At 40.4% G+C, this 142,573-nt stretch overlaps 14 protein-coding genes across 15 annotated transcripts in view; 4 read left to right on the plus strand and 10 right to left on the minus strand.

Annotated features, from left to right (window-relative positions):
* The first annotated feature begins 8,421 nt into the window (after positions 1-8,421).
* spred1 (sprouty related EVH1 domain containing 1) lies at positions 8,422-41,357 on the plus strand. Its single transcript, XM_022750795.1, has 6 exons — positions 8,422-9,117; positions 21,147-21,417; positions 26,232-26,400; positions 30,514-30,560; positions 36,084-36,239; positions 36,398-41,357. The coding sequence occupies exons 1-6, from the start codon at positions 9,086-9,088 to the stop codon at positions 37,094-37,096; spliced, it is 1,374 nt and encodes a 457-aa protein (XP_022606516.1). The 5' UTR covers positions 8,422-9,085; the 3' UTR covers positions 37,097-41,357.
* A 2,048-nt stretch (positions 41,358-43,405) lies between these two features.
* fam98b (family with sequence similarity 98 member B) lies at positions 43,406-48,035 on the plus strand. Its single transcript, XM_022750249.1, has 8 exons — positions 43,406-43,570; positions 43,752-43,900; positions 44,028-44,156; positions 44,257-44,432; positions 44,916-44,996; positions 45,127-45,243; positions 46,223-46,390; positions 46,482-48,035. The coding sequence occupies exons 1-8, from the start codon at positions 43,533-43,535 to the stop codon at positions 46,761-46,763; spliced, it is 1,140 nt and encodes a 379-aa protein (XP_022605970.1). The 5' UTR covers positions 43,406-43,532; the 3' UTR covers positions 46,764-48,035.
* Positions 48,036-49,332: 1,297 nt separating this feature from the next.
* On the minus strand, positions 49,333-62,871 carry ptpn21 (protein tyrosine phosphatase, non-receptor type 21). Of its 2 annotated transcripts, XM_022750248.1 has the most exons (20): positions 62,715-62,871; positions 61,605-61,904; positions 60,298-60,467; positions 59,748-59,845; positions 58,450-58,517; positions 58,265-58,335; positions 57,787-57,874; positions 57,509-57,597; positions 56,886-56,973; positions 56,487-56,566; positions 56,228-56,335; positions 55,513-55,573; positions 55,258-55,339; positions 53,617-55,142; positions 52,530-52,670; positions 51,488-51,703; positions 50,576-50,704; positions 50,259-50,493; positions 49,859-50,019; positions 49,333-49,681 (listed from the first exon to the last, which is right to left on the minus strand). In XM_022750248.1, the coding sequence occupies exons 2-20, from the start codon at positions 61,782-61,784 to the stop codon at positions 49,553-49,555; spliced, it is 3,720 nt and encodes a 1,239-aa protein (XP_022605969.1). In that variant the 5' UTR covers positions 61,785-61,904; positions 62,715-62,871; the 3' UTR covers positions 49,333-49,552. The 2 variants fall into 2 exon arrangements, with proteins under 2 accessions (XP_022605969.1, XP_022605968.1); XM_022750247.1 differs by lacking the exon at positions 56,228-56,335 and having other exon boundaries at positions 55,513-55,576.
* A 597-nt stretch (positions 62,872-63,468) lies between these two features.
* Positions 63,469-68,837, minus strand: spata7 (spermatogenesis associated 7). The gene is made up of 12 exons (XM_022750978.1): positions 68,633-68,837; positions 67,608-67,670; positions 67,407-67,496; positions 67,137-67,184; positions 66,349-66,452; positions 65,739-66,196; positions 65,572-65,617; positions 65,289-65,410; positions 65,128-65,178; positions 64,880-64,957; positions 64,697-64,754; positions 63,469-64,567 (listed from the first exon to the last, which is right to left on the minus strand). The coding sequence occupies exons 1-12, from the start codon at positions 68,718-68,720 to the stop codon at positions 63,920-63,922; spliced, it is 1,854 nt and encodes a 617-aa protein (XP_022606699.1). The 5' UTR covers positions 68,721-68,837; the 3' UTR covers positions 63,469-63,919.
* Positions 68,838-72,170: 3,333 nt separating this feature from the next.
* Positions 72,171-88,059, plus strand: kcnk10 (potassium two pore domain channel subfamily K member 10). The gene is made up of 7 exons (XM_022751049.1): positions 72,171-72,225; positions 75,651-76,066; positions 83,948-84,065; positions 85,961-86,121; positions 86,369-86,561; positions 86,671-86,813; positions 87,403-88,059. Exons 1-7 carry the CDS (start codon positions 72,171-72,173, stop codon positions 88,057-88,059), a joined length of 1,743 nt encoding a protein of 580 aa, XP_022606770.1.
* An 11,056-nt stretch (positions 88,060-99,115) lies between these two features.
* Positions 99,116-101,206, minus strand: LOC111225840 (psychosine receptor-like; the record flags this gene model as incomplete). Its single annotated transcript, XM_022750877.1, has 1 exon — positions 99,116-101,206. A coding segment is annotated over one exon (966 nt), but the record flags the coding sequence as incomplete, so codon positions are not given.
* A 2,096-nt stretch (positions 101,207-103,302) lies between these two features.
* On the minus strand, positions 103,303-104,056 carry LOC111226119 (G-protein coupled receptor 4-like). Its single transcript, XM_022751212.1, has one exon. The coding sequence runs from the start codon at positions 103,847-103,849 to the stop codon at positions 103,412-103,414; it is 438 nt and encodes a 145-aa protein (XP_022606933.1). The 5' UTR covers positions 103,850-104,056; the 3' UTR covers positions 103,303-103,411.
* Positions 104,057-105,482: 1,426 nt separating this feature from the next.
* Positions 105,483-109,732, minus strand: LOC111225428 (B2 bradykinin receptor-like). Its single transcript, XM_022750285.1, has 2 exons — positions 109,613-109,732; positions 105,483-107,992 (listed from the first exon to the last, which is right to left on the minus strand). Exons 1-2 carry the CDS (start codon positions 109,630-109,632, stop codon positions 106,927-106,929), a joined length of 1,086 nt encoding a protein of 361 aa, XP_022606006.1. The 5' UTR covers positions 109,633-109,732; the 3' UTR covers positions 105,483-106,926.
* Positions 109,733-111,840: 2,108 nt separating this feature from the next.
* LOC111225843 (G-protein coupled receptor 4-like) lies at positions 111,841-113,429 on the minus strand. Its single transcript, XM_022750879.1, has 2 exons — positions 112,746-113,429; positions 111,841-111,909 (listed from the first exon to the last, which is right to left on the minus strand). Exons 1-2 carry the CDS (start codon positions 113,427-113,429, stop codon positions 111,841-111,843), a joined length of 753 nt encoding a protein of 250 aa, XP_022606600.1.
* Positions 113,430-115,973: 2,544 nt separating this feature from the next.
* On the plus strand, positions 115,974-117,341 carry LOC111225846. The gene is made up of 3 exons (XM_022750884.1): positions 115,974-116,065; positions 116,681-116,994; positions 117,088-117,341. The coding sequence occupies exons 1-3, from the start codon at positions 115,974-115,976 to the stop codon at positions 117,339-117,341; spliced, it is 660 nt and encodes a 219-aa protein (XP_022606605.1).
* Positions 117,342-123,964: 6,623 nt separating this feature from the next.
* LOC111225427 (B2 bradykinin receptor-like) lies at positions 123,965-128,674 on the minus strand. The gene is made up of 2 exons (XM_022750284.1): positions 128,555-128,674; positions 123,965-126,931 (listed from the first exon to the last, which is right to left on the minus strand). Exons 1-2 carry the CDS (start codon positions 128,572-128,574, stop codon positions 125,866-125,868), a joined length of 1,086 nt encoding a protein of 361 aa, XP_022606005.1. The 5' UTR covers positions 128,575-128,674; the 3' UTR covers positions 123,965-125,865.
* A 4,270-nt stretch (positions 128,675-132,944) lies between these two features.
* Positions 132,945-134,033, minus strand: LOC111225848 (B2 bradykinin receptor-like). The gene has a single exon (XM_022750886.1). It carries the CDS (start codon positions 134,031-134,033, stop codon positions 132,945-132,947), a length of 1,089 nt encoding a protein of 362 aa, XP_022606607.1.
* Positions 134,034-137,763: 3,730 nt separating this feature from the next.
* Positions 137,764-138,789, minus strand: LOC111225851 (B2 bradykinin receptor-like). Its single transcript, XM_022750889.1, has one exon. It carries the CDS (start codon positions 138,787-138,789, stop codon positions 137,764-137,766), a length of 1,026 nt encoding a protein of 341 aa, XP_022606610.1.
* A 1,593-nt stretch (positions 138,790-140,382) lies between these two features.
* LOC111225747 (B2 bradykinin receptor-like) overlaps positions 140,383-142,573 on the minus strand; it is a 3,006-nt gene continuing 815 nt past the window's right edge. The window contains exon 2 of the mRNA XM_022750773.1: positions 140,383-141,968. Coding sequence (XP_022606494.1) covers positions 140,930-141,968 — 1,039 coding nt within the window. The 3' untranslated portion in view covers positions 140,383-140,929. The remainder of the gene's footprint in view (positions 141,969-142,573) is intronic.

The following is a 142,573-nucleotide window of genomic DNA, read 5'->3' on the forward strand; positions in this document are numbered from 1 at the left end:
AAGACTGCCATGCAGTAAATTGGCTCTGAATGACAGCACTATGTGGACCGTCTTTTTTTATATATATATATATAGTTCCTCCTTTTAAAAAAATGAAAACAAATTTTGGTGAATTTGGAGTGCACAACTGCTGTCTTCCTCTCTCTAAAAGCATGTCAAGGGACTTTTGACTGAAAGCATGTGATTGGTTTTGTGGTATTGTGATTCCCAAGTGGCCAAACTTACAGAAACCAAGTGTCTGTGGTTTTTGATAATGGTTACAGGAAAGAGTAATAGTTGTGTTAAACTGACTCCATTTTCTGGACAAATCCATGCAAACATATTTTCATGTATTTGGCTCCTGAGAGAGCTGAACTTCATCATGATAGTCAAATGTGTCAGGACTCTGAAAAGCCATACCCGCTGTAGGAAACAGACTAATTACTCCCAATCAATTAAGAGACCTAGTTTTCCAGTCTGCATGTGTGCTGGCGGGTGACAGACATATAAACCATAGAGGCCAACTTCCCCCATACTTCCTAGGCTCTTTAATTAACTCTTTGATCTGAGTGCTACGTAGTGAGCTCAGGCCAGAGGCAGCTTGAAGGGCCAAGGAGAGAATGGATAGCATTTCATATATAGCACACCGCAGCAGGAGGAGAGGAAAATGCTGACATACTTCAAAATGAAAGTTATATCCTTGTTTACTTTTGATACTACTTTGGTAAATCCCTTTTTTACATAGTTTGCTGTATATAACATTTAAGGTTAACTCTACGATGTGGACATGATAGATAATGCAAATCAAAATCTCCCTGGTGGTTGCATCTAAAATCTAAATTTGTGTGCCATGTAATAAAATTACATGACACTGACTGGGTTACTCAGATGCTGTGTGTTAAGGACTCAACCTTCAGTGGAGTGTATTGGGATTCGAGGGGGTTGAAGTGAAGGGGCAGCAGATCTGGCAAGTTTTAAAAGGAGCAGTAAGCTCGCTTTGTTGGTTGGAATTTGCAGCACCATGGAACGACTTAATAACAATGCGTGAAGCAATGAAAATTACACAGCTCCTGCTCGAAAGGAAAAATTAATTGCTCTCAGGTTGCACTCTAGAGAAGTTTGTTCATTCAAGCACATGCGTGCACACACACACTCATGGGTAGGAAAGCACTTTTACACCCCCAACCCACCAACACACACACATATTCACACACCGCACCACAGACGCACGTGGAACCTTGGCTGTGAGCAGAACCAGGCCTTTGGACTCGGTGGATGTGCAACCATGTGAGTTTGTGCGTGTGTGTATGTGTGTGTGTGTGTGTGTGTGTGTGTGTATGTGTGTGTGAACCTGAAGTTCTCCTGTGCTGTGCAGTGGAGAGAAGAATAGGGCCTGGGCCACATTCCAGCCCTGCCTCCCTGGGCGAGAGACAGTATTCAGCATTCCTCTGCCTGCCTATCAGGCCAGGTGCATTCCAGAACAAACACACACACACACACACACACACACACACACACACGGACACACACGGACACACACGGACACACACATACAGACACACATGGACACATTTAGACAAACATCACAGAGTTCAGCATTATTACACATTATGCTCAATCACAAATACAGCAAGTGTAGGCATGTACATGTGTGCATATGAGCACTTACAGGTGATCACACAGTATAACTATGTGTATATGTTGACATTTAAAAAAAGAAAAAAGCAGCATGACAACCAAATGTGAACAAACATCACCTCATTAACATCCTGCTAAACACACCCACCCACATAAATCCGTCCACAATGCACATATAGTACATACTTAACATATTCTCTGCACATACATGTGTTACCTCGCTCACATGAATACACGTAGGCTTGAATCAAGACAAACTAGCATTGTCTGTGCAGTGCTGCCGTCGTGCGCTGCATTATATCAAAAGATGTTCTCTGCCTCTTTAATTCTTGTATGATTCAGTCATTTTTAATGCATGGATTTTTCTGTTTGGAGGAGGCTGAGCTATTTAAAGAGCAGGGGTTGAATACACTGTGAATGTACAGCCAGCCTCTTTTTGAAGTTCATACGGTGCTGCGATGCACTGTGAGTCACACATGACAGTGCAGACGGGGGTGGAGTGTGTGTGTGTGTATGTGTGTGCGTGTGTGTGTGTGTGCGTGTGTGTGTGTATGTGTGTCCCCATTCGGGTTTGTCCTTTCATTTATCAGAAGATTTGCTTATAGGTTCTTTTCTCTCTAGACTTGACAAGAATAAAACAGAAAACACCAGGTAGTTTTCACGAGAACAAACGCACCACAGATAGGAAGAACGTGACAAAAGCCACCTCTTCTCAAGGGTGATGTGGGCAAGTTAAGGGGATAAAAGGGGTTGCTGGGAGACAAATGCGGGAAAATGGGATGGATAGATGGATGGATTGATGAGAGAGAGGATTGCACCTCATGTTGATGTTTGCCTCATGCAAAGTCAGTTCATCTACAAGCTGGATCAAATGTAAAGGCACAACAACCCCAGAACAAAAGCTCCATTCAGTGTTAACACGCTGCTTCCCTTCCACACTATTCCACCATCAGACAGAGAAGAAGGTTGTGTGTTACATGCTATTTCACAGGCACGGGACTCCATGCTTGACAAGCTCTGAATCAGACCATTACTCTTTGGTGTTCCTCCCTCACCGTTATGCTTACTTCCCCTATTCTTGCATTCCCCATTGCTATCGTTATCCTCTTTCTCCTTCCTTGTCTCCCATCCCTCACCTCCCTCCCTTTCTTCTCCTTTACATCCTCGTTCATGTCTGCTGGTAGCACAAGCCAATTCCCGCCCTTCGCCTACTCATCTCCCCTCCACCCCCCCTACCCCCCACCCCCCTGCCCTCCGAGCCCACTTCTCATCCATTTCCATGTGGCGACTTTTCATCAGTGAAGTGCCTTCCTGGCCCGACTACCCCCACCCCACCTACTCCCTCCGCCACTCACTGAATGGATGCAGCATTAAGGAGAGAAGGAGAGAGAGAGAGAGAGAGAGAGAGAGAGAGAGAGGGCTGAAACCATCCTTCCTTCCTCCTACAAGCGCCACCCCTTTGGCAGCCGCAGAAGTGGTATGTTCCACAGCGAGGACTGCAGAAGTTGAGAGAGCACATTGTTTGTAATCTGGCATTGCAGGGGTCACTTCCTGACTCGTGTGTCCGTTCCCTGAGCCCCGCGCCGATCCCTTCTTTTCCCCCTCCTCCCTGTGTGTCCATCCATTGGCCAAGTAGCCTAGGGCTTCTGGACAAACCCTGTTCTTCCCCTTTTGTGTAGGAAAGCTTCAACATCTGAAAACAATCAAATAATCTGGGCACAATGCGTCTCTTCATGGAGGGGTGCTGGTGGTTCCCAGATGAGCGGGAGGATTAAGTGGAGGAGGCCATAGGGGAGAGAAAGAGAGGGACGGGGATGGGGTCCACACAGCTGAGGCGGAGGACGGGACGGGACGGGGAGGAGGCGGGGGGGGGCTTATTGTTACTTGATTTTCATTGCTAAATGTGTATGTGTGCGTAGGCTGTTTAGAGTGATGGGATGTTTTGGGAACAGGGAAGATATCTGAATACTCTCCTACAGAGTAACATGAGGAGTCAGGTCTGAGTCACAGTTTTGCACTCATTGATTCCATCTCCTTTAATGTGGAAAAGAAACATTACAGTGAAAACAACCAATTAATTGTCGTCTTTTCATCTTTGTCTCGTAGAAGAAAAAAAACCCATTAATGTCTTTTAATAACCACTAAATGTCTTTGGTGTGTTACTTAAAGGAATAGTTAGACATATTGGAAAATACATTTATTTGCTTTCTTGTTGAGAGTTAAATGAGAAGTTTGGAACTACTCTCATCTTCGTATGGTAAATATGAATTCACCCAGGGCAGCCTGTTAACTGAGCTTAACACAGAGACTGGAAACTAAAAGCTAACTTGACCCTGTCAAAAGATAACAAAATCCACCAATCAGCACCTTTGTTTAATCTGCACAAAAACAAATCACAATGTGGTTTTATTGGGGGTTATGTCCTGCACAATTTTCTGTCCGGGCTAGCTGTTTCCCCCTGTTTCCACTCTTTGTGCTAAGCTAGCTAGCTACCTGGCTGCTGGTGGTTGCTTCGTGTATGCCATAAAGTCATGACAGTAGTACTAATCTTCTCATTTAAGTTTCAGCAAGAAAAAAAAATGTTTAAGTTCATTGCAATAAAAACAAACACGAGATTGCGATAATAGAAAGGATCTGTTTCTTTCCTCTCCTGTCTTCTATATGTAAATGTACACAAACGCTTGCACATGCATGCTGGTGCCCACACACACACATTCACTGAAACTTTTTCTTCACTGTGTCTCTCATGCTGTTCCTTCTCATCCCCATGAGAATGGTAAATAGTCATCTGTAACTTCCCCTCCAACATATTCATTAATCCCTTCTATCCTGTGGGGCTGGATGATGATTACAGGGAAGCCAACTGAAGCCGCCCAAATAAACACCCCTCAGGCACCAACAAAGGCCTGTCCACCTCACCCTAAACACAGCTTCCCCAGCTAGATCAGGTTTCAATCAAGCCCACGCACAACACACAAACAATACGAAGTAACAGAGTCTCGAGCACTGAAAAAGCTAACTGCGACTGAAACCAATTTAGTTTCCCATTTTTGCAGTTTAGACGTCAGAGATCTTAAACGCTAACTGCAATCAAGCCTACTTCTAAACATAACAGCGAATCAAAAGTAAAGTGAATGACTGTCTTAGCCTCAATACATGTTATATCTTATAAGTTAAAAGATATTCAACATACAGTATAAAACAAAATCTTTATTTAAAGTACAGTACTACACATTTGGTTTCTGTTAATTCTAAGCATAAGCATAGCATTTAACTTATTTCCTTGTACAACAACCTCCAGTGTGGTTTTTGGATGCTTGCATAGTTCACATTCTGGCCATTTACAGAACATAGACAATTCCAGAGATGTGCTTCTCTCAAGGGCTTTGCAGCCATATTGACCTTCCATCTGAATCAACATCCTTGTGCATGGTCACAAGACCGGCTCTTTAAGGTTGACACACTTTACTCATCTAGTTAACCACATCCATCTATCTTCTAAGACACTCTTGAAACAACATTTTGAAAAAGAAAATCCCCTCAGTCAGTATTCCGAGGACGGTTCAGCAACATAATAAATGTTTGCATCTTTAATTCCACGCTGGTCATATGCATATACACACACAGTCAGAGAGACACAGAGAGAGAGAGAGAGAGTTCACAGCACATAGTCAAACATGCCTGAAGGCCCTCACACTTCCTTCCCCTCCAGCCACTACACCTTTTCTACTCGCCACCCTGCAATTAGCGTGCCTAAAAGTTGCAGGCTTCCGAGGCCAGGCCCACACTAATCATAGGTATGCATTGTTGTGTTCAGCTGCCAGGCCTTTAAAAATCAGCACCTCTTGTTTAAGCCACACCTCTTGGTCCAGATTGCCAAAAGTCCACTGGTGTTGTCCAATGTGTCTCACAGCTAACCTGGAGAGGAACCTGTCTGGAAGCCCTACAGGTGTGTTTTTAGGAATGGAGAGAGGTAACATTTTACCCCAGTGAAAACCCCAAGTCCACACATCAACAAAAATCGCAGGAACTTTGGATAAAGTAACTAATCAAGACAAGGAAAGGAGGTACACCAAATATAAGGCAGAGGATCCTCAGATTAGATCAAGATCAGTTTAGATAACTCATCAGCCATCTCTGGTTTTTCTCAATGGATGAGGTCTCTGCAGACTGTATGGCAGCAACTACGCAGACACACAACTTCCTTTCCATAGTTGCTGTACAAAGAGAGGCCTTCACTTCTCCTCTCTTGTGACCAGAGGCTGCCTGTGCTGCTGGGAGCTGGTGATCACATCACCTGTGTTTTGAGGTCGTCATCTGATTCTAGTCATCATGGTCCATTATGAATCTTCCATACTACTGTATCTTGAATAAAAGCGGCCATGGAGAAATGTTTACTTTATCGTGAGCTACATAAGTTTATCCCTCATCATGGTGAGGGACCGTCAAGTCAATGAATTTTCTATGTTGAAATATATCATACCCCATTCTGTCATGTACATATGTTTGTTTGTGAATTAAAAAAAATTGCCAGTTCATCACATTCTGTTTATTATCTGCAAACAGCCACTCAAAATAAGTGTCACTGTCAGTTCCAAACCTATACAGGTCTACACTGACAAATTAGGATTCATGTCAAAGTCACAAGTAAGCTTTAATTTATGTATTTCCAAGTCCTAATTCAGAAATCAAGTTCATAAATATAATAACAAGTCAAATCCAATAATAAGCTGAATAAGTTTGTAAAATGAGTGTAAGTGCTAAAATAATCACAAAAAAATTAAGAAAAATGACCGGACACAAATCACATCAAACTATGACGTGCAAATCATCTCAACCATCTTCCTGAAAGTCGAGCAATGTTATATTTGTGTTGGACTCTGCTGAATGAGGTTTGTGTTGAGCTAAACGCGTCCTTTATTCTGAGGTTGCTTGTTGGCAATAAAAGAATGTTAGCTTGTTTACCATCCTAAAGAGAATTGTGATGACCCTGATTGGACTTAGCGAGGGATGCCTCTGTTAGCTAAACATCCTGTTGCCTTGTGTGCGTTGTGTGCAGCGTGTGAAAAACACAGGAAATGCACTAAGGCCATCCACATGAGAAAGAGAGAGAAAGAAGGCTGACTTCCTGAACTCTGAATACTCTAAAGGATACAAACATGCTAGTGGTCATGGTCACTGCTTTTTCTGCTCTGTTTGAAACAAGGGACACTTTATTTGGGCTTCCAAGCTTGATCATGACAATTGTAACCCATTTCAAAAAACAAGGAAGTGAAGACAAGTGGTCACTTTTTGTAAAACTCCCCACTGAGACAGTCTTGTGTTATTTAATTACTCACTATGAGGCATTTTACAAATTCAAATGGTACATATAAATTAACACACATAACATTCATATTAAACAGACATCTGTATTTTTGGTAAGAACACAATCCCAAGAGACAATTCATGTTTGCTCTCTGGCAGTCAGCAGGATAGCGACACGCACTTTAGACAAAAAATCTATTCTATTCAAATACCAAAGGAAGTCAACAATATGTGTCAGGGGTACACATGTGAGGGTCCTGCATGCATTGGCTATCTACACAGAGGGATATTTTATATGGCTGCAACATAAGGCTGTGGCACAAGCTGTATGAAAGCCAGAGAAATACAAAGAAACTTCTCACACAACATGCTGTCACTATGACAACCAGGCAGAATCATTTAGCCTGATCTCTTGCCATTCCACACAGCACAGAAATCCAATAGCATTTAAGTCTTACGCAACCAGGCCACCGAATCGCTCTGCAAGGCTTTTAACACATTTACAAATAAGATTCATAGGTACATGCATAGATTTTTCTGGCAACTTCTTTGGCTGTTTCATTTTGGAGGGGGCTCCAGCTGCCCAGAGAGTGTCAGGGGGTGCAAGGTGGGGCAGCTTTAACTACATAACTGGAGCCACTTGCATGTCCTTTAGTCCTCTCTTCAACCAAAATCGCTAGTGTTGGCTCAAAACCCCCGTTTGTGGCTTTGTGGTGAGAAAGGTTAATCTCATGTCTCCTTTTTTTTTTTTTTTTAATTTCCCATCATAGGCTATTGGATTACTAAAACGAGCCCTCAAAATAGATTACAGCTGTTTCAGAAAATATCCTTATTTTACGAATTGCCTTTTTTTTTTTTTAACCCTTTCACGTTACATTTTGGCTTAGGTGAATAATAATAATAATAATAATAATAATAATAATAATAACAATAATAATAATAATGCAAAGGTTCTGCGATAGAAATACTACATTGGCATTAGCCACATAAATCATGAAGGGGATCTGATGTAATTCCACGTGCTACAGCAGTCATGCCTGTGTACATTTAAAGCATTTTCTCACAGTTTCACATCTAGACTTTAAAACGCGTTTCGGGGGCGGTCGATCACGGTAAAACTGCTTAATGAAAGAAAATAACAGAATTTGTTAATGGCAGAGTCTGTGTGTCAGCCCAAGTCCTTCCTCCAGATTATTTTCTACTTTGCGTGCTATCACACAGACGCTTCCCTCTTGTATCAATGCGTGATTGAAGGGAAACTTCTTTTGGGAAGTGCGGGGACTACTTTAGTTCAACTTTGGAAAGAGAATCACTCAGAATTTACCGCATAGACTCACGAGGGAGCGCGTTTAGATACAACATATGTTACTCCTTAACAGGATACAATAAATTGTGTGCTGGTTGACGGTATTTTATCGCAAGAGTGTTATGTTTTTACTACGTCGCGGAAGGATCTAATTTTCTCAAGCGAGGGTCGACACATCCGCCCAGTTTTCCGATGTTTCATTCCCCCCGAGTTGAAAATGGAGTTCGATTAAAGCAGATGTCCACCAACTTCTCAAGGAAATTTCAAGTCTAGATGTTTTTACTTAACGCGTCACTATTAATATAGAAAACAGTTGAACCTTTTTTTTGGCTTTGGATGCCTTTACTGCAAATTACTCGGACACGTTGACGGAGCAACGCTGCACAGCGCTTTTTCAAGTGTTGTCCTGGACCTGAAGTTGGCGAATGGATGCTCGACAGCCAGCCATAAATAACCTGCCAAACGTTACAGTCTACAACAATTTCTGCTTTTTTTGAGGATCTATACGCATTTTTGCAAAGCGGGGATCTGTGTTTGTTGAAGAGGATGATGCCGATGGCCCATTTGTTGTGGTCGGATTTTACTTCCAGGGAGGATAAAATGAATCAACGGTTGTCATTCTTCCTCGCGATTTAACGTTAGTTCCAGCCAGCAAAGCTAACGTTAAGCTAGCTTCACTTGGGTTTTCACAGGGACGCTTAGTTAGGCATGCCCCATTGTACATCGTTTACTTACTATCCAAAATAGGGGTGATTTCTATATGTGAAGGAAAATGGTGATATTTGTGGTATTTTATCCCGCCGTCACTGCGTCGTCGATGCTATTGCTAGGATTTGGATCCCCGTGAGGAAAAAAATGAGTGAAGATTCAACAAATCCAAACAACGAGTGAGTATCGTTTATACATTTTCTCCATTTCCATATACAACATGCAGCTGCAATAATAACTACTTGCATATCTTTTGATATTAACACACGCTTTACTCGGTTAAGCAATGCACTACCACAGTTTCCAATGACATTTCTAACCGAGCAACGCTGGTATTTCATCCCCTTACTTTACCAATATCAACAATAAGAAACACAGGCTGCTAATCTTTTTGTTTGGACATCTTTGTGGGCTAATAGAAAGGTACTCTGTGGATTACATTGAGATTAAGAATAACACTGTCTGACAAGCAATGACATAGGCCCATAGTAAAAATTCCATCTCATTCTTAATAATGTTGGTCTTATAATACAGCTAACTAACATGTATGCTGTGAGAATTCATTGTAACCCACTGTCTTTTAGGTATATTAATGGTTGCCTATATTTGATTCAATTATATATGATTCAAAAAAATCATATGCCAAGGATATGTATTATTACTGTATAGATATTTCATTATTTATGAGGGGATCACTCGTTGTAGACACATACACACCAATAATGCAGTCAAAATGTAATTTTGCAGACATGTCAGTTCAGCACATCATGATCAGATAGCGTTATATTGACAAACTAGATCTGTGTGTAACTGTTGTCCGCCATGATTTCCGAACATATTCATCGATTAAAATCGTGCATCTCATGTTTGTATCTCAGTCCAGCCTTTCTTTAATGAAAACCCCTCGAGCTGATTGCGGCAATGTCAGCGTTGAAAAGCTGAAGATGCCATTTTTTTTCTCAATCACACTCATTTACATATCACAATCTCCATTCATAAAAACGCTTAAAAAAGGCGTCATATTCACGCCCAAATCCCCACAACCCTCGGATGTCGATGTTAATTTGTACACGATGTGTTTTTGTGCACGTCGCACCCATTTCCAGTCGCGTTTTGGTATTGTTTTAATGGGCTGATCCCTTGTGTGCGCTTGTTGACAGTCAGTGAGAAATATCTGCTTCGGGAGGTGCTGCGGTCACATGATCCCCTCCATTCATAAAGTACCTGCCTGCCCATTCACAGCACTGTACACTGTTTCGCATTGCACCGACGATCACACAATGGCTCACATTTCCTGCATTTTCTGCACAAAGCGTCATATATAAACACCAGCGCTTGTCTATCAGTCGTTTATTTGACATAAGAGCCGCACATGTTTTATTTAACCGACGTTTCTTCACTATCTCCGAGGATTTTCTTTGATAATGTATTTGTCACAGAGGAAGTCATATGCCCTTTCAGCCATTTACAGTGTCATGGTTTAATGTTCGAAACACACCCACATGTTTTTCCCCATTCCATTTATCTGGCCTTTATGAGATTGATTGATTTAATGCATGGAGGCTTTGTCCTTGAACTACACTTCTGTTTTTTTTTTTTTATGTAACATATGTCATGTAGCTCTTTTTCCTCATATTAAGCCACACCACACAGATAACAATAAAACCACTCACCATCTGTTGATGACATAATGTTTTAGGGAAATTCATCTGGGCTGATTTTTGTTATTAATCATGATTTATACTAAATTGTGTAATGGTTGATGTTAGTAGTAAGCGTGAAACCTCGGATTTGAGTCATTTTGTCCCTGTGTTAACCTTTAGAGAAATTACAGTGAAATTAAACCATTCCTAAATTTGATGCGACTCCCCCTGATAACCTTAGGGATTCCCTGAAGCCCCCAGGCCCCACTATGGGAACCACTGCTATAGGCTACAGAACATCTGTGGTGTGCAAGCTATAGTGTATGCTGGGTTTGTTCCACACTGCATGATGGTAGCAGCTAAGATGGCGAAGTGATCCAAACATTGTTGCTATGATTCCACCACCTTCCTGGCTGTTGTATGATTCATAGTAATGGAGTGAACAGAATACAGAGCGTCGCCTGAGCCATTTATTTAGTCTTGCATAGTCTTCTTAATATGCTATTTCTAATGAGACGGCTGTTCACAAAACAATCTGTTATTTTGTGTCTTTTGTAATTTTTTTTCCTAAAGTCTGGGATAATGATCAAGATGTTTTTCACAGTTGTGTGTTCCCTTTTACATTGTGACACTGAGCTCTCTTCCACTGAACTTAGATCTTTGATGAGTCACTTGTTAAATCCTAAGAAGATTTTTTATAGGTGGAACTTTTTTGTGTAAACCCAGGTTATCTTTTGACAGTATGCTTCCATATATAAGCGTAATCAAGCAAAAATGTGCCTGTCCGCCTGTAGCTTGCACTGTGAACATTTTAATTTGAAAATCACGAAATGTGTGAAGAGATGGTCCTGAAGTGGTTGTGTCTGAATGATGGGTGGTAAGCCGAGCTGGTGTACACACAGCACACCCTTTGCTGAGAACATGTTTCTTGGCCTTGGTGAAAGTATGTTCACAAGGCTGAAATGACAAGAAGGTACATAAAGCCTTGTCAGATTTTGGTCTGCATCTGCTCTGGGATGTGTGTTGGTGTGGAGAGTGTGGTGTGATGTAAGGCTAATGACAAGGATTATGGTCATGCTGGGAGAAGTGAGAGATTTATGAAAGTATGTGAAAGCAGCTTCTCTCTGAATGTCACATTTATCTAAAATATTTCTCTCAGCCAGTGCAGTAGCCTGTTGAGGTGCACTGTTTGTTCTAGATACTCTTTTTACATGGTCACTGTATAAATGAGAGCAGTGTGTTTTTTACACATTGCATCTTCTTCTTTGCTTTTTTGTGTGACAACGCACTGCTAAAATGGCATGTTTCTTTTTTTTTTTAAACATTAAATAGGTTCCTGTTATACAACCTCCCTCAATTTTTTCTTTAAGAAATCAAAAAGCCGATAATGTATATTTAAGTCTGTGTGTGCCTAAAGACTGATTTTGCTTAGATTATTTGGACCCTCATCTGTTTTTATCAGTGAAGGTCAGTTGCCTCTCTACTCCACTGAACATGCACAGGGTACGGCCTCATTGTTTTAGATTCCTGCAGTTCTGTGGTATTCTCTGTTGCCAGTCAGGTGATCCTCAGTGATTCCTCTCTCTCTCTGTGTCCTCTTCCTATCTGAGTGATTGATTTGACAGCTCAGCGTTTTATCTGCCAATGTGGGTGTCGTGATCTTATCACCTGAGGGCTGTTTCGCACTCCCATTCCTGTTGCTGAGCTTTCCAAACACATTCCTCCCAAACAGCCCCCATCATGTCCTGAAACGACAAAGGGAGACAGCTACTTCAGCTGTTAGGGCTAGTGCTTTATGGCCTGGTTAATTGCCTATATCCTGTGGCCCTTATGTTAAGCTAAATAATTTCCTGGACTTTTTTATAGATAGTGTTATTTGGGGTTATTGCCAGTTGTTGGCTATGACCTCCATGAGCACTAGCTGGCCAAGTATAAGCTATAGACACATCTTACCTTTGACAAAGTCTGCTGAGCTGAACACATCCTTGGTTTTGCTTCTGTATTCTTTTAGGGAAGTGTTGCTTGTGACTACAGTGGTTTACAGAGGCTAGTAAAATGTGTTATTTGACAATATACTTAAGAGCATGTGTAACAGCATTTTACTTTACTGGTTGCTAGGCATGTTAACACATTTTATTAGCTTTAGGTGTAGATTCAAGATAATCATACTGTATATGGTAGAAATCAAGGTGTCTTTACATTAAGTTTCTTTACCTAAGGTGAAAAGTTGCACAATCCTAAAAGTTATTTTTCATATAGAATATTTGTATGAAAATGGCCCAGTGTCTACAGATTGTATTAGAAGCTGTCATATTGTTTGTCTGATTAATGACAATGATCCTCTGTATAACCAGAGGGCTTGGACTGTCTGTAACTGAGACAAGCCAACAAACTGAACAGGCCTTGTATAGTGGTGGACTGTTCCATTCCCATGGCCAGATTTGGGTCTGGATTCTGTGTATTTTAAACCCAAGCCACTTCCCTCTTATAATTTTCATTTCCTCTTCAAGTATTTTAGGAGCATGCATAAACTGGCGTAAATGTCAGCAGTGTATTTAGAGCATATTTTAAACCAGTTTTCTTATTTTCAAGACAAAGACTCCATGTGGATCTATGCTGTGTACGTCAGCTCTTAAGCCTACACTAAAAAAAACTAGCAGATTTTTTTTTGCGTCCCCATCACGACATTCAGATAGAGGGCTTGTCTTTATTTCTTTGTCAAGGAGGGCTTCTGATGTTCACAGACCATATCTCATTGCCTCTAAGAAGTGCTTTTAGCACTAAGTGTCTGAATTATGGATATTGTTTTCAGTTGTGCTGCATGCGGGAGCATGAAGGCTGGGCCTTGTTGTGAGCTCTTTGCTGCAGCTGGGCTGAGATGGTTCTTTCCTGCAAGGCCACAGACATAAAAGGGCACAGATGTAAATCCTAAACCTTGTGTCTTTGATTGAGATTCCAAACGCTTTGAAAACAGGAAGGGGTTTCTGTGTGTGTGTCTGTGCACACACTTGTGTGTTTATTTTTCTGGGAACATTTGGCATGTGTATGTGTTTCTGGGAGAGATAGGCTGCATCCTGGTTGAGTGAATTTAAGCAAACATAGCTTGTATCGTCAAATAAATGAATTAATGAGTCAAGTTTTCAAATAGGATTAAAATTGGAGGCCTGTAAGAATGTGTATTTTTATCTGCTCAGTAAACTTTTGATCAGATTTTGTCCTGTCTGGCTATATTTAGAACTTGGAACAGACTTTTATTGGTTGGTAAAAGCGTTTCTTGATTCCACTAATTCCTAGAGGCCGAGGTTCAATGGAAAGCTACTTGAATGTGAATCTAATTGATTTTCAAGATGGTCTAAACGTTGGTTTCTAACGTTTATGGTAATGGTGATGATGATAATGTTATGGTATTCCCAACAACAGGGCATGCTGTGATGGTTTACAACCTCTCATTGCAGTTTCTCTTAACATCCCATGGGCCTTCATCATGGTTTGGTGGTTTATCTTTCCCAAGTTGCTCCTGAGATGTATTGATAGTTTCTCCCACAGCTAGACAGCTGCCTTGTCCCCTCAGCTTCCCGTCTCCCCCTCGTTTTCAGAGTAACTACGAGTAGAGTCTTGGGTCCCTGGGGACTACTCTAACATCAAAGCAGACCAGAGACACCGCAGCAGTCGAAATTTGTGGTTCCTCTTTTTTTTTTCTTTTTTTTTTTTTCTTTTTTTTTGTAATGGCAAGCGCAAGGTTTTAATTTTCTAAATGCTTGTGGTTCAAATTAAGATCATCTCAATATGTGGCTTTGATTGATGTTTGAGAATAGTTTTTTGGCATTTGATACACATATGGGATTCTTTTGATTTATAGTGCCACAGCGAAGCGGCACCTAGAATATTGTTGTTGGGGTTGTAGGCCCAATCCTGTAATAGAGGGGTTGGTTAGAAAATCAATGTTAGAAATCCTGTCTGAGTGAGCAGTTTTGACATTCAGTTACTGATTTAGGTCCATCTTTGATTTGCGCTACAGGCTAATTTGACCCACTAACTGCTATCTGTGACGGATGCTACCAGAAGTGACTATGATCAGTTAATTTGTCATGATATTAGATGGTATTTCTGTGAAAGGACAGTGGTAAATTTGAAGTGTAGTTTCGCTGTGTGGTGCAGCAGCAGAGTAGGCTTGTTCTGTTTTTTTTTTCCTGAGTCAGTTGGTAGCTAAGCTGAATGTTCTTGTGAGGACGATGACTCACCAGCAGCCTGAGGTGTTGAGAGGAGATAGGGCAAATTTCTCTTTCACTTCTGTTTCTATAGCCAGCGTATTAGTTTTCACTGCAGCTAATCTAGCAGGCTTGTGATGCTGGCTTGGTGTTTCTTTAGGCATTGTCCCATTATTGATTCTCTTTTTATTAATGGCTAACAGACAGCCCCTTCAAAAGTGTCTTGTTCTGAAGCTATGTCATGATTTGCACTGCATCCATGTTAGGTCATATTGGTGTTTGTTTTGGGTTTGTCTTTGCCCTTGAGTTTGCCACTGGTTATTTAGGGGATTTGAACCGTGGCTAATTGGCTAGCTAGTTTGCACCGTTCAGATTAGATGCACTGCTGGAATCGACGGTCGAGTCCCAGATTGCATGTTATTTATTTCTTCAATGAGGCGTGATCACAGGGAAGGAAACTGCACCACTTTATCCTCTTAGCTCCAGGTTACCCTTTGTTAGCCTAGATTTTGGTTTGAAAGTGGAATATTTTGGTGGATTACATTTTTATGAATACTGTAGTATGAATACTTTTCTGCTTCATCATATCTACAAGCCTTGGAGTCATGTTGATCTTTAGGCAGGTTGATCTACGTTCAATACACCAAAAGTTATTGTACTTTAGGTCAGGCTAAAGCAGTTAAGGAAATGTAAAAGTATCATATTTTATCTATGAGAACAGGTGTTGAATAGTGAGTGAGAAAGAAAAGCGAATGAGTCACATCCAGAGTAGCTTTTCACACCATCTTCCATTCCCCCTTCTGCTTTCCTAGTGATTGCTTTCCTTTCGGAGGATAATCTATAGAATCGGATTGGGATAAGTAGCTTGTGTTTATTTTCCCAATGATATTTTAATGATTCCTGCCCCCCCCCCCCCCAAAAAAAAAAAAAAAAAAAAAAAAGGTCCTGCAAGCCAAAGTGGTCTAGTGGAGCTTGACCGAGCTTGACAGCCTTCCTCCGGTTTTGATACAGGGGAGAGATGGGGAGGAAAAAGGGCGATTGGAAAAAAAGAGGTAGGGGGGACTTTTCTCCCCTTTTCTGATGCTAATGAAAGGAGGAATGGTTTTCCAGCTTTTAGCTTGCAGAGTGTGTCTCCCCTGCAGCATGCTCCGCTGCCTGGACATTGTGGGAGGACAAAACTCCAGGCCCGGGATCCAATAACGTGAAATTTCAGCAGAGAAGTGGCCATTGTGTAGAGAGAGGCAGCCGGGGAGGGGTTGGGTAAAGGGGGGAGACGGAGCGGAGGAAAGGGAGGGTGACTTGGCGAGCACCCAGGGCTCAGGCCACATCCTTTCTCTCTCTCCTCTTCTCCTGTACTCCTCCTCTACCTTCTCCTCCTTCCCTTCTTCTCCCCCTCCTGTCTTTCTTTCAGCCCCCCCCAATACCCCTGTCCTGCCCTCCCCTCCACTCCTCTTCGGGGTGGGAAGCCCAAGGCTGAGACAGGAGCAAAGCATGATGGCATGCTGGAGCCCAATGAGCCATGGGCCGGAGCAGCAGACAAACGGCCACTTTGTCCACTTAGGAAATGGTTGTCCCAGGATCCCCCTTCTCCACCACACACTGGAGCAGCCAGCTTCGAGCCCCAGGCCTGCCTGGTCTGCACGTGCTCCCCCATCACGCCTTCTCTTCTTAGAATTTATTTCAAGTGGAAGCTAGATTCAAATTCAAATAATCAAAAAAGTGTTTTGTTTGCTCCTCACTTAAAACGAACTTTGAAATAGTATGATACTGTTAATTCTGTTATTGCTTATATCATTTTATATAGGTGCCATAAAAGCCTATGTACATCCTTTTTTGTGAATAGAAAAGGCCATATTCAAATGCGGGTAGGAGCTGTTGACTGTCACCTTGGTCTCCACCCTGTTCCCATCCACAGCCACCTCCTCCTCCCCCCACAGTCCTCCGTTACACTCTCAACCCTCCCTCTGTTTTTCTCTCCTGCTTTTGGTCGGAAATGAAGTCAGTCATCCAGCAGAATAACTTGGAATAATTTGGAATGGGGGGTTCCTTTCTCTCAACACCCCCCCACCCCCCGCTCACAGGCCCAGGCCAGCTGATCTGCTTCCGCTCTCAATTGTGTGTCCAGTCGACTGTGTGCTCCCAGCAAGGGGCGTGGAGGCCAGCCTTTGTCTCCACCGTCCCACTCTGAACTGTGTGTGTGTGTTTGTGTGGTTTGCAGCAGGTTGCACTCAAATATCTTTTTGGACCGCTGACTGTTTTTACTATAAGAAAGGAAAGCTTTTTATATGAGGAAGAGGAAGAGGAGCAGATGGAACATTTTTATTCCCCTGTTGTAAAGATTTTGTTAAATGGATCTGGTACATTTGTTTTTTGTTGGTTGAGTTTAGTAGTTGGTCTGTAGGTTTTAGAAGTGTACCTTAGAGATGAGTTTTGAATTATTCACCATTTCACTACAGTAATTATCAGTTTTTCTTGTAGAAATGTCTCCTATTCTTAAAACTAGGTTGACATGGGTGTTTTAAGCTAGATGCAATAATGCACCTATACACAGTCCACTTAACTTCCTCTTCGTGCCCAGCCCCCCCTCTCTGTGAGTGTCATGGTTGCTGGCATGTGTGTGATGGTAGGTCTGAAGGGTCAGGCCCTGGTCATTGTGCCCTGGTCATGGCTGAGCGACACCACCGCCTGCCTTCTGTTCACCCCAGGGACCCTTGCCTGACTGACAGCCCCTCCTGCACTCATCACCCGCATCCTTTATTGGGGGCCATAGAGGGGTGTAACAGTGGCAGTATTGCCCTCTTTTACTGCCTGTTATACTGCTCAAAAATACTTTTTTTCTCGTATAAGGTTAAGCACTGTTTCTGTGACACAGTTATAAGGTGTAACCAGAAAGGGTGTTGTTGGAGGGTGTAAGAGGGAAGTGAGTTGTGGTTGTATTTTTTCTGTCAGTTTCCCACGACCATTTACTGTTTAAGCTTGGAGCAATGCGTGAGAGACAACATTGACGTTTGTGATATGAATACATTTAGGTTGACAAGAGATTCATTATATTGGTAATTCAATAAATTCTGTATCTGTTTTTGTCCAGCCTTACTGTTTAGTGTTTATTCATGTTCATTTTAATTGGCAGAATAGTTACTTATCTTTGGATCAGTGTGCTCATTTAGTGGCATTAACATCACAAAATAATATTTGAAAATATCTTTGGAATTATCATGATGATAATAACAAAGGAAAAGACTTCCAATGTTGTCCATTTCTGTTTGCACCCTGAAGGATGAAGCTAGCTGAAAATATAGACAGATTGCCGTGGCATTGACTTTCAACAGGCAGTAGTGAGCACAGCGCCACCAAATTTAATATCATAGAAGAATTTGATAGTCATTCAATCTGACCGCAAGACTGTTTGGGTGTATTGATTAGTGACGGGTTATTGGAAGGTCAAAAAGAGGAAATATATTCAAGGATATAAAGTAAATGAAATGAATTATAACATAGCAGCTTGCTGGTAGATAGATTAATCATTTTACAACGTGCCTTCTCTAATGACAGAAGCACACCGAATCACTTTGCCTGGATTTGAAACATCCTCAGCAGCCGTGGTAGAAGTAATTCAGCAGCATGATATAAACGTGTTCATGAAATTATGAAACAATCATTGATGCCAGACTACTCCTCACCTCTTCCTACCTTTTTAAAGGAAATCAATGTCTCGCATCTGTAATGTAACAATAAAAATGTACTAGCAGGCCAGCTAGGCTTTGGTAGCTAACCAGTCAAATTTCATACAAGGTGTATTTTCGAAATATTTCTTTTATTAAAAGAGTTTTTATGTTTTCTCCTTTTATGTTAGCCTAGCCAAGGTATATTGGACTAAGAGCATGGAATTTAATTGGTTGGTAATTAACAAGTCATGTTCTTACCACAATAACAGCAATTTAAAAACATAATGTTTGACTAAACTTTGCTTTTAACCTCTAATAACTTTTTGGCCACTTGGGGACTAGCATAAATTTGTAATTTGTAAACACAACATTGACATCATCACTTTTTTAAGTTGATATAGCAAACAATTGCTTATTCACACATCCAGCAGTTATGGAGCAACATTATCATTCATTCGGAGTTGTGTTTGTGGTCACTTAGCTACTATTGGTAAGATCAATATTCATTTTCTGTTCTGTTTCTGTTTTTGGTCTCCACTGCAGATTCGAGGGATTTTCCTTTTGTAGGTTCATCACTATGATACATTGATACATGGTTATTATTAAAATATTGATTATAGTAGCTTAGTAGTAGTAGGGGTTAACATGTTTAAGTTAGTTGCAGGGGAGAGAGGATGATGGCAATGATACTCAATATTTTGTAAGTAATTTGTTGAGAAAATCTGTCTTTTAGTATATACATTGATGCGGAAGTGCGGAAGTACACTTGTCTTTAGTCTTTAGTGTGTGTTTGAACAGACTAGAATTGGCCAGAAAGAAGTGTGTGGTTTTCACAAAGGCAATCTGTTTTGTTGGTTGGTTCATTTTTGGCTTACCTGTATTTTTTATGCTCATCAATCCTTGGAGGTAACTTTGGTCAACTATTACCAGGTGCCAGGATATCAAAGCTTTCACATGAAAGAAAAAAAAAAAAAAAGCTTGAGATTTTATGCTCACTGGCTCTTGGATTAATTACTAACCAATAACCTGGACACTTAGGTTTGCCAAAGGTGTGGAAAGCAGGAGACCAAAGGTTAGCCTCATTGAGTAGGCCAAGATTTAGAGAGGAGAGGCAGTAAGGGGGAGGACGCAGCTTTTCTTCAACTGGAGCATGAGCTACTAGTTAACTATGTAATATATTACATGTCGTCAGTGACATTTCTCTCCCTCAGTCACTGTTTCAAATTTGTCCTTTTACAAAACATTTCAGACTTCATTTCATTGGTCAACACGGATGTTGGCCAGAGAGCAATGTGTCACAGGACGACATCCGGCAGTCACATTCTCCTCTCACTTTGCCCGTTTCTTTCAGCTCTCAGATCTTCCTCAGTCTTTAATATGTTACCAGGAGTTTGTGCAAAATGCTGCCCTCAGCACACCCTGACCTTTGTTATTTCCGGTGGCCCAATGCAGTCTGTGTTATCTAATCAGGGAAACATCTGACTGAGTGAAGGGACAGGGAGAAGCAAAGGAGATGGGAAGGGAGAGAACTGTAATAAGGAACAGAGAGATGCAGAATTTTTGCTTGCATGTGTTTATATTGCATGTATGTCGGAAAAAACCTGAAAGTCTGTGCATTTTTGTACACACAGCCTCATGTCAGCTGTCTATAAACCTCTGAAATCTAAAGCATTTCTTAATACAGTGAATAATCACCCCCTCATTTCATTCCTGCTCTATATAAACACATATTTAGTTTTTTATATAGGTGTATACTTTCCTACAGTTACATAGTTAATGTTATGTATTACAAATGAACTGCATTACAATTTATTACCAGATAATTCAGAGCCCTAGTAGGTGACATGAGAGAGAGGAGGAAGACAACCAACAGCATTAGCATGGGAAATCAGAGTGGAAAGAGGGTGATGTAAGCTGGAGCTCCTGTCATGTGTTGTCTAATTTGAAACCACCTGCTTTAGGGGAAAGGTTGGAAATCAGCAGTGACCAAAGCCCGAACTTGGCCACATGGTCAGTCACCCTCTGGCTGGGGTTAAACATACATTGACGGCTTCAAACTTCAGAAATCGTAGCCAATAGTCTGTTATTTCATGCACTAAAACCAAATATACATTTAATCCAAAGTCTGAATCTCTGACTTCTTTACATTCATTTTTAGTTTTGTCGCAGATGTTAGCCTGCATTGTTCCTAGTTATAGCTTCTGTCACCACCTGAATTTCCCCACAGATTAATTTGGTTTATTCAGTCTCAGTATCAGAGTAGTTCTAGTGTGATGGGGTTTGTGTTTCACTTGGAGTAAAACATTCAAACTGTTGGACAAATGTGATCTAGACATTTTAGACCTGTCTCCTCGCCTAATCTTATCTGCATGTCTGTATAGTGTGTTCCTCACTACTCATTTACTAACCATTTGTGCAGGTTACACGTACTGTACTCCAGCTTGTTTCTTCTGCGGTTCAACTCTATTATGTGGGCTGATATTTGATGTCGGCTATGTAGTTCTGATGATGCTTTTGTGGTCCAGGTGACATATTGTGTCAATAGAAAATGTCCATAAGGAAAAGACCATGATAGAAAAATGTTAGATGCTGATTACCACTGATTATGTTCACTAACGGCATTGTCTCTCTTGTTTTCCCCATGTCTTCTTATCCTTCCACCTTCCTCATTTTCTCCCTTCCTCCTCCACAGTGACAGTTATGCGCGTGTGAGAGCAGTGGTCATGACTCGGGATGACTCCAGCGGTGGGTGGCTTCCCCTGGGGGGCGGAGGCCTTAGCTGTGTCACTGTCTATAAGGTCAGCCGGGCGGAGGACAGCAGCAGCACCCACAGTGGAGGCAGCGGAGGAAGCAGCAGCAACCTCAGCCCCTGTAGCCCCAGTCCTAGTCCCAGCCCCAGTCCCAGTCCCAGCCCCACTGCTGTGGAGTTCCACATCAAGGGCGAGAGGCTCAAAGACAAACTGGTAAGGGACCATCTAGCTCATATGTGTGAATAGTGTCTTTATAAGTGTGTGTTTCCTCTCTTATTTGGCCCTTCCGCCTCTTTCATGCGCATTCAGGTGTACAAACCAGAGATGGTGCATTCTCTTGGATGAGATCACCGTGAGCCCCCCTTTTCCCATACTCCCCTCTCTCTGTCTCGCTCACACACACATTCACACATACTCACACAGGAAGTGGTTGTTTGGCTTTCCTCCATGGCGCAGGTATCTGAAAATAGGAGCAAACTGCGTGATGCTGTGATGCATGATGACATCATCAGGGAGAAGGGCAGATTACTCAGGAGCGGAGAATGTGGGATGAGGGATGTGGGAAACACACAAAGAGCCTGGAAGGAACCTGAAGGATGGAATAGGGGCTGGAAATTCACACTCACTCCGCTTCTCCAAGTACACAAATATAATTGCCTACCTTTTTTTTATGAATATTTTCTCCTACTTGATGTGTAATGTAAAGAACGTATGCGACAGTAAATTAAGTCAGGAAAATATGTCCCTGGTTAATCCAACAGTAAAAAACCACAAATGACCCAAATGTGTGTAAAACGCTCTATAGTTAATAGGAAAATTTAGACACACTAGTATTTCGCAATGTGATGACCTGACACATAAACAGTTAGAGCTACAAAGCCATTTAAAAATGACTTGGCTCTAAAAGCAGGGTTTTTATAGTATGGCTGCTGCTATCAATTGTTCAATAATCTTATTTTCATTTTTCAAAAGATGCTGAAAATGGCCATCACCATTTTCCAGTGCCCAATGACATATTCATGTTGATTGTTTTGTCTGTCCAACAGTCCAAACGCAACAAAGCAACAAAAATCTTACATTTGAGAAGCTGGAATGAGTAAATAGCTGGCATTTGGCTTGAAAAACAAGCCAACTAATAATTCATTATCAAAACAGCTACTGATTCTTGATTTTCTGTCTATGAGCTGTCAATCAGCTTATCCATTAATTGACCACTCATTACAGCTCTAGTGTTAAGTCTTTTACAGTACAAACTGAGCATTACCATGCTCTAGCTGCACTGCAATCTTTGCTCTACAAGCACAATTTGTCAGTAGTTGCAGTGGCGCCAGCTGTGTAGGGCTTCATTCATAAGTAGCACAATGTCCTATAAAGCAATTATGAATATGGATTCGAAATGCTTGTAAATCAGCTACACTTTTGTAAATATAACATGCAGTGGAAGGGGTATAATTATTGACAATAAATATATATTTTTTTATTTTTTAAACCCATTTTTGGCACCCTGCATAACATGAACTCATGAAAACATCTCAGCTGCAAACTGCATGGTCATTCTGTTTCTTCACAATCAAAGTGAGGCTTCAAAAGATCAAGTTATATGTTGTGGTTCTAATCCTTATGGCTTATGCTGTAGTTTTCTGTAAAACTCGTGACCTACTTGTCACACACTCATTCTGTATTGTAGATGTAAAACAGATCCAGTAGATGCACTGGGATAATCCTGGTCTGCGGTAATGAGAGTGTAAATCTGTGTATGTGTGTGTGTGTAACTGTCTGTCAGATGCCAGGAGACAGAGGAGGCCACCATGATGCGCAGAGTCTGGTGGCTTGTTACAGCAGGGCGTCTAAATCACCTTTTTTTTTTTTTTTTTTTTTTATAAATCCACTTTGAATGAACACATTTTATGTGTGTTTTGTGTTTACGGCGTGTTTGTGTTTTACGCGTTGCTATCCAAGCGCGTGTGTGGCACAGGAAAGGGTGTGACGGGAATGCTGTTGTTCAGACAGGGTATAGACATGGCTCAGAGACCCTGGCAACTGTTCTGGGATGTGGTAAAACACCCCTATCATCGCCAGAGTCTACCCCCAGCCACCACAACAAACACCCAGCCATATGTAGATCTGCCGGGATGCCACCCAGTGCCAGGGTGTTGGCGTGAACCACAGCGTTACCGACAGTCTGAGGGCATCAGAAGAAGAGAGGCAGAATGATGAGTCCAAGAAAACAACAGCAACAGACAGAACCACATAAGAACATGTTAGCAATAGTCAGAAAAAACGCATGACAAAATCAGTACTTGTTGCGACAGTATTGTTTAAAACAGCAGCGTCAGTGTTTTGATTTCAGAAGTGAATGAAAGACCGTAATTATGTTGTATGAATGATGTTGAAAAGTAGGGGAAAAAAAGGCCTAGTGAGAAGCTCCGGAATGTTTGAATGGCTGTTTGGTTTGAGTTGTTCTTTTGTAATTCACAGAAAAAGAAAATAGTCTTATATGTTGTAGGTATATTTTTTGTCGTCTTAAGGGATACAATTTCAGTGTTGTAATTCAGCCAGAAATGAACATGATAGAGAAGCACAATGACACGTCCCATCCCTGATAGGAACCTGAGCTAGATGGAGGAAAACAGATTAGAGATGCAGTTATTTTGAAATCAAAAAGGCACGATTTCGGCTGGTAGAAACACGGTGATTGGGGTGCATAAGATATGAGAGGAATCAGGAAAAGAGATGTGGGTGTAGTCAAAGAGCAGGAAACAGAGGTGGTACCAGATAGGCGGGAGACGGAAGAAGAGAAGTGGAGGGGATCTGTCTATAAGCGCAGTGATGCGGCACAGAGTGTACTGGTGATGACTCAGCTGGCTCTCCATATAGCTACCAATCACTCTCCTCCTTGCCCCCTCCCTCCTCTCTCTCTCTCACTTGCTCTCTTTCCCTCTCACTCACTCAGATTCTCTGACTCTTAAAAACTACAGATCTAATTAGTCGATGATTACTTACCATACAGGCTATCGGATTATGACAAATCTCTGGCTAAGCTCTCTGCCACTTCACCTCACTTCCTGTTGTTCATAGTCTGTGACTGCTTTTGATTGATACAGCTGTGAATGTGGTGTGGACAAGGTTAACTCTAAATAGTTTTGCCTTGGGGCAAGGGCCCACTGGATATAGTCGTTTGTTTCTACTGTCAACCTTGTCATTTGATTGTTCTATCTTTGCGAGCGAAATATGGTTAAAGTCGTGAGTGATGTGTCACTTTCCTGCTAAGCCTTCAAAAGTGAGTGCTTAAACGCAATCATTGCGTACCATCTTTCATGCTTGTGTATCTATGTTTTTGATACACCAATACACAGCAAATGACTTTTATAAGCTCAAACCAAACATTTTCCAAGACAATTAGGTTTGATGATGTTTCCTTTTATTCCAAGCATTTCCGCTCTCACGCTATCTCATCGTTGCTCTCTGCACGTCTCACCTCCGTCTGTCTCTGTCTCTCCGTCCCTCTCCTCCTCTAACATCTCCTGCCTCCTTTCCGTTTCTGTCTCTCTTTCTGTCAGGGTGGCTCCTCCTCCTCCTCTTTTCTCTGAGCACAGTGTGGAATGTGGTGTTAAGTATCGTCCTTCCATGCAACTGTGATACTTCCTCCTCTGTCGGCCTTGCTGTGCGCTCACCTTACCTGCTCTGGCTCCATTCAGTCTCGCCTCCACAATCAGCCCCAGAGGCACAGAGGACCCCCCCCCACTCTCCACCCCACCCCGCCACCCAAACCCCACCCCCAAACGCCTTGCCACACCATCCTCCTCACATCCATCCCTCTCCTCCTCCACTGCCTCTGGGTAAACACACAGGCTTAACCCCTGCCCCTCCTTCTTGGGTATACTTGTATCCAATAGTGATGTGAAGGCAGATACTGTGAGACACATTTTCATCACATCCGCATGCAGAAAAATGATGTTGCACTACACTTGCAATCGTATCAAAGACTGTGAAAAGCAACTCTCACTCAGACATTCAGAAGGAAATGTAGACCGGCGAACTCCCGCTCTGACACACGCATATCACATATCATCAACCTCTCATACAGCTGCCACGTATCAGCGTCTTAAAGCGTGCATGTTGACTGTTGCCCAGATCCAGGGGGAACGGTGCCATCTGCTTTCAGCCGTCGAGTGTTGGTTTGCGACTGTTATCCTCTGACAAGGCATTTGCACTGTGAAGATGCACAGTGTAGCACTTGGGGTCATTGAGCTTGTCATCACACTAGCTCCTGTGCTCACGCGTTCTCTCACGCAGATCGCCATGCGCACGCTCGCTCACACATTCACACCCCATTAAGCCACTTCTCGTGCACGTCGGTTAAAAAAAAAAAAAAAACCTCAAAGACTGTAATGGCCGTCTCTCATTTCATTTAATCTGCCTAGAGGAAGGCCGGGAGGCGGCCCAGTAGCCCTGATTAATAATAGGCTTTGGAAACACAGTCTCTCTCTGCCACACACTTTGGCTGCCTGGTTCCAAAACATACTCAGCCCCCCTTCTTCTACCACCACCGCTGCTCACCAACTTTATCATCATCTGAAATGAAAACCCCACCATTTAGAATGTGTTTTACAAATTATCCAAAAAAGTATGTGAAATTATTGGGTTTAGGATGATTTTTTTTTTTCGTTTTCTGTTGTAGAAGCTCTAGAGTTATGTGTAGTTCCAGATGCAGGGCCTCTCCTCATTCTCTTTCTCTCTCTTTCTCTTACTCACGTTGTAGTGGAACGATAGAATGTGACACATTTAAACAGCTTAGGGAGAGGAATCAGATGAAGGATTTACATGTGTGTTCCCCACTGAGTTTCATCAACATCAGCCAGCCTTTAAATTATGCAGTTTCCAGTCTGCATACTAACAACTCATAGCTTGACCAAATGGAACTACAACTTTGATTTTCTAGCACTGTCTGGATCTGGAGAGAAAGTACAACTTGTGTGGTTCCTATTCCTGTTTCTCAAACACTGTGTGTGCGTTTGTGTCATCAGGTGGTCCTGGAGTGTGTCCTACAGAAAGGTCTTGTATACAACAAGGTCAACCCCATCTTCCACCACTGGAGAATCAACGACAAGAAGTTTGGACTGACCTTCCAGAGCCCTGCTGACGCCCGTGCCTTTGACCGGGGCATACGCCGGGCCATTGAGGACATCAACCAAGGTGGGCATGTGTGTGTGTGTTGTCCCATTGTTAATGGTGCCTGCATGTGTGAGTTTGAAGCAGGTCAAACCAGATAACAAAGTCAATAGCAACTCAGCGGAACGCACCTTAACTTAAAAATCAAGCAACCAGCATCTGCTGTTGTTTCCGTATCAAAACATCAGAGCAGCCCACAGATTTTTTTTTTTCACTACCCTCACCCCCCGTTCACCCTCTCACACGATCAACAAAACACCAGGTTTGTTTGGAATTCCCTCTAAGAGGTTGCACTATACTATGTGTGTTGGCAGCCATCCAATACGCGTAAAATAATATGGGTGTATGTGTATGGATGTGGCATGCATTCTGTTGCTGTGTGTCTGAAGCCTGTATTCCTGCCTGTCTGTCACTAGCTTGTAACGGCTGACCTAGCATCTGTTGTAGGGGAGATGCATAGCATTGATTAGCGTTGATGACCCCCACCCCCAATCTCTCTACCTGCTCACTCACCCGAGCATGACCCCCTCCTGCTTTATCTTATCAGTGCCAGCTGCCCAGATAAACTCTCCACTTCCTGTAGAGACTGGCAGGGTAGCGCTGTGCCCAGGTAGTGGGTGATATAGGACAGAAAGGGAGGGCTTGGTAAGAAAGAGCATTTAAGACATAGAATAGATGGCAACTTGAGATAGGGCAGAGCTTTCGTCAGACGAAACTTGACCAGGTTGGGCTTGTGTGCTGCTCACACTTGGAAGTGAGTTTGAGGACTGGCTAGGCTAGTCCGAAAAACAAGCAGGGTTTGGTCTGGCTGTGTATAATGTGGCATTTATACATATTTTTAAGCTAAACTAGATATTACACTTGGGTGGAGTTGAGTCTCTGATTTGAGTTGGGTCCTGATAAGCATTATTTTTCAGTGCAGTGCCAGAGGTTGCAAAGTCATCCAATTAGCAGGAGAATCGCCAGCTCAGCAATCTGCCACCCAGCCCCATGTTACACAAGAGGCTGGCTGGCTGGCTGGCTGGCTGGCTGGCTGGCTCACACGCTATAATCTCCTTTACTCTCTAGACCCAGGAACCCTGGGGAGCATAGAGGAGGTACAGCAGAACATATCGCAAAGGCTTATCGCTGCTGGGCATCAGTCGCTTCTCGCCCACAACCTATTATCTGAGATTTGAACTTCCTGGGCACAAGTCCACACATAGTCTAGGTAAAAGGTAATCATGGGCAACGACTGTGGGGCTGAGTTTGCAAAAATCTTTTCCTGTGAATTTCACATGAAGAAAGAGAGCAAAGAATAATAGGATCTTATAGACATAACACTATATCAGTGAGAGGACAACAGTGTCATATGGGAGGTAATTTGTCAGGTCCGATTGGTTGGTGTGAGGCCTAGTTGGCTTAGGCTGTTTTACTCAGTTAACATATTAGTTGAATAACAGAAATTGAATCACCAACTATTTCATTTTTTTAAAGTAACATTCACAGCTTTCAAATGTAAATATTTGTTGGTTTTCTTAATCTTTTTATCACAGCAAATAGACAAAGAGAAATTAATTATTATTACGCTTTGTGGGAAAAAGTTGAGCTTGTCGGATAGCTGGTCACTGTGATTAAAAACACCCCCCCACCCCCCATCCCCACCCCTCACCTCACTCAGAGGTTGTTCAGTGCCTGCCTGCTAGTAAATGCTTCAACTCTTTCCTGTGAATGTCAGCTACAGCAGGTGATGGTGAGCTTTGTCTCCCCAGTGCCTGCACTTCTTTATCCATCTCTCTCTCTCGCTCTCTCTCTCGTGCTCTCTCTTGCTCTCTTCCCCTCCTGTCCTCTCCTCCCTCTGTTCTCCCCTCTCTCCTGGCATCTTCTGTATTCTGCCAGTGTTGTGTAATGCCTCTCCTCAGCACAGGCAGGCAGGTTCTTCTGTATTCCTGTTGCATCGTTCTGCTGCTGGACTGCTGCGTGAATGTGCGTGGGGAGAGAAGAGGCAGCGAGAGAGAATATGTTTTGCCTGTGTGTGTGTGTGCGCACGTGTGTGTATCAGTCTTGCAGTCCTCTGTTGCCATGGCAACGCCGGGCACATGGCTCAGGCAGCTTCGCGGCCCAGCACTGCCAGAGTCGTGCTGCAGGAAGCCTCTTTCTCTCTCAGTAGTGCATAAATGCGCACACACACACACACACACACACACACACACACACACACACACACACACGCACCTTTCTCCATGTGATTCAGAGACAGTCAGACACACAGACTGATGGACAGACTGTGTCTAACACAAGCCACAGAGCTACAGTGAATTCTTCTGTCCTCTCTATGGCAGATACAGAAATGTATCCCACCCTGAATGCAGACAGGCTGACTGATGCCTCGGTGCTTCAAACGAGGCCTCAGTGATCCTAATTAAGTGAACCTAAGTTTTAAAAAAAGAACCGCTTGATGCCCCAGGTACAAACAGTTTCCCTTTCATCCCAATGGAAATGGTTTAATCTCTGTTTTCTTCAACATTGCCAAGACCCTAGCTTCAACCATTTTCTCTTCTATTAAGTTTCCTTAACAGTGTTTTCTTTTATCATGAATATGCTGAAAAGTTCTAGGTTTGTTTTCATCACAGTCTTTAATGATATTGTGTGTAAATTTACAATACTAGTCTGAATACCAGTACATGTGAAGTGATAATGATATCAAGTTGTACTTTAATCTTAATCAGGTAACTGAAAATGCATGAGTTTAACACAAAGTTAATTGACTTTTATTATTGGATCATTAGATTTTCAACCATATGAGGCAAAGTAGAGAAAATCTGAAAACCTTTACGCTTTAAGTTACATGAATAATAAGACAAAGAACGTAGGACTGAAACAAATCGCAGTAATGCCCACATTACAAGTAAAGCTAGGTAGATGTCACGTATCAGAATAGTTTGATTGACATTATTGCAATCTTGCTTGAAGATTTCAAAAGCACAGAGTCACAAGCAGCACTGGTTTTTACTCAACATCAAACATCAGATACAAACCTTCTTCATTGGAGTGGCCCATTTTATTCACAAACACTTTCATCTAAACAGCATCCTCAGCATCCTCATCTGCACACACTGAACTCCACATATGAACACAATTAAAATTAACAACTGTACATCATCAACATTACTTTTTAAATTACAATAATATTGGACAGCAATTTTATTTATTCAGCAGTGGAGTTCTAAATTTGAACGTTTTCCGCCCTTTTATTGGTAGAAAGGGGTTTAACAAAACAGCATCTTGTGTATAAAAAAAAAAAAAAAAAAGAAGAAGAAAATACCAGTAACATTAGTGTCTCTGCTCAGGTTACACCATCGACAGAACCAGTTTAATTCTCAGTGGTAATGAAAAGCTGTAACATGGTCAGCCTGATACCTGAAACATAAGCTCTGACTCTAGCATCAGCAGACGAGGTGTTTTGGATGCGGAAATGTCACATGGCGTTTTAGCCGAGGTCGGGGTTACATTATTCTAGGCATGCATATTTCATTAACTTCTGTGTGCCCCACTGACACAAAGCAGCTTTCAATTCCCCATTACACGCAGTGAGAGGAAAGCAGAAGTCTTGGCCTATTCTGCCCTGACAAGAATCAGTGTTGTGAATCTATTGTGCTTTGTAGAAGAGATGCCATTCATTGACAGTGAAATAGTTTGGATGAACATGGTATAAATTATCAGAAATGTAGCTTAGGCTTAAAAAAAAAAAAAAAAAAAATCTTTTTGGTTGTGTGTGTTTGTACAAGTAAGTGAAAGACTGTCATTTAGAATTAACTGGTTTTCCACAAGGTTTTGCCCCCTAGTGGTCCAAAAAGAAGTCTTTTTTTTGTCAAATAAATTTACCTAAGACAGTAGAAATAGTGCTATGAATATGTGCTATTAAACAGGTTTTGTAATGTAGAAAAACCTGAGGCTACATGTCAGTAATACTATTGGTGACTGTGAGGAGGTTTTAATTGAGATGTATGCCTTAGAAAATGCTGTTAAATGGGTTGTGTGCCTTTAATACTTAACTGATCTAACCTTTTAGTTGCTTATTTAACTGCAACAATGCTTATATTGGCTTGAGTATACATCTAATCATTTCCCTCCTGGGTTTCTCCCTCTCTCCTCCAGGTTGTCGGTCGTTTGGGGAAGGGGATACGCCCGAGGATGGACTACCGGTAAGTGACATCAAAACTGAGTGTTTTTAGTATGAAGTAAATCTGTTTTGTGTGTGTGTTTTTAGTGCGCTGGGTCAAATTTATTTAGTGTAGGCTTTTTTACAGTTCATTTTTTGCTAGACAAATTCACAAAAAAGCCCAGTTGAACACACTGATAATTCTTTAATCAAGTCTCTATGTATCATGCTGTGAGAAATGGTTAATTATAGTGTTAAAAGCACCTACTGTAGGTTCTTATGTAGTTATATTTATTACTCAACCCTCCCTCGCCATTAAATAGGAGGCAGGTCATAGCTAGAACCTGAGCTATATGTTTGAGGGCTGATGTGTCCCAGCCAGGCACTGACACCTGCCTTTGTTTTCTAACAGTTGTTCTTAGAGATTTACAGGTGTTTAACCAGTGCCAGCCAGACCCTGAGGTGAAGCTGGGTGTTGGCCAGCGAATGTGCTGGAGCAAGCTTAGCTGTCTCTATCAATCTACCTTGGTAGCTGTCACTCTTGGTACAATAGATGCTGATGTAATAACTATTGCCTCAGGATCTGGTTGTTCAAAGGCAGCTTGGTGAAAATGCGCTATGATTTCAATGTTCTCCAGCCTGAATGTGTTTCCTCATGAGTTTGGCCTCCTTTTGTTGACTGATTGAAAACTGTTCAGGTGCATTATGTTAAGAATTGTGTATATATATGGCGTGTGGCGCTATATTGACTGTCAACATGTGTGGTTTAGAGTGCTGTGTTCTCTTTAGCAGAGAAAGGCAGCAGGTATATAGTTCAAGTCTACACACCCATGTTCATTTGTTTTAGATATCAGGCCTGTTAAAGGAACGTCAGTCACCTGTTTTACTTCTGATTGCAAAGTAGGTGAAAAGACACATGCGTGGGAGGGAGAGCAGTTCTTGTAAATGCACATTCACAGTGAGTGACAGGAAATAGAGAATGCAGTCCAACACATACAACTGTCCTGCAAAAGGTGCTACCTTTGTGAAACTTGGAATTAATGACTGTTGACACTGTGTCAGAGAGATATTAATTCATCCCTGGTCATTTTTCACACTATAGTTTGTGGTATAAACACAAGTACAACTTCAAAACATGTCATGAAACTGAGCCAAGTTGCAAACAACTAAAATAGTAGCTTCAACAAGTACTAATTGTGGGATTGCTGTATTGCAGGGCATGGTGTTTTTATTTTTCGCTGACTCTGTTTATTTAAAATGCCACCACTGCCTCAACAACATCTTGTTTTTGACACCACACTGCACCTCCAATGGCTTAGTTTTGAGTTATGAGTTCTTTGCATTTGCCGGACAATTGTCATCATCACCTTTGACCTGCCTCGTGTCTGACACCCTGTACGCTGTGGACCAAAAGTGCAGTGAAGGAGGGAGAGCCACGTTCCTGTTCCTGTGGCGAAGTTCCTCTTTAAGGAATCAGCCTGAACATACAGGAAATCCAGTGGCACCACTGTTGCTAGGCAGCGGGGGTGGTGGGGTGGGTGGCGGTAGGGGGGGATGGGAAGGGGAGGTTGGTTGGTTGGGGGGGGTGTTCACAAGGTTCAGCAAGTGAGCCACCGAGGGTGTCACCATGGTGATTTGGCATCCGAATGTTGCGGTCTGAGACCTGGGCTACAGAAAAAGAGAAGTGAACCAGTGGCAAGTGCTGCAGCCAGAGAACTAGCAAATACCACCACACAACAAGGTGTGACATCAGCTGTGTGGCTTTATGCTCCAAAATAAATTCGCACAACTGTTCATAAACATAACCTCATAGAATATGCTCTCTAAAGCATGTACATGCTGGAGGAATATGGTGTATACAAAAAAAAAAACATGCATATAAACATGCATATAAATTTCTTTGTTTGGGCCTTCAGTTTGTGTTATTAACTGCGGCAGATCTGTCTTGAGTAGTTATGACCTTGTTGAGTAAACAGACACCAGTCTATCTATCAGCATCGGAGATCCCCATCAACCTTGTTTTAGTTCCTTGATTAGATTCAGACATCTCAAAAAAAAAAAAAAAAAAAAAAAATTTGAAATTTGGTGGAATTTTTGATAGCCTTGCATTGTTACAAGCATTCGACTTGTGTGTGTGTGTGTGTGTGTGTGTGTGTGTGTGAGTGGGGTCATCCATTCATGTTTGCGTGTTGTGTGTCACTCCACATACCTTCGAGATGGTCTTCTCCACCCACATCCTGCCCACTGAGACTCGGCAACCATTTGTATGCCCCTCACAAGCTTACCGCATTCTTCCCCTCACCCGGAAACAAACACACAACACACACTATATATGCATATGCATATGTATATGTAAAAAAAAAAAAAAAAAGACAGAAAAAAAAAAGGTGGTTGCACAATATCCTACTCAGCTGTGATGACCCACTGCCAGGAATAATGCTGTACCACCACAGTCCTTCCGTTAGTACTTTTTTTTTTTTTGAATGCCACAGGAAAACATCCGCATCTAATTTAGCACTGGCAGGAAGTTTTCTCTTATCAGTTTAGTACACAGAGGTTTTGTTGGCTAGTTGACTTCTACAGCCTCACTCAAAGAGCAGAAACTTTGAGACTGGTTTGCTGTGGCTTGACAGGGCTCCATAAAGCACCTTGCAGCCAGTAAAGACACACGGTTTATAGGAATAGTTTGGCATTTTGTGCATAGCTTTGGTGTTGAGAGTTGGATAAGATGATCGATACAAGTCTCATATATATATATATATATGTGTGTGTGTGTGTGTTAAATATTAAGCTACAGCCTGGAACTGGTGGGAATGTAACTCCATGTTAAACCATAAATTGTCATTTTTACAGGCTAGCTGTTTCCAGTCTTTATGCTTAGCTAAACCAACTGGCTGCTGGCTGTGGCTTCATACAGTATTTCATATTCAGGCATATGAATGGTATTGATCTCCTCATGTAACCCTTGGCAAAAAAAAGAATAAGCGTATTTCCCATTACTTTAAGGGACATGTGGGGAATAGCCTGTGACTTGGCTGTACTTCTTTGTTTTTAAGTTAACAAGACCCAGAGATAAGCGCTACTCATGATTTGCCTCATTTGAGCTGAGCGTGAGAAACGCATATATTCACAGTCATAAACAGTTTAGTGTTGTTGATCAGACCTCTGAACATGCACATCATCTTTTCTTCTCCATTCTTTTCTCTGATGCAGAGAGCTAGTACGCCGAGTGGCTTTTCAGTATGTGGGCCGACCCCAGCCTTCCCTGTCCTGAGCCCCTGTGCCTTTGAGGGCGGAAGTGCATGGATCCCTGATGTTGGTGTGGAGCCAGGTTGCCCCTGGCTCCCACCACCTCCACCCTGCTCCCCTCCGTCCCTCCCATCTTCTCCTCTCCTCCCTCACCCAGCCACATCTCTAGGGCCAGATCAGCTCCAGATTGGCCCCCACGCATGCCTTTGAATGGTGGGGCTTAGGCAAGCGCTTTAAAAGGAAGCCCAAGTCTGTTTCCCATTTCGCCCCCCCACCTCTCCACCCCTCGCTCCTTTCTCTCTTTCTCTCACATACACACACAGCTGTCATCTGGCTTTTTAAGTTCTGTGCTGCATTTCTCCAGCTGGAGCTGGTTTATGACATTCCCTCGGCAGACTCTTTGGCCTCTTGCTCTCTTTCTCCCTTTCTCTCTCCCTCTCTCTCTCTCTCTCTCTCTCCCCCTCTCCCCCTCTCTCCCTCTCTCCCTCTCTCTCTCTCTCTCTCTCTCTCTCTCTCTTTCTCTCTCTCACACACACACACATACAGACACACACACAGGAATACAACACAAACTCATTTTTTCCTGTTCTGTTCTTTCTCTTCTCTCCCTCCACTGTCTCCTATTCCTCACATTCCCCTGCAGACGCTGTGGATGTGTGTTACACCACTTGGTATGTTTGGAGGCAAAGAGGGAGCAAAGTCACACACATACACACACCATGTGTTAGCAGTCTAGAGGCGGGGGGGGGGCAAGCGGAGGAGAGAGAGGGGGGAAAAAAAGAAGAGAAAGAGAGGGAAAAAAAGAAGTCAAAGGAAGCATCTCTTAGCAACCACAGGACAGTAATTACTGTAGCAGCAGCTGGGAGCAAACCAGATTTCCGCTGTGCGTTAAAGCACTGGCGTGGGCTACTTTACACACGGCACTGACTAACCAGAGCCAGCAGCCTCCTCCACACGCAGAGCAGAGAGAGGGAGAGAGAGAGGGTGGGAGAAGGAGAAGAGAGGAGGACTAACCCTGCCTTGATGAGGTCGGGGTGAGTGTGGGAAAAGAGGGACAGTTAGCCAGTGTGTACAAGGCTTGAATGCAGTTGGATCGTGTGGTTGTACGTGTGGAGATACCTCAGCGTGTGTCCATCCACGTTTGTGTATTTCTGAGTGGGACTTCAAGAGAGAAATAACCCTGAAGACCTGCAGTTTATTTGGCTCATTTTCAAACAGTTTACCTATAAAGACAGTATCGAGAAAGATGACACAATTTTAGTTTTAGATATAGAATTTAGTTATTCTCCTTATTTTCATGTGGTTTTCATATGGGATGTGATGTTTGGTGCGCGAACAAGCTGGAAGTTGTGCAGATGGTTGTGTTGAAATAAAGCTGGACATAAAATATCATCACAAAGCTCTTGATGTAATAACCGGCTATCCTCCCCCGTCTCTCATCACCTCTGCACGCATGAATCATGAAATAGCCATCGCTTCTAATTTTGTTGCCATGAGCACTGAAGTATTGGACTGTTTCTAATGGATCTATATCTATTTCTTTTATATTTGTGGATATGTAGTAATAATTTTTGCCTTATTTGATGCCGTCTGTGGCATTCACAAGATGTTATTTATAGACATCTCATCTTGATTGATGTCAACAGTGAGCTTCCCTCCTGTAATTATGAGATTATTTGGCATGAGGTGGAAGGAGTGTTATCTCACATTCACTTCTCCTCGCACACTTTCCAACATTTGTCTAATTTTTATTTTTCTCTGCATGTTTTTTTTTTTTTTTTTTTTTTTTTTTTTTTTTTGGGCCCCTGTTTGTACATTTCGCATCAGTTAAAATGTTTGTGGGAACACATGCAAGGCTGATGGGAACTCTGAGTTCTTAACAGAAGGGCCTTGAGTCATCACCACACAGCACAGTCATTTGGCCAAGTGTGGGCGCAGGATGCCCCCTGGTGGTTACGAGTGGAACACACACAGCCTACACACCCTGAGTCAAAACTGTAGCGGTCATGAAAACTGAACTGATGACCATTAGTACTTTTGACAGACTTATGGTAACATAGACTGTGACAGTGATAGATGTTAAAGTCTTCAGCTAATATGTATATAGATGTGTATATATAGAACAATAATGACGGTACATCACAATTTATCCGAGAACAGATTCCGTAAAATAGTTTAAAAATGCTTTGGCTCCTCACACGTAGTTGTCATCTCAAGTGTTGAGGGCAAACATAAAATGTGTTTGAGTTTTCCTTCAAAGAGATTTCCACAAACTGTCAAACTTACCTGACCTTTCTTTTTTTCTGTATTTCTCCAGGTGTGTGATGAGCCTCCCTCCATCTGTACCCCAATGAAAGAGCCATTCTCTCCTCTGAACAACGTCGTCTCCACCGAGCCATTCAGGGGCTGCTACGTCCGTGCGCAGCCCTTCGACGAGTTCCCCTTCAGCAACCGCCGCTACCTGCCTCCACAGGTCTGCCTCTGCTCCACAGAACCAATCACATCTCCAAAATTTGAATTATTAGTTCTTCAAAAATGATGTTTGGTATGAAAGTGTGGAGTTACCAGTGCAAGATTGAAGCTTGTGAAATTAAAGTAATCCAACTGATTGTCAATTTCTTTCTTTTGAAGGTCTCCTTTAAGACAACTCGCCATGTCAGTTTTCACATGGACGAAGAGGAGATTGTTCGCATCAACCCACGCAAAGACGTGCTCATCCGCGGCTACGAGGATTACCGCCACCCTGTCATGTGGAAACAGGATGCTGACCGCGAGGACCTGGACTTCCCCACCGCCTTCCATAAACTGGACAGTAAGAAGTGCGAGTACCTCTTCCCGGATGGCCCAGGTGGGGACTCCCACTCTGGCCCTGGTATGGGAATTGGAACAGGTATGGGGCTGGGGCTGGGCAAGGACACAGCCATCAAAACTCAGCCCTCGCCCCTGCTGAAGTCCAAGAAGGGCCGACGGCGACGAGAGGACGGTGAGCGTTCGCGTTGCATCTACTGTCGGGAGATGTTCAACCATGAAGACAACTGGCGGGGGCAGTGCCAAGACGCCCCCGACCCGATCAAGCAGTGCATCTACAAAGTCAGCTGCATGCTGTGCGCCGAGAGCATGCTGTACCACTGCATGTCCGACTCTGAGGGCGACTTCTCAGACCCCTGCTCATGTGACACATCTGACGAGCAGTTCTGTCTACGCTGGCTGGCCCTGGTGGCGCTCTCCTTCATTGCGCCCTGCATGTGCTGCTACCTGCCCCTGCGCGCCTGCCACCACTGTGGCGAGGCCTGCCGCTGCTGTGGGGGCAAGCACAAGGCCGCGGGGTGACCCGATGCCAGACTCTGGGACACCCTCAAAGCTAGCTAACACAGGAAGTGGATAAAAGCGGAAAATTAAAAGCCGGCATCCTTTTTTCATTCCCCTCTCAGACGGGGTGATGTTGTTGATCCCCAGCTCTGAGGGCTTTTGGAGATTTCAGTTTGTGTTTGTCGCCGACAAGCAGCAGTGGAGGACAAACCATATGCTTTGTGGGGGCTCTGAGCATCAAGCTAAGTTCAGGAGCTTAATCTGAGGAGAAGAGGAGGAGGAAACGTCAAGATTAATAGACTCGGAGATGTTACTAAACACACCTGTTCTCACACACAGACACAGACACATACACACACAAACACACACACACACACACCCACCTCTCTCTCACATTCACACTCATGCATTGACAAAGCCAGGCCACAAATGTCAGAACTCTACTACAAGTAATGTGTAACTTTATGAAGGAAAATTGTCTTTTGTACAGAGAGCGACAACATAATGACAAAAAAAGAAAACAAAACTATTCTGCGTTCAGAAAAATACTTGCTGTTTGAGTATGCTAAAAGGGATATGTTCTTGCTTTTTTGTGAATTTGCAGTTGGGTAACAGTGGCCTTTCCTTCATGGCTTAAGCATTTGCTGACAATGTAATTACTAGACAGAGAAAAGTGCACTAGAAATGGTATTCCCCCCCACTGAGTAAAGGTAACCCTCTCAAATTGTGGTACATTAACCACCATATTTAGTGTAATTTTAACATTTGAGAGATGTTCCTGTGGTGGATGTATGGCCAATTGATTTCCTTGTTTTCCTTTCCATCGAATGTTGAAAAAAATCAAAGAGTAACTTGTTTCTGAAGGTACAGCTTGGCATAGCTTTTGACATTCATTTAGGAGATGTTAAAATGATTACCTTGCCTTTCCAAGGTGATTCGGACAATTTGATTGCATTCCAAAATAAAGGGATCGATTCCATGATCAGAAGGGAAAAAAATGGTAATGACTTTACCATGCTGAGTTCCCCAAAAATAGTTTTTCCACATCACAAAAATAGCATTAGAACCTCTTGAACCATTTAAATTGAAACCGATACGTGACAATTTCATTTACTCCAGTGAATTTCACTTTTAGTCCAGTTATTTACTGCTGTAGTGAAATTGTTGTTTTGTTTCCTCATTGTTATTTTCCTACTCATTTTACAATTATTTTTGAAACAAAGGCTGAAATGTTGCTCAACCAGCAAGTTTTGTTTTGGTGAGTACAGGGGTTACAGTGCTCCTTGGTTAAAATATGAGGCACTTAAATTAGGCTATTCTTTGATTGAGAAACCCTCAGATTTTGGAATTAGTCTGTACATAAATTTAACTAATTTAACATCCAATTAGGCATGGGGGAAACCCCCCTGAAAGCACTGCTCTCCAAGCTTTGGTTGCAGCACCCTCTTCAAATTTCCATGTTTGTCCCATGAATCGGTTTTTCCTCTTTTTTTTTTTTCCTTTTATTTTCCCCCATATCTCGTGCAAATGTAGTATTATGTTGTTCTTCGGAAGTTAGTCCACTCCTTCCACGTGTCTTCATTTTACAGGCCCTGAATGAAAGAATGAATGCTTTGTTTCCAGAATGCTGAGTATCTTAGCGATGTAAACAAAACAGAACAAAAAACATACAGATATGTGTGTGTGTGTTTGTGTGTTTATGTGTGCGTGTGTGCGCGCACGTGCGTGTGCACGTGTGCATAGGTCTTCATATGCACTGGTGATCTGATGTCATGTAATGTCACCACTGACTATGTGGTGAAGGCTTTGACTCTAAACAGTACTGACCAGCATCCTGTTTCCCAGAACATCCTGGTGTTAAAGGAGTCATTTGTAATTTAGGGAAATTCACTTATTCTCTTTCTTGCCAAGAGTTGGATGAGAAAATCAATACATTACAATACATACAATACTGTGCATTCTACATGAAACTGGAACCAGCAGCCAGCTAGTGTAGCTTAGCTTAGGATAAAAACTGGAAATAAGGAAACAGATAACCTAGCTCTGGCCAAAGGTAAGAAAATCTGCCTACCAGCACCTCTAAAACTCACTAATTAACATGTTATATTTTGTTTGTTTAGTTTGTTCTAAAAACCAAAGTGTACAAATGATAGTTTTTACACTTGGTTTATGTTAACAAACATGACATAAGATGTAGATGGATTTTGCTGCCTCTGGTCAGAGCCAGGTTAGCTGTTTCCCCCTGTTTACAGTCTTTATGCTAAACTGAGCTTAACTAACCAGGTGCTGGCTTTAGCTCCATATTTACTGTACAGACATGAGAGTGGAATTGATGTTCTCGCACAACTCTCGGAAAGACAGGAAATAAGCCTAATTTTATTCCTTTAAGGTCCTCTGGCAAACAGGGGCTCGGCAGACTGTAAGCCAGAGTCAAGCTGTGTTCAAAACCCATTTCTCACCCAAAAGAGCAGATATTTAGAAATTGAAAAGGCCTGGCTCACTAAACAGAACAGAATAGTTTTGTTGACCCAAACTATTCTGAACAACAAGACTTAGATTAGAACAAATTCCCTACAGAAATAACGGTTCAGTTTGGACGTCTGGTTGCAATAACTGAAATCATCCCTAACTAAGGCATTGGCACGTTTGAAACGAGTGCTAATTGTACTACAGCTCAGCATTTAACAGCAGATTTAGTACAACATCCATGTACTGTTGCTAACAGATATGCATCTCTTCTCACCTCCCATGACTCCTGATTTAAAAATAACGTAGTGGCAGGAGAAACATTTATTTTCCTAATTCCACCCTGACCAACGCTCCCTTTACTTTCTATGCAAACTTTCTAATGTGGGAAACACATTGACCTCTCTGCAGACTGAGTCAGTGACGGGACAGGACACTTTAACGCTATATAGGTAGACAACCAACCCCTGGTACCAAACTCCAAACACCTGTAAATACTTAACACTATATTTAAGTACTGATAATAATCCCAGCTTTTCTTTTTTTTTTTGTTTGTTTTTTTTTTTTTTGAAATTTTAAAGATAGAGCTGTATTTATCGTTGCTGTCAGCATATACTGTAGCTTCAATTGACAGCATTATGTACATAGGTCACCTTTTAGTATTATTTCACATTGAAAAGTAGAGGGCGTTTGTGATGGAAATGACTATTGAGCTTCTAATAGAGTTTCTCTCTAGTTTTGTACGGTAGAAGGAAGGATAGTGCTAACATGGTACAGTAGTGGCAGTCCACTTGTTTCAAAAGTTTGATATATAAATATATATATTTACATACATACATATAAAGCTGCTAGATACAATCACTAATTTTATTGTGTTGACAGAGAAAATCAGCTATGAACGACTGTTAAACCCTAATTCTCCAACAGCATATAACCATGACGGCGAGTTTTTAAATGTTTGATTGCTCTGTGTGCTGAAGTGGACACTTGTGCATGTGTGTGGGTGCGCGAGTGTTACTATATATGTGCGTTCTTGTGTGCCCACGACGAGTGTGTGTACTGTGTGTGTGCTGGTGGTGCGCGTGTGGGGTTGGTGTGTAACCAAATGTTTGGTTGGTTGTCATATTCTCCCATTGTAATTGGATTGCCCTGCATTATTGCAAGCTGAACCAAGGTTTGATGAACCTGATTAAAACTTGCTGGCTGAGAAGCAAAATGTAGGACGTGCATTTATACAAAGTGTAGAGAATGCTGAAATAACACTTCTCATTCTGCATTAACCAGCACAGTGCAACTTCCTGTCATGTACTGTATTATATATGCAACATGTGTCTGTCCGCTTTAATATATATATATTTTTTTGACCTGCATTATATAAGACTTCAGTTTTAACCACTTTGCTGCTAGTCTTTTATCCTCTTTCAATCTTGGAAATTGTGCATATCTTTGGGAATGCATACAAGTGTACATTCTTGACATTGTGTAGATTAAAAAAGAAAAAGCTATATAAACCTGTTTCTCTTCAGTGTATTGTTTTAAAAAGGTTACTTTTCACAGCAGTTGAGTGGTTATGTTTCAATTCTCCAATGCTTTGGTGCACTGATGATACTATATGTAAGCTTTTTTTCATCTTACAGCGCTTGATGTAACATTTATGTGATTAGTTCTAAATAGTGGAAGACATTTGTGTTTTGAAACTTGCAGTATAAATGGTACTACTCTTAACTATTCTGTAAACACTGCCTGTTTTCTTTCTTTTTCTTTTTTTCACTCTCTCTTTGTGCATATTTCTTTCCTGTGCATCTTTTTTTTTTTTCTTTTTCTTTTCTTAGTGCCATCGGCTTTCACATCCTGACAACCTCAAAAAAGTGCCTCACGTCCATCCTAGTTTCCATCTTACAATTTAACATCTCTCGTTCTGGTTCTATTGGTTTCTACACGTCTAGGTATTTCTTATCATGGTTCGAGAATACCAAGTATATGATGTAAAATTTATAGTCCCAATAACTCATGTCATAGTTGTATTTTCTGCATACAGATGTAGCTCGTTACTTTTCATAAATATATAATGTAAATATGCATACATATGTTTGTAACTGTTTTTATGTTACATCATACACTTGTAATTTGACATATCAAATAACATTATCATAATAAAATGGTGAGTTTTAATCTTTTGCTGTGTAGGCTTTACTGTGTTTTTCTATGTTCATTTACATTTCCATGTTTCCTGCTCAAACAAATGCTGTGGTCATTGTGACAAATTAGGCGCAACATGTTATGCACTCGGCATCCCCCAGGTGTAATATGTTTAATTGGGAGAGACAGAAAGAGACTGAAGGCAAACCAAATGCATAATGCTGATTAGGAGACGATTAAAGTATTACTTCCTCTTTTGTAAATACTTGAAGTTCAACTATCAGGACTGAAATGTTACCACTGCATTTTTATGAAAAGACTTGAAAAGACACATATAAAAGACATAGTACCGATATGTGTAAAATCCAGATGGCTAAATTTAGGCAAAAATATCGAAAGTAGACCTGACACAATCTGGCGATCAATGGAAAATGAGCAATTCTGTTCAATTACCTGATCAGAAATAGGAATCATACTCTGGTTCTGGCTTCTCATGTGATAATTTGTTGCTCTCCTCTGTTTTATATCATTATAAACCCAATATCTGTGCGTTTTGGTCAGTTAGTCGTACAAAACAAGACATTTGAGACATTAATCGATTAAATCAAACATTTTTTTTATTGTAGCCTGACTCCAAAGGTTTCAGTGAGGTGCAAGATACTGTATTATACTGGTGATTATAGTTAAGGAGAGGCTGATTTTGTCAGAAGTAACAACAGCAACGCTAACCAGTATGCTCATATTTTTGATCATATTTTGAATGAGGATGGAATGGAATTGACCAGTGGTGGTGGAAGAAGTATTTAGTTCTTTTCTTTGCGCAAAAATTCCAAAAAAGTTCCCAAAATGTACTTAAAATGCCAAACATAAAATAATAAATTATCCAGGCATAATGGCCTTTGTCTGCATTGTATTATCATAATGTTATATAAGCAGATAATTGTTATTGACACACTAATATGTAAGCAGCATTTTAATGTTGTGGATAGTCAATTTGAAGGTAGTTTTAACTATTTTATATACTGTACATTTAGGTAGTGTAATGTATAGGAAAAAATACATGACATTTTACATGCTACTTATAAAATATTAATCTGTAAAGTAGTAGTAGTTCCCTCAGGAGTGTAGTAGAGAAGAAGTAGCCTAAAATGGAAATACCCAGGCACCTCAGAACTTTATGTACTGAGTACAGTAATTGAATATATGTACATAGTTACTAAGTAACAACATTTAAGTCTACTACTGAACATATACTGAAGTACGTGAAGATAATTGGGAGGTACTACTTTATCTAGATCCATTTTCACTGACTGTATATCAAGCTTTATAATTTTACAATAATGGCATTGTTTTTTTTCTTATCCACACATTATGGAAAGAAAAAAAAAGGTAAGCTAGTCAGGAGCTCTGAAAAGTTAATTTTTTAACAGAATTTTGTAAGTTAAGTAAAGTTTGTATCTAAAATGTTGAGTTGTACTGCGTCACTTCCTACTTTAATTCTATGGATTTTCCAATAATTTAACATTAATTGTTTATAATTGTTCTTGTCGGTAAGTATTTTTTTTAATTAAGTTTTAAATATTTGACGCAAAGTCTGACGTTTATTTGTACCTGTATGTATTTACATATTTATTTTTCGCTTTGTACTGGCGCGGAAACAATGTTGTGGAACCTCAGTCTCGGAAGTCGCACGTTTCACTCCGGCTCTTATACGTCACCGGAACAGCATGGAGGCACGATGCAGCTGTAGAAATGAATGAGTGTAGATAGTGTTCGTGTTGACATGGTTTTAAATGCAACGTCGTAATGTTTTAAGTAGATAAACAGACTTAAAAGCCTGACGGACTCAACAATGGAGTGTGACATTTTGGACTCGTTGGAGCAGCTGGGGTAAGCTAATTCCCTGTTAGCATGTTACGTTAGCTATTTAGCTTTGTTTTTAACGTTACCTTCCACATCCGCCACCGTTATATTTTCAGTCTGTGTGTGTTTATAAAGTACGGAGCCTGAGAATGCAGTAGCTAGTTGTGAACAATGCTGCTGTCTATTTGATGCTCGCATGACTCCTCAGCTATGACGGCCCTCTGCTGGAGGAGAAGGCGCTGCTCGGAGCCGCAGAGGGAGGCCTGTCCTCGCAGGAGTATGTGGACCTGTGCAGGTGGCTGGCATCCAGGTTAAAGCCGCTGTGTGACCTAGAGGAAAGCATCACATCCGGTCCAGGTGAGCCACATACATCCACACCCCCGCCTCTCCATGAAGAACAATAGTGTGGATGCCCCTGTCAGTTGTGTCTGATTTCACTCACACTGAACCTGTGTGTCTCTGCCCTCCTCCCTCTCCACATCAGACGACATGGACAGCCTCCAGGTTGAGATGAGCGGTTTGTTGAAGGAGTTACACTGTCCTTATGAAGAAGTCGTTTCAGGGATTCTCAAGGGCAGCGTGCAAAACACAAAAGATCATCTCAAGTGTGTCTGTATGTTATCAGCCATGCGCCCTCTTTCCAGTTGTTGTGCATCGGGGTCTCTGTGTGGTCAGAAAATAATTAAAGATTATGATTCTGTGTCTTTTTTAAGTGTTTCTCAGCTCTGAGCTCCAGGCGGCTCAGATTGTGGGGAGCAGGCAAGTCTCTGATAAACAGCAAGACAAGAAACCGGTGTATCAGGAGCTTCTAGCAATCTGTGAAACGCTGACGTTATCAGAGCCCAGAGGACCAGACGCAGCAGGAGTCTTCTCCCAAATACAATGCAAGGTGGGACCATACAGTGCTTCATAAAGTACATTTGTATCAGCACCACCAAAAGTCACCAGTGATAATGTTTGATTTAGCCTGCCGTGTGATGAGAGAGGTTGAAAAAAGTGTATGTTCACTAATAATCGTCTTGATATGTTTATAACTTAAGACAAGTAAGTGTGTGTTGATGTACAGGCTTAAAATACTTTAAACCATGGCTTAGGAGAAACAGATTTTTTGGGGGAGAAAGAACTCAACTTTCCATTAATTCTCTGCTTAATAATTAAAATAGCCAATACAATTGACTTGTAGTCATACATTGGATTGTACCATTAGACAGTTTTACGTAAGGGAGTCTGATCTATTTTGTGCCATTCGCCCTAATTTTGATGTTTTATAATGAATATCCCTTCCCTGGGAATACACGTGTTAACAGAAAGCACATGTATATTTTCTCTTCCTTTTGTATAGAATTAATACATTAAACCATGTTATTCACAGGTTGATAAAGTACTTAAAGATTTTCCGAAGGTCTCCATTGGAAGCCCAGTGCTCAAGAATTCTCTCACCAGTGAACAGTGGGTAAGTAGATCAAGGGTTGAAATGAACCATGTAACCTCTTAACTCTTATAGCTTTACATCAATGGCTGGTTGTGTTTTGTGTCGTGCAATAGCTTAGTTTTAATTTAAGTCACTTTCTTTGTCTCTGCAGGAGAAGTTGCACAACATCAACACAGTCCTGTCCTCAGAGTACGAGTGTCGGCGCAGGATGCTGATCAAACGGTTGGACGTCACGGTTCAGTCTTTCGGGTGGTCAGACCGAGCCAAGGCACGTTCACATGATAATCATTCATCAAACCAGGGACCTCTCACTAAACTGAGGGGCATGAGTTTAGGTTTACATCAGTAATGAAGGAACTGTGTGGGACGCACATACTGTCCATAGTTTAGTGCCTCAAAAGTAGTAGACAGATACGTACAAAGTTAAACAAAACTGTCATTTAATGTTTTGTAGAAAATCCTTTGTAATCAATGCCTTAAGTTTTGGACATCAGACACTTTGTATCTTCCGTGGTGATGCTCTCCCAGGCCTTCACTGCAGCCTCCTTCAGCTCTTGCTCGTTGTGGAGTCTCTGCCTTTAGTTTGGTCTCGAGGAAGCGGAATGCAGCTCAATCGGGTTGAGATCAGGTGATTAAGTCAGCCAGTCGAGGACGTTCCGATCTTTGCCCTAAGAAGCTCTGTGGTTGCTGCGGTCTTATGTTTAAGATCATCGTCCTGCAGAATGATAATATGTCGTCCAATGAGTTTGGATGCATTTGGTTGAATCTGAACACACACAGTGCTCCTGGAGAGCATTCTTAACTTGCTGTGCCGTCAGTCAGTAAAGGGGTTTTTCTTAACAATGCAAATGATTTTCCATTGATCCACAAGACAACACTTTATGGCCACCTCTTTGCTCCTCACATTGGCAGACAGCTCCTCAGTCTAAATGGCAACTCTGTCAGTGTTGTGTGAGCTCTTTTGTGCGTGAACTAACGTAGAAACAACTCATCTTTAAAAGAAACTTTTAGCAGCCACGTGTCCATTTACTTCTGAACACAATTATGGCACTGAGTGTTAAAATGGCCATATCTCCCACTCAGTTCTTCCTATACTGATGTAAAGATAATCAAATTAAAGCTGAGACTTGGAACTTTAATGTAGCATCCATTTTTTGATTTCAAACTGAATGTGCTGAAGCATAGAGCCGGAAGAACAAAAAATGTGTTAACTGTCCAGGACTGTATATGTGTGTGGTTTTTCTCAGGTCAAGGTGGACAGCATGGCGAGGGCCTACCAGCCAAGGAGACACTCTCTGAGGCCACAGTCCACAGTGGACATGGCCAGGCTGCTGGCTGCCAGAGAAGACCTCTGCAACGTGGTGAAGACCAGCAGTGGCTCCAGCAGAGAGAAAACAGCTTGTGCTGTCAACAAGGTAAAGGACAAGTCTTCCTCTTTGCCCAGTAACTGCCTTTAATCTGACGTTTTCCTCTCACACAAGTATTCCTCTCCTCTCTCATCCACAGGTCCTGATGGGGAGAGTGCCAGACCGAGGAGGACGTCCCTCAGAGATAGAAGCCCCGCCCCCTGAGATGCCACCCTGGCAGAAAAGACAAGACGGTGGAGGTGGCTGGGGAGGCCGTGGTGGAAGAGGAGGAAGCTGGGGACATGGAGGAGGAGGAGGAGGAGGTGGTGGTGATGGAGGTAGTTGGAGAGGAGGTGGATGGAACCAAGGAGGACATAGTGGACATGGAGGTTATGGTGGATATGGAGGACACGGAGGGAAGAGAGGACGGTACCAGTATTAATTTCTACTGATTTTCTTGTGTAGTGATCAATTCTGTTTTCTATATTTTCTATAGAAGAACACTTTTTTCTAAAATGATGGCAGACTTAGCAACATTCAGTGACAAATGTTACCCATGTGGATGATTTTACTTTTATTAGTGTTTTAATTGTTTTTGTTTTTTTTTTATATATATTTTCTCATCAGTGTTTTTTTTATTGAAAATACCAGCCATAATATCTAGATCATATCATCTTGAATACTGAAAGGAGGGACAAACACACTACATATGCTTTCCCAACTTGAAATATGAACATTTTGAAAGCTTTTGCAAGTTAAGAGGGATGTTGGGACAGAATGAAGGATGTTGAAGTCAAAGTCTGCAAAAACACAAGGAGGTTCAGCTTCTGAAACTTAACTGTAGTTCCACTGTGTGAACTTCAAGTGTGTACCCCCCCCCGTCAGTTTTGAGAGTCACTCTTTTTTTTTTAACACATACAGTATTTCACTTTAGATTTCAAGCTATAAAACATCAGATCAAAAGTGATTCCCTCAAAGACTGTACCAGCTTTATACATTGCGACTGTGATCCTTTTCAACCTCTGAATTTATTTAATAAAGACCAATTAAGTAAACTCCCTCTTACACTGATGCTTTAATCAGCTACTGAAATAATGCTGAAATGGAGACACTGGCTAATTGACACCACAAGGTGGCATCATGGACTGATGTAAATTGAGAAATGCAGGAGGTGACAGTTATTTCCAAATATTTATTCTTGGCTGTAAAGATTTTCTACAATTGTGTATTTTTCCAATGGCATACCTTTTTTCAATAGATACAGTTTATACATAGTTTGTACAATAACCAATATTCATTAAAGCAGAATTTTACATTGTGTACATTATGAACAACATACCTGTACATGGACAAAAGAGTTACACCTTGGCCACAAAAATCACTTTTCAGTCACCAAACTAAGACTCAACCAGTATCTTAAAACCAAAAAACACAAAATCTCAAGCAAAAAAAAAAAGATGGGTGTTTTTAAAAAAAAAAAAAATCCAGTTAAGATATCTCACAATCACTTCAGATGTATTTTTCTCCAGTTATGTAAGATCACTGCCTATGCGTCTTTGACACCAAAAACTTGTCAACAAAAATAAGAAAAATTAGGGACAATCTCTTCACTTTGGCCACATTATAAATTAAGTTGGCGCAATGAATTGCAAATCTGCAGTTTATATAAAAAAAAAAAAACACATTTCACTTCATGTAAACTCTGCAAGGGCTTGTAAGCATCGTTTCTGTACAGATTCACGTCGTTCAATTCTACTTATAGCTGCAGCAGGAAATAGACACGTTCTGTGTCTGACTCCAGTCGAGTGTTCATTAATAGTCAAGTGGCCGTTTGTAACAGCAGAGGGGAGATTTCTCACTGGAGTGAAAACAAGCGTGGCAGCCAGAATACTGAAACTGGAGATAGTCTGTCCCACAGACTGTCTGCCTCACATTAATACTGAGCGTCACAGCCAGCAGGGGTGATGTAAAACCCAACACACTGCCTGCAACTGTTAGTTACATGGCCTCCTGTTTCTTTTAACAGTCTCTGTTTTGTGCATTTACATTAAAATGAAGGCTCATCTGTCATGACTTTAGGGATGTAAGCTGAATTCATGAATATTATAATTTGCGATCCTTGTGTTTTCTTGCAGGGATGTTTTTCAAATGTATCAAATGGGATTAATAACATATTACTACAATAAATGACACTGAATGAGAAAAATGTCTAAATTTCCTTCATATTATGCAAAAACAAACAAAAACATTTTTTCTACTAAACAATGCTGATATTTAAACACTATGTCTCAAAAATAGACTTTAAAGTATATCGCTCAAATACAGCACTCTGGTTGAAATCTTTAACAGTTCTCATGATAAAAAAGTAATGAAAAATAAATGAGTATAAAATGAATTTTCCAGTTTTACTCTCAACCCAAAAGACCTGCTGTGACTTTCTCTTTCCTCACTTGTCAACAACAGATTTTTCAAACCCGTGCATTTCTACTTCCCATAAAACCAGTGTTTTACAAAGCCCAATCCATCATCTCCCACCCCTCTTTGTTTCAACAGGTGGTTTGTCATAGTTGAACATGTTTTGCGGGCAGTAAGGATTTTTCGGAACGACAGGAAAAGCACACTCTTGACTATTTTACGTGCAGACACCTGAATTGAACTGCATTCTTCAACTCTTGGCTCCATAATCAAACCTTCATATGAAACTATTTCTGAGCTTTTGTTCACTTCATCACTATAGAAAAGTCCTTCATTATCAGAACCAATAGCAACTGCAATCCAAAACATACACAGTTGAAAAGCGTCCTTTGTCAAATGAAAATAAATCAATTGTTTTCAGTACACATCTATGATAAAGATTTTTCTTTTAATGCAGCTTAACATTGGTTCAATATGTACAGCAAAGTACTGTAAAAGTGCTGGGCTTTATTAAGCAATAATGTATGTAAAAAATAATATAATACTATTTAGAGGCAGGTTTTAAGTCTTTATGCTCCTTCATGTGATATTGCGTCTTTTTTTTTTTTTTTTTTGTATATCCACAAATCTTTCCTTCAGCCTTGCCTGACTTAATACTTGGCCAAAAGAGGATCCACAACATGTCAATGCTACATTTAAACAGATTTATGCAGCTACATCATCACAGTGCAGTTTGGCATAAACCTGGAGCAATTTCCACCCCTGAAATCATCTGTGATGACAGTGTATGTTGACGGGCTGGACATATGCCTGTGCTCAGATCAGCCTGGAGTTGCGGAGATACTCAATGAGGACCTTGTAGATGAAATTGTACTGAGACAAAGTCTGAACCATCATCATCCGCTGAGTACGCAGCTTCCTTAGGATCTCTGGGACATCCAGTGGCTGAAACAGACAGACACCAAGCATGAGAGAGACAGCAGTGTTTCATCTAAAAACACAGAGATGGCAAAGCAACCAAAAAAATATATACACTAGATGTAGTCATAACTTAAAACATAACATGAAAAAGCTTTACTACACTGGTTTTACGTTTTAATGTCGCTTTTGTGAGGAAGTTACCTCATTGTGCTCTAGACAGGCTATCATGATCTCAGATAGGATGACCACTCCAGTCCTTCCCACTCCGGCACTGCAGTGGACCAGTACAGGTAGGTTGGTGTTCTTTGGGTCACTGATGCTGTTTGTGTGTCTCCTCACAGACTGGATCTCCTCTAAGTAGGCTGGAAAAAGATGAGAATGCTCACTTGAGACCTAATTATGTAAACAAATACTATTTCTAACATGAAACTTTGGAAACCTACATTTTTTTTAAAGGGTTGAATATTATGCTAGCTCATCTTCACTGACTCTTTGCTTAACTTCATATAAAACTGATCAAATTCATGGCACAAATTAAATAAATGTTGCTATAAATTCAAACGTAACACAGTCATATAAAACTGATACTGATCCCACTCACTGAGGAAGCCTTTGAAGTCCTCAGGACAGCCGTGATCAGGCCAGTCTGTGTACTGCAGGTGCCAGACAGTCCTCTCTTGGCCTGTCAGGAGGTGTTTGATCTTGAGTCCTGTGGTGGCGTAGCAGCCGGACTCGGTGCGGAACCGGGTGGTGATTTTGAAGCGCCCGTACGTCACCGTGTTGTGTCGTGAGCCAAGTCTTGGCCAATACCGGAAGCTCTTTTCTCGGCCGCTCTCCTGGAGGGAGAGAAGGACATAGAAAGGTCAGTCCAGGCAGTGATGAGAAAAAAAAAAGCATTGAGTATGAAATTTAACGCACCTCTTCAGCAGTGACCATGGCGATGATGGAGACGCCCTGCTCCCACACCATCTGCCAGAAGTCTTGACACGTGTTCGACATGGGACCCTGTGTTGCAATGTAGCTCCACTCCTGTCCTCCTACTATTATCTAATGGGAGAGGAAACATTGAAGTCATCAGTCATAAGATCTTATCAGTTATTACTTTTTTAAAAAACAGCCACAGCAGCAGAAAAAGATGGAAGTCATTCTGAGGAAAGATTAGTAATTTTGTGTCACAATGAGGGAGTGAAATGTGACTAAGCTACAGTCATTCTCTTCCCACAAACCAAACACCCCTGTATGAGCAGCATGTTTGCTACTCATGAGCAGCTGTAATCCACAGAGGTGTCCTGCTGTCTGTTCAATGAGATGGATTCACTGTGTAAATGGTTAAAATCCTTTGCTAGTATTTTACTGACTGTCATTTATTCTGGTCATTCTGAATTATGCCTCAAGTATTGAATGTGTCAGTGCACTGCGGCTCACATTTATGATTGTAATTACTCTTAATGAGCGAATAAAAGCTTAAAGGGGAAGTTCACCATTTTTAGTTTACTCATCATGAGTAGTACTACTTAGCTGGTGAGGAGTTGTATTATGTCTTCTGGGAAGCTTTTTCTCAAGTGTGAGAAAATAATCCCTTTGTTGTCACAGTGATTTCATCAAGGTAATCTTATCTTGGGTTCGGAAACATAACAGTAAACCTGCCGTAAAAACTGAGTACGGCAGGTAACGTGGGAATTTACCAGGCAGGGTGACTGTAATGTTAACAATATCAAGTTGCATGAGGGGAAGTGAAACAGGATGTGTTTGTTAGCTTGATTGAGAACAAACTCATGTACATGTGGTTTGCAAAGAGACAGGTGTGTGATACATCTCAGCACAACTTACTCTAATATGTGATGCATTGATGTATCCTGTGTTGTTCTCTTTAGTGGGAACCAGCTCCACTCGGTTGCTGTCATAAGGCAGGACGTCTTGGAAGCGGTTTTTGTCTCCGCTCTCTGGCAGCTGGGCGACGGTGTATTCCCCTCCTGGACGCTTTGGGATTTTCTCGTACTCTTTTAACAGCTCGCCCCTGTCCATGTGCTGTTCCAGCAATTTACACTGATGTACACAAAAAAGGAAACGGTAAATACATCACTGCCATGCACAACACAGTCCTGGGTCGGAAACAACTTTACCTCATTTTAACTTCCTTAGGCCAATCCGTTTAATTTTAGAAATACGCAAATAATGTGTTAAGATGTCCAGTAACATTCACTAATCTTTAATCAGCAGTGACACAGAATTACACAATTATGAGGAAGTCTAATACAAAATCAACAGCTTGTGTGTAGTTTTACTTTCTATTAGAAATTACTGTAAGAGCACATCGTAATCAGTACTATTCAGTAAATATGTTGCACCACTCTTGCGTCAATAGCATTATCATACATTTGGTCTGCAGTAGTGGAATTTTGTGCATGTGAATCAAGGAGCGTAGTAATAATGTCTTTGATTGACAATTCCTGTGTGCATGAGACATTAGGGAATTTATTGTATGCTTGCATTTAATTTTAGACCCAGTCACACCATGGTTAGCTATAGATGTAATTAATTTTAGAGTGTCTGGAATTTACTTTCACTTTGTCAAAGCAACAAGCATTAAGAGTTCAGATGTATGTTCACGGTGGGAACAAGAACATCGTTTAACACTTTCTCCTTCATGTATCCTTCATAACAAGGTCTCACCTTCATGGAGGTTACCAATAACAACAAAACAAGCAGCTCCTGGCACTGAGCATACTAAACAAGTCACCAACAATACACAAGCAACATGTAACAAATCTAACATTATCTCACAGGTTACCAATGACTAAACTAAACAAACTTCTATCTTTGGAGGAGCAAATCACTAACAACTCCAAAACTTAACAAAACTCAGTCCTACCCTCTCGTCATTAGAGGCTCGTTCAGGTTCATCCTTCACCTCGTCGTGCATTGGCTGCCTGGACACTGACAGGCCGTTGAGCTTGGCCACCTTCAGAGGGCCCATCTTCTTCACTTCTGACCTAGCCCCTTTCTTCATGCCCTGGTATGACAAGAGAGTCGAGACAGAGAAAAGTGAGGTTGAATGTGTGTGAACCTGACAGAGAGGGAGTAGGTAGATGAGGGGAGAGACAGCGCAGGTTCGCTGGGTGTTTTGCAGAATGTCACCTATCCGGTTTTTCCGAGGTAGACCAACTACATTCTCTCTTGAGATGTGTCAAAGTGAGTGTTTGCGTCAGTCAACGCTGTGCACTGAAACTACCTGAAATGCTTTCTACATGCATACTCCTGTTATCTTGGTATGAGGCACAGACATCTTATTACTGAGAAAAAAACAGGTAGATACAAAGAACTGTTTTAGCAAACAAAACAAGTTACTGGGAGCAGTTACTTGCTTTTTGACACTGGCCTTTACAGACCAATATGAAGCTGGAGTGTGACTGAATGTTGTCAGCAGTAAATTACAGTAATAGTTACTTGACATGCTGAAAACCTAAACTAATTAGCCGCTAAATTATCAATCTTGCTTTCACGTGCATTTAACGACAGACGTCTAGAAATCTTTAGAGAAGCCAAATATAACAATATCTCCAACAATGTTAAGTGTTGCATAGTAGAGCTTTAATGATTAAAAGATTAGTTGAAAAAAATTGCTGGTTCCAGCTTCTCAAACATCTTCATTTGCTGCTTTTCTTTGTGAAATATGAAATGGAAATTTTTGACATTGACTAAACACTTAATTAAAACAATACTTGGCAAATTAACTCATAATGAAAATGATTGTAAATTACAGCCCTGGAGCTCAGACAGAGCATCTATTTTTTATTTTCTTATTTTCTTATTTTCCATGTCTCAGTTTTAAACTATTAAATTATCACTGCCTTATGGTAATAATATAAACAACTACACAGATATATTAGCTGCTGTAGGTTGAAAAAAACATTAATAAGGGAGACTATTAATAGCAGGAGATTGGGAACAAGACTCACCGGAGGGGGCAAGCCTTCCACAGTTTTCTTCGCAGGCGGCACATCAGACACAGGCCTCTTCTTGAAGTCTGTTTTAGTCTTCTGCTTGGCTTGGCCACTCAGGTCTCCCTCTGAGACCGAGGGCATAATCCTGGGCTGTCGTAAATCTGACAGCATGTACAGAGGCTCACCCTCCTGGATCAGGGGGTGAACCTTGTACGTCAGGGAGCCGGTTATAGAGGGGTCAAGGGAGGAGCCTATGGGATATGCAGGAGGAGGCTCTATGGGAGTCTGCTGCTGAGGCGGTAGAGAAGAGAGAGATGTCAGACTGTGATGCTGCTGGGGTCCCTGCTCAGGAACAATGGCTGAAATTGCGTCCTGAGAAAGTGGAGTGTGACGTTCATTATCGTCCTCAAACTCCTCTTCTTCACCACTACTGTGAACCAGCATGGTGGCATCTGAGAGGGACTTTTTGTGTCCATACTGCACGTCCTTAATGTCGTCCCTGTCCTCCGTCTTTGTACGTTCCAAAAACACGTTGAGCTGTGAGCCCTGAGAGCGACCGCCACGCAAAACTGGAGGGGGCGTAGCAGTTTCAGCTGCTGAAGAAGACACAGTCCGCTCTTTGACCCTCATCCCCTCGAGACTATGAGCCAATCCGGCAATCTCAATGGAGTTACGCTTCTGAGCATGGTATGGGTGTCTGTGCGGGGGTCCGCTGAAAAGGGGCTCTGACACCTCCTGTAAAGAGTGAGCGACAGGCAGACTGTCCTCCTGGAAAGTCTGGACTGAGTGGTGCACACGCCTCGTGATGATCAGGTCTGGGTTGCTACTGCTGACATACAGGTGACGAGACAGGTCAGGTGTGCTGTTTGCAGGCCGAGGATGGGCGTATGGGTAGGGTGGAGGTGGTCGGTACACTTGTGTTCTCATGATGTTGGGGGCTGGATACTCTTGGGCTTGTTGTAACTGGACATTAGTGAGCTCAGGGACACTAACCGCCCCCACTACAGACCTCCTCTCTGTGGGATAGGGGTATGGAGAGGGGCTGTGGAAGCTGGAGCCCAGATGGAAAGGATAGTGGTGGTGTTGGGCTGCTCCACCATGTTCCCCCCTGATCTCTGGCTGGCTGTAAACTAGAGGGTCTGGCCTGCTATAGGCGTAAGAGTTTCCAATGTTTAGGTTCCTCATCGAGTGGCTCTGCCGGTGCTCTTGAGACAAAACCATCCCTCCTCCCACTCCCCGGTTCTTCTGACGCATCACTGTCTCATAATCAGGAGTTGCGCGGTAGGAGGGTGGGATGAGAGCGCTGTGACGATGCGAGGGGACGTAGTCTGGCCTGGTGATATCGCTGGTGATAGAGGGGTTGGAGGACATGGGTGACGGCTGAAGGTAGTGTTGAGGATTGGTTAGAGAGCTGGTGCTGTGGGCGCTGTAGACGCTGCCATTGCGTAATCGCCCACCGCTGTTGTATTCCAGAGGAGAGCAGTCCAGGCTGGTCTGAGAGTGGTAGTAATAACCGTTCTGACTGTTCATGTACAAGTTGTCTGTGAAGGTGAGGACATATCAAGATAGGTATAGAATTCTAAAATACATAACAATTATATATTTGCATTTAGCTGAACAAAAGGCAGGCATCACAGTGCAAAACACAGTAGTTACCCTGTGATGATGTGTAAGGCTCTGTGAAATGGCCATTGTAGTGCATTTGCGGAGGGGGCATCATGTAGGCCTGAGGCTTTGGCTGTAAACCAACAAGAGAGGAATTCAGTTGCTGCTCATACAATCCAAATACTGTTCCAGAATTAAATATAACCATGTTTTTTTCAACATACATCATGTGCTGCAATGCAAGCCAGAAAGTTACACAAGTATACAACATATGAATACTGTGTTTTGAGCATACATGAACATTACCAGAGATATTCTAGTTGAGGATCTCCTTCTGACTGGGTTTACCACGGTGGGTTGAGCTTGGCTTCTGGGGAAAAGAAATGTGGGTCAAAAAAGTTGAGGTAACCCAATAACACTACTACTGATAATACTTTTTTCAAACTCTTACTTTGAGGACTATATATTTCTAAAACCCATTTGCCCTTTAACCTTGAGGACACACACACAGCAAGGTGAAAACCAGTGCACAAGTCCATCAAATTTAAAACTCAACGTACAACTCTCCTCTAGTGCACCATGCAACATTTTTAATCCACTGCACCAAGACTTGAGCAAGTACTTTCAATTTTGATTGATTTGCATTTAACAAAACATCATTCTTTTTCTATCACTCAACAAGCACTGAGGTTTAGTAACCTGACCTATTGAAGGCAGATACCCAGTGAATAACAGGACTATGACAGACACTGAATTACAGATTGCATTTCTTAAATTTAGCTAAAAGTTAAAAAAAATGTGGCTTCCTGTGGATTTGACAAAGCTTTAGACTATAACCTAAATATATAAATTCCTTTTATAAATTCCTAAAGTCACTGCATGTTCTCAAAGCCCAAGGCTCATTTCGGATACAGAGAGCCTGTTTGCTGTGGTTACTGTTTGCTCGGGCAATCACAAAGGGATGGGTGTTGGCACATGATTGATAGGCATACTGTAGGTGGTGGCTGACTGTGTTGCTCACCCCTTATTAGAAGGCAGAGAGGGACGAGAGAGCATTGGAAAGCGAGGAAAGGATAAAGTGAGAAGGGACTTCTGGGAGCCCTCAGAAGGCAGGGGGTCACACTCCTCTCTGAAGAGAGAGGAGGAGAGGAGGATAGAAATGAGGCAACACCAGAGAGGAGACACATGCATGAGACGACAAGGAACAAAGAGACAGGAACTAGGCTAGACGTGTTAAAAAAAAAAAACACTTTTAGGAAATGAGGAGGAAAAACACTTACAGGCTACTCTTGTTAATCTTATAAAACTTGAGTCTGGCCAGACACATCCGGCACACATATTTGGAGGTTTCCATGTCTTCCTACATAGAAAAAAAAAAATAGATGGTGAGCAAATTGGAACAGATGTGGTTTTTGCTAAGTAACCTACAAATAAATGTGTATGCCCTCAAATGCTTCTACAGTGAGTTTCAGCTAATGGTATGTGACTTTATGACCCACTCATACCCAAACAACCCAAATTACAGCCACCCACACACACACAAACACACAGGTGCATTGTTAAATCTAGCTGATGGTAAGCTCCACCACAAAGGCCATTTCCAATTTTGCTAAATCCTCTAAGACATTGCAATGTCCCTTGAAATGGGGGGGGGGGGGGTAATGGCAGCAGGGACTTACGGTCTGGAACTGAACACTCTCCTCTCTGTTGGCCAGCTCCAGGGCAAAGAAGGACCTGTTGTGACTCATGTTGTTAATTTCATTCCACCTACACAGCCAATTAAAGCACAGCGGCAAAGAGAAAGAGAGGGGAAAAGAAAACAGATGATTTCATAGCGGTCGCAAAACCTCACAGCATTTCTTAGTAGGACTGAGGTATTGCTTTAACAATGCATAATAAAAGCAGTCATACAGTCAATGAAAAGGTATCTAGTACTCAGAATGGTATGTAGATAGACACCGCTCAACCTAGGTCAAGAATGTTCCCTTACTCACTGGACTGACAAATAATGCCCCCACAATCCTTATCAGCTAATACAGTCTACCTGACTCATTTCCTCTTGGGCCACATTCAGGTCTAGAGAGCATTAAGGAACATCACAGGAGACAACCTTATCCAAGAATAGCCATGAGCTGTACCACAAACCCCAATCTATACTGGCTGTCTGATTCAATGTAATTACTGCTCAGTCTAGCAAGTTAGCAGACAAAGCTTCTATTCAATGCTTCATATTAAGAAGTGGGTCATATTTCAGGACACTTAGACAAGTGCAAAAGTCAAACAAACTTGTTTCTAGATTTACCTAAATAAAATAAGCGGCCTTCCATTTTTGTGCTTGACAAAGATGCCGTCAAGGCAGGATCCAAGGGTAACATCTGTGCCTGTGCTGTCCTGTTTAGATAAGAGGAAAGGAAGAAGACATTCAAAACAGTCTTTTAGGTGAAAGAATCCAGAACGCTTTTTTAACCCAATAGTTATAATAGATCAGGCTGTGCAGTAGTAGCAATAGTTTGCAGCTTCACACTTCTCTGAGTTCTGGGCTGTTGTCCAGGGATTGCAGGATGGATCTTATAGGCCTACCTTGGCTTGATAGCTTTCCTGGCCGTAGCCCTCCATTTTCTCCACCTCCTGCATGTACAACATCTCTGCCTCTGGTGCTGACAAACCCCTGAAAAGGACAAACATGGCAAGAAAAATATGAAGAAACAACAGCCAACACCCATTGAACCCATTGACACAGACAAGCAAAGCAATGCAAAAACAAAAAACAAAAGTGTATACATAAAATGAGGGTAAATAGTATAAGACCAGCTTCATTTTTCAGCTTTTCAGCCTGTCCTCATGTAAATCACAGGAGATGGGTTATATACTGTATAGCCTGAGTGAGACTAAGTGGATCCAGATGACGACAGATAATCTGTTTACAGTGATTTTCATCTGTCTGGGCAGAATGCCTAGAAAGATGCAAAAGCACTGTTTGCCTGTGCAACATGTGAAACTATTTATCTGTTGATCCATGCAGAGAGCAGCCAGGTGGATGCTTTAAAAACCTGCTCACCTGAAGGACTGATAAAGCAGAGCCACTTTTTGAGTAGCCTCTTCCAGCACTCGCTCATCCTGAATCCAATCCTGCAGAGACGGAGTCAGGATTGATGCAATGTTGGTATTAAACACAGATGAACACAGGACATCTGAAATACTTTTCATTTCACGTGTTGAGCACTCAAAAATCAAAATACTTACAATAGGGAACAGCACAAATTTCTGGAGGAACTCCTGGGAATCATATCGATTGAAGTCTCCAAAGTCAGCTGTGAGCATAGAGAAAGATGCACTAAATGAGTAAATACAGCATAACATACCTCACGTGACACTGCCCTCTGAATAAATCCTATTACATGTCCTTTTCTGCATTTAGAACAAGGCAAAATAGACATTCAAGAATTTCAGAATGGAGTAATGCCTTTTGGAAAACTGGAGTGTGTGATGACTAAATGGACTAATTTTAGGAGAGGAGGGGCCCGTTTGTTATGGAAGGGAATTGCTTCAGTGTCTGACAACGCAGAGGTCCAAAACTGTTACTGCTTCAGGCTGCCTGCTGGCAACATTCACAGCTATCTTGAGTATCCCAGGCATCAGCAATGCTCAAAAGCTACAACAGCCCTTCACTCCAAAATATCCTGGTCAGAGACACAAAATAGGAACTGCACAACTTTATTTAAAGCACTAATTCCAAGTTTGCAAGACAGCTTAAGGGCACTTGCAAGAAGTTTCATGGGGCTTTTCTTTGAGGCACATATTGCAGGCTGATCAGTCATCTGAACATGGCTGCAACAGTAAGTGATCTCAGCTGCTCTGCTATGCTAACACCCAGGCCAGTAAGTTGCACTGCCTGATATAACTTTGCCAACAGTGTTTGAGATTCTTCTGGCTGGGCAAAAGTAGGAGGATGTGTCAGGGCTGAAGCTCATGCAAGGGGTGTTCACATTCACACACACACACACACACAATGCTGCCTAATTTAATAGGCTGGTTTAGGTTTGATGGTGCTTGTTAAAACAAGACATAGGGTATAATAAAATAATAAGGTTCATAACAATGTTTTATAAAATTCCAACCTTAAGTCCAGTTTCATTAGCTGTGGTTTGAAAAGAAACTTTTTTCTCTTGCTCTGATAAAGATTAAAAAGTTATCTGCCTAGAAATGAACAAGCTTACTGCAGTTTACTAACAGTCTTGTAACAATCTTGCGGGTTTGTTTAGCAAAAACTTTAATGAACTGGCACAAGCTTCATGTCCAGAAATCACTGAAAAATAATTCTAATGTTCCCGCATCCCCGCAATTTTTGTAGATGCGAGGGGAGGTTTCCTGTTTAAGTGGGTGTTGCCCTATATCATTATTTATGGACAATTGCTCCGTAATTGCACCAGTAATTGCTTTGCCTGGGCTGCTTGTAGTCACTGCAGAGCGATTTATACCAAGAAACACCACTCTTGTCCATGGTTTGTGTCATAAGGCAAATATTATACGTTCATATTTACCTTGCACTGCCAGGCTAGCTAAACGTACAGCTTGTTCTAGCGAGCATGAGATCCTGCCCTCCAGAACGTCCTTTTTCAGCTGTAGATAATACTGATATCTGTTGGGAAAGAGAGGGATACTTAAAAGTAGGGAACAGACAAGCAGGCAACAACCAAATATGATAACATCATTCAGGTATCCAGAAACAGCTGTAACAGAGAAAAATTGTACCGCAATACCAAAATACCTTATGGCCCATTTAAAACATTATACTTTACGCCTCTCTGCCTGGTTACTAGAGATGCACAGGTAAGAAACTATCATTATACACTGGCATCCGCTACTTTGGGTGCAACTGTGCATCTGAGTTGCTTCATCAACTTCTTGCCTTGAAGACCATCTTAGCCTGACCAGAGTTTATTTAGAGAAAAAAATAAACGCCTGATGTGGTTGCACTAAACTTTGCTTGGCATTCAGTTCATACCTAAAATCTGTAACTTTCTGACTGATATTCTAGTAATACATTTAGTGGCTTAGAGAAGACATCTAGTGTCACTGATGGAACATCACCTTGTGATCTCCTGTTGCAGTTGGGTGACACTGGGTATGTAAAACACGACTCCAAAGTAAACGGTGGGCTCCAGCCCATACTTGTCCAGCTGCTTTTTCAGCGGCTTCTCCAAGTCAATCCATCTCTGCTGGTTCTGCTTGTTGAAGTACCACAGACTGAAGTATGTTATCTAACAAACAAAGAAAGCAAGCAAGACACATTACACCTCAACTACGCTGTGATCAAGGACATTCTAGGGCAACTTGTATGTCTATCAGACTAATTTAGGTTTAACTATTTGTGGTAAACTAGAAGCAATGCCTACCAAAACTTAGATTACATATTAGAACGACATTATGAGACTGCTGGAGACCAAATCATACATTTATCCTATTTAGTCACTTATTTTAGGTGCATTAGTCTGCTGTTCTTCTCTTAATCATCCATATAATATTCAAAACATACGTAGACCTGAAAATTCAACCACTGCAAACTTCTCTAGATTAACAGGCTGTTGGCACTCATTGTTCAGTCTTGTGACTGTCTGAACATCTCATAATGAACACTGGTATGATAAGAAACCGCTGGGCTTGCTGTTCATGAAGGACAATTTAGCTGAAAGAGATGTATTGTAATTTGCAACAACTCTCAAACCAATACTAGAAATAAGTTACACCAGATAACATCAGTTGGCAGCTCTGAGTAAACACTGTGTAAACATTAATCAAATGTGTGTGGTTTTTTAAATAATAATGAGAAATATTAATCACTCAGAGCAGAGAAAGTAACAACACTGGAAATGTGATGGCATCTAATTTCTTTGGATTGAAATTGCCCACAGTCCGATGCAAACAAAATTGTGGTCCTCATTAAATTAAATCTCACTCCTGAATCAATTACAGAACCTGCTTAATCTTTCAATCATAGACTGACATCTGAGAGAACCACGATTGCACAGGTAGACATGGTGTTACCGTGCAACCACAGTGACCAGATGCAGATACCCATGATAACCATGTTCTGTCAAAGCCAGCACTTACGTTTGAAGGAACATTTCAGAATCATATGTGCTTATCTGTATGATCAGTTGGTTACATAAATGTAATTACATAAAAATGTAGATTATGTGATTAAGAAAATCATTCCATGGCACCATGAGAGGTTACATTAAATAAGTAAACAATGAAAAACTAGTTATCTTAGTTTCTATTGTTTTGTTCACTAATTCCAACCTTAACAAAAACACTTTTTTGCTGACATGGTGAGTCTGCAAAAGTCTATAAGAGAGAACAATCAGCACTTGTATTTGCAGAAAAGACATACATACCTCTCTTAACTCAAGTCTCTGGGCAACTGCCTCCAAACATTCCTGCCCGGTGCTCTCCACTGAAAGTGTAAACTCAACAAACTCTCCATTGAGCTGCTGAATCCGAGTGACAAGACAGCTCTTGCTTGAAACAGTATACCTTCTAGTCCTTTTGAGTTTTAAGCCAAATGGTAAGGGCATGTTTTATACTTCCTCAGGAGGGAGGTCTTCACTTTAGTCCTGAGAGATTATCCTCCTGGCTGTCCTCTCAAAACTTTTGTGAATCTTACAAGTCATGAGGTTTGTTATCAACAGACTGATCTGAAAAACAAAACAATAAACGTTTCAAAACATGTCCAAACTACTAAATTACACAACAAAGACTAACATGAAATAAAGGGGAATGCAAAATGGGGTGAATCACAACTTTAGTGGCCATACCCATCACTGACGCATATAACATATAATACTCACACCCGGTCTGTCACCAAGCAACGGATGCCTGACTAGAAAAACACACGACCTATCGTAAAGTAATCCTCTTAAATGCTGCATTTTGTTTTACCCCCCTAACTAGGCTATTTGCTAGCAGAGGGATTTCATTAACGTTACCATTTATCCAACAGTCAGTTCTTTAAGTTAACACAATTTAAAACAAATCTGTGGACTTAAAAGCAATTTTCAGCAGGCTGCCTGGCCTGAGAAAATTAACAGTGGCTATAACAAGGTTTGCTTGCCATTTTTCAAAGCTTGTAGTTAGATTAATCGCCTTCCGGTAAATAGCCAGATCCAAACACTGAAATAAGCGACCTTGTTCAATACGCAGCAAGCTACAAGCAAAATTCCCTGCTCCTTTCCAGCGCAACCATGCATCCACCATATTACATATTATTCAACTCAGCAACTTATCTTACTAAAACACAGTGTTCATAGAAGGTGTGCCAAATGTTTGAGACTTTCCAAACTAACTCGTTACTTTTCATTATGAGTTTAATAACTTTGTAACATTAACCATTAATAACAACTTAATTTAGCTTTAACGCTAGCGTGCTAACATGTTCCAGCAAATAGACGACACCCTTGGGAAGCTGACGTCGCCGGTAAACATTTTGGCCAAAATCGTAACGTTACCGTTAGCCATCAGACGCAAATTAGTAGACCATCTAGGATTCAGTCTTTTGGGATTCCGCCATCAAGTTCAACAGATTCCTACTTGATGATGTTTATCGCAATTACAGACAGCTGAATTGTCTGCAGTTAGTTTCTGGATCAAAACTACCGTTGCACCCCATGCCTCTTGGTCCGATAGTTCACTCAAGTTCCAAGCGTGTTTCGCTTCCTGGGATTGGAAGAGCAACAAGTGTATTCCGTCTACATCCGCGGTCCTATAGCTTTGGCATTGGTGTTTCTGCATTTAATTCATTCCCGAACTACCATGGAATGTACTTCAACTCTACGATATATAAATACAAACTATGTAGTTAACCGTAGTTTACTGAGCAGACGCTTCAAAATACATTATAGTGCCTCCGTGGCGGAGGACTACATGGAGGTTTTCTGAGCTATGACATCAGACAGCTGGAATGCCGAGCGGTGAAAATGCCAGAAATGGGACAGCTGCCTGGAACTGCTGGCCGCTGACCTGTCTATTTACCTTTTACATCGACTGACAGCTGTAATCGCAAACACAGACTATTGTGATTGAAGACTTTCCCTTTGTAACTGTTCGCAAAATGGGCCAAGGTGTGGTAATAATGGCCGTGTATATTTGCTGCAGGCTGAGTAATTACGAGTTTGTAATGTCTTAATAATCAGATGCAAAGCATAAAAGAATCAGAGAAGTAGAACATTTATTGCAATGTGTAAAGACACTTTCTGGTGACAGTCAACTCCTAACAGCCACATGTCAGAGGCATATGTTAAGTCAAACACACAATTATAAAGTTACTTGTAACAGCATTGTTTTTCTAGTAATCTGGAAATGTAAACTGCAGCTACATCATTCTTAAGATTGACTGGGCACACTCTGCAATCCACTCAAGCTAGAGGAAAGCACTAATTCCACACGTCTGACATCAGTGCAGTACTATGGATAATCCGTTGCAAATTTGCAAGTCACACTAGTTACCATGGGGCATTCATTTTGAAAATTTTTTGAGCATAAGACTACAACACCTCATTGGCGGGGCTTGTAAAAAACATGGAAACACAACCAGTGTTAATTCATTTACAAAACTATACTTTCAGAAAATTCAAATATATAACTTTCGCTCTGTTACAACACTCATCTGGTAACAAAAACATTACAGGATTTAAACCCCTGAATACAGCAAAACTCAGAACTCATCATCACTCACAGAGGCAGCTGTATTTGCATGCTGCTCATTGGCAGTTTCCACGTTGTGATAATGTGTACTGCTTGATACATGAAGTGACTCTGACAAACTTTTTCCCAAATCCTCAAGGTCTTTGGATTGCCCACCATAATTGACCTCAGCTTGGTCTTGATGAAATCCTTCATCACTGGTTACAGTGGTGTATTCATGGTTTTCATTGCTGACTTCTTCATTTGTTGCAGTTGTGCCTATTTGACTGTGTTGGAAGTCATCTTCACTGATTCCTGTATTATTGGTAACATGCTCACTGAACGAAGGAGAGCCAATGCAGTTTTCCTGATTGTCACTCTCCTTGTCTCTTTCATTTGTTTTTGTTGGTGATGCAGTCCTTTCAGGAGAACATACGGATGTAGACAGTGAAAAGGCATCAGTGTAATCTGGTGAATTGCAGTATTTTAAGAGTGAGGCATAGGGGAACAGATCATTGTCTTCTTTGGTCTTCACTTGTTTCCCCCCTGATTTCAGATGTGGTAGGAGTGAATCAAGAAGATCATTCTCCTTTTTTTCAAGCTCTGTACCGGAGGTGGATATGTTGGTTGGCTCTTCAAAATCTTTACGCAGCACATCCAGAAGGTGGCGCATTTTACCCTAAAACAAGCAATGTAATCCGATGCATGAGAAGAAGTTCAAAGATCCCTCAATTATTTTTTTTCAAATATTTATTTAAGAAGACATGCTAATGCATATTTGGCATTCTGCCTTAAGTTATATGCTCACCTCATCAAGCTGATGTCGATTCATGTCAATATGGCGCTTTATCACCCGGTCTAGGACCCTTGCAGAGGAAATAGAAACTTACACTTAAGTAATGACTTAGAAGGGTGTAAGAGGCATTAGCCACTGTTTAACTTACTAAATTAAGTGTACACATGTTCAGACGGCACAGAAATGTCAGCAAACCTGCCAGAGATGTGCCCCCGGGACAAGATATCCTCTGTTACAGCAGAAATAAATTCAAGGTACATTAATTCTTCTTCCCTGTTAAGGAACAGATGAGAATAATTCATTTCACAGAGAATACATTGCATTAGATAGTTATTAAAATTTGCAGAAGCACAACTTTGCCAAATCATTACACATATAGCAATATTTTCTACTATCTGAATCAAAAGCTGCACAGGCATTAGACATGATCAAAGAGAACTTACTCTGCAGATACATTCTTCATAGTGGGAGTTTTCCTGCCTTCTGGTGAGACCCTACGAGAGGTGACTTATTATTAATTCTTTTAGAGCTTTACACAGAAATACACAAGGCACAACACATTGGGAATAAAACACACCATACTATTTCCACTTCACAATTTTACCTGGATGAGGAGTCAAAGAGATAATGGTCTCTGCTCTTGTTTACTCGACTCTGTTGTCTAGATGTTGAGAAATATGTGCCATTGAACTCATCCTCAGACCACTCATGCTCTGTAATAAATCCCTGTAAAAATAAAAATAAAAAAAAGACTTGGAAATGAGAGGGGATATTCAATACTGTCAAAGCTTTCTCATGATCAAATTCATATTTTAGCTTCACTTTCACCTCGTTATTTATGGTTTAAAAGGGATAATAACAATATGACATGACATCATCAAAATTACCTGAGATGGCTCATCAAATTCCTGTGAGTATTCCTTGGTTTTTGTGCTGCATAAAAGACAAAGAATTGAAGATATTTTAAGATTCTGGTGCAGATGCTGCACAAGCTGAATGAAATGTTGCTATCTGTTGCTATCCTTTGAGACTCACTGAGATGATTTGTAAATACCTTCTGTCATATGTGTCCTGTTGCGTTAATTTTGCGTTGGTGCAGTCCTGAGTAGGTTTCCTTGGTGGTGCTCTGTAATAGCGATATTTTGCCAGGTATGAACTCTTATCTGATTTCAGGGTCTTAGGGGTGAAAGGTTTGTCTTGAGTAAAGTGCTGTGAATGTTTCTGGAGCAAGTCTCCACTGTATGTCTTCTGGACAGGATCCTGGAAAGTCTTGTAGCAACTCTGATCTCCAAAAGCTCCCATTGAACATGCCGACTGCTTTCTGTGCAAAGCTGACTCTGGGCTTCGGTACTTTATCTCTGATGCTGGGCGAGTGTGATGAGAGTGGTCCGGTTTACACGACTGATAAACTATCTCCTTAGCATGAAAGGAGGTGTTGAACCTTGGGCTGGAGACCATGGAACTCCTCGAGCAGAGGTACGGGCTGTCATCATACTGCACAGATGATCTACTCTAAAAAAGAAAACATTGTACTAATTAAGTTATTTCACATACTGAAAAAGTTTGAATGATAAATAATGTGGACTTTGCATTTAAAACTTTCGCATGTGATAGTCCAGTTTTCTCTTCCAGGTAATGCCACAAACTCTGCCTTGATGTCGCACCTGGGCTGAGGAGCATGAGGCTCTGCTGTTTCTCTGTGAGAGAGAATGGGCCGACTGAGGACGACCCCCTTTCTTCAAGCGATCCTTCCTGATCTGGTCATTGTCTGTAAGCAGGTATGAAATACTGAATAAGTGCAGAAGTTAGTCTATTCTGCAGTCTATCACTGACAGCAAAGCAGATTCTTACAATGTCATATGTGTTTTTAAAAAGATATAGCAACCCATTGATAATATAACACTGTTATGTGATCTGATGTTCAATACATCCAAATGATTATTCTGTAAAAAAAAAAATGCTGTAATTTACATTTATGTTAATCATATCGCCTTATCCAACCTTTTTATTGACCTCATTTCTTAGACTGACTTTGGGTAGCCCCAAGAGAATGGGCAAGGACTCTGCACTTAACTTAACTGTGAAGTATGTGAGAGTCAGTATAGCATAGTAATAAGATGAGAGCATAACTGTAACCATTAGCGATGAGGATGAGTTGCATCCTGTACTCAAATGTGATGACTGGCTGCGTTGTATTATTTCTTATTGAGACTGCTGTCAACGCAGCACCTAGTCTTTTCCTGTACGATGATGCATGTCTTCCTGAACTACTGAGCACTGGTGAAACGAGATGAGTTCAGAAAGACAATGTTGGCATTTGATTCTGATTACCATAGAGACAGCAAAAGCTGTTTCATAGAGACACCTGCAAAGCATTTAAACTAAACACCATTGTGATTGTGCTAAATTATATTACCTAAAAAGATTTAGCCCAGAAATGTAAGGTACTTACACTTTACACTATGTATCATGCTTTTGGGTACTGAGGCATCAATGGCAGCTGTGGAAGAAGGAAACAAATGTAAAATTATAATATTATAAAATTATCACAACAGATTATTATTAATATAATTATTATGCAACAGAGATACATGTTTAAACCACATCAACATATATTGCATGCTATATTGCATATAGCATATTGTGTATGCAGGAGCCGAATTGATTTGGTCTACTGAATATCATCGTAAGGATCATAATATATTCCTGCCATGTGGCTCACCTTTAGCTGAGTAAACCTTTTTGTAATGAGACACCATGTGATCTTTAATGATGGATTGTGTCAACTTGCTGGAGGAGCGAGGGCAGAAAGCTAAAAACACAAGACAGAGAACAACATACAGTACGATATAAAATGAAGGTCATATCTTACAAATGACCAATACTTGACTTCACTTGACTTTAAGTGCATATTGATACTTACGGCTACTTTTCGAGGTCTGTCCTCTCATACCAGCACTGCACCCCAGTCCAGATGACACACTCCCTAAAATTAACATAGATGGACATGGACCTGTTGACAATCTAAAGATTTGTAGATTGATGGTTTATCTGTGACAGTTTTAATAAAGTTTTAGTAAATGATGAAACATTAAAGTTATTAATCAAGCATGATAAAATACCAACTATTAGGTGCATACAGATTTTCAAATGTGATGATTTACTGGTTTTATGCTTTATATCATTGTAAACTGAATACCTTTGGGGTTTTTGAATGTTGGTCAGAAAGAACAAGTAATCTTAAAACATCACTTTAGGCTTTGACAACTTTTGACGGGAATGTGTCATTATTTATTATCATTATCATTATTTAACATTTATTGACTAAACAAACATGAACGTTAACACGAACACGTCTTTTAGTGGGGGAATATATTATTTATTTTGTACATTTCTGTTCTAGGCCTGGTATGTTATTATTAGCAGTATGTGAGTTATTATTTTCCAAGGTAAGTTGCAGTAATTTGATGCATATAATAAATAAGTTATTCTCATTTTTTTCAAATTCAGCTTTAAAGTTGGCCAGTGTTACTATTACTTGAGTCTTTTTTATTTTATTTTTGTTGTTAGTAAAGTTCGGGAATGCAGTAATAGCGGGTAATACGGTGCTGTAAACACTTATAGTATGAAAATAATAAACATTGTTTTCGACAGACGACGAAAACAGCTGAAATATCGTCTTCAACCTCAAGAACCAAAAATAACGTAACCACACATTAGCTGGCTAAGTTAAGTGAAGCATATTAAGCTAACTTGGTTTTGGATTTCAATTTTAAGTTTCGAGAGGACGCAGTGTGAGTTAAGGGCTACCCATTGTCTAGATTAACTTGAGGCCACACAGTCAGCATGAGTTTATCTTTAGTTGGCTGCCTAAGCACAAATTGAATTTGATTCCCTCTGCTGATTAGCTAGCCAGATAGCTAGCTAATGCTAAAAGTATTTACATACCTATTCTCGATTCCATGATGTTACACTCAACGTATCCCAATTTCCCCCGAAAATATTCCGGGACAGCGACTGCAGAGCTTGGATACATGCAGAAACGACAGTGTACTTAACTGTAAACATTTTAACGGTGTAGTATAATCAACCAACGTAATGGTAACATCCTAATACTATCTTATAAGCAGATGAGGGGCCAAGCAAAGCTTCCCCGTCGCCATGCTGGTTGCTACGATAGACGTCGTCATCACGCTAATGCGTAAGGGAGGACACGCCCCACACCACCCACACCCATACGCATAGACAAAGACACACACCTGACACAAATATTCTTTAATAATTAGTATATCAATTAGTATAATAATTACATATATATGTCATGCAATAGATGACGTTATTTACCTTTATTTCCAAATCCAAATTGTAGATCCATTGTCAATGGTACTGAGGTCATAGTATAGCCTACAGCGTATATGCTAAAAACAGCAGAATGAAAATGACTAAAATCCCCCATGAATATTTGTGTCTTAACATTTCTGGGTGTGGACATGATATTTTTGGAGCCACTGTTCATCAGACAAACAGGATGATGCAAGTGGAGCCAGTGTGAAACCCGTAAACTGCAGGAAAAGCCAGCCTATATTGTCCTCAACGGTCATAAAATACAGTGACATGTGCACTGGGGCTCCTGTGCCTGACAATTAAGAACAGCATTAGCATGCCCCTGTATCTGCACTGAATTCTGTCCAAATGTCTTCCTAATAGTGTTGTTATTTTGATTTCAGAGGAGACCTTAGAAGAACTATGACTGTGACTTTATGTTGTCATTAGAAGATGGGATATATTGTAATTTTGTAGAGGTAACTCAAGGTGTTACATTTCTCCAATGAGTGCTGGAGACTTTACTATTCATCACAGGTGTTTGAGAGGTAAATGATTTTCCCAACAGATATTTTGACTTGGTATGGTGTGAAAAGCACAGGTGCTACTGATAACATAACGATGGCTCCTCTCCATGCAAGTGTTTCTATTCAAGCAGCTTACTAGAATCCACCTATTGTTAATTTCATTATTGACACCTGCGCTTTACCTGCTGTTATATGTCAAAAAAGTCTTTGGCAAAAATTGGCTGTAGCCTACTGTATAAACAGTGTAATCTGCACTATGCCACTGGTGGTTGAGGTTAATGTATGACATTTCAGCCACTCACTTTCTAACCCAAACTCTGACTGAAACAGCATTCTGTGGTTGTTCATGTTGCTATTAAGACTGAAAGAGCAAAAATTGGGATTATTTATTCAAGTTCTGTGCCATTCACCCTCCCCACAGTCCTAAATCCTTACCAGTTCATGAATAATCATGAGATGGCTGGTAGCCTATCTTGTTTATTACAGCAACATGAAGTGACCATGGTGTGCCATTATGAAAACCACAACCATCAGTGGCCTCATTTACGGTAATGTGTCAGTGTTAAAAACTGACCAATGCAGTGCAACAAATAGAAAATCTGATTATACCGAGTATATGTTGCTCATGAGAACATTCTGTCAGCAGCATATTGTTAATTCTGCCAGGTTCCTTGTATTGTTTCATAGACCTTTTAACCCCTCACGTCATTTGCCAACAAAGGATTGTGAATGACTTAATAGCAGTGGCAACATGTGAAACAGATTTTTCGACCAGCATCATTAGTCTTAAAAACAAACCAACACATGCTTTATGTAGTATTTTTTCATTTTCCCCTTTATTTTAATATCAGCTAAAAAGACAATGTAAATGGATCTTTTAATACATCATGCCCCACCCAAAAATTGAAAGACATTAACATTATCAATGTTACTTTTTAACACCAGTGGAGTTATCATGTAGACACAGAGCAAAACAGGGCTATATTTTTAACTTCGATAAGTTAAGAAATACTCAAAATGCAAATTTTTCTTATGCTTAAATCAAAGTTTTCAATTAGCAATGTAAGGTTGCTTTAACATCATGTGGCCACAGGACAGAGAAATAATTGCATCTCGTCCATCTGGCCTATTACATTTCTCAGTAACCTGAACTTTGGTCTTGTTTCCTGATAATTCCCAAATTCTCCAGATTCATTTGTCTTTTTCACAGCAGACATTTTGACTTATGATTGCAGGTAAAGCACAAGTTGGGCCTTCTTTTGCAGTCATTCGTAGCTTTTGTTGTGAATACTGATCCATAAGGATCATTATGTGTTTTACTTTGCTACTCCATCAGTGTCTTAAAAATCAGTAGTAACATAACAGACTAACTTCGACAAAAAAGAAATCAAGGAAAACATTTTCAACTTTTAGACATTATTATTATTAATAATAATAATAATAATTGTTATTATTAATGATAGTAATAGTAATAAATTAATTTGAATTGTTAACTAAAGTTGCAGGTCTGCAAATGAATGAATTAATCCCGTTTTGAAATGAATGGTAACCAATGCCTGCCTGGAGGGTGGGTAGAAAACTCATTCAGCTAATGCATGTAAATAATGCATGGATGAGGATGAATGGACAAAAACAAAGACAAGTGGTCAGCAAGAGCAGGTCCTTTAAATATAACCTGAAAATCTAATGTTGGATCTTCTGGCCACATAATCATCCTAAAATCTAAACAAAAGTGCAGTTACACATAGATATTCTGCACTTAATATTTCATTAGACAGCTCAGTTTCACCTGTCCAGAAATTGCCCCCCATTGTCAGCATGCACCTCATCATCTGACTGAGTTCAGATTTAGGAGGTCTGACGTGATGGAAGAGGTGACTTGTCTTTGGCTATGGGAGGTCATAAATAATGCACCGTTTCCCATACATGTGAATGATGTAATGGTTTGAGTCTGCCGCTGATTTGGGGGTACATCTCTGACTTCCCGCCCCGCGCCATGTGCTCAATCGCCGGTTGCCAAACGATGAGAAGATAATCCTGCTTTGGAGGAAAACCATAAGAGTAAGTATTCATTAACGGATGAAACAAATGCGTTACGAATGTAGACGATGCGAAGCTCGAAGCAAATTTAATTTAGCTCATCACAATAAAGGCAGGTGGAGTAGTGTGCTCTGGGAATGAAAGGGAGGAGAGCATCCATTCTCGTTGTTCTTGCTGCCGGCGTAAACGCGTGCGTAAAGTTGCTGGTTTGGACACGCTCCGGTTTTGTTTCTGGACAGGACCACTGGTTACCGTGTGTTTTGAGAGTGAGATGGGATGTGGTTTTGTCCTCCGAGCGTTGCGACAGCTCAGTGAAAGGTCTCACAAGTATCTCGGTCTGTCAGACGATCACCACGCGTCCGAGCGAGGTGGAGAAAAAAAGAAGGTGGGGGGAGAGAAACAGCAGAAGCAGACAATGCGGTTTTGCGATGCGTTCGTTCCTCTGTACAAATTTCACCCACATCCACGAAAAGATGATGTGAAGATGTGGGAGAAGAATTCATCGTGATTTGGCTTTATTTATTTTATTTATTTATTTATTTTTACATTCGCACTGAACACATTTCCTTGCGTTTTGATTAAGAACAAAAACAGAGATGAAATTTCCAATAGAAAACCCGAGAAAACAAGTTAACTGGGACCCCGAGCAAGGTTGGTAAATCCTGCTTTATTATTGCCAGATAACTTTAGATATATGTCCATTTAATAGTACTCTTAATATCAGCAACATCTCATGGAGAAACCTGAGACACAATAAATCGCATCAGGCTAAATTATTGACCAGTTTGAAACAGTTTTCATTAGCTTTACGTAATTTATGATTCATGATTTTGTCTATTTCACCTAGAATTTTCTCATATCTTTATATGTCTGTAATGCAAAACGGACCTTAACGTAAGACAAAGCGACTGGGAGTTGCCTATGTCTTTATTCTCCATCCTCCGTGTGCTCAGCTGTGCGAGGCAGCGCTGCTGGGAGCTGAGCATCAGCGGCGTCAAGTTGGCAGAAACAGCCAGCATTAGACCGGAAACGCTGTTGAAATAAATTATCGCATGTAAAGTTGTTCCCTAAGAAGTAACGTTGTCTAAAGGACTTGTACCTTTGTGAAATCCTCTACACAAAGGTATACATTTCCAACTATACCTACCAGAGATTAGTTATTTTCAGAGACTTGGCTTAATGACGATTAAAAAATAGGCTATGACTCCTCCCCTGTTCACGCTAAGGTGAACATTTTTTTAATATATTCTTTCCAGAAAACATAAGGGAGTTTGCTTTGTCTTCAGTCTCCATTGAACTGTTGTCTGTAACCTTTCTGACATACAGGTAGACTGAAACATAGACTCATCTTTGCAACTTCCTACTGGTTTTATTCTGAATTCTGTTTTTTACCGGAACTCTCAGAGCTTCCTGTGTTAGTCAGTCATGCTTGACGCTTGTGTTTGAGGCTCAGCTGGTGAGTTAAACGCCTGCAACCTGTTTAGTACCACAGGGAATAACTGGGCTGAGAGCCGACCTGAGCCAACCCAAAATTTGCCTCCATGCTTACTATAACTTGACTTAGTTTTGAATTTCTTTAGTCCATCAGTGAATAGGCTAAATAATTATTTTGTTTCCCCCCATAGTATGAACCTGACAGAGTAAACTGTGTGGTCTGACAGGTGCCATCATTAAAAACCTCATCGTCACATTTGTTTTCCATTCTTTCTGTGGCTGAATTGAGTAACATCTCACTCACTGACCTGACCTGACTCTCCAGTGGGCATATCCTCTGCTTTGGCCAGACATGTTGGAAGCAGAGAGCGAAGGCTGAGAGATAGTATCAGATAATATCAGATAAAACTGCTTTCCACTCAGGCCTTATTTAATTTGTTAAAATCAATGTGAAGCAGCTTCAGTGGTTTGAAAAAGATTTTAGATTAATGCCACACAGCCTCAGAAATTTGAAAGGCAAACCAAATTATGGTCATCGCAGTTTTGGTTCTGCCTATATGGTTTAAAATATAAATTTTAGACCTATATTTTCTCATAATTGTTTTTCGATCACTTAAATATGTGAGAAACAGTTTTCTGAACTGCCCTAGCTGCTTCTACTCCACTGCACCGAGCTAATTTATTCAGTTTCACTCACTCACAAGATGAGATGAAAAGCAATTAATGTCATAGTAAAACTAGTTATGGATTTGGTCCAATTTACAATTAATCTACTGATAAATGTTCTACTGCATCCATCAAAGTGACTGCACCAAATACAGCATGAGATATTAATGTTGGGTCATAGTCTTTTTGCTGCTTCACCACTCAGTCTTAATTTTCTAATTCATCTCATGTTCTAAAAATAGCCAGCCACCGCCCTTAAAGGGCACATACTGTAAATTGAAAGCGGCAGTTTTGCACCTTCCCGAGCTTGTGACATCACTTTGCTGTTATTGACTCATGACACAGGGATTAACTAACAAGATTCATAGCTCTTGGACCAAAGAATGAGACACTTCCTGGATGTCCTTGACTCATCACGTCAGGGTGTGCATGTGTTTGTGTGTGACGTGAGTTTTACTATATTCATGGGGTCAAAAAATCAGGAGCCTACTATACTTGTGGGGTCGGACAGATTTATGCGGACCAAAATGTGGGACCCCACAAGTTTAAATGTGTGTTTGGTGGTTAAGTCTTTATTTTATGGTTAGGCTTAGAACTAGGTTTAGGTTAGGGTTAGAATAAGGGGTGGGGTTAGGCATTCAGTTGTGATGGTTAAGGTCAGGGTAAGGGGCTAGGGAATGCACAGAGTCGCCACAAATATAGTAAGACAAGGATGTGTGTGTGTGTGTGTGTGTAAACATTTTGCTTAGTATATCCCATAAGTGAAACTATCCCATTAAACAAAAGAGTACCTCCCATAAACAAATCAATTTCTTATTCCTTCCTTCAAGAGTTGCATCATTGTAGACAACAGGCTCCGCCCATGGCTCTGGGGCTCTCCATGCTCTCCAATCTGAGCCAGGTGGGGGCTGTTAGGGGTGAAGGCCGCTGAATAGCTTATACAATGCCTTATATACATTAAAGGAATCTAAATTTGACTGCCTCCTTGGTGCTGCTTGCCTCATGGTTGACCTTGCATTTATTATAAAACCCATGCCAAAGCCAATGACTGAAAGTGGCACTTACCCCTCTCTTATAGTCTATTAGAAAAATTGAATCCTGCCTCCCAGCAAAGAGGGTAAGTCAGTTTTCACCTGTACCTAACAGCGCTGAAAAGGTTCAGGTGCATGTGGTGTGTCTTTTGAAAATTTGAATGCTTTTCTCATTTTATGAGATATATGAGTTACACACTGTACACCCATCTAATATTCAGACAGTAAATTAATTCTGGATGTTTTTCTAGGTTTTGCATTTATCACATTAAATTAATAATGAAGTTTTCTGCATTAGTAATAAAAGCAGTGGTTGTGGACTGCTGAGGCTCCATTTCACAGGACTAATGGCTTTTATGTGTGAAACCCTGATCAAATTCTCTGGATGGAAAGCTGTCGAGGCAACAGAGAGTCTTCCTGTGGTCTGGCTTTGGCACAGCTGTAGCTTTCAGTGTCAGCTTTGCAGAAAGCCTTTATTAGCCCACAGTAATACAGGGAAATTGCTTTTTAATGCATCTCACAGAAGGTTGTAGGATTTCAATAGTTGTAATGATCTTATGTTTATGTCTGCATTAAGGAAGCTGAAAGGTGTGAGACTCATTCCATGTACTAATTACAATTTTTTTTATTATTAACAGATTAGTTATCACAGATGAGGACAAGGGACAAACATACAAACACTGGAAATGCCCTGTGTTATCATTTCAAACTCACTTACAAAGCCTCAAACCCTGCCTTCTCATTTGCCTGTCAGCACATTTTTCTTATCCAGTCTATAACAGATTCTGGGCCTTGAGCCATTTATTAGACCAGTCCACCAAAGTTTATTAATCTGAAATCATCAGAATCATTTTCACAAAAAAAAAAGAATTACTGTCCCTGTCTAACACAGGTCAACAAAAAATATATTAATCCAGTTTTGTCCTTCCTCTCACTCTTATCCAGTGGCGGTCCAGACCAACTTGGTCCCTCCCAAAAAGGTCCAGCCTGGCATGGTGAAGTCGACTCTAGTCCAGGCTAGCGTTGCCACCATGCAGAACCCAATGGGCTGTGACCCAAAAGCCAACGGTCACTGTCCGCTGCCACGTCTGTCCATCTCCTCCCGCTCTGCCAGCGTGGTGGCCAGCATGGATGCCAGCTGTGACGGCGCGGCTGCAGCCCTCCACTCGGTGATGAAGTGGAAGACAGTGCTGGCAGTGTTCATCGTGGTTGTTCTCTACCTGATTTGTGGAGGTCTAGCATTCAGGGCGCTGGAGATGCCATTCGAGAGCAACCAGAAGACCAGCATCACCCTAGAGAAGGCCTCGTTCCTGGAGAGACACCCCTGCATTACTTCTGACGAGCTGGAGGAGCTAATCAAGGTGAGTGCTTGAAAGTGGAGATGAGGTTTTGTTGTTCCTGTTTAACAGACTTTAAATAGAGTCATTTTCTTCCAGCTACTCAGACAGACTTGGAATAATGCATAGCATTTGTTGCATATATTCATCACCAACAGATTAGTGTGCAAGGGGACATGAAGATAAGAAAAATTAAATGAAAATTATCTTATAAATAATACTGAGTGTCATTCAATTTGATCGGTAGATAAAAAGATGAAAGTCAGAGACTGACCTTTAGAGCAGCAGTTTTATAGATGGTGATTGCTATCCGGGGTAATTAGGGGTTCTCAGGGTAATTAATTCTGGTTTCATTAGCTAATCACATGAGCTTGAAAAGGTTGGATGCTATTCCCTTTCATGTCCACACTGTCCTTCAGCAAATGAAGCTTTTAATTCCAACCTTTAAAACTGCTGCTACATTTTCAGAATAACTGCTCACGTGTAGGTAAAACATGCTGATGTAACGTCATGCGTCATTTTGCTTTCAGCGGCTAAATAACAATCTATTTTGATACTGAATAAAAAAGATTGACTCAATGGACTAATTCAGAGCAGGTGAGATTTCAAATATCATCTGCATTCATCACAAACAAGCCTCCTGGCTTCTACGGAGCTTTCATTCACATCTCATGGCCTTCATTGGCCCGTTCCATTCATGAATGAAGATAATCAGATACAGCTGAAACTCAGAAAAGAACCAATAAGTGGAGCTTTGAGTTGAGACCATTTTTGTCACATTTACTGTACTGAGGAAGTCAGTAAGTGTACTGTTACATTTACCGACTTCTTCCTCATGCATTTGCATTTATGTCTTCAGACATCAGTTACAGACTGTATAGATGATTAAGTTGGAGCAGTTTAGCTGTTGTTGCTACAGAGACAGGTGCCTGAACATTATCTTTTTAGATGTTTTTGTTGGCTTCAGATCAAGGCATTTCTTATCTGTACTTGTTGCTTTCATTTCATTCTAGCTCTGCTGAAAGTTTAAGAAATGATTGTCAGCCCCAGTTTAGATTGTTGTTGCTACTTAAATATAGTGGGTGCAAGTGGGTGGGTTGAATTCGCCGCAGAAGTACGCTCTGTCCTCTCGCTAAATTGAAGGCACCCACTGTTAAGGGTTACAGTGAGCTCACAATGTTTTCAATAAAGCTGTGTTGCCATAGCAGTTATAATCATGCTAATTTATATGGATTTCCAATAGCATTTTCATTGGTTTTCTTCACGTTGTGTTGAAGAGTCAATAAATGGATTATACAGAGTCTGAAGCACCATCAGAATATACCCCCCCTCTCCTCTCTGCCCCCTGGTTGGTTGGCGGTTGATGGGTAAATGTCATGAGCAGACTTAGAGGCAGGTCCATCCTTTAGCAGGAAGCACAGTAATGCCTTCAGGGTTGTTTACCACGGAGATATTCGTAATTCTCAGTGACACTTTGCGTCTGTTGGCAAATACACTGTACAGTACATGCAGTTTTATATTACAGAACATTACATAAAAGTAATCATGGATAAAAGGGGAAATAATTTGCTTGCATCCTATGATTATCCTCAGAAACTGAGGTCAGTCAATGTGACCTTTTACGCTGCAGTTCATGTGCAAACAGTATTGTAATAGTAGTAATCAAGAGAGACATTTTTTGTTAGAATAGAATAGTGGGTTGTTATGATAAATAGATTTCATAACTAACTTGTATCTGAATGCCTTATGCCCTCAATAATAAGTGTATGAAATTCCAGAGTGAGGCTTTAACAACACCCACACAGTTTGAAAAAGGAAACTAGCTCACAGCCACAACGGCATAGTTCTTTACTGTAACATCTGAAGCCAAGTGTTTCAGTGTTTTCTATCAAAACTGTGTGTGATGTATCTTCTACTTTAACAAGAATGATTTGAAAGATTCGGGGAGATTTGAGGATCTGAGTGACTCAAAATGAAACTGTCTGACCATAAAATGAATTATAGCATGTATAAGAATTAATCATTTAGTGGCAGATCTCTTACGTCTGAGCCTTTATAAAACAGCCTGTTGTACAGTTTGATTTAGGCTGACCTGAAGCATGTTAAAAAATAAAAAAAAATCCCATCATAACTTAACTGTTCATTTTACAATGTCTTTTTACAGTGTCAGCTGCTTAATCACAGAGTATGACAATGCTTCATACTGCGCTCTGATATTACACCCAGAATTATGGGGCGAGATTTAAGGTCACTGCATCTAGCTGACATGCACAACTGGAAGCGGGATTGGAAAATGATTTGAGATGTGTCGGCGTGCAGTTGGCTGAGTGGAAAGTTTGATTTGTGGTGGTGGTAGTAGTGGTGTGTGTGTGTGTGGGGTGGGGTGGGGGGGTGCAGTGGGACTAAGATCAGTCAAGCTCTCATATAGACAGACTCTGCAGAAGATGTTCAACAAGAAAAAAAGAAGGACTATGTGTGTGAATGTGGGCGACTATCTTGCTTGGAGAGTAGAGTTTGTAACATAAGGTCCAAAGGGCAAATGTGAAATCTATTTTACCAAGAACACAATTAGTAGTAACCCACAGAAATCGTATGGAAATACTGTAGATCCTGCTGGAAAGCACTGTGAACAGTTCATATTTGTAGCAAAATCATAGCATGTCATACAGATGCCAGAGCAGAGCATTTTGGAGTAATGTACTTTCCATGTTTTTTCATGTAGTCTGAGAAAAGTAAACACAAATTTCATGTTAGTGCCACAGTGGACCCATCTGATTCTCCTAAGCTTGAAATAACCCCAAAGAGAGAACCAACCACATGGCATTTGGTGTGCTCCACTTTCCGCTAGAATGGCTCCATTTGATGTTAGCGTCTTCAACACTGCTCCAGTGAATATTGGACTGCCTATCTGTCTCTCCCTCCTCCTCCACACCCACCTCTCTTCATTTATTCTTTCCCAGAGAACCATCCTTTTCTTCTTCTTCTGTTAACCTCTGAGCCACAAAAGTGCTATCATGAGTTTGTAAAAAAAAAAAATCAATGACAGTGTTTCCTAAGGAGAAGTGTGGAAATAAAAACCTTTAGCATGGTGTGCCTGGGGTCCGGAGGGAATCAATTATTCATTGCACAGGCCAGCAGTCACAGACCTCCTGCTGCCCAAAGCAGCAGCGCTAGTAGCAACAACCACATCATAGACAAGATTGTCAACTGGACAAATGATCAGATTCAGATACATGAGATAACCTATGTCTCACAAGGAACTGAAAGCTCAGTGGCTATTTGCCTGTATAACATTTCCCAGGACTCTATATTACACCTGACAAATTTAAGGTATTAAAATGTTTATTTATTTACATTTTTCATTGGTTTTCTGCAAAGAAGACTGATAGAACTCCTATATGGTAGATTTCAAGCAACTGTCGGTAGCTAAATAACTTAGCTTAACATAAAGACTGGAAACAATAGTCTGGCTCTGTCCAAAGGTAACAAAATCTGCCTACTAGCAGCTCTAAAACTCCAGTCTGTTCCAGCCTTTATGCTAAACTAAGCTACTGGCTACTGTGTGTAGCTTCATATTTACCATACAGATATGAGAGTGGCTCCTCAGCTTACTCTCTGTCAAACAGTTTCTTGAAATCAGAAATCATCACGCCACTGAGTTATGATCGTACTTCAGCCTTAAAAAAGAACAAATATCAAGCCATGTGTGAAGCTCACACTGGCAATTTGTTTCTGCTGTCTCAAGAAAAGGCCTTCAGGACACACTGCTTCACAAGTACTCCATCAAAGAGTCTGTCTGGTCCTCTAACAGGTTCCGCTATCGGTCTGTTCGTGCTGTGTCAAGCCTGTCGCTCAGCCGACGAACCTCCATGGGGACACAGCAGTGGTGACTCACAGTTGTCAAACTGTTTGGCGGAGGAGTTGACAGAAAAATGGCAACCTCAGGAAGCGTGTGTGTGTGTGTGTGTGTGTGTGTGTGTATATATATATATATATATATATATGTATGTATGCAGCCTGTGTGGGTGCGTGAGACGAAAGGAGACGATGTATTAGAGAGCGGGCACATACTGTGGAGCAAACTAAGGTTTGCTCCACAGTATGTGCTGACTTGATGTGTCTGTTGACCTGTTCATGTCTACTTCAGTATCTGTGCTGTCCACCTACCCACTGTGCGCCCACAAAGACAGCAGACCTAATTGGCTTCCCCAGCTCTGTTGGGATGACTCACACTGTGGCACTATGTGAAGCCTCGCTGTTATTGACACCAGTCAAGGCTCATTTATTGATGAGTCACTTACCTACAAATAAACTTTCATACACACTGAGATACCTGCAGTAAAAGTACCAACCAACACCATCATGATTTTTTTTAATAGCACCAATTACATGAGTTTCTGTTGATTTGAAAAAAAAAAGTTTTATAAAATATGGATTTATCGTTGTTTGTGAGAACTACTTTCAAAGGCTCTTTATCAAAATGCTCAGGTGTCTGCAAAACATTCACCAACTTATGGAAATACTCTAAAAGTCAACATCAATCTTAAGTTCCTATAGACTCCTGGGCAAGGGCGTAGATTTGCGTATGGACGGTAGGGACATGCCCCTACCAATGTTTTGGCAGGATAGAATTGTCCCTACCAATATTTGAGTGAACTTGCTCACACTATGTTTGGAGAGAAGTCATATTAAATCATTCTGACTCTAGGCATGGGCATAGTATTTTTTTAACCGATATTCGATTAAATAAATTAATTTTAAAATGCGCAACTTTGGTTCTGATGCAGCCTCCTGTCTCTAATCTGTAGTTTCTACTCTGAGGTCTGGAGCAATGTCCCGCCCACAGCATGATCTGATTGGTTAGACATCACAGGTAATAGCCTATGATAAGCAAGTTAATCTGTTGATCCAAGACACAGAGAGAGAAAGAGAGAGAGAAGCTAGCGCTAACTGCTAAGATAAAGTAACTAGCGTCTGTATTGCATAATATGTTAATAAACCATTTGGTTGACAGCATCAAAAAGTCTTGGATGGGTGGGCGGGGTTGTTGCATCCCTACCAATGTTGAGACCAAAGCTACGTCTTTTCTCCTGGGTCTTCAAATGCTTCAATGTAAGATAATGTATATGCAGTGGTGGGATATATAACAAAATGCATTTACTCAATTACTTTACTGCAATTACTCTATTATAGATTCATACAAGCCCCATCTACAACCGACCTCAGTCATCCTGTTTGGCAGTCATTTGTGCAGCCATAATGCTTCAAGGTGGTCAGTGTAGAGATGTAGATATTAGTGATGGTAAAAGTGCTGCAGAGGAGAGTGCTTGGCACTGAGAGTGAAGGAGAGAGTGAGGCACCATGCTGGCTGGATCACTGCCGTCACCTGCTGTGGGCTAGAGAGACACACTGAGAGGATAAAGATCTGCAGTGGGTTCGTGTGCTCTCTAATGATCCTGCAGTGGAGAATATGAAAACACATTAGCCCAGAGCCCGTCATGAGCGCTTGGTGGTGACTGGATGTATTTAAGAGTGTCGGTGTGCTGAGTCCTCTGCACAACCAAAATAGAAGAGAGCAGGATGTGTGAAACCAAAAGCCCCATTTGTCGTCCTAATTAACACCCTGCAAAATAAATCAACGTTATCATCCTCATGCCTCAAAAGTGCACGTGCCAAAGGAGGATTTTCCCCATCTCTAATGCAGCGTGAACTTGGCTGTGAAAAAGACGAGAGACAAAAATAGACCTTCTCATAAAGTATTCAGATACATTGTGAGGCTATTTATAGCTCCCTCTTGAGTCCAGAATTAGGTTATTTGGGGTTTATTATATAATTACCACTTTGATATTGCCCCAATAAAGTAGCTGTGTCTGCTAAAACCTATGAAATAGCATTACTGTAATTGGCTAATTTTAGGTACAGAAATCAGTCTCATTAGGGGGGCTGTGCTGATGGAGCTGAGGTAATCACAAGCAAGATTATGAGTAGGCATGTGCAGCGATGTGTGTTGAAGTGGTCCTCCACTCTGTCTGCTTTGAAATGTATGTCACGAGAGTTGATACATATTTTATTACATGGACGTGCATCTCACTAACAGCTTGTATGGATGGATGGATTGGGGGGGGGTGGGGTTGCTGTGTAGATGATATCCCACGAGGAATGTTGGTAAATGCAGTGAAGCTATTTCTTATGAAAAGAAATCCCTCACAGTGACTTTCATGTTAGCAGAGGTGATGCTTATTCGAGCCCAGAGGCGAAAACTAAACATTTCCATAGAGATTAGAAAATAAATGCTTTTCTCATAAAATAGCCATAAACTGGGAGTTTACACAGAAAAACAAGATAGTAGATTAACATTTCACGCCTACATAATGGAGCACAGGAGGAGATTAATGAGAATAATGATGCAGTAAATGCAGAGCATTGTGGCTTCTTAATGTTTTCCAGACACTAGACAAGCTGGGGATAAAGAAGAGCTGAGGGACTAAAGAAAAAGGCTGACACTGAAAAAAGGAGATAAAGGTCTTTCTGCTGCATGTGAAAGTCTGTTTAGTCAGTGTGAACTGTAAAAACATGCAAATTGGGTAGAGAAGAGAAACAGTGTCACATGAAGAGCCAAACACTGAATAATTTGAACAGATCTTATGCTAGATGTTTGTTTTGCATGCGTACTGTAAATCCACAGGAATCGTAAAAGAGTCATTGTGGAATGCTTTTATATATTGACATGCTACATAACTGTCATTGCAGAATACTTTCAGTCAAAAATTTTCTTGCATAATATTTATTTTAGTCAGGGGATGTTTTCATGAATAGATACAAAAGCTCAGGCTCTAGGATAGTGGTTCCCAACATGGGAGTCGGGACCCCCACAAGAGGTCGCAAAGATTTGTGCTACACAAAGTTATGCTCATTTTTTTCTCCTTTACTTGAATTTTTGCACTTTTACTAATGAATCACTGAGTAGTTTTACATCTTTAACACTCAAATAAAGCAAGCAAAATCACTCCATTGTTTGAAATGGTCACCACCAGTAGATATTTCCATTTAGTGACAAAAGTAGACTGCTTTGTTCTGAGAGCTTGCATATCAAAAAGGTTGGGATTACTTAGGGCAGGGCAAAGGAGCTAGAACTATTATAAATGTATGCAGTAAAATAAAGTATAGAGTAAATAATCAAATTAGTGTTCAGTGCAATGCTTATTTTGTTATTATACATTGCTTGAAAATAATTTCTTTAGCATTTTGTATCACAGAACTACAATATGGTCACATTATTGTCATACAATTCCACTGTGAGGTACAATTGGACCGATTGAATTAATTGTAAGTAAATCTACTTAGCTCCACTTCCTGTGTTATTAAAGTATTACAACATGGGTATAGGAATGATTCAATTCTCCATCTGTCTTTCATCCCCCTCCCCCATTTTTCAGGAGCTTTCCGACAGACTTTCCTGTCTCACTGTCTTATCTCTTTCATCAGGTAGTGAGCTAGAGACAGGCACTCCCGATCTATCTTAAGTTCAGTGTTACACAATCAGTGGCACAGGTCACACATGCACACACAAACACAAACACACATGAGAGACACATGTACACAGAAATACATAAACATTGGCAGGAGGTGGGTTAATGTTCTCACTCTCTTCACACCATCAGGACTTTATATAATGAAACAAAGCAGACATGTCGAGTGTTTGTTGTGTTGGCATCAGCTGAGCTGGCATGCAATCATGAATCTGAATTTCTCTGTTTATAAGAATTTAATGGGCAAAATGTAAGTTAGGTGCTCCTAAGTTTTTAACTTTTACACTTTGTTTCTAAGGTTGCATTCATCTGGATATCTCAGCTTAACATACCTGCACGTATCATCTTTATGAATTATAAATCATCCTCTTTCCAGCATGCCATAGATGCTGTGTGTGCAGGAGTGAGGCCTATTGGAGACATGACCTACAATTCCAGTAACTGGGACCTGGGCAGTGCCTTCTTCTTCGCTGGAACTGTCATCACAACCATAGGTAAGTTTAAAATCCTTATAATCTGCTATTGCTGACAATCAATACAATGGACATTTCAACAACTTTTTAGCACACTTCAACCCCATTACCTTCAACTTGTATTCGTTTTTTCAGATTCTCAGAATTACACACTTATACACTTAAGAAAAAAAAAGAAATGCAATATGATGTATCAAATTAAATTTCATGATTTATATTTTCATAATAACAGTTGAGTTGAAGTCGATGAATTTTTTTATACTTTTATTTTGTATTATTTTGTATTTTTATTTTTTCTCCTCAGTGACAGTTTTATTTCATGATGCTTTTTCATTAAATACACATATTAATAAAAATAAATAAAATGTAAATAAGAATGCTCAAGTAATATTTCATAATCATAAGTTGAGTTTTAAAATGTATTTTTTTATTAGTGTTTCATTAATATATTTGACGTAATTATTCACTGGATTCTATTTCACAATTTAAAATAAGTTTTGAATTTGAATTTTGTTCATATGTGTGATATTTTATAATATAGAACACTTTGAGCCTCCATGAAATAAAATAAAAAAACATCCAACCTGGCAGCACAAAAATGTTCCATCAAACAACAATATGAGCCTGTAAACGCAAGACTAATTTGCAATAATTCATTTTTAAAGGTGTTGAAGCATTTTATATCAGATTTGTGCTTTCAGTTTGATAAAGATGTTGTCTCATTTCAAATCTCTACAAAGCTGTGCAAATGATTGCTTCTTATTGCTGCCCTCAGGTGAGTTATACAAATCCCTTTCGCCCTCATGAGCTGGTGCTAAATGAGGCAAAGCACAAGCACTGTGGAATTTAACAACCTGTGACAATCAACATTATCGAGGAAGCTTACAACACAGGCACTGCTGACAGAGACAATGTGGCTTTATTTTATATCACGCTGTTTCTAATTGTTTTTTTTTTTTTAATGCTTTCTTGATTTTATAAGATAAACATGAAGACAGTTTGTAATTGATCACAATTCTTTTTTAAAATGAATGTGAAAACCCTTTTGCTGCCTGGAAGCTTTGATCAAATGCAACCATTTACAAAAAAAAAAGTTGCTTTCTAGAGCCATAATTTGAACATCAAAGTGAGGTGTTAAAGATTCTATTCGCTCTATTAGCTGCACGGACTGTACCTTCCTTGTAATTACTGGAAAAGCACACAGCCACAGGCCTGTTATTATGGTGTAGTCCAGAGATTTAATTACCTGTGGCATTCGCTTATTTGCTGCTGAGAAGAGGCTCTCAGTAGATTCATGTACTTCACTCGCCAGATTTTTTTTTTTTTTGAAATATCAGCCATTACAATACAAGAGCCTTGACATCTTTCATTAAATAAAAAAATGTACATACAAATTCTATTAAATAGACATCCTCAAATGAATTTAAATAAAAATCTATGTGACATATTCATGAGACAACTTTGTTCTGTGAGAAAACATGAGTGTGAGTGGGAGTAAAAATGCAACATAGTTATATTTTGGCCTCAACAGGTTGAAATGAGAGGAATTGGGACACAGTACAATATTATGCTCTGTCTCCCTGGCTTCTCCATTGTATCTCTGTCACTGTAGGGCCATAATTAATGCAATTTTCTTTGAGGGGAACCTAATTATTGTCTCTCTTGGAGCTTATTTACCTCCAGGAACTAAAAGGTATTACATAAGCACTTCAATTGATTATGTTGCATAAGAAAGTCTTGATTGTCTTCTTCTGCTTCTCATTGTACTGTTTATAGCCCGCCACCTCCCCACCACCGCGTCTTCTCAGCCTTACCTCGCATCCTCGTTTTATGTCCTCAATGTCATGCTTCTTAACTCATTTCTGCTCTTTCTTCTCTCTCTATCTTCCTCTTTGTGCTTTCTTTGTTTCCGACAGGTTATGGAAACATAGCTCCAAGCACGGAAGGCGGGAAAATCTTTTGCATTCTTTATGCCATATTTGGCATTCCTCTCTTTGGCTTCTTGTTGGCGGGGATTGGAGACCAGCTGGGGACCATCTTTGTGAAAAGCATCTTGAGAGTCGAGAAGATATTCAGGGTGAGTTACAAGTATCACAGTGAATCGTTACTTCTTTCTTCATGTGTGTGTTGCATTTACTTTTAGTTCTCTTGCTTGTGGGTAGCAGTGTAACAGTGTAAAAGCTCAAATAGGCCAAGTATTTTTCCAAAACCTTAACTAACTTGTTTTCTGAGTCATGTTTTATTAGACCATGGCACTCTTACATGATATTTTACTTTCTGGGTTAATTCTAACAGCTTGTCCTTTTTTTTTTTTTTTTTTTCAGCAAAAACACAAACAGATCAGTCAGACTAAGATCAGAGTGACGTCCACCATCCTGTTCATCCTGGCCGGCTGCATTGTCTTCGTCACCATCCCAGCCGTCATCTTCAAACACATCGAGGGTTGGACCACACTGGAGGCCATCTACTTCGTAGTGATCACTCTTACCACAGTGGGAATAGGAGACTATGTGGCAGGTAGAGCTATGCAGCAGATGGTTGTTCTGTCCTCACGTAGATCACTGTTTTGTTGAACTTTAATGACATGAAATTTTTCACCAAACCTGTATCTTTACTTCATCTCCAGGTGGAAACCGTAGGATCAACTACATGCAGTGGTACAAGCCGCTGGTGTGGTTCTGGATCTTGGTGGGTTTGGCGTACTTTGCGGCCGTCCTCAGCATGATTTCAGACTGGCTTCGAGTGCTGTCTAAAAAGACCAAAGAGGAGGTGGGGTTCATTCAATTACACCTCTCAGTATTACATTAGAGAGGCAGAACATGAAAGGTCACTAAGCTGCTACTTCTCTTGCCCCTTCTGTCTGCTCTCTTATTTTGCACATTAATTGCTGCTTAGACCTTGTCAGGATCGGTAGCAGGCGGCTTTTATTTGAGGTGTTGAAGATGTAGCTGTTTTACTAAGTTCAGACATGACATACAGTGACTTATTGATCCACTAGACTAGAAAATGATCTAGGGCTAAGCCTATAGCTTAGTGGAGGGTTTTTGGAAATCTGGTTTTTATGGAACTTTTTATAATTAACACAAGGATAAGGGTGGTGATATTCTATATTTTTCTTATTTTCAACAAATCTTCTGAAAATACCAAAACAACAAAATCTATCTCATTAACCAGTAGCCTACTGTCTGTGCTGCAAAAGCCTGATATAGCTTATAACTCTGTGCCTTAGAGCTTCATTGTTGTAAAACTATTAAAAACACATCTGTGAGCCAAACTGTTTCACTGTGGACTGTACCAAATATCCTCTCCTAATCCCTCCCTGATCCTTTGCTTCCTTTCCTCCCCACTGTTGTCACAGGTCGGGGAGTTTAAGGCTCATGCAGCTGAATGGAAGGCAAATGTACGAGCAGAGTTCCGTGAAACGCGACGGCGCCTGAGTGTTGAGATCCATGACAAGCTCCAGCGGGCCGCCACCATCCGCAGCATGGAGCGCCGCCAGCTCGGCCTGGAGCAGAGAGCTCACTCCCTTGACATGCTGTCTCCAGAGAAGCGGGCCATGTTCGCCAGCCTGGATGCTGGCCGTTTCAAGACTTCATCCCAGGAGAGCATCGACACCAAGCTGAACAACCTGAGGCTGAGGGGGGCCTGCGAACCGTACGACCATCAGGGCAGCGAGCAGACGCCGCAGACAGCATCGTCCTCAGAGGAGAATCTCTTCAACTTACGCTTCGGATCCCTCACCAAACTGGGCAGACGTAACAAGAACCGAGAGCTTCGGAGGAACATTCCCGAAGATGTTCGAAGGGCGAGTGTAGGCATGAACAGTGGCGGCGCCATGCTGGGGGAGGAGAGGACAGAGGAGGAAGAAGAAGAAGAAGACGGGGAGCCACATGAGGAAAACGGAGAGAAGAAAGAGGGAAACATCAGTCTGACAAACCTGTCGCAGTACGTGATGGAGCGCACCAAGTTGAATGGGTTCATACCAGCACAGGCCAAAGACACAGAAAATGATTAGGTCTTGAATGGAAGAGCACTTCAGCCATAGACAAGCAGTGCAGAGACAGAGAGAGAGAGAGAGAGTGAGAGAGAAACTCAGACAGAATCAGAGTGAGAGTGCACGGTCCTTTGAGATGTCAAGAAATGTGCCTTTTGGTTTCCTATGCTTAGACTGGAGCTGCTCCCAGGAAATTCAGTCATCGTGCCATAGCCGTGGGAAGAAAATGTGTTGCCAAAAATGAATAAAACTGAAGAGACAGAAGAGGCTGTAGTTAAAATACCTCATTACGGATGTTACTGTACAATGGGCTACTTAAGAACTTTCATTTGTACAGGGGCTGTCTTTCCAGCTCTGTTGTCTTTCAGCCCTCACGGCTCTTATGAGACACCCGGGGGCAACGACTCGTATGTTGACGTTGAATCTTATTTTTTAACAGTGTGGGCAGGACTCGCAGAGAGCTAGATTCATGTCATCCATCCTCAGGAACATTATCGATCTCCGCTTTGTCATCTCATACTGTGGGGGGCTATTTTTAGCTCGGCAGCCTGCTACAAAAGGACTTGAACGTTTAACGAATGGAGAGTGGGAGGTTGTTTTTTCTGCTGGATCAATAGACTGTATGAGCATTTACCTAGCTGACATGTACAATTATTCCTCCATGGTATGTGATTTTGAAGATGTAGCCTTAGGGTAGAAACTATTACATACTGAGAGCTCATAAAAAAAAACAAAAAAAAACACTATTCATCTTGATTGTGCATGGTTCTTAAAACACAACCATAGCAGTTAATTGACGTAAACTAACTTGAAAGCTTGGAGTTACACCTGTGATAATGTTTCTTTTTGTTTGAAGAAAATAAAATGTATTGCTTTCAGCCACCATTTCCCTACAAGTGAATCAACACAGTGCTGGAATCCTCCCCATAAAGACCCTATTAATCACCTTTGGCCATGAGATTGTCAGCTGTGTTCAGTTTTGAACTTCTTTGTTTTGTATATGACATTCACATGATCACAGAATATCTTGAGATTGCTTAAATGACTTTTCAAATTCATGAATGTGACCGCTGTTGGTTTTGAACTCACCGAGCATGTTTGCATCTGTGATTACTCCCTTTTATATCAGCCGAGCACTTGAGTTGTATTTTCCATTGACCTGTAAAATATGAACAAAATATATCATGTTTCTTTCTTTTTGTATTTCTTTGCTGAAACACTTCCTGTAGTTAATAGAGGCTCACTCACTGAAATGTTTGACACATGATCATCTAAACCTTTTCTCTTTTGCATTTTACAAACAGGTACTCGCACACACACACACACACACACACACACACACACACACACACACACACACACACACTCACTGACTGCTTGTACTTGTAACCTGTTCATCTGATATGAATAGCATTAACCTTTCCATGACCATGACCTGTGACAAGCTTAGCAACTATTCGTTGTGTATAGTTTATTTTGTGAACGATCACATTAAATGTAGTGAGTGCCTTTTTCCAGATAATAAACATCAATCAATCAGTCAATCAGACTTTATTTGTGTAGCACTTTTCATTCGAACAATGCACACAGAATAAAAGCAATTAAAAAAACACAACCCCCCCCCACACACACACATATTTACACACAGAACAATAAATTAGCATGTAATACATAAAAACAATAGAAATACGACAATAATAACAGGAACTGTGTAACTGAGGAAATGCCATGATGAATCTCATAAATTTGCACTGAGGAAACACTGAAGACTGCAAAACAAAGATAACGCTAGAGTGATAAAAATAAAATAATAAAATACTAAAACAGAGGAGACATATTAAAATGAATAAACCAGAAAAGGTAGGATATTAAAATTGGGTGAAATTGAAGACAAAATAATAAAGATAAAATAAGAAAATGCTAAATGAGAGGGAATGTTCGGAAGAGAGAACCACCAGAAATAAAAGTAGAAATAAAATAAATAACCAGAAATAAAAGTGAGGTATTTAAAGGAAAATAATCCTGAAAATAATCATAGAATAAAAGGACAAACTGGTAAAACAGCTTAAAATATATAAATAAATAGAATGATTAATAAATAATAAATAATAAAATTCAGACTAAAATAGTAGGTCTTGAGTTTGCTTTTAAAAACATCAAAACTGTCTTCTGCCCTCAGGTCTTCAGGGAGGCTGTTCGTGGGTTTTTGCTCTGACTGTGTATGATTAAAAAGGCCACTACCAGAAGACCTNAATAACCAGAAATAAAAGTGAGGTATTTAAAGGAAAATAATCCTGAAAATAATCATAGAATAAAAGGACAAACTGGTAAAACAGCTTAAAATATATAAATAAATAGAATGATTAATAAATAATAAATAATAAAATTCAGACTAAAATAGTAGGTCTTGAGTTTGCTTTTAAAAACATCAAAACTGTCTTCTGCCCTCAGGTCTTCAGGGAGGCTGTTCGTGGGTTTTTGCTCTGACTGTGTATGATTAAAAAGGCCACTACCAGAAGACCTGAGGGCTGTAGAAGGTTCATAGGATAAAAGCAAATCTCATAAATACGTAGGACTAAGACCATTACCTTTAAGAACCAATAAAAGGATGTTAAAATCAATTCTGAAGCAGGCAGGTAGCCAGTGAAGATACTTTAAAATTGGTCTGATGTACAATAGTAAGGCCGGCTATGTATCGGACTCCCAACCCCAAGCCAGCAGGGGGAGCTATTATTAAAAACAGGAGGCAGCGAAGTCATTGGAGGCCCGCAGGAGTAATCACTGGCCGGTGTGTCGTCTACAAACATCCATGTATGGATAGCGGTCAGTCAGTGGCGGGAGGCTGTAGAAACAGCATGGAAAATGTTTGCTGGAGGTACACGTGTGCCATGGAAGTTGGAGTGGATACCATCGCTCCTAAAAATAACAGAAAAACAAGCCCGTTCCCAGAAAAGATTTAAATTGTTGATAAAAGCCAAATCGTGTGATGGACAGACTGACTGCAGCCACGTGTTTAACGACTGAACTAACCCCTACCTTGGCCCAGCGAAGGTAGGGGTCCTGGGATGAAGTCACAGCTGTTGAGTTCGTTAAAAAGGCGGTTAAAATTTTGCTTAAAACCTCAGACTGCTGCCTGGTTGTGCCATTCGTACCCACATGAATGATAAGATTTTGGACATGTGGGTATTTGCTGAGTACAGGCGGGATCCACTGAATAATACCCACAACCTTAGCACCGAGCGTGCAGTGATTGTATGTCTGACAATGGGGTCACCGACGATCAACGATATAGGAGTGCGCTGTGGAGGCCTGTGGCGGGGAGCGTCCTGTCCGATGACGGAGTAGATGGGGAATGGTGAACAGAGATGGTGTGGAACTGGCCAGGGTTTTTGGCTTAGCCCCAAGCCGCGTCCAGGTGTCGCTAGCGGCGGTGACCGGAGGAGAGGCACCAATACCAGGGCACTGAGTGGCAACAGGCTCTGGGGTAGAGGCACCTCCAGCAACTTCAACATGACAGTGAACAGTGGCATCAGGCACTCGCGCACAATCTGTGTCGGTCTGTGCTGGACCGAAAATGATGGTGTCCGTGAGCTTCTCGGCGTCATGGATATTCTGGCTTCTAGCGCTACAATCTTATCGGCCAGGAGGGCGCAGCTGACACAGCCGGGCGGAGAGGTAAGTGGAGCCATGGGTTGTAGAAAGGTGGCTGACGAGCAGAAATAAAAGCGGAGGCCAGTACAGGGCTACAAGTGCATAAAGTCTAAAAGCTTCGCTGCCAGCTGTAGATGTTAGCAGCAGCTAACAGGGAGACCGCAGATATTTACACTTGAAAGGTTTTAACTGAGGTGGTAGAGGTGATCCACAGAAGAGTTGGCATGCAGCAAAACTTACCGACACGGGTCCAACAAGAGGACCTGCTTCGGAGATGAGGCATTGGTTTGCAGTCGGTAGGTCGGCTTGGTACCCGTTGTCTGCTATTCCTGTTGCTCGGTTAGCGTTAGCACCAAAGGCTAAAAATGCTACAAACAAGCCGGATTGTGCTAGCCTCGGTAGTCTGTCCCGACCCGGAACGTGATTATTAGAGTATTATGCTTTGTTAAAAGCGTATAGATAAAGCAGCCTGGATCTAAAAGTGTTCAGCAAGGATTGACATAAAAACGGGATAAAAATGATAAGAACTGTCCACTTATGACTGGCACACACTACATCTGCTTCTCTTATGATACACGACAAAAGACATTTTAAATGTGGCTATTGCTATACTGATAACAGCATTAACATATTAAAATCATGATGGTATTGCAGGGCATGTTAGAACGACATTGCTTTTCCACAATTATTTACAAAAATCAATCATATTTTTCACAGCATACATTTTGACTTGCCATGATGAGAAAACCACAGGTATCACTAATTAACTAGTAACATTAACTATGGCTACTAGGAACCTAAACCTTAAGCAGCTAAATTGAATGCAGCCATTATTTATTTCATTATTTATGTCTTCTGTGGAAAAAGTCCTGATGTTGGCTTTGTTTTTTCCATTAAAACCAATTGCTAGGAGCTACTTGCTGGAAGTGCTGTTTGTAGGTTTTAGTTTGTTTTTTTAAGAATGAAGGAAAAAGAATGGGGGATATATATATATAAAGAGAGAGAGAGATAGAGAGAGATAGTGTGTTTTCTGGCCATTATTGTCTCAAAATATCTTGGCACACATAAGAGGGACAGTTCAGATGTGTTTAATACATTCATGTGCTTCCTTATTGAAATGTGCACATCCTTTAATTGGACCATTGGTATAGACAGGGTTACTTCTGGTAAGTGGCTGTGAGGAATTATGGTTTCTGTAAAACCAATGAATTGGAAATGGTTACATTTTACCTAGTGTAATGTAATTCATTTTTGGTACAAAGTTTTGCAGTGGGCATTTTATTAATAACAGTTAATGCTCCTATACACTATATATCTATATTATTCAATGAGCTTAAGTTGTGCATCTTTGTAGTGTATTATTCAGTTTTGCCCTGAAGAAATCAAGGGAATGAGGACAAAAACACAACTAAGTGACAAAAGGACGTGTTGCAGTTCTCTCAATTTACTGAATTTATTCAAACAGTATGTCAACCAAGCATCGCTTCTCTGTAGTCTTGAATTTATTTTTATCTCGTTTCTTTTTTCACTTGCGTCAAAATTTTTGCCTAACCATTTTTTTTCAACAAACATTATCACTATGAATTTTCCATGATGCAGCTTTTGGGTAATTAAATGACAGAACTCATTGTTATGTAACTGGCTCTTAGCGTGTTGCGGGATGCTGCAGCCCAAGGTCTCCATCCATGCATGTCTTGCTCGGAGCAACAGTCAGGTGTGTCAAAGTGTGCGTTGCGCCCAGGAAAACGACCTGGCTGACAGCACCACAAAAGAAATTAATCAGGGAAGCAGGCAAGTAAAGGGAAGGCTATAAATTGCATGTAATGGAAAGGGGTGTGTGTGTGTTTGTGTGTGTGTGTTTGTGGAGCTTTCCTTCAAGGTGGAAGTGACCTCAACCTGCTCTACCCTCCTCCTCTCACTCTTGTCTGTTTGTCACTATCTTTCTGTCCCTTTATCCTTATCTCTATGCCTCCCCCACACATGATGAATCATCAGGGGATTTTATTCTCACCGTTTTTTTAATTGATTTTTTTAGTCTATTTGTGCGTTGTTCATTAGTCTATGTAATCATGTCCTGAGATGGTCAATCGGAGTCATTTGTATGGACGTGAAAGCGGTAGGGAAGGTGATCCCGAACAGCTTAGAGAAATCCATTAACAAACATGTCTCTCAAACATCGAGCCCTAACTAATTTTTTTGACAACGTAGATCGTAGATTGTGATTCATGTGCTAGGTTATGCTATGTGTTAATGGGGATGTACACAGTTAAATCTATCAATATCCTGCGATCCCTGCCACTAGGTTCGGAAATAATACTTTTTCACCCTCACAACCTCTGAATCACAAAAAATTAAAATCTTACTCGTAATATCTGATAACATGTTTCTGATGAATTAAACTAGGAGCTGAAGTAGGTGTAATTTGCGTTTTTGTGGTAAGAAGACACTTTCAGAACCACATGGTGCAGTGTTAGAAAAGGGCTGGGAGGTGTCACAACATCAAAATAACTAGGGATCTCTAAAGAGACATTGATGGTTGAAGACATATTTTATTTTTCTATATATCAATTAACAGTGATTTTACATTTACAGCATCAGGGGGATGGGTGGTTTGACACATTATCATCAATGAGTCATACATAGTGATGCATTAATGGACATGTAAACAGTATAAGCATTTTAAAGAATCAGATCACTGAATGAAAGCAAATTGATCCAGACTCCCTCTTCAGGTGCTCACTGCAGAGTGCACACACACTGCTCTCTTTGCCCAATTATCTCCCGCTTCACGATCTGCGCAGTGTGTTCGTCTTCCTGCACAGCTCTTTGCTTCCTCCCTTTGCTTTTTATAGTTTTGTGTGTTTTGATGTTGAACCTTACATCTATTCTCCAGCCGGCAGGGGGAGAGAGGCATCAGTTTAAACTGAATTTGCACATGCAAATTTAATGTGGTGTTTTAACAAGAGTGGAATTTGCATGCAACAGAAAAAAAAATTATTCATTTGATACTTTGGCAAAGTATTTTTTCATCCATCCGTCACTCCTCTAAATCATGACTCTCTGCTAAACTGACTAACTGAATGTTCCTGGTCTTAAACCTTCTCTGATGCCTAAAAGCATTTCTTATGTCTCCAGCTTTTCTTCTGCATACTGACAGTTAACTGATGTCAACCATCAGACTTGTAGCTTTACAGCTCTTTCCCCCATTAGAAAGCTGTGCAATTCATCCTGAGGGCTGCGGCAGAATCATGATTTCATCAGTCAAGAGTTGTGTATGAACGAACACACAGGCTTGTGTGTCTCATCCGAGAGGATGACCCCCACACACATGGGCAGACATCCTAATCCTACCAAGTTGACTTGCCCTGGAATAAAGGCAATCTTAGTCAAGGTGCAAACGCAAAAAAACCCCACTTCTCTTTCATTCGAATGTCAGAGGGCTTGAAAAAAAAATCACTCAATGTCCTAAATAGAACAAGTAGAGGGATTGCAATATTGACTCCCACCCACTCTCAGTTCTCTTAAAACATGATCAGAAATAGCCATGAATCACCCAGAAGAGAAGGCACTGTGGGGGTTAACTCATTCCCTGTGTTTACACAGGTTTAGTCATGCATAAAGCTCACATATAGCAGGTAATTCTGCACCCCAAACTGAAGCTTTTCTCACACTGAAATTCAGGATAGTCAGTATAACTAGGATCTCAAATCATCCTTCCTGTACAGAGTTCCCCTTTGCTGATCTTTGACCTGCAAAGTAGTGTGACTTGCCAAGGCTGTGGGCGAGACTAACCTCTGAGGAAGTATCTGTGCTGTTTTAGGGTAACTGCAAAAATCACGACTGCCTGAAGGGCTGACTGAGATGAAAAACAGCAAATCACTGATCCTAAATTTACCGCCTAAGACGATTTATAAAAAAAAAAAAGAAAAAACAGAATTACAAACTTACAAAAGCACGAAATTCACTACAATAACAATACACTTACCAAAGGTGGCATTCATAAACTGTAAGTAGAAAAAAAGTAGAGGAAGAAAAAAAATGTTTTAAGATCCATGAGCTATCTATTTATGAAGTTGGTTTGCAAACTGACTTCTAAACACTTTTCATCAATTGAATCTCTTGTTTTGGATATGATTTTATTTATTTATTACTTTTATTTTTTTACCCAGATTAAAATCTGATAAATCTTGCAAAAGAAAAAGCACCACATAGGAATAGCCTATATAAAAAAAAAACAAAAAACAAAAACAAGTCATCCAACAAGACAACAAAATGTCCTGTCAGTCACCAGCTAAAATGGAGGCAGGTTCTATCTGATCCATAATCATTCCGATTGATTACACCTGATCTACACTGCTGCATCTTCCAACATTCCCAGTTCGACCTTTTTTGATGGATTCAGCTGTTCCACTGTTTGATTTGTTTATACATTTTGCAACTTTTTAACACACTAAAGCTTTCACTTCAAATATTAAAGGGGCTGTTTGGTTTCTTGCCGGGAGTCACCCCTGATTGTCACTTGACAAGAGCTTCGGTCGTTGTTGGAGGTTATAATACGCCCTCTGAGCAGTGCTATGTCGACAGGGAAGACTGGAGGCTACAGTGAGTCGCTATCAGAAAGTGTCGAGATGGGCCGGGGCTAGTTGGGTAGCGTGCTAACTTCAGTAGAAGAAAGGATGTAATAGAGCAAGAGTTAATGTTGCAGTTGCTTTCCACCACTGGAGACATCTCTTGGTGAGTGAAGGAATAAAGAGGCTCAACATTTCTTCTAGACAAGTAAATAGCTGTTGATGCTAATGCTGGCTATGTAGCAATAGCAAAACCTGCAAATAACTCTGTTAAATGTATTGTTTGGTCTTTGTAGTTGGTTTAAATGAGATAAGCTAGATCCAGTTTGTAACAATAATTTCAGCAAAATGAAGTTAAAGAAAGAAATACGTCACCTAACACAGTAAACTTAAATCTGCCCCTGACATCATCATAATGCCAACAGTTGTTTCCCCACTTTCAGTCTGATTATAAATTTCCCCACAAGATTTGGAGAGGCTGTTGCCAGAACAAGTAGTTGTTGTGAGGAAGGAGGAAAAGTGTGAAAGTGCTGAGAGCGACAGGAAGGATGATGAAGAGGAAAGGTTGGAGGGAGTGTCAGACGGTCGCCTGCAGGAGCCCAGCATGTTTGACATCAAATGCAACAGGAGGGAGATGTGAAATCTGCCTGACAACGTGTCTGGCAGCTGAGATGCTGAAGTGAAGAGAGGTGTAATATGATGTCATGCAAACCAGCAAAGAGAAACTGACAAATCAAACACATCACATGATGAAAACGGAAAAGTGTAAACTCTTGATTGGGGTTTGAACTTTAGACAGATTTTGGACTGAATGGGGTCGATAACAATGACAGTTTTGTTGATGTATGTATGTTTTGAAGATATCAATTGTAGAGTTTACCTTTAGAGCACAATATTGTCACAATGTTGCAAGTTGGTGACAAAATTATTAAAGGATTTTGATTTGTTGCTTATAATGCAAACTGTTAAGACAGAAACCAAAAGTAGGATACTATACATCACCCGACATGGAGAAATATAAAGAGACATTTATGGCAGCACAAAATAAGACAACAAATATTAAAAATGAATGTGATCAGTGTTCTTGCAATTCCCTCTGGTCAGAGCTGAAAATTACTTGATGCCCTTGCAGGAAAAAATCAAACGCTAGCACAGAGTTTTTTGTTTAGCAACATTTCGCTCCACAAACTAAAACTCCATTACAAATTCCAATACTTCAAACAAAGAGCTCTCCATTGCTCTCTGCTCCACCGCTCCTCAGTGACTGAAGATAGCTGTTATTAGTCAGGCTGCATGCGCACATTTGGAAAATGGGCGAGAAACAAGTGAGAGACAGTTGAGACAGTTTGGATTATAGATTGGGAGCGAGCGGGCACAGATGTCTCTGAGAAAAGCAGATGTATTAGGGGTTTGAGATAAGAGTAATGAATAATTTAAATAGACAAAAGAGTGCCAGCAATAAAGAAAGGAAAAATATTTCAGGCTAATGATTCAGAGGAAGGAAATATGATATTTTTACTACAGCAAATCTAGTTTATAGTTGGAGCAAACTGCTGAATGTTAATAAACCACACTGACTGCTTGATTTATTAAAGCTACATTGATTCTATTCTTAGTTTAGATTATGAATTGCTTATGTAATATTGTAAGCACACAACCCTAGACTGCTATATTTGTCCATGTTTCCTTTTTTAGCACATGTGTGTATTTGGTTCAGATTTTCTCTGCAGCACGTGTATGTGTACATTACCCTGAGTATTCCCCCACAGATCGCCTGCCAACACCCAGCGCCAGTCACAGCTGCTAGGGATGGGATTGGCCAAAATGTAGCTGATTCCACCTGATTCAAAACAGTTTTTTGCTTTCTACTTAATTTTTTGTTTTTGTTTTTATATGAGGTGGATCCCTTAATGAGGTGGATCCTTTAATAACAAGATAAAAGATATACATCCTTGATCCCCATCCCAGCTTGGTTTGAGCACTATACCTTTTTATTCCAATGAGGATCATATTTCAATTACACGTGTGCATGCCGTCAGATCACTAGTGTAGATTACAGTCCCATTCATTCATCATGCCCGAGAGGGAGCACGCTCTCTCACACGTGCCACTGCTGAAACTCTGCCAAAATCCAGGTAGACACTGGGATGCACTGACCAAACCTATTGCTCTTCAGGTATCTCCATCTCCACGTGCACTTGTATTACACACATATAAAGAAGGCTGTGTGTTCCACAGTCAAGGACAGTTGAAGGTGAGAGGATGGGTATTCAGATGGGCTTTATAGCCCCCAGGTTCTGCTGATGCAGGTTATTCACTGTTAAGTGAAGCATATTATCTGACATGGATGGATGGATGGATGGAAGAGAGAGGCAGGAGGGACAAAGACTCACATGGGGGAGCACATGTCCTCTCCAGCTTTTGTTGTTATGGAGGCATGACGGCAAAGCGAGTAGTGTCACGCATTTTAAATACCAGAGGAAAAAAACGTGAGGTGCATTAAATTGTCGTGGTATTCTGTCAAAATGAAGTTCAAGAACACACTTTCAAAGGGTGTATGTTCTCACAGTCACATTATGTGGACTCACTTCCAATAGGGGACATCCTCACAAGGTTAAACTTTCCTATGGTCAAAATGTGTGAGTCTTTGTACATTTGTGTGTGTGTGTGTGTGTTTTGCAGGAATGTGAGTTTCTATATGGTTTTCTTATCACTAAAGAGTCAGTAATCAAATCTGAGGTCATCAGATCATGTGGACAAAATAAAGATAACAGAGGACAATATTTATGGCATGTCTGTATTTAAATATTAGATTGAATAGCGGTTATAAAACACTACAAATTATGTGATAAATCGATTTGTGCAACAGTAACACACAAGAGGTTTATCTGAAATGTTTAAATATTCCAAGTGTGAACAGTGTAGACAGCTTGCCGCACTACCAGAATTGTCCACTAGAGAGCTTCAGATATCCATGTTTGTCATAAGTGCAGTTTGCCACAGTGTAGACCTGCAGATAAAAGCACTTAACATTTTTTGTGAATACATGACACAACCTACAGATAAAGTATGAGTATTGTATAAAATATTTTTTATTTTCTTCGTATATAAATGGATACATTCTATAGTCTGTCATCAAAATTTTATACATGTACGTTTTTTGTTTTTTTGGCCAACTTCCCTTTCAAATAGCTGAACTTCTTGGAATAATTACCACGATAAGAACCAGTGAATGAAGAAAATGCTAAATATTAATTTCAGGAGCAGTTTGCAGTGGAAAACACTGAACAGAAAACATTAAACTAAAATATTTAGTTTGATTTTAAGATGAGACATCCACATATTGGACAATGGCAATTGCTTTGACATAACTTAAATAGCTTAAAAGAAACGTTTGTTCCTGAAATTATTTTTGAGCCTTTAATTTGCAAGTTCACATCATTTTAGATTATGATCAATGAGTTTGGCACTGAATCTTCCAAAATGCATGTACAATGTTTTGTTATAGGATGATTGTACTTAAGAGGAACACCATTTTTTATTTCTGTCTCTAAAATGCAAATGTGCACCTGATCCACATTTATCCGACCACAAATAGCGTGTTGAAGTGAGACTACAGTAGAATGTGTCGTCATATGGTCCTATAATAAAAGCCACATGGTTCGTTAAAAAAAAAACCCCAAATATTGTTTTCCAACTGCAGCCTTATTCAAATGATGACTGGCGTCAAATTTGCATTCAAAATCCATTTATTTCCTTTGGACCTCTTCAGGGAAATGTTTGTTCACCCTGGAACAGTTGTTCTCCATGTCTCAGTGCTGATGAAGTGAACATGTTGATGTTAATAAAGTACCTCTATAGAGTGGTACGTGCAAAGTGAACTGTCTGTTAAAGACAGTAAACTAAATTATTATTCAAAGCAGAGTATTTTTATACATCTTAAAACACAGGACCCTCTCCAGATGTGTTTACTGCTGTTAAACCTATACCATACCTTCCTCTTTGCTTCTCTTCTTTCCCTGGAGGAAGAGAACAACCTGATTAACATTGGCCTGTCCTGTTCTAGTGATGAAGCAATAAAGGAGTGGGTCTGCAAGACAGTTGAGGCTTGAGATAGCAATGCTGATCTTGTAGGGATAGAGTAGCCACGCAGCAGTCCTACAGTCATCCACCAGTGTGCGGAGAAGCATCATGACGTGGATAGGTCCGAAGCAGAACAAAAGGCAGAGCAGAACTACTGTCAGCAGCTTCCAAATCCGTTTACGTTCCTGCTCCTCTGTGGCCTGGTTGGATTTCACCGCCAGACAGATCCCCCAGCTGGAAAACACCACCAGGACAACGGGAACAATAAACCCCAGGAAGAAGCGCACTACATTAGCACGAGCCAGATTCTCTGACAGTGGGAGGAAGATGTCAAAGCACACAGAAAATGTGTTGTTTTCCTGATAAGTGTCCTTCCATGTGATGGTGGTGGCATTGAAACAGATCACCAACACCCAAATGGCAACACTAACTGCTGCTGCAGTGCCAACTTTTCTCAAGGATGTGTACTTTAACGGGTGAGCCACTGCCAAGTAGCGGTCAACAGCAATGCAGCAGAGTAGAGCATCGCTGGTGTAAAAGTTAGTGAAAAGAAAGTAGACAGAAAGCACACATACGTAACCTCCATGGGCCCAGATTCCTCGCCACAGGAAGTCCAGCCACAGAGACAACCCAACAGTGAAGGTCAGGTCACTGAGGGCAAGGTTGAACAGATAAACACCAAGCTCATTCTTCTGTCTAATGTGCTGCCATGACACATAGAGGGAGAAAGCGTTGGACGGGATGGCAGTGATGATGATAGTCAAGTAGAAAAATAGAAACAACTTCCTCCTTGATGCGCTATCATCCAAGTAACAGTCTGAATGGTTGATGGCCAGGGTAAAGTTTTCCATCGCGGAGTGTGATGTTCATATGCTCACACCTTGTAGAGAAACAAAGGACATAAGGAAGGGTCACAGCAATGCATTTAAATATCTAAACCTTTTGGTTAAGGGGCTACTCCATCAATTTTACTCACCAAGTTTAGTTTACTTGTAAAAGAGTACAGTCAGTATTGACACAGCTGGTAGGAGCACAGGCAGTTCTGGTGCAAGTGGCTGTGATGAGGCTTACAGACAGACGATCGGACGGAAGGCAGGCAGGCAGAGATACAGAAAACAGGTAACTACATACAGGTAGCCGGAACGGGATTCCACACCATGAGCAGCACGAAGGGAAACACAGAGACATTTGCAACAGGTCACTGACTGGGGGGGGGGGCACCTGGCATAAATATAGCAGATGAGGGCAATGAGGAACAGGTGTGTAGGGAGGCAGGGAAGGTCTCGTGAATGGAAATAGAAAACAGGTGAGCAAGTGGATCTGGACACTGGAAGAAAGTCTGGACATCCAGTGGGTGGATGAATTATGACAGGAGGCCAATAAACAGGAATGAGACAGAAATCATGACACAATATAGCCTGACTGATATTAGATTTCTGAGGCATATTGGGGTTTAAAAATACTTTAGCAATGTATTAGCCAATGAAACAAGTTCATACCAAACATAAACATTATCCTGAAAATGCCATTATGGTTATGAGCCGTTAGTGTTATATTGGCTTGGACTTTGAGATTAAACATGCAGAAGGCTTTTGTTACAAACTGGGTTAGTGGAGTTTGATAGACATGGGCATTTACCAGTCACAGAGAATCTAATGAAACATGCTACTGACTTGCATTATGGGAAATGTAGGATCCAGTGTTTTTGGAGTTTCAAACGTTTTGGAACTACAACACTAAAAGTAGTTGTGGTCATTTTAGCCATTTGATGACAAAACAGTCTTACTGTTGAACATCCTGGCAAAGGTCTGAGATTTGTTTTCACCATCAAGGAAACTTACAGTTTTAGTACATTTGAGTAGGTTTTCAAATCAACTCACTTATTTACCAAAACTTGCTGTCTTTATGACTCAGCCATAAACATACGTAATCTTATTTTAAGTTTTTTTTTCTTTTTACAAGGAAACGCATAAACTCACTTCAACTTGAAAGCTCATAAAGTTTTACTTACTCTTCACGTTCCACGTCGTGCTTCTTCTCCAAACTTCATTATCAAAATGGAGACATTAAAACAGATGGATTCACTCAGTTCTCTAATCTTCTTCTGCTTAATGACCAGTTTAAAGAAACAGGAAGAGTCTGCAGCTGCCTCCTTGTTGTCCCTGACTACCGTAAGTCATTTACTGGGTGACAGGCCATGACAGAACAAACAGTTTAAAGGGCCACACGGCAGGTTTAATTTGGGCACTGATTCAATATGAGACTGCTTGTCTTTATGTTTGTTGTGTCAATATGGATATGGTCTCCGGTAAAGGTGATGCCTATTATTGTCTGATAAAGGAATACACGTCGGCTTGACTAATTGTTTCCATAGCGCAGTTATGTTGTAATAGCTGCTGGTTATGTTTGTTGTGGCTGAGCCTATGTGCTCTTAAAGGGTCGGGACAAACATTTTTAAAATTCTGTCTTCAAAACTATACACGAATGTCCAGATGTACATTGTAAGCATTATGTTTGCTTTGTCCCTTGTTAAAGCAATTTCAATGTAAACGATGGGGGACCCAGTCATCTTTCAGTGTAAAATGATTTAAAAAGTTCTGCCAAAGTTAATGAGACTTCATCAAAGTTAGACAAATCAACTAGGGATCCTCTAATGTTTTTAGTACCAAATTCTTTCTTTGTGTTCTTATAGTGCAGCAATGGCTCAGCAAACAAATACTGTCTGTGGAAGCACAAAGTGTACTGAAAAGGACTAATAACCATGTCAATGTATGGATGCAGCATAAAAGTCAGTTAATGAAACTTAAATAATGACTCTTAAATAATGAAAAATCAATTCACAAATAAATGGTAATGTGATCTTGTTTATGCCACAGTCAACCAATGTACATCACAGGAATATCAGAGATTATTTGGCCAATACAATGAAATATAAAATGTCGACATAACATTGTCTCTTATAAAAGCCTTCAGTACATGAACACCTCTTAAATTACACAGTCAAAAACAATTTGCTTTCCTTTTTGTAATTGCAGGTTAAAAACAAAACAAATAAATAATACTTAGGAAAATTACTGAACTCCATTAGAGCTTTCCGACCATTTCCTCCACATTAAAAGTCCTCTGAATTTCTCTAGAGCTTTCCTGACTTCGCTCTTAGCACTTTCACTGATTAAACAGTATAATATAGGATCCAATACACTGTTTATGGTTGTGGTGGTGACTGTGACAAGATATGGATCTCTGAGCTTTGTGGCCCAGATGCAGGCTCTGGGCTCCAGTATGGCCCTGAGTAGCATGACAGTCTGGTAGGGCACAAAGGCTGCTGTGTAGGTTAGAAGCAGGGACAACAACAGCAGTCCTACTTTCCTGCGCTCCTCCACTATGATGGAAGTGCTCTGTTTGAGTGATCGCATGATCTGCTGAAAGCAAAAAGTCATGATGAAGACGGGGACCAGGAAACCGAGGCTGACCCGAGTGAGAGCAAGGTTGGCACTCTCTTGTGTCATGGGTACTCTATCCTCACACAAGTCACTTGAGGAGAAAGCTTGCAGCGCCCCTGTGTGGTCAAGTAAGATAATGTGGATGACAATCTCCAAAACCCATACAGCAAAACTCACAACTGCTGCTGTCCGCACCTCCCTGACCCAGTGAAACTGGAGAGGATAGACCACTGCTACATAGCGATCAACGGAGATGCAGCAAAGGAGGCCAGAGCCGACGTAAAAGCTGTTGAACATGATCACAGCCACTAGGCTGCAGAGACCACCACCTATAGGACTCTCCTTGGCCAGTTCAATCCAAACAGGAAGAGTAATTGTGCAGAGCAGATCAGAAATGGACAGGTTGACAAGGTAGACTGCTGTGTTGTTCCCATTCCTCATCAACCTCCAGGCTACATACAGAGACAGGCAGTTTGCTGGAAAGCCCACGATGAAAAAAAGAGAATAGGCAGCCAGAATCACACGCTGATTCACTGAGGACTCCATGGTGCAAGAGTGTGATGTACTCAAGTTTGTTTGGTTGAGGATTGCTGAATCCATCCTAACGTGATGAGGACCAAACCTGAATGTGAAAGGCAATGGAAAACTCTTGTGTTGTGATGAACTGAGATAAGCTTCGTGATGCAAAATAGTTCCTGGCGAAACATGGTTGGTTATGCTAAAAAAATGAAAATGGCATCCAAAGTGGCTTTCAGTATATTTCCGCAGTGTTGAAACTCGACACCAGCTAACACAAAGATTAAACTGTGTCTGAGAGTTTGTATAGAATTAAATGGAAATTACACGGCTCTTGAGATTTACATGTTCAAATTCACAACTTTGATTGTAACACCACCCAGATCATCCAGAATTCACTTTTGTATCTCATGAATGATCTCACAACACCCTCAGATTTATCCTGTGAACCTTTGAGGGAGGCCCAACCCCTACGTTGGGAACCACTGGACTGGTTAATAATGTAGTTAAAACTTGCTCCACCTCGACCAACTACAACAATAAAACTTACACATTAATGGATACTTAATATCTGTCATGATGGCAATTTTTAGTACTTCTATGTTTGATCCTATTAAGTGTGTTGATAATACATCTGTACTTCTACTTAAATGGAATTTAAAAGCAGGATTTTGACTTGTATTAGAGTATTTTTTACATTGGACTATTGGTACTGTCACTTATGTATATGATGTGAATACTTCTTTCACCATCGCAAACCAGTGACTACCGGATAGTCTTTACAAGCTGTATGTGCAGCAGAGAACTTTCCAGGAACAGCATGTATTTGCATATTATATCATTCAGGGTTATCAGTGGTATTGTGCTGCAGTGAAGGATTCTGTTAGATCAGACTGCGCCTCCAACAGGGAGACGTGGTGTTTATTGTATTAACTCCAATGAGGACTCACCCTTTACCAAATAAAGGCTTGTTGAAGCTGCTCAGTATTTACAGAAGAAGAGATATCCATCCAATTACGTCTGTGCAACACAGCAAATGGTCTAACACACGAATGACTCATAGATAAGGCTTTTTCTTATTTTCAAACTCCTTTTTATAGTCGAGTTTGAATGTGGGTAACACTGAAAGCCTGTTAAATATTCTGGGAAACAGGTTGAGTTTGAGATGTTTATTGTGATTATGATGTACATTGTATTTAAGCAGTCTAAGTACAGAGTAATACAGACATTTCAAGAAATGCAGTTACCATGAGAGACTGTCTTGTGGAAAAACAAGGTTGAACCTGACTATATAAAGTTGTGACAGTGATCTGTGATGTGCTGAATGAAAATAAAATCTCTGAGTATGAGAACATTAACTGGGTTCTCCACTGACTTAGCATTGCGCCTCTGGAACATTAAAATGGGTGCAGCAGAACCAGAGAAATCGTCTCATTCCCACTTTCAAATGTCAAGACATGTAAACAGACTTTAGTGTAAGTTTGGTGCACTTTGACTGTAAAGCAAATATTTACATTTTCTTTTTATTTCTATTTATTTTTTGCTTATTTTCAACACCAAATTTCTCATCAGCAGTAAAAACATTGTCATTGTTGGGTCACTACTATTCAGGTTACTGTGAATGTGTGACTGAAGTAAACAAACTGCACAAATCAACAAATGTATGCAAATGTGCACACAGTGTGTAGGTGGTAATGTTTTTTAGAGTCAAAGGAAAAGAAAATGCAAGAGTTACAGTGTCAGACAGAAAGGTTACGGTTAGAGGGTTACAGTAATATTACATGGATATATAATATGGCAGGGTTTGATCTAGCCTTAAAATATCAGTAAGAGCAACACTATCTATGGAGAAATAGATTCAGACACACATAGCCACATGGAACATCCTACAATTAAATTGTCATATTAAGACTTTAAACACTTTGTTTCCGCCTCTTTTATACATTACTTCCATTATCTTAGTTTTGTGCCCATTACCTCTGCAGTATAAAACACAGTACTGTTTAATTATGTAGCAGTATTATTATTGTGTTAAGTCTGAAAGCATTTTCAATGAAACAACAGTTGGGGCATAAGTGTTAGAATGGCAAATGCATTAATTTGAGGTCCATATCCTTTAGAGTTGCACCAGAAGTGGTGGCCTACGAAATGTCAACAGGATGTCATGAGAGAGAGAGAGACGAATCTGAGCCATTGCATTAAAAATGGCCACACACTTAGTTTCTTGTGGTCCGTTGACACCACGGAGCGTTGACGTCTTTGGTGTTGATTTCTTGTCCTCCCCCTGCCTTACTTTCCTCCTGAAGTGTTGCCCAGATGAAACAGGCCGGACGCACTCAAGTGAATTTTGAAAGTGTGTGAACACATCTAATCATCAAAGACTTGAGGATGTGCGAGTGTGTCAAGGAAGGTTTAAAACTGGGAAAAGATCCAAGCAAGGTGAGAAGCGTAGTGTGACAGCATACATTGAACACATACACTCTCCCTCCTCTTACCTAAAGCCCTGGATTATGGTCCAACTGGAGCAAATAATGAAAGCGGGAGGGTTCAAACCCTACCATAATGAACAGGATCTAATGGGTAACCCTCCAAAGGTTACGTCATGCATCTAAAATAAACATGCATGCTTATTTAAAGGATTGCTGTCTAGCAGATCTGCCCGAGACATCCCCACTTTTATCACTTCTCGACAGGTATGAGCGTACAGAGTTGAGGCTGAGGGTCGATGTTCTCCCAGCGCTCCACTGCTTGAAGACTTCCTTTACTTTTTTTCTGAATTTTTTTCCCACAATGACGTAGAGGATGGGGTTGAGAACACTGTTGAAGAAGGCTAAGTAAATGACTATCAGTTTGGCGGCTTCTATGTGTCTGCAAAGGTCACACCCTTCCAAGACCTTGGCAATAAGAAGCATTTCTATTATCTTCACCAGGTGGAATGGCACCCAGCAGACCAGGAATGACAAGAGGACCGCCAGGACCAGAGTGGTGGCCTTATGCTCCGTATTCTGGGCATTTAACCTGTGATTCAGAGCTCGAATAATTTTGAAAGTGCAGAAGGAAATAATGAAAATGGGGATGATGAAGCTGAACGTAATCAGCATAGCCTCAGACAGCAGCTCTATCTTGGTACTTGGGTATGCAATAAAGCATATATATTTATTCGTGCAAGGATTGTATTCCACTTTCCTATACATGAGTACAGGAACCCCGGGGAGCAAGCCCAAAGCCCACACCAGCAGACAAGCCAGTTTGGCATACTTTGGCCTGCGCATTCTTTCATGGGACAGCGGGTGCACCAGTGCCAAGTAACGATCTATGCTGACCAGAACGAGGAAGTAGATGCTACAGTAGGCGTTCATTACGATGCAAAGAGCGGCTATTTGGCACATGGTACTACCGAAGGGCCAGGAGAATTTGTTGGCTGTATACACAGCCCAGAAGGGCAGAAAGGACGACAGGATGAAGTCAGCAGCAGCCAAGTTACTCAAGTAGATCTCAGGCACAGTGCAGGCCTTCTTGTGGAGACAGAATACCATCACGACGAACAGATTAAACATGATTCCCAGCACAGCGACGATCAGGATATAGACTGTTATCATGACGGTCCATCCCTTGTTGTCCAAAGAACACGCAGTGCTATTTGCGTTGTTTTGGCATTCCTGTATAGCCTCACAGCTGGAGTTTGCGGGGATGCTGTGGAGGAGAGCAGACGAGACAAAACATTAAAACAACACGAGCATTACAACAATTTTAAGGTTACTTTGAAAATTCTCTCCAACATTCTGGTATAATCATATCATGGCATACTGAGAAACCCTGAATTCCGAGTAACACTGTGAAATACTGAATAATACTAAAAACTGAATTCATGCTTTTATTTAATACTAATACTGAGGAAAAGAAATACTGTAAAATATTTTTCCAGTTTAACCTAGTCCCCAGAGATGTTAAGCTATTTTTATAATGAGTCTGTCTGCTACCCAGATGCTGCAGCTATTCAAATGAAGTCAACTAAAGTTTGACTTCTCACAAAACTCTGCAGACTGTTTATAGTCTGTAATGATGCCAATTAATAGGCTATTTCTATTGCAATTTTCATTAATATACCCAGTTGTTCTATGTTAAAGGATCTTGAATACTGGTTTGAGAGAACACATTGTTTGGCTTTGAGACTTGAGTTGTAGAGATATGGAAAAAGGAGTGAGTAATTTTAGATTAAGATCAAGTTCTTTTTACATGATCAGAGCAACACAATGGCAAATTGATTGATACTACCTGGAATGCAGAATAAACAAAAAGTATTATGTTGAATTTATTTCATGAAAATTAATGAAAAACTTCTATTTTGTGAAAAGTGATTTATTATTCTGTCTGACTGGCTGCATCTGGCTGACACAACCCTGAACAAAATAAACACTAAGCAGAGAACAGGTTGTATGCAGATGTGAGACACTAACCAGACTACCATTGTGCCATTTATAATTATTAGAATTTGACTGATTAAGATTAGTTGTAGGACCTGCTTTGTGGAAAAAAAACAAAAAAAACCTTAAAAAAAAACCATACTATTTCAATGTGGGCAAAGTGCAAAAAAAAGGTGAAAAATTTTGTTTTCACAAACACTTTATGGTTAAAGAAAAATATGTTGATGACATCTAGATAGATACTTTATTTATCCCCTAGGGGAAATTCATAAATGCACATAAATGGGTGCCTGCTTCTTTTCAGAGTAATAAAAGAAAAAGAAAATGTTCTGAGATGAGCCACTGGCCTCCCGGGTTAAGGCGTTGACCATGCACTGCAATATTGACATTTCCCATGTGGCTGGGAACCTTCAGTGTAGTATCAACTAAGACTATAGCAAGATCCACTTTTGTTTGGATAAACTACTGTCGTATTTGTTTAGTCATTTTTTGTGCACATTGGTCCCTACATAAACCACTCAGCAGAGTGCACACGGTACAACAGATTTAACTGCCAAATGTACTAGTACTTGTTTATCCAGACCATTGCTTGACACTAAACATGTTGAGACAAATACCAGGACATTGCCGGAGTACCGATATTGGCACGAGAAAACCACTGGGTGTCAAAACCTGTATAATTTATCTGAGCAGGCTGTGCACATCTAAATTAAACCCAGATCAGTTTTATGAAGCTTGTTTATATTGTCATTAACAGACAGTGTTGTAAAGCACAAACAATTGCTGATGTTGAACAATATGGAAAATTAAGTCATTGATGATCATTCATATTTTAAGAGTGACGAATAATGGTAAAAGATAGAAAAGTAATAATGAAACTTATGCATACCTTGTGGGAGGAAGAGACATTCTGTCTGATAAAGTCAAGATGTAAAATGTCAAGAATCCCGTCTACACTCTTGCAGTGCCTTCTGCTCTTGTCTTCAGCCTTCGACTTGCTCTCCTAAAGGAGTAAGTGATCTGATATCAAAGTGATGTCAGAAATTCTTGGAAATATGAGTTGACATGCCCTGTTGCTCCTCCTTCCCTCTTAATTCCACCCCCCTTCCCCCCCTCCCCCTTCTTGTAGCAATTGTATAAACACTCTGCGACTATTGTTTGCAGTCTTATGATGATTTGTTTTTCCGAGATGTTAATTCTCAACACATTTTGTTTAAGGTCAGTGTTGTTTTAGAATATGCTTCAACCAGATGTGGGAGTTTCTAAACAAACGGTGTTGGTATCTACATTGTTATGTTAGAAGATGCAATTAACAATTCTACAGAAAAACAGAGGAAATATATTTTAAGATGTGGGAACATGAGTTCCAGTTTGAGTTTGACTTTTTAAGACCTTTAGTAAATCACTTTCTGTGTGGTATTAAAAAATGTCTTTATTAGACGATGATTTTCCTAGATGCTTGCAATAAGTCTGCAGACACTGACTGAAACTTTCCCAAAAAAGGATTGAACAGTGTCCTATGTACACTAAATTTACTGTTGAAACAATCTCACTTCAAGCTCTTAAAAAGGTACATCTGCTGGCAGCCCCAAAAGTATTGTATAAAATTACTACAGCAGGTGAAAATATACTTTATACTACATTGCAAAATATGAAAGAAATTTAGTGGAGTCAACTAATCTTTTCTCATTAATTTAATGTAAATATGTAAACGTTGTTAATTTCATGTTAATTCAATTTAAAAGCTCCAGTTTTAATTTTCAGACCACCTCTTCTTACCTAAAGACTTGAAATGATGAGTTTAGTGAATTAAACTTAACTTAAAATGATTTGCAATGTACCTGCAGATACTCTACAGGAAATTAGGGGATAAAGAGATGGGAATGACATACACCAAAGGTCAGATGGACATGAACCAGGGATGCGTAGCGCCCTAATCCATAGACCACCGGGATGCCCCTCAAACTTTTTATTCTAACATCAGCAATTGATGTTCTCCTGAGTGGTTGAAATTGTGTCAGTTCACAGAAGAAAGTAGAAGTAATAATGATAATAAGGATAATCAAACACAACACCTTAAGTACAGTGATAAAAGAAACACTGCAGAACATTTCCGATTCAGATGAAATATAAAGACATGAGTGATATGACATTTGTTTGTTTCAATGGTAGCAATATGAAGAAAACCAAGACTAAGAGTCTATTGCAATTCTGGCGGCTCTTGTTGATGTGAACATGTTTCTTTTTATTAGATTAGCAAAAACATTTTTTTCTACAAAAATTTAATTTCACACTAAACTGAAGAAAAATAAACATTAGGGTTACGGAAAAAAACTCAGATCGACTTCATGATGTTCAGTAGGTCATTGTAGCTGTTATTATTACGTGGGTGGGGATGAAATATTACGTCTATATGTACTTCGGACAGGGTTAAAATCACTGACCAGCGCAGGTGGTATTAAAATCAGCCCACATCCTCTATACAGAAATAAAATCAAGCCTGAAGGCTCCACTAGCTGTGGTCGCACAAGCATCTGACCAACACTCATTTAAGTGAAGATTGTGTTGCAACAAAATTACTTCCTGTCTGGAATAGATATTGCCTCATTCACTTTGCAGAGAGTATGTCTGACCTGTGAAATTGTGAAACTCATAAATATCCAATTAATTTGAGTTAGAGGGTGGGACTACAATCTTGTTGAAGAAACACTGATTGATTGCATTCTTGTTTGTTTAACTGAATGCTCAAAGAATACTTACAGCATAATTATTGGATGGATATAGGGCTGGCACTGAAAGTGATACATAGAGAATAAAGACAAGACAAGTTTTTCACAGTTGCTTCAGTGTCAAGGTCCTGGTTTTGTGCATGTCAGCTTGCTGTCATGGTTTACTGGGAGACATGAATTTGTTTACACCTGCACTTTTCCTGCTAGGACAAGTCAAAATGCCTGCTGTTAAAGATATAGTGATTTATCAAACCCATGATCATTTTCAATTTGTGAAATTCTAATGTTAGGTGGAAGCAAGACAGCTGCAGCAACTTGCAGAGCCGCCCACAGTATTTCCTCTCCTGCCTCCCATTTCTTGTCAATTCGACCTTGGCACAAGGGAACTTCATGAAAATCCAGAGGCAATCTGTGTCATGCCAAACGAGAGTGGTGAGGTTGGGCATTCGGTAAAAACCTGACAATACATGGAAATACACACTTTTACACAAATTCGATAACTCACAATTCATAGAAACTTCTCTGCATATTCTCGAGTGAAAGAAAACATACGAGCAACTTTTTTTCCTTTTTTGCCTGCACAGCACAAATGCAGACAAACATAGACCCTCCCTCTGTATTTATTTAAGATAAACACAAAAAACTTGTGCTGTAGAAAATGGACCAGACTCAGTGAATAGCTCCCTAAGCTTAACATCCTAAGTCCTATGATAACTATTAATTCAGCTATACAGATGAATGAGCAGTGGTAACTAACATGTCTTTGGGGTCATCAGGTGGGAACCTCCTTTCACCAGTGTTTCGTCTAGTTGGTCCCACGACACCTCCAGGAGGCTAGACAGTGATCACTGGCGTCCCAGAGTCACTCCCCTAATGCCAGCCATCACTGCTCCTCACACCACAACTATTTTCTCCTTTATCTTGCCACCACAAACAACACTATCATCAACTAGAACAAGACACACTAGCAGATTCAGCAAACAAACTCCCCTAACCAGTTGGAGAAAGTGGCGGCCATTTTGAATGAGGGAGGTAGAGTCAAGGAGAGATGCCTTTTTAAGCTAAACTCTCCCCCGCCGGATTAGGCTGTGCAAAAATAAAATACACTTTGACTTGGAAAGAAAGACGTAGCAAGTTAGGGAAATAGTATGATCACAAAAAAATGAAAATAACTCCATCAGAGCTTTCCGACCATTTCCTCCACATTAAAAGTCCTCTGAATTTCTCGAGGGCTTTCCTGACTTCGCTCTTAGCACTTTCACTGATTAAACAGTATAATATAGGATCCAATACACTGTTTATGGTTGTGGTGGTGACTTTGACAAGATATGGATCTCTGAGCTTGGTGGCCCAGATGCAGGCTCTGGGCTCCAGTATGGCCCTGAGTAGCATGACAGTCTGGTAGGGCACAAAGGCTGCTGTGTAGGTTAGAAACAGGGACAACAACAGCAGTCCTACTTTCCTGCGCTCCTCCACCATGATGGAAGTGCTCTGTTTGAGTGATCGCATGATCTGCTGAAAGCAAAAAGTCATGAAGAAGACGGGGACCAGGAAACCAAGGCTGACCCGAGTGAGAGCAAGGTTGGCACTCTCTTGTGTCATGGGTACTCTATCCTCACACAAATCACTTGAGGAGAATGCTTGCAGCGCCCCTGTGTGGTCAAGTAAGATAATGTGGATGACAATCTCCAAAACCCATACAGCAAAACTCACAACTGCTGCTGTCCGCACCTCCCTGACCCAGTGAAACTGGAGAGGATAGACCACTGCTACATAGCGATCAACGGAGATGCAGCAAAGGAGGCCAGAGCCGACGTAAAAGCTGTTGAACATGATCACAGTCACTAGGCTGCAGAGACCACCACCTATAGGACTCTCCTTGGCCAATTCAATCCACACAGGAAGAGTAATTGTGTAGAGCAGATCAGAAATGGACAGGTTGACAAGGTAGACTGCTATGTTGTTCCCATTCCTCATCAACCTCCAGGCTACATACAGAGACAGGCAGTTTGCTGGAAAGCCCACGATGGAAAAAAAGGGAATAGGCAGCCAGAATCACACGCTGATTCACTGAGGACTCCATGGTGCAAGAGTGTGATGTTCTCAAGTTTGTTTGGATGAAGATTGCTGAATCCATCCTAACGTGATGAGGACCAAACCTAAATGTGAAAGGCAATGGAAAACTCTTGTGTTGTGATGAACTGAGATAAGCTTCGTGATGCAAAATAGTTCCTGGCGAAACATGGTTGGTTATGCTAAAAAAATGAAAATGGCATCCAAAGTGGCTTTCAGTATATTTCCGCAGTGTTGAAACTCGACACCAGCTAACACAAAGATTAAACTGTGTCTGAGAGTTTGTATAGAATTAAATGGAAATTACATGGCTCTTGAGATTTACATGTTCAAATTCACAACTTTGATTGTAACACCACCCAGATCATCCAGAATTCACTTTTGTATCTCATGAATGATCTCACAACACCCTCAGATTTATCCTGTGAACCTTTGAGGGAAGCCCAACCCCTACGTTGGGAACCACTGGACTAATAATCAGTGGTGGACAGTAACAAAGTAAATTTACTTAAGTACTGTACTTAAGTACAGTTTTTGAGTATCTGTACTTTACTTGAGTATTATTTTTGGGGGACACTTCTACTTTCACTCCGCTACATTTGAAGGACAAATATTGTACTTTTTACTCCACTACATTTAAATTGATGCTCTCATTACTCGCTACTTTTGAGCTTACGTCAGCTTTTTGGCAATATTCTGAGAAAATAAACTGTTTCTGCTGATTCACGCATGGTTTGTCTTAGTCGTATTGCTGTACCTGTACTACGTCATGCCATACGAAGAGATGGAAGAAGAAACTAGAGAAGCACATGGAGAAACTCCCACCGAGCACCCATGGCCTTACCTCAAACCCATGTTTGAGATTTTTGTTACAGAAAACTGATTCGTTTCAGTTTAAATGTTTGCTTTGCTTACCGCCAACAAATTATATAACGGCCTACAAAAACTCGTCTTCCAACCTCAAAAAGCACGTTGCGGTAAGTAGCTACTACTGTTAGCTAGCTTAATGTTTGTTAAATTGCAGATGAACATTTTAAACGTCTGTGCTTGTAGTATAATAGTTGCCATTTTTAAATGGTTTAATAATATGGCAACTGTTGCAGTGCAGTTGAATGATTAAGTTGACTTTCTGTTCATGTTTTTTATACAATTCATATCAGAGAGTGAGAGAGAGTGGGTGTGCGCGCGTTAGTGAGGTGCGGCTGTCTTTGATGTGGATTATCCGGCTCATTTTTGGCTGTGATGCATGATAAAAGTAAAGTAAACTAGCCAATAAGTTGTTTATCGGTAAATGTCAATATAAGTTCTTGTAGTGCCTATTTAACTGAAGATATTCACTTTTCTATATTTTCTTATGTAGAGAAAGCATGGATGTCAGATGCAAAAATATACTCAACTGACCGCAGCTGTCTGCAAGAGAGAGAGTGAGGCTGGGACAACGTCCTCAAACCTCAAACAGCAAAAGCTTGAGGAAACAAAGCAAATATCCCAGAAAACTGTTGACAATGCAATCCTGAACTTCAAGGGCTCCAGCCTTTTGCACTGGTGGAACAACCATCATTTCAAAACTTTGTTCAAAATCTACAGCCAAACTGTTCTGTCATATCTCGGACTACTGTGCGGTGCAAAATTGATAATGCTACAGTAGTGATGAAGAAGCAGGTGAAAGAGGCAATGCAGAATACTGCATATACAGCAACAACAACTGATTGTTGGACTGCAAGGAGGAGAAGCTTTATTGGAGTCACAGCACACTGGCTGGATCCTGGCACTTTTCGGAGGCAGTCTGTTGGTCTTGCATGTAAGGGGAGCGTGTCTATGTTCACACAGCCCTATGTTAAGAAATATGGGACCATAGGGTTTCCTTTTGAGAAAAATCTTAGGCCTTTTCCACATTAACCTGGGTAAATATAAAAATGCACATTCACAATGAAAACGATCTCCATCCACACTAATCGTTTTCAAAACGCTTTGTATCCACGTTCCACGGCGTCTTCACATTTATGCACCTCAGTGATCGTTTTTGTAAAGCATCGTTTTCAGTTTCGGAATTCACTGTTCTAATGTGGATGGAAGGGCTAACCAGATAAATATTACCCGGGTTAGTGTGGACATGGGCTTATGGGAACATATAAGACTGTGGGAAAATAGGGCCTAATTTTCAAAACATTCTTAGAAATGTGGGAACATAGGGCTGTGGGAACATAGGGCTGACCCCCATGTAAGCAGTTAAAGGGTGCTCATACATTTGATGTCTTAGCAGGTGCACTGAATGACATACATTCAGAGTATGAAATCCGTGACAAAATCGTCCGAACAACAACTGATAACGGTTCGAATTTTGTCAAGGCCTTCCGAGTCTATGGAGAAGATGAAAACAACAATGTTGCACCTGAAGAAGTAACTGAGGAGGAAGCAACTCAAGATGATGGCCCTGATACTCAGGAGATGGAAGTTGAGGTGGATTTCATCAGTGTTGAAGACATCGTGGCAGAAGACGTCAACGATGGCCTTCAGTACCAGCTCCCTAAGCATCATCGGTGTGCTTGCCATTTGCTTTATTTGGTGTCTACAGTGGATGCAAATAATGCAAATAAGACAGAGGCATATAAGAGGCTGTCAAGGTCAGCTTTCTCAAAGTCACAGGCTCTCTGGAACAAGACTGTAAGGTCCACTACTGCTGCCGAGGTGATAGAAGAACACTGCAAGCTTCATTTGGTACAGCCCAATGCAACACAATGGAATTCCTTCTATCTGGGTGTAGAGTGCATCGTCAAAATTATCAGAAACCAAGGAGAGGTGGCCATGAGAGCTGTCTGTGCTACACTCAATATACCCATGTAAGTTGTAAATGTTTGGATGTTTTGCTTTCCATTTTATTCCAACAAAACTTAATAATGCTGAACCTGTAGAACATTTTTCAATAATTCATAATACTTTCCTCTCTAACATCCTTTGACTGGAGAAAAAAGTAATGGTCACATTTATTATTCTAATCACTTATCATTGTAATTGTTGTAGATGATTTTGGCCAAAGGGAAATTGTTTTATTACATCACATTCTGTGTAATCTGATATGTTGCAATTTATATATTAATTTGTAAGATTAATATATGCTCTCTCCTTTTTTTCTTTTTTCTTTAAATCTGTTTTAGGTACAGTCCAGCTGATATTTTCTTTTTGGGTGAATACACCAACACCATGGCTCCAGTTGCCAAAGCTATTGACATACTACAGGGAGAATCTGTTCACATGGGATGGCTGCTGCCTACCATCACAACCCTCATTGCCAAGCTTGAGAGAGCAAGGGTGTCACTTAGATTCTGCAAACCGCTTGTTGATGCCCTGCTTGACGGTCGGAAGAAAACATTTGGGAAAATGATGTCTGACCCAGAGCTGGTTGCGGCAGCCATTCTTCTGCCCAAATTCAAAACATCCTGGACCAGTGATGAGGATGTCCTCAAGCAAGGCAAGAACAAAAACTATGACTGATCAATTTCTTATTACTATGTTTTTGCTTGATGAATTTTGACAATCATAAACTATTATTCTTCTCATTTAGGCCTCTGTTACATCAAAAGACACCTCGCTGACCACGATGAGTCTCTGCAGCAGCCTGACTCATCAAGTACTTCTGATGAAGATGATTTCTTCTCCAGCATGAGGCATGGACACGCAGAAGAAACAACAAAACAACTGGATGCCTACCTGACATGTACAGCTGAAGGTATGGACATGTTGACCTCTTTCCCTGCTGTATCCAGTCTGTCACTCAAGCTCCCTGCCAGCTTCTGCTGCCTGCGAAAGGCTGTTTAGTGCAGCTGGACTTATCTTCAGCCCAAGAAGAGGACGAATTGATTCTCACAACTTCGAAAATCAACTTCTGTTGAAGTTGAATAAGGACTTCTTTAAGTTTGAGTAGTTTAACTTGAGAGAATGTTATAATCTCTCAGTTATTTCATCAGAGGCAAAGCTGATCCAATAGACTTTGTTATAAACTCTGTCTGCTTAAAAACGGTAATCTAATGTTGTGAGACATATTTGAACTGGCAAGATAAATGCTAATAAGCTAACCAAAGGACACACTGAATGTTCCGATAAATGTTTAGGTATTGGTAAATATACTTCATGATGTGTTCATGTGTTCAATATGAAGAAATTTAATTTGTTGATGAATGCAGCTGAGTCTGTGTTCTGAGGCTTCTTTCCTTTATTTGTTTATTTTTGAGTCTGTCATTAGCAGAATCGCATCAGTGCATGTATAATGACAATAAAGCTACTTTTCTTTCCTGTATTTCCTGAGATATTTTTTAAAATACTTTTACTTAAGCAATTTTTTAAGCAAATACTTTAGTACTTTTACTTAAGTAATATTTTGACTAAGCTACTTTTACTTGTATTGGAGTAATATTTGACAAGGAGTATCTGTACTTTTACTCAAGTAGTGAAGTTGTGTACTCTGTCCACCTCTGCTAATAATGTAGTTAAAACTTGCTCCACCTCGACCAACTACAACAATAAAACGACACTTACACATTAATGGGTCAGTATTAACAATCTGACAATGTATATATACATTATATATACTTACTTATATACTTAATATCTGTCATGATGGCAATTTTAGTACTTCTATGTTTGATCCAATTAAGTGTGTTGATAATACATCTGTACTTTTACTTAAATGGAATTTAAAAGCAGGATTTTGACTTGTATTAGAGTATTTTTTACATTGGATTACTGGTGCTGTCACTTATGTATATGATGTGAATACTTCTTCCACCATCGCAAACCAGTGACTACCGGATAGTCTTTACAGAGAACTTTCCAGGAACAGCATGTATTTGCATATTATATCATTCAGGGTTATCAGTGGTATTGTGCTGCAGTGAAGGATTCTGTTAGATCAGACTGCGCCTCCAACAGGGAGACATGGTGTTTATTGTATTAACTCCAATGAGGACTCACCCTTCACCAAATAAAGGTTTGTTGAAGCTGCTGGGGCTGAGGTTCAGTATTTAAAAAAGAAGAGATATCCACCCAATTACGTCTGTGCAACAGCAAATGGTCTGACACATGAATGAGTCATAGATGAGGCTTTTTCTTATTTTCAAACTCCTTTTTATAGTCAAGTTTGAATGTGGGTAACACTGAAAGTCTGTTAAATATTCTGGGAAACAGGTTGAGTTTGAGATGTTTATTGTGATTATGATGTACATTGTATTTAAGCAGTCTAAGTACAGAGTAATACAGACATATTTTAAAAAATGCAGTTACCATGAGAGACTGTCTTGTGGAAAAACAAGGTTGAACCTGACTATATAAAGTTGTGACAGTGATCTGTGATGTGCTGAATGAAAATAAAATCTCTGAGTATGAGAACATTAACTGGGTTCTCCACTGACTTAGCATTGCGCCTCTGGAACATTAAAATGGGTGCAGCAGAACCAGAGAAACTGTCTCATTCCCACATTCAAATGTCAAGACATTTAACCAGACTTGGTGTTTATTGTATTATATTGCATGTATTTGCATATTATATCATTCAGGGTTATCAGTGGTATTGTGCTGCAGTGAAGGATTCTGTTAGATCAGACTGCGCCTCCAACAGGGAGACATGGTGTTTATTGTATTAACTCCAATGAGGACTCACCCTTCACCAAATAAAGGTTTGTTGAAGCTGCTGGGGCTGAGGTTCAGTGTTTAAAAAAAGAAGAGATATCCCCCCAATTACGTCTGTGAAATACAACAAATGCTCTAACACACGAATGAGTCATAGATAAGGCTTTTTCTTATTTTCAACTCCTTTTTATAGTTGAGTTTGAATGGTTTGAACGGTTAGAGGGTTACAGTAATATTACATGGATATATAATATGGCAGGGTTTGATCTAGCCTTAAAATATCTGTTTCAATGGTAGCAATATGAAGAAAACCAAGACTAAGAGTCTATTGCCATTCTGGCGGCTCTTGTTGGTGTGAACATGTTTCTTTTTATTAGATTATCAAAAACATTTTTTTCTTACAAAAATTAAATTTCACACTAAACTGAAGAAAAATAAACATTAGGGTTACGGAAAAAAACTCAGATCGACTTCATGATGTTCCAAATGAGATTTAAATCAAACAACAGTAGGTCATTGTAGCTGTTATTATTACGTGGGTGGGGATGAAATATTACCTGTATATGTACTCCGGACAGGGTTAAAATCACTGACCAGCGCAGGTGGTGTTAAAATCAGCAATCAGTGTCATGCCAAACGAGAGTGGTGAGGTTGGGCAAGATCCAATACACTGTTTATGGTTGTGGTGGTGACTTTGACAAGATATGGATCTCTGAGCTTTGTGGCCCAGATGCAGGCTCTGGGCTCCAGTATGGCCCTGAGTAGCATGACAGTCTGGTAGGGCACAAAGGCTGCTGTGTAGGTTAGAAGCAGGAACAACAACAGCAGTCCTACTTTCCTGCACTCCTCCACCATGATGGAAGTGCTCTGTTTGAGTGATCGCATGATCTGCTGAAAGCAAAAAGTCATGAAGAAGACGGGGACCAGGAAACCGAGGCTGACCGAGTGAGAGCAAGGTTGGCACTCTCTTGTGTCATGGGTACTCTATCCTCACACAAGTCACTTGAGGAGAAAGCTTGCAGCGCCCCTGTGTGGTCAAGTAAGATAATGTGGATGACAATCTCCAAAACCCATACAGCAAAACTCACAACTGCTGCTGTCCGCACCTCCCTGACCCAGTGAAACTGGAGAGGATAGACCACTGCTACATAGCGATCAACGGAGATGCAGCAAAGGAGGCCAGAGCCGACGTAAAAGCTGTTGAACATGATCACAGTCACTAGGCTGCAGAGACCACCACCTATAGGACTCTCCTTGGCCAGTTCAATCCACACAGGAAGAGTAATTGTGTAGAGCAGATCAGAAATGGACAGGTTGACAAGGTAGACTGCTATGTTGTTCCCATTCCTCATCAACCTCCAGGCTACATACAGAGACAGGCAGTTTGCTGGAAAGCCCCCGATGGAAGAAAAGAGAATAGGCAGCCAGAATCACACGCTGATTCACTGAGGACTCCATGGTGCAAGAGTGTGATGTACTCAAGTTTGTTTGGATGAAGATTGCTGAATCCATCCTAACGTGATGTTGCCATAACTACACATTTGAGGAGATGTTGGTGTAACCTGTTTCCTCTGTTCAGGCCAGCACATCAAGTGCATCTATACAGCTTCCTGCAACAAGGAATGTTGCATGCCAGACTGACCCACTGTAGGCACACAGTTATCCTTGAAGACTATTCAGCCTCACATCAGAAGTACAGGTCTGTAGCCATCTGAAGTGCATCTACTTTTGATAAACCTAACAATCATTTATCAGTCTTAGAATGCTGTGCAGGTAAATGAAGCTGTGGTTACTTAGAACTTGTGAGAGTGTGTAGGCTAAGGTTTCTGTCAATATTAACATCTTTGATTTTCTCTTTACTGTACCTCCAGACTCTACCTGGCTGCCATGTACTACAATGAAAATGCTGACCGACCACAAGCCCAAACAAAAGAAGGTGAACCACTGTTCAAGGTCCACTTTCCAAAGGCCATGAAGGGAGAATGCAGAGTTAAACCAGTTAAGACTGAGCCGACATTCTATAAGTGTTATATTATTTTATTTTTCAACCAAAAAATGTTTTGTACACATTGTATTAAGTATTGCACGTATAATGTTATGACAGTTCCACCAACAACAAAATACAGAAAAAAAATGTCAGGAGGTAGTTAGAAACAGACTTTCAATCATTGTTTTGTAAAAAACAACAAAAAAGTGAAAAATGTAAACAAAATCTTTTGTGTTTTATCAAACAGGGAATGTGGTGGACCTCATATTTGAAAAAGTCTTTGTTGACCTGGGACCATACACGGAAGCTGCTTTGGCCATCCCCATCCCAGAGGACCTCACTGCACAGTTCTAGCGGCCGGAGAAGGAGTAGGTCAACTCCTATGTGTCCCGATTCTATCATGGGGCAGTCTAAAACTCACGTACCGGCCTGTGGTGTCAGGAAACTCCGCATGGGTGCGTGGACCACGCAAGCTGGAATGACGACCAATATTCTGCGACCAAGGAAGCCCCAGCACCAGCCTACAAAGCTCCTATAGGCTAGATACCTGTACCGACTAAAACAACTGGACAGGGCATTTAGTCTTGCAAACATATATCTATGTTGTGTCTCACAATTTTTTTATGGATCCAGTGAATCCTACAGTTTTTTTTATTATCACTGATTATAACTGCCTCATTTGATGTAAATAAATGCTTAATTATTACTAAAGAAATTCATATATTATATGCACACTATCTGCTGATAGAAGAACTTTACAAATCAAAGAGCAGCTAAACTAATTTATTTGAGGGTGTGTTACTCCATTTGTGGTGTGTTCTTACTATTGTAAAATTATGTGCCCTGAAGTAAAACAAGACTGCCTAACATCTTTTATTTAGATTGAAACTATGTTTTTACAAAGAAGCAAAACGTACTGGTGTATTCCTCTCAACCGTAAAGTACCGTAGTCAGCGCAGTACATGTTGCAGGCATTCTGGAGGGAGTACACATTGAGGCAGAGCGGCTCCAACCCAGGACGGTCTACCATACATGGTAAATCTTCCTCGATCTCCCATAGCCATCTGGTAACCTACAGTGAATTACAAATGGTAATTGCTATGGTTTATTATAAATGTAATGTAATCAAAACAAATTACTGATTAGTTTGTCTAGTGAGAATGCTACCTGTGGTATCTCCTAGCAGCAGATATTCTCAGCTTCTGTGGGCATGGTTGCACAGTTTCCACACCTATCCAAAATATAGAGAAAAATGGTAACATTCACCAGAATATAAAGCTTATGAAATTCAAAAACTGACAGACAGTGGAGCTAAGGTGGGTAAGAAGTAAGTTTGGGTACATATCAAGCGCATATAACATAGGTAATTTATAACATGTCACTTATTGCATATACTGTGGAGCTTGACAACAGTGTAATGTAGAAAACACTGCACAGCCTCATGTTTGACTAAAGATTAATGTTGCTGACAGACATGTTTATGCTGATTTACAGCTTTCATTGTAATGCACAAAATAAATTTACTACATAAAGGAAGATGTCATGATGAGCATCTGCTCAAAACATGGAGAAAAATTAATAAAAATCAAAATGATTTACTTTGTCAGGATCTATTAAAATATCTGACTAGTCTTGACATTGAACACCTGTAGAAGTCCTCAGTCAACAAACATTTTCATAGACTGTAAAAGTATATCTAAGGAGGCATGACAGATAACTACATTACACAATTCACAATAGTGCTTATTTACCAAAAGAGCTCGCAGTAATGAAGAGACAGTAACAGTTAGCATTAGCTACCTAGCTACATGTTAGTAACTGTGTGCCAGCATACATTAACAAACTGAAAATGTAATGTCAACATACACAAAATTGGTTACCAACCATTCAGAAACATCCTGCTGCAGTTTTAGAGTTTGAACTTCTTCAGCAGCCTCTCCCTCTGGGTGAGATTCTGGATAAAAGTCAAATGGTTGAACCAAAGCACTTTGAACGCCAAGTCGCCGGTCACGGTCACCGTAAACATTAGAGCATGGTGCCAGAAGCCCAAGCCGCATCCCCTTCCGGAGAGGGGCATGATCAGGCACAGCTCATTTGCATTTAAAGCTACAGACACAGAAACAGCCTGTTCTGAACAAGGCTGAAAAAGAGGGGTTTACAGGCATGCTGAAATATAGGATCGGAGTGGATTTTTTAGCAAGAAGCTTCAAAGACATGTTTTGGGGACCTCTGAGACTTATTTAAACTTGTTGAAAAGGAGCATAAGTACTTCTATGTTTGATCCTATTAAGTGTGTTGATAATACATCTGTACTTTTACTTAAATGGAATTTAAAAGCAGGATTTTGACTTGTATTAGAGTATTTTTTACATTGGATTACTGGTACTGTCACTTATGTATATGATGTGAATACTTCTTCCACCATCGCAAACCAGTGACTACCGGATAGTCTTTACAAGCTGTATGTGCAGCAGAGAACTTTCCAGGAACAGCATTATTTGCATATAATATCATTCAGGGTTATCAGTGGTATTGTGCTGCAGTGAAGGATTCTGTTAGATCAGACTGCGCCTCCAACAGGGAGACCTGGTTTTTATTGTATTAACTCAGCTGCTGGGGCTGAGGTTCAGTGTTTAAAAAAGAAGAGATATCCACCCAATTACGTCTGTGCAACAGCAAATGGTCTAACACACGAATAAGTCATAGATAAGGCTTTTTCTTATTTTCAAACTCCTTTTTATAGTCGAGTTTGAATGTGGGTAACACTGAAAATCTGTTAAATATTCTGGGAAACAGGTTGAGTTTGAGATGTTTATTGTGATTATGATGTACATTGTATTTAAGCAGTCTAAGTACAGAGTAATACAGACATTTCAAGAAATGCAGTTACCATGAGAGACTGTCTTGTGGAAAAACAAGGTTGAACCTGACTATATAAAGTTGTGACAGTGATCTGTGATGTGATGAATGAAAATAAAATCTCCTCTGAGTATGAGAACATTAACCGGGTTCTCCACTTAGCATTGCGCCTCTGAAACATTGAAATGGGTGCAGCAAAAACAGAGAAATCGTCTCATTCCCACATTCAAATGTCAAGACATGTAAACAGATGTTACTGTGAGTTTGGTGAACTTTGACCATAAAGCAAATATTTATATTTTCTTTTTATTTCTATTTCTCTTTTGCTTATTTTCAACACCACATTTCTCATCAGCAGTAAAAACATTGTCATTGTTAATCTCTGGGAAATCAGTAAGTAGATTCTTGGCCAGTCAGTTTCCTTTGATGTTCTATTTCCCAGTTTAACTTGGTAAATACAGAGAAAGTGCAGGGCAACTGTAATATTATTCCCAAGCTCTTCCTTGAAAACATTCATTACAGCTTATAGACCAATGTGTTAGTTTGACTTAGACCAACTAACACTGTTGTGTGTGTGCACAAAGATTTCTTGGCATTATTGCCAAGGTATTTCCAATATTTTGTCCTGAACAAGAAGAAATTTTACTTTTATTCATTGTGGAAAAGCCTCGTCCAAACTTTGCAATGCTGACAAAAGATTTTACTGCTGCATTTATGCGACTCTGGGTGTTACATTAAGTTGATTATGCAATAGTTTCACAACTGATTAACATACATACTTATTTCAGAAACAGTGAAGTGTGTTCACACTGTAAAGAGATACCAGCGTGACTGTGTGGGTCACTACTATTCAGGTTACTGTGAATGTGTGACTGAAGTAAACCATCTGTACAAATCAACAAATGTATGCAAATGTGCACACAGTGTGTAGGTGGTAATGCTTTTTAGAGTCAAAGGAAAAGAAAATGCAAGAGTTACAGTGTCAGACAGAAAGGTTACGGTTAGAGGGTTACAGTAATATTACATGGATATATAATATGGCAGGGTTTGATCTAGCCTTAAAATATCAGTAAGAGCAACACTATCTATGGAGAAATAGATTCAGACACACATAGCCACATGGAACATCCTACAATTAAAGTATCATATTAAGACTTTAAACACTTTGTTTCCGCCTCTTTTATACATTACTTCCATTATCTTAGTTTTGTGCCCATTACTTCTGCAGTATAAAACACAGTGCTGTTTAATTATGTAGCAGTATTATTATTGTGTTAAGTCTGAAAGCATTTTCAATGAAACAACAGTTGGGGCATAAGTGTTAGAATGGCAAATGCATTAATTTGAGGTCCATATCCTGTAGAGTTGCACCAGAAGTGGTGGCCTACGAAATGTCAACAGGATGTCATGAGAGAGAGAGAGAGACGAATCTGAGCCATTGCATTAAAAATGGCCACACACTTAGTTTCTTGTGGTCCGTTGACACCACGGAGCGTTGACGTCTTCGGTGTTGATGTCTTGTCCTCCCTCTGCCTTACTTTCCTCCTGAAGTGTTGCCCAGATGAAACAGGCCGGACGCACTCAAGTGAATTTTGAAAGTTTGCGAACACATCTAATCATCAAAGACGTGAGGATGTGCGAGTGTGTCAAGAAAGGTTTAAAACTGGGAAAAGATCCCAGCAAGGTGAAAAGCGTAGTGTGACAGCATACATTGAACACATACACTCTCCCTCCTCTTACCTAAAGCCCTGGATTATGGTCCAACTGGAGCAAATAATGAAAGCGGGAGGGTTCAAACCCTACCATAATGAACAGGATCTAATGGGTAACCCTCCAAAGGTTACGTCATGCATCTAAAATAAACATGCATGCTTATTTAAAGGATTGCTGTCTAGCAGATCTGCCCGAGACATCCCCACTTTTATCACTTCTCGACAGGTATGAGCGTACAGAGTTGAGGCTGAGGGTCGATGTTCTCCCAGCGCTCCACTGCTTGAAGACTTCCTTTACTTTTTTTCTGAATTTTTTTCCCACAATGACGTAGAGGATGGGGTTGAGAACACTGTTGAAGAAGGCTAAGTATATGACGATCAGTTTGGTGGCTTCTATGTGTCTGTAAAGGTCACACCCTTCCAAGACCTTGGCAATAATAAGCATTTCTATTATCTTCACCAGGTGGAATGGCACCCAGCAGACCAGGAATGACAAGAGGACCGCCAGGACCAGAGTGGTGGCCTTATGCTCCGTATTCTGGGCATTTAACCTGTGATTCAGAGCTCGAATAATTTTGAAAGTGCAGAAGGAAATAATGAAAATGGGGATGATGAAGCTGAACGTAATCAGCATAGCCTCAGACAGCAGCTCTATCTTGGTACTTGGGTATGCAATAAAGCATATATATTTATTCGTGCAAGGATTGTATTCCACTTTCCTATACATGAGTACAGGAACACCCGGGAGCAAGCCCAAAGCCCACACCAGCAGACAAGCCAGTTTGGCATACTTTGGCCTGCGCATTCTTTCATGGGACAGCGGGTGCACCAGTGCCAAGTAACGATCTATGCTGACCAGAACGAGGAAGTAGATGCTACAGTAGGCGTTCATTACGATGCAAAGAGCGGCTATTTGGCACATGGTACTACCGAAGGGCCAGGAGAATTTGTTGGCTGTATACACAGCCCAGAAGGGCAGAAAGGACGACAGGATGAAGTCAGCAGCAGCCAAGTTACTCAAGTAGATCTCAGGCACAGTGCAGGCCTTCTTGTGGAGACAGAATACCATCACGACGAACAGATTAAACATGATTCCCAGCACAGCGACGATCAGGATATAGACTGTTATCATGAAGGTCCATTCCTTATTGTCAAAAGAACACCTAGTGCTATTCGGGTTGTTTTGGCATTCCTGTATAACTGCATGGCTGAAGTTTGCGGGGACGCTGTGGAGGAGAACAGACGAGACAAAACATTAAAACAACATGAGCATTACAACAATTTTAAGGTTACTTTGAAAATTCTCTCAAACATTCTGTTATAATCATATCATGGCATACTGAGAAACCCTTAATTCCGAGTAACACTGTGAAATACTGAGTAGTACTAAAAACTGAATTCATGCTTTTATATAATACTAACTAATATTGAGGAAGAGAAATACTGCAAGATATTTTTCCAGTTTAACCTAGTCCCCAGAGATGTTAAGCCATTTTTACAATGAGTCTGTCTGGTACCCAGATGCTGCAGCTATTCAAATGAAGACAACTGAAGTTTGACTTCTCACAAAACTCTGCAGACTGTTTATAGTCTGTAATGATGCCAATTAATAGGCAATTTCTATTGCAATTTTCATTAATATACCCAGTTGTTCTATGTTAAAGGATCTTGAATACTGGTTTGAGAGAACACATTGTTTGGCTTTGAGACTTGAGTTGTAGAGATATGGAAAAAGGAGTGAGTAATTTTAGATTAAGATCAAGTTCTTTTTACATGATCAGAGCAACACAATAGCAAATTGATTGATACTACCTGGAATGCAGAATAAACAAAAAGTATTATGTTGAATTTATTTCATGAAAATTAATGAAAAACTTCTATTTTGTGAAAAGTGATTTATTATTCTGTCTGACTGGCTGCATCTGGCTGACACAACCCTGAACAAAATAAACACTAAGCAGAGAACAGGTTGTATGCAGATGTGAGACACTAAGCAGACTACCATTGTGCCATTTATAATTATTAGAATTTGACTGATTAAGATTAGTTGTAGGACCTGCTTTGTGAAAAAAAACAAAAAAAACCTTAAAAAAAAACCATACTATTTCAATGTGGGCAAAGTGCCAAAAAAAGGTGAAAAATTTTGTTTTCACAAACACTTTATGGTTAAAGAAAAATATGTTGATGACATCTAGATAGATACTTTATTTATCCCCTAGGGGAAATTCATAAATGCACATAAATGGGTGCCTGCTTCTTTTCAGAGTAATAAAAGAAAAAGAAAATGTTCTGAGATGAGCCACTGGCCTCCCGGGTTAAGGCGTTGACCATGCACTGCAATATTGACATTTCCCATGTGGCTGGGAACCTTCAGTGTAGTATCAACTAAGACTATAGCAAGATCCACTTTTGTTTGGATAAACTACTGTCGTATTTGTTTAGTCATTTTTTGTGCACATTGGTCCCTACATAAACCACTCAGCAGAGTGCACACGGTACAACAGATTTAACTGCCAAATGTACTAGTACTTGTTTATCCAGACCATTGCTTGACACTAAACATGTTGAGACAAATACCAGGACATTGCCGGAGTACCGATATTGGCACGAGAAAACCACTGGGTGTCAAAACCTGTATAATTTATCTGAGCAGGCTGTGCACATCTAAATTAAACCCAGATCAGTTTTATGAAGCTTGTTTATATTGTCATTAACAGACAGTGTTGTAAAGCACAAACAATTGCTGATGTTGAACAATATGGAAAATTAAGTCATTGATGATCATTCATATTTTAAGAGTGACGAATAATGGTAAAAGATAGAAAAGTAATAATGAAACTTATGCATACCTTGTGGGAGGAAGAGACATTCTGTCTGATAAAGTCAAGATGTAAAATGTCAAGAATCCCGTCTACACTCTTGCAGTGCCTTCTGCTCTTGTCTTCAGCCTTCGACTTGCTCTCCTAAAGGAGTAAGTGATCTGATATCAAAGTGATGTCAGAAATTCTTGGAAATATGAGTTGACATGCCCTGTTGCTCCTCCTTCCCTCTTAATTCCACCCCCCTTCCCCCCCTCCCCCTTCTTGTAGCAATTGTATAAACACTCTGCGACTATTGTTTGCAGTCTTATGATGATTTGTTTTTCCGAGATGTTAATTCTCAACACATTTTGTTTAAGGTCAGTGTTGTTTTAGAATATGCTTCAACCAGATGTGGGAGTTTCTAAACAAACGGTGTTGGTATCTACATTGTTATCCTCCCCCTTCTTGTAGCAATTGTATAAACACTCTGCGACTATTGTTTGCAGTCTTATGATGATTTGTTTTTCCGAGATGTTAATTCTCAACACATTTTGTTTAAGGTCAGTGTTGTTTTAGAATATGCTTCAACCAGATGTGGGAGTTTCTAAACAAACGGTGTTGGTATCTACATTGTTATGTTAGAAGATGCAATTAACAATTCTACAGAAAAACAGAGGAAATATATTTTAAGATGTGGGAACATGAGTTCCAGTTTGAGTTTGACTTTTTAAGACCTTTAGTAAATCACTTTCTGTGTGGTATTAAAAAATGTCTTTATTAGACGATGATTTTCCTAGATGCTTGCAATAAGTCTGCAGACACTGACTGAAACTTTCCCAAAAAAGGATTGAACAGTGTCCTATGTACACTAAATTTACTGTTGAAACAATCTCACTTCAAGCTCTTAAAAAGGTACATCTGCTGGCAGCCCCAAAAGTATTGTATAAAATTACTACAGCAGGTGAAAATATACTTTATACTACATTGCAAAATATGAAAGAAATTTAGTGGAGTCAACTAATCTTTTCTCATTAATTTAATGTAAATATGTAAACGTTGTTAATTTCATGTTAATTCAATTTAAAAGCTCCAGTTTTAATTTTCAGACCACCTCTTCTTACCTAAAGACTTGAAATGATGAGTTTAGTGAATTAAACTTAACTTAAAATGATTTGCAATGTACCTGCAGATACTCTACAGGAAATTAGGGGATAAAGAGATGGGAATGACATACACCAAAGGTCAGATGGACATGAACCAGGGATGCGTAGCGCCCTAATCCATAGACCACCGGGATGCCCCTCAAACTTTTTATTCTAACATCAGCAATTGATGTTCTCCTGAGTGGTTGAAATTGTGTCAGTTCACAGAAGAAAGTAGAAGTAATAATGATAATAAGGATAATCAAACACAACACCTTAAGTACAGTGATAAAAGAAACACTGCAGAACATTTCCGATTCAGATGAAATATAAAGACATGAGTGATATGACATTTGTTTGTTTCAATGGTAGCAATATGAAGAAAACCAAGACTAAGAGTCTATTGCAATTCTGGCGGCTCTTGTTGATGTGAACATGTTTCTTTTTATTAGATTAGCAAAAACATTTTTTTCTACAAAAATTTAATTTCACACTAAACTGAAGAAAAATAAACATTAGGGTTACGGAAAAAAACTCAGATCGACTTCATGATGTTCAGTAGGTCATTGTAGCTGTTATTATTACGTGGGTGGGGATGAAATATTACGTCTATATGTACTTCGGACAGGGTTAAAATCACTGACCAGCGCAGGTGGTATTAAAATCAGCCCACATCCTCTATACAGAAATAAAATCAAGCCTAAAGGCCCCACTATCTGTGGTCGCACAAGCATCTGACCAACACTCATTTAAGTGAAGATTGTGTTGCGACAAAATTACTCCCTGTCTGGAATAGATATTGCCTCATTCACTTTGCAGAGAGTATGTCTGACCTGTGAAATTGTGAAACTCATAAATATCCAATTAATTTGAGTTAGAGGGTGGGACTACAATCTTGTTGAAGAAACACTGATTGATTGCATTCTTGTTTGTTTAACTGAATGCTCAAAGAATACTTACAGCATAATTATTGGATGGATATAGGGCTGGCACTGAAAGTGATACATAGAGAATAAGGACAAGACAAGTTTTTCACAGCTGCTTCAGTGTCAAGGTCCTGGTTTTGTGCATGTCGGCTTGCTGTCATGGTTTACTGGGAGACATGAATTTGTTTACTCCTGCACTTTTCCTGCTAGGACAAGTCAAAATGCCTGCTGTTAAAGATATAGTGATTTATCAAACCCATGATCATTTTCAATTTGTGAAATTCTAATGTTAGGTGGAAGCAAGACAGCTGCAGCAACTTGCAGAGCCGCCCACAGTATTTCCTCTCCTGCCTCCCATTTCTTGTCAATTCGACCTTGGCACAAGGGAACTTCATGAAAATTCAGAGGCAATCTGTGTCATGCCAAACGAGAGTGGTGAGGTTGGGCATCCGGTAAAAAGCTGACAACACATGAAAATACACACTTTCACACAAATTCGATAACTCACAGTTCATAGAAACCTCTCTGCATGTTCTCGAGTGAAAGAAAACATATATGAGCAACTTTTTTTCTTTTTTGCCTGCACAGCACAAATGCAGACAAACATAGACCCTCCCTCTGGAAAATACACTTTGACTTGGAATGAAAGGCGTAGCAAGTTAGGGAAATGGGATGATCAAAACAATATAGATTAAACTAGAATAATTAACCGTGATTGTTCATGTTATTAGATTAAGATAATAGGGCCCTGGAAATGGATGTCAAGTGGGAACATACAGAAGGGCAAATGGCTTCCAGATAATGAGTTACACATGAATACTGTAGAGATGTTACCACTGCTAAATGTCAAACTGATACTTTAATATAGAAACATAAACTCAAGCTTATCAGATAGATGTATGTGAGAATTGCTGATTTTAAGATTTCGATAAAAACACGTCAACGTGCACACAGTTGGTATGGTAAGATGCTCACAATATAATGTTAGCATACTAAGGCATTTTTAATTGATCTCAAAATACAGTAGCTAATGATGGCAGAATTTCAGTCATTACTTTTAGAGGTATTCTCTAATGACATAAAATATTGCCAAGTGGAAATGTGGTGGTGGTACGTGCTTTGTAATGAAATGTCGGGAAATCGTAAAGAGTTTTTTGCGTCATCCAAGTTAAAATTAATAAATGCTGGCTAAACCATATCCTCTATAGTTAATGTTGCCACGCCTTTCCAAATTTTCATTAATTCTCCATGGATGCTTTCAATAGAAAAACATGTTTGGACAACCACCACAATAGTCACAATTATGATTTATTAGCAGCATTTTCACTTTTACATTTTTACAAAAAATGTTTTGAAATGTTTTGAGAAAAAGGATGAACCAACTAACAAGCAAATCTATCTGAGGTAAACTTCTGACAACCCATGAAAGAGCAATGCAAATCATGTGGGACAGGTTCTCTTTAACTAGTTTAACTGTAACTTTACAAAGTCATCATGGTTATAGAGAACACGCTAGATTTGCGCTATATAATGCTTGCAGTCAGAAGTGTCAAAAACTGCAGTAACTCAAAACTGCAATAATCTAAATTCATCAAGTTGGACCCATTTACACCTGCTTGGACTCTGCAAAAGTAAGTTCTTTTGGTAAAGTATGAGTTTGAAACAGGTTACTGTATGCCTTACATCATGCCTCTGCATTAAGGATTAATGTTTATAATCGTACATCACTTGTTCAGTTGAGGTGATCCCAAATTATTCCAGTAATACACAAAAATGAGTCATGATAAAAAAGTAATAAAATCTGATTTTGTAAAGAAAGACTGCCATAATTACTGTATGTACAGTATGTCACTACTTGAATAAATGTTTTGTCAACATGCAAAAATATACTGAACATTGTGAATAAACACAAAGTTCGTGGCTGGCAATTCTTTCATATTAAACTGTACAAAGAACACACAAGGAAAGACATTAGAAGACAAACTCTAGATACAAGATCAGAGAGACCAGGTTTTCTTTTGCGTGTTTAACATTTAAACACAAGTCATTAACAATAAGGCCATGTGACAGTTAACAGAGACGGATTCAGATACATACTGTGTCCACAAAGTAAGACATAAGTGCCACTACAGAATCTGTAAACTGTAATCCGATTCCATTTCTCCTACAGATTACATCCATTTTCTCCGTTTACGTCCTTAACTTTCATAAAGCACAACATTAAACATAATCTGATAGAGCTTTTTAACTATATAAGAGCATTTTTATCATATTAAGTCTCATGGAATAACATTTTGAGTCATATCCTGTAAATTCACTTTACCCATTATCAGCAATGGAAGTGGAGGACAGCATCTCAGAGAGTAAAAGTTACATCTGAACATTTGCATTAAGAATTACCAGAGTCTTAATTTGCTCTGTTCTGTTGATGTAAGTGGATGCAACAGAGCGTTGATATGTGGTCATGTCTGATCCTCTGCGATGATACCTAGTCCTCCTGTAGATGGCGATAACTTTCCTCCTAAAGTGCTGCCCTGAAAGGACATACAATAGTGGGTTGAGGGTACTGTTGAAGAAGGCCAGATACACTGAAATGTCATGTCCAATATTGAGAGTATGAGACCACAGCGTCTCATCCAAAGCTTGCAGGTCACAGAGTGTGTCGAGGAAAGTGAATACCTGGAAGGGACCCCAGCACAGTAAAAATAGTAGTGTGACAGCGTACACAAGTGCAGTGGCCTTTGTATCATGAGTGTCATTAAAAGCTACACTCTCCCTCCTCTCAGCTAAAGCTTTGATTATGTTCCCACTGCTAAAAACAATGACCAGAACAGGGAGTACAAAGCCCACCAAGTTCAACAGAATCTGATGGGCCATCTTCCAAGAGCTATCATGAGTGTAATCCAGTATACAGGATGTTGTACCGTACTCCTCCAAGAACTTCACCTTTCTGTGAACCATAGTTGGCGTGCTCAGTAGGAGCCCTAATATCCACAGGGAGAAGCAGGTCACCTTGGCATAAAGTGTCCGCCTCAGCCCCCTGGCCTTCATTGTCTTCACAAGTGCTAGGTAGCGGTCGATGCTAATCATGACTAGGGTGTAGATGCTGGTGTAGAAATTGATGATGATGAGAGAGTTGACCAGTTTGCATAAGACATCTCCGTATGGCCAGTTGAAGTCGTTGAGGATGTACATTGCCCAGAAAGGGAGGCCGCACAGGAGAATAAGGTCAGCCAGTGCCAGGTTGCTCAGGAAGATCTCTGCTATAGTCAGACGATCCTTGTTGGCTACAAACACCGCCAGAACAAAGCTGTTAAGGAGAAGGCCTAACAGGCTTAAGATGAAGATGTATGGGGGAATGACAGAGTGGACGATCTCCCAGTCTGGAACCACTGGCAGGGATGTTGTGCTGTTTTCAGACCACAGTGTTGCCACAGTAACAAGCTTCGTTGGCTCCATGGGCTAAGACATGAAATTTCAAACCCCATCATTAAAATGCTGTTGTTTGATTCAAAACACACAGTGTTGTTGTTTTTAAACCTACTGCATCAAAGATTAAAACTGTATCTTTATAGTTCATAATTTCCTATTCACACATAATGAAATAAATAAAACATGAAAAAAATTATACATCAACAATAAAAATGTTGCTGACGTCATGACGTTAGTTCAGTTCAGCAGCTTTAGTGCTGATGAAACAGACACTTACACATTGTCACACATGATTTGTGTTCCTAAGCTTAACAACACTTAAAATACTCAAACAATTCTTATTCTTGCACATTCTTTCAGTTCGCCTTGGTAAGACCTACTATGTTGTTACCATTAGTACTTTTAAAGAACAGACTAAGACTCAAAAGGCAAAAAAGCAAAGGATGCAAAATGAGATGTTCTTACCGTACGTTTCGTGAACATGTTCCTCCTGTTGTGAAATACTATTGATAAAAAAACACGTCTGGAACAAGGCTCATCTGTGTACACTGAGCCCGTAGGAAGAGTACACACAAGTTTCTTTTGTATACATAGTTGCATTCTTCCACACTCTTGGCCTAGGAGTTCAATATATCAACTTGTTTATGAAAGAGTCAAAATCTGGCCTGTGCACATTAGAGACAAGTTGAAACTGCAGTGCACTAAATGTTCTGGAGAGGAGCCCAAACTGCAGACAGCAATGCACCAAATGTGTTGACTTCATCAAGACTAGATCGTCTTACTATGATTTACAATTATACAAATATTTAAGTATTATTTTATCAATGAAAATAAAACTGGCTCTTTTTTCTTGTCTGCAAGGTCAAAGGAATGATGACCTCACTGTATTATGTGCAGTTCATAATAATATGGTAAACATCCATCTGATTTAACTGAATAGCAGGATTATTTCCTGTTTATACATTCTCTAATACCTCTCTCTAGGTTTTGATGTTGAGATGTTGTGAATGTTATACTTTGACGTAAGCACTTATAACTGATTTATCTCTATCTGATCCATTTTTAATTTATGTGTAATCCTTTCCTAATCTGTTTTCAATTTCATCCTTATGCAAGATGATAAAATAGCAACAATTACACTCAATAACGTAAATGGCTCAAAACCAAGTAACAATCAAACTGGATAGAATACAAAGTGTAAACAGAACTTTTTTTGTCGGTATAAAATCGCTAGTTGAGGCTGTGTTATACCTTTTATGGTCAAAATGATAACAGCACACTTGAATTATTCCATCCAGTCCATTAAGACATTCTGAAAGGAAACCTGGTTCATCTTCTTCCAATGTGTAAGCAATCCTTTTTCATCAAAACAGAGACATCCAATTCTTCTAATAGTCACAGATTGTACTTTATTGAGGAAAACAGCACTCACACATTGTTAAAAATCTTAAATGACGTTAGCATCATTTATTAAAGCCTTAGTGGACAATTTGTCATGTGGAAGGAGAAGGAAATGCTGGCACCCGCAATGGAATAGTCTGTATTTTAACCTGATTGCTTGATTACTGAGGAAGTGCATCTGTGAATGAGCCACACCTGGGGAAGTGGCTACATGTCATCAGAAACAGAACAACAAATAGTAAAAATAGGCGAAGGAAATGCCAGCACTCACAATGGAATAACCTTTGTGTTTTAATATAGGGCAAAAAAAAAAAGCCAAACGTGTTTCACCATGAAGCAGTCAACAGCGTAAGAAACAGTGGTAACTCAGAGGAAACGTGTATATATAGACATCTGAGACTAGAGCCTGATTACTTGATTATTGATGAAGCGCACCTTTGAATCAGCCACACCTGGGGGATGGCTACGTGTCTTCAGAAACAGAACAACAAATAGTAAAAATAGTCAATAGAATATTTCCATCAGAAAAAACATCAGAAAAGCATTCAAAAGTTGCACATATCCAGATTAGAGCCACAAACAACCATCCTAAAAAACATATATAGCCAAGGATGTCATTAAATTCACAGTGTATGCTACACTCAAAAAATATCTAACCTGAAAGGGCTTAAGGATAACAGTATACCCAGTCACGATGAAAGGGCCTGGACATTTTAAGTAGAAGGAAACACTTAAATAGAATATATTCAATAAATGTCAAGGGTTTGAAATTAATATTAAAGTTAATCAGAGTAACAGTTGCAAAAAGGGACTCTAAAGGTGTCTCTAATCTAGATATGTGCAACTGTGCTTTTCTGATGTTATGTTCTTTCATTATTTTTTAAATGTATGCCTATGTAAGTGTTTGCTTGGAAATATTCTATTGACTATCTTTCATGTTTTTGGAACTGTTTCTGATGACGTGTAGCCACTCCCCCTGGGTGTGGCTGATTCACAGGTGCACTTCATCAGTAATCAAGCAATCAGGCTCTAGCATCAGATGTCTATATATACGAGTGACTGAGTTGAGAATGAGGGCTTCGTGCTGAAACGCTGTCGTTTTTTTGCCCTGTATTAAAACACAAAGACTATTCCATTTTTCCACATCTGTGCACCAGACAGAGGTACTCAGTATTAGGAGTTGTGCGCCCCGCCACCGTTTTCCTTCGATTTGTCAACTGGAATTCAAATGCTTTGTGGCTCATGTTTTTGTTTTTTATGTTGATAATGCAGAAGTCAAAGATAGTATATTTCACTTTATATATGTGCTCTACTCTAAAATACCCAAGTAGTAAGAGCAACTTTTAGCAAGTGAAGAAATATAGAAAAATAACTCATGTTCCTTATAGCTGCTATAAAAATGGAGAGCTCGACTAAAGATAACAAACATGAGGGAAATCACAACATCAAGCGTACCTTTGTATGGGAATAATAAGTGGAACAACTGAAAGGAAACAACTTATAATAACAATAATTAAATGTGGAATCAAATTCAAGATGACAAACACAATACAATATAATGGAAAATGATAATCAAGGTTGGCTCTGGAGGAAATTTACCTCAACAAAACAATGGAGCTGCATATAATCTGACACACACTAAATTTCCTAACATTTAATTTAAATGATTTTACATCTGGAAATTCTTTGTCACATCAAAGAAAGTCAAACAAGTCTGCAATGGTTTTGCATCAAACATATTACTTACAAAAGTGGAAAATGTTGAAATGTTATTTCACTTTCTTGTCACTTTAGCCTTGTTCCAGATCTCTGAAACACTATCCACATTTCAGTGATGAAAATAAGTCAGGTGTTCATTATCTAGTTTTGATCCAAATATAGCAATTTTCTGGACAGACTTAAATAAGATTGAAGCCACACCCCTGTCTGTATGGTATCTTAGCTTAATTACCACACAGACAAGAGTACCTTAAGCCAGTTAGCTTAGCTTAGCTTAGCATAAAGACTGAAAACAGGGTGAGAATGGTAACAGAATCCACCTTCCATCACCTTTTTAAAACTCACTAACACATATCTTTTTTGTTCTGTATTAAAACAAAGTGTAAAATGACTGTGATTTTACATGCCAGCCTATTTCCTGTTTTTTGTATGAACTAAATAAATGAAATACAAGTTAATTTGCAAGCTATAGAGGGGAATTTTGTCACATTTTGAGAAAGTTTAGCTAACCAGCTACAAGCTATAGCTTCATATTTTCCGTATATATAGGTTATCAATGTCTTCAACTAACTCCGATATTGCATTTAAATTAAACTAATTTCTTGAACAACAAATTTTCTGTCTGTGTAGATGAGATTTAGATTTTTGTACTGTCAGTTTGTTTAGAGTTGAGATTAGCATTGGAATGACGAGACTTTCCCCACTGCCTTTTCCTCCTGCACAGCACTAGTCTAAACAGATCTCTTGCCCTCTGCTTAAAATGCTTTCCCACAATCACATACAGGAAAGGATTCAATGAGCTGTTACTGTAGCCAAGGTAAGTAGCTAACTGGTTGCCAATGTCCAGCACATGTGCCCATGTGCATCCAGAGATGACTCCATAATGATCCAAAGTATCCAAGATGATCAGAACCTGGTAGGGCAGCCAGCAGAGGATAAACACAGCCAGAACAACAAGGATGAGATATGCTGCTTTCCTCTCCACACTTCCTCTGCTGCATTTTCTCATCCTCTGGCTGCTCCGAATGACTTTAGTGATGTGGTAACTACAAAAGGATACGATAGGAACAGGGATAAGGAAGCCTACTATGCTGACAGTCATGTTGTAGCGCAGTCTCCAGCCTTCATGGGGGTACGCTAAGTAGCATGCATCAATCCCCAAATGAGGGAAGAACTGTACAGAGCGGAAGAGGATAGCAGGGAAGCTGAGCAGGATTCCAGCAATCCAGATACCGATGCAAATCCCACGTGCCCAGAAGGCCCGTCTCTCCCTCCCCTGGGACAGCGGTCTGGTGAGGGCCAGGTATCTGTCCACGCTCACAAGTGTAAGGAACAGCACACTGCAGTAATAATTCATCCCAATGACTATATTGATAAGTTGGCACATGGGTTCTCCAAACCTCCAGTGGAACCTGTCGATAATGGTTGCCACCCAAAATGGCAGACATGAAACCATGAGAAGATCAGCCACTGCCAGGTTGCACAGGTAGATGTCGGCCACAGAGCTGTGCCGCTTCTGGAGACAGAACACGCAAAGCACAAATGAGTTGCCAATCACTCCAAGAAAGCAGATGATGGACATGTAGGCCGGCTGCATGGTGTAAACCCAGTCCCATGCATCTGTGTGGTTGCAGACAAGCTCAGCTCTTGTGGCATTCTCCATAAGTCACTCATCCGCTGAGTCGGGGATCACTGCGAAAGCTGCTGCACAGTCATTTTTAGAGGTAGAAAGAGGAGGGTGTGGTCAACACGAACACATATACCAGTAAAACCTTTTAACTGTGTCAACACAGGTTTGATGTAGGTGTTGCTACCTTCACGTCATGATCTGAGTTCTAAATGTGAAGGCATAATTGATTTAATGGAGTGTGGATAATGGTGGTTTATCGGTCAGAGCACACAGCACACACATGCCATCATCAAAGAGTGGAGTCTTAGCAGCAGACACTGTAAGGAGCAACACTGGCCACACATTTATACCTGGATGGACACACACGAATACACAGTGACAATTTATATATTAAAGTTCAACTAAAATTTTCTCCTCGCTTTTGTGCAAGGAAGTTTAAACTAAGATGATACTGCAGACACAGCCATTTTTCATGAGAATAACACTGTTTTTGGACTTTGTGGAAACAGTGTCTAAGGTTCCATCCTCTCGATGGATGTTTCTCAAGGCAGCTGTTGAATGACATTTGAGGACACTGCCATCTTCTGTGATGTGCCACGTGTACGCCATCATCCTGTATAGTCAAGACTTTTTCAACAAGCACACATACTTAGCATGGGTTATATACTGTTTGTGATTTAAGTCATCCTTTTATTTATTTTAATTTTTTATTCAAGTTTTTTTTCCATTCAGAGAGCAGAAGCTATTCAGCTGCTTTCTGTTCAAGTTGTATCAACTCCTAAGTAATCAGCTGCTCCTGCACCCTCAGTGTTGTGTTCATCCTGCATTATGTAAAGAAGAGGGACTAGCAAGCGTAAACTGTCTTTCTTTCATGGGTTAAGTTGTCAGCACTCACAGAAACCCATCTGTGTCAAGATTTGAAGCAACAGGTAACACGCGGAGCAAGGGAGGAAAGTATGGAAAACAATGTAAAGTATGGGAACCTGTTCCCACAAAAATGAATAGATCTTAAATTCCTTCTTTTTCCGAGGATATGTATACAGTATACTGATCCCTTATTTCAGTCTTATTCAGACCCATGCTTTTGAAAGAAGAATATATGTATTCCAGATTTGAAAGAAGAGAGTAAAAAAACATGGTGTCATTATCCTAACAGGCCAACAAAAATACATGAAAACAGGTCAAACTATGTATTTTTGGCCTATTCCGTTTGGCCATTTGAGGTAACTTTGTCAGCCTGCATGTTTTTTGTTCCACAACAATTTCCATCTCTTGCAATAGTGGTAAAGTCTGACTCCTAACAAAGATTTCCTGTTTGGCATCACATGTCTTCATTCTGGGGACAAATAGGGGTGTACCCTTGCCCACAGCCCACACTGAGTCAACATTGGGCCATTAAATGGTGAGGTGGCGAGAAATGTATAATGAGACAACTGGTGCCTATCCAGCCAGCATGTTTGTGTGTCACCACTGGAAACTTTTTGACAGAATCCTGTTTTTAACTCTGCAGACAATGAGTCAGAAACATCAGAAATCACTTAGCAAGCAGTTGCTGGGGCACTTTTTACATTTTCATTTTTATGCTCAACATTTAAAAGAATTTAAAAAGATTCAATGAGACATCCATAAAACCATATGTATATTTTATTTGAATTTTCAATGTTCAGAAGGAAACGTATATTTGTACTATTTACAACCTGACTTATCAGAAATACAAGAGAGAATATGAAAATTGTATTTACATTATTTTACAGAAACCATGCAGATTTACATTAAACCTGTACATTCAAGATACTGATGTTTGACAATGTTTGTAACAAGAGACCAGCCGTAGTTTGTTGTGGTAATGTTATAAAATTGTGGTTAGGTTTTTTCAGCTTATGCTAAGTGATATCATTTAGAATAGTTGAGACAGCTAAAATGTTATTCTATCTGTAACACCTTAGCTAGGAGGGAACATTACAGCCCTATATGACCCTTAAATTTCCCAAAAATAAATGAAGCTAGAGTTTATCTTTTTGAGAAGACATCTCATCAGATTGATTTTGAGGAAGGGTGATTTGGTCCAATTACTATACAATTACATACACTGCAAATCTAATCATTCTAATCATTTACATTGGCACAAGATTACTAAATGACTTGACCACAGTCTGAAAATGATAGCAGTATTTTATACTACAGTCTTTAGAGTGGAGGACAGGTGTGAGCGTGTGGAATCCAGCGTTGCTCTTCTCTTAACGCTCCACTGCTGGAAGACTTCCCGGACTTTTTTCCTGAAGTTCTTTCCTACGATGACGTACAGGATGGGGTTGAGAACACTGTTGAAGAAGGCCAGGTAGGTGAAGATCTGGTTGCAGATTTCTAGGACGGCTGATAATTGACACCCTCCGAGGACTTCTGCTCGTAGGAGCACGTCCAGTGTGGTGACAACGTGGAATGGTAACCAGCAGATAAGGAAGGCCAACAGAACGGCCAACATCAGAGTGGTGGCCCTCTGTTCTGTTTTCTCAGCACTGAACCTCTCTAATGCCTGGATTTTCAAAGCCTGGATAATTTTGATAGTGCAGAATGAGATAATCGAAATGGGGATGATGAAGCTGAAAATGATCAACAGCCCATCAAAGAGCAGCTCTATGACGTGGCTTGGGTAGTTCAGAAAGCATGCGTGAACATTGTACTCAGGGAAATATTTCACCTCCCGGTAGACGAGTGTGGGGACACTCAGGAGCAAACCGAAACCCCACATCAGCAGACAGCCCAGTTTGGCATACTTCGGCCTACGCATTCTGCCATGGGACATTGTATGTACCAGTGCCACATAGCGATCTATGCTGATCAGAATGAGAAAGTAGAGGCTGCAGTAGACGTTCATCTTAATGCCCAGGTTGATGAGTTTGCACAGGAACTGACCAAAGGGCCAGTTGAAACCGTTGGATATGTTGACAGCCCAGAATGGCAAACAGGACACCAGGACGAGGTCGGCAGCAGCCAAGTTGCTCAAGTAGATCTCGGCTACGGTGCAGGGCTTCTTGTGGAGACAGAATACCATCAGGACAAACATATTAAACACAATTCCCAGCACAGAGATGAGCAGGATATACACTGGCTGACTGGTGTTGAGCCACTGCCAGTCATCCTGCTCAGGACACCCAGTGCCATTGGTGTTGTTTTGGTCTCCATATAAAGCTGTGGTGCTGAAGTCTGGGACGCTGTGATGAACATAAAAAAAGGACAATTAAACATATATGCTTATTGACCTTCTTGCTGAGGCTCTGTCCAAAACTAGTAAAATCTATCTACCAGCACCTATTCACCTTTTCCAGCTCCTCAGATGTATCGTGTGTGTGTGTGTGTGTGTGTGTGTGTATTGTCCTAGTGGAAAATTCACCACTGTATAGCTGAAATCAAACTAAAAAAATATTTGATTAAAATTAATAAACACCTGCCAATGCTGAAGACATTTCTCCTTGTATGTTATTGAGGTCTTTATTTGTATTGCACTCAAACAACACAAGCCACCATAAAAAAATACTTTGAGCTTCTACAAATAGCCATCTTCAGTTGAGCATCAACTGCACACCGGATTATAAAACAAAGTGCCCATCTCCATACTGTACATCAGCTGCATATGGAGTCGCTAACTGCTGCAATGCAACCTCAAATTATACAATCTACCAGCCAGCCTTCCCAACAATCATTAATTTCAATTGTACCTCAGCCCCAGACACAAATGACCACTAATGAGCAACAGGCTCAGCTCTGTTCCATCTTATTCCCTTGAGGGTGCTCTGCACAATATGAGATATCATACTCG

This window comes from Seriola dumerili, unplaced genomic scaffold, assembly GCF_002260705.1.
Source record: "Seriola dumerili isolate Sdu_G_001 unplaced genomic scaffold, Sdu_1.0 BDQW01000149.1, whole genome shotgun sequence".
Classification (NCBI taxonomy): domain Eukaryota; kingdom Metazoa; phylum Chordata; class Actinopteri; order Carangiformes; family Carangidae; genus Seriola; species Seriola dumerili.

Excerpts from the sequence above, each read along its gene's own strand:
- spred1 (XM_022750795.1), top strand. The coding sequence starts at position 9,086 with ATGAGTGAAGATTCAACAAATCCAAACAACGA. Across the intron at positions 26,401-30,513 it reads CATTGAGGACATCAACCAAG|GTTGTCGGTCGTTTGGGGAA; the intron begins GTGGGCATGTGT and ends TCTCTCCTCCAG. Across the intron at positions 36,240-36,397 it reads GCCGCTACCTGCCTCCACAG|GTCTCCTTTAAGACAACTCG; the intron begins GTCTGCCTCTGC and ends TTTCTTTTGAAG.
- fam98b (XM_022750249.1), top strand. The coding sequence starts at position 43,533 with ATGGAGTGTGACATTTTGGACTCGTTGGAGCAGCTGGG. Across the intron at positions 43,901-44,027 it reads AAGCATCACATCCGGTCCAG|ACGACATGGACAGCCTCCAG; the intron begins GTGAGCCACATA and ends TCTCCACATCAG. Across the intron at positions 44,433-44,915 it reads TCTCCCAAATACAATGCAAG|GTTGATAAAGTACTTAAAGA; the intron begins GTGGGACCATAC and ends TGTTATTCACAG.
- ptpn21 (XM_022750248.1), bottom strand. The coding sequence starts at position 61,784 with ATGCCCTTACCATTTGGCTTAAAACTCAAAAGGACTAGAAGGTATACT. Across the intron at positions 56,567-56,885 it reads AGAGTGTTCAGTTCCAGACC|GAAGACATGGAAACCTCCAA; the intron begins GTAAGTCCCTGC and ends TTTTCTATGTAG. Across the intron at positions 50,020-50,258 it reads GGACTTCAAAGGCTTCCTCA|CCTACTTAGAGGAGATCCAG; the intron begins GTGAGTGGGATC and ends ATCTTTTTCCAG.
- spata7 (XM_022750978.1), bottom strand. The coding sequence starts at position 68,720 with ATGTATCCAAGCTCTGCAGTCGCTGTCCCGGAATATTTTCGGGGGAAA. Across the intron at positions 67,185-67,406 it reads AAAGGTTTACTCAGCTAAAG|CTGCCATTGATGCCTCAGTA; the intron begins GTGAGCCACATG and ends CTTCTTCCACAG. Across the intron at positions 65,411-65,571 it reads AATTTGATGAGCCATCTCAG|GGATTTATTACAGAGCATGA; the intron begins GTAATTTTGATG and ends TTATTTTTACAG.
- kcnk10 (XM_022751049.1), top strand. The coding sequence starts at position 72,171 with ATGAAATTTCCAATAGAAAACCCGAGAAAACAAGTTAACTGGGACCCC. Across the intron at positions 84,066-85,960 it reads AACTGTCATCACAACCATAG|GTTATGGAAACATAGCTCCA; the intron begins GTAAGTTTAAAA and ends TGTTTCCGACAG. Across the intron at positions 86,562-86,670 it reads AATAGGAGACTATGTGGCAG|GTGGAAACCGTAGGATCAAC; the intron begins GTAGAGCTATGC and ends CTTCATCTCCAG.
- LOC111226119 (XM_022751212.1), bottom strand. The coding sequence starts at position 103,849 with ATGACACAAGAGAGTGCCAACCTTGCTCTCACTCGGGTCAGCCTCGGT.
- LOC111225428 (XM_022750285.1), bottom strand. The coding sequence starts at position 109,632 with ATGTCTCTTCCTCCCACAAG. Across the intron at positions 107,993-109,612 it reads ATGTCTCTTCCTCCCACAAG|CATCCCCGCAAACTCCAGCT; the intron begins GTATGCATAAGT and ends TCTCCTCCACAG.
- LOC111225843 (XM_022750879.1), bottom strand. The coding sequence starts at position 113,429 with ATGAGGAATGGGAACAACATAGCAGTCTACCTTGTCAACCTGTCCATT. Across the intron at positions 111,910-112,745 it reads CCACCACAACCATAAACAGT|GTTTTTACCGAATGCCCAAC; the intron begins GTATTGGATCCT and ends ATGTATTGTCAG.
- LOC111225846 (XM_022750884.1), top strand. The coding sequence starts at position 115,974 with ATGGAAGTTGAGGTGGATTTCATCAGTGTTGAAGACATCGTGGCAGAA. Across the intron at positions 116,066-116,680 it reads CAGCTCCCTAAGCATCATCG|GTACAGTCCAGCTGATATTT; the intron begins GTGTGCTTGCCA and ends AATCTGTTTTAG. Across the intron at positions 116,995-117,087 it reads TGAGGATGTCCTCAAGCAAG|GCCTCTGTTACATCAAAAGA; the intron begins GCAAGAACAAAA and ends CTTCTCATTTAG.
- LOC111225427 (XM_022750284.1), bottom strand. The coding sequence starts at position 128,574 with ATGTCTCTTCCTCCCACAAG. Across the intron at positions 126,932-128,554 it reads ATGTCTCTTCCTCCCACAAG|CGTCCCCGCAAACTTCAGCC; the intron begins GTATGCATAAGT and ends TCTCCTCCACAG.
- LOC111225848 (XM_022750886.1), bottom strand. The coding sequence starts at position 134,033 with ATGGAGCCAACGAAGCTTGTTACTGTGGCAACACTGTGGTCTGAAAAC.
- LOC111225851 (XM_022750889.1), bottom strand. The coding sequence starts at position 138,789 with ATGGAGAATGCCACAAGAGCTGAGCTTGTCTGCAACCACACAGATGCA.